The sequence below is a fragment of the Etheostoma spectabile genome, chromosome 2, assembly GCF_008692095.1.
Source record: "Etheostoma spectabile isolate EspeVRDwgs_2016 chromosome 2, UIUC_Espe_1.0, whole genome shotgun sequence".
Taxonomy (NCBI): Eukaryota; Metazoa; Chordata; class Actinopteri; order Perciformes; family Percidae; genus Etheostoma; species Etheostoma spectabile.
The window spans coordinates 29,143,834-29,288,012 of record NC_045734.1 but is presented as its reverse complement, the minus strand read 5'-3'; the positions used below and the strand labels follow the sequence as shown (position 1 = coordinate 29,288,012).

Genomic DNA, 144,179 nt, shown 5'->3' with positions numbered 1-144,179 from the left:
GACTTAAAGGAAGAAAGTTCCGTCTCATTGGATTTTCTCTTGATCTATAGGAGCGTTTAATGCATATCTGTGTGCAGTCCAGCGCACCAGTGACATTAGGGAAAGCTGCAACACCAAAATAGTCTGAGTATCTGGTGACTGTTCTAATATAACGTTTTTTTTGTAATCTATAATTCATGTTACCTGCAATCTTGTGGAAATCCTCTTTGACTTAACCCATTCTTCTGTGGCCAGGGAAGGTGATAAAGATGTGTACCAAGGACTTCAGTGCCGAAAACACGCTTCTCACAGTTCGGCAAATAATGCCATTATTTAGAGTTTCAGCATCTACCACGACATATAAAAACATGCTTCTTGCAAAAAGGCACAGCGCCACAGAGCATGGCTTCATGCTGTGCGGTGCTGAATTTTGAGACCCATCAGTCTGCACAAATAATGGATTCCATCTCCAGTAAATCATTGTGAAAAGCTAAAGAGTCGGATCCGTCCCGAAACACCCCCTCACGTCTGAAAGCACGCCTCAATATCAGTGCTTCTTCATCCAAAATGCAGTTCAGCTTTTTGGTGTTTAATACGACATCAGTTGAAAAACGATATGACCCATCTCCAAACTACAGTGCCTTCAGACAGGCTGCCTTCATGTGTTGTGTCTCATCCTGTGTCCCATTGCTGGTCATTGCATGCTTGCTGTAGAGATAGAGAGTGCTCTCTTGTACAGTGGTAGGCTAATTATTTACGTAAGCCCATGACTTATTGTAGCTTTTCATATGTGCGATTGTTTAAATATACTGTCCGCTGTTGTGACACAGTGTGTGTGTGTGTGTGTGTGTGTGTTTGAGAGCAGCTCCTTGTGTTTTCTCTGTGTTGATTGGAAAGCCTTGCCTGCAGTAAGCCCCGGGGCTCTATCTGGAAAACCTGGTTAAAGCTTTTACAGAGACCCGGCTATGGAAATATTTACCACCCAGCCATATAATAAAACAACTAATGACAAGTGTCATTCTTTTCACAGAGCGTGCCATTCTTTGTAAGATTCTTTTTCACCAAAGATGCAGACTGACATAAGGAAGTGACACTTTCAGTTCAAATGCTGAGTGGACCCTGATGCTGTAGGAGACATTACTGAGGCATGACAGGACTACTGGCTGGGGTTTCATGTTACCTTGCATGGCAGATGGATCCTCACAATATCCCATATTACATGAAAATCCATCTTTCCAGGCTTGTGGTAATGCGTTAGTGTTGGAACAGCAGTGGATTGAACCAATCAGCATCCGACGAGGCGCTACTGGCAGTGGTTTAGGTGTGTGTCCGCCACCGTTGTACTGAACAAACAGTAGCAGCCTTGATAGACAGATAGATCATCCAATCGCCTGCCAGGTATTTTTTGAAGAGCCTGCCTGTTTCCAAACGGTTTCAATAACAACTTCTCAGATGGTTCTGTTAACAAAGCATCTGGCGTGTCAGGTTAGGTTTCATGGTTCTTCATTATATATGAAATGTGTTGACTAAGAGCCGTGACACACCGAAGCGATGTCAAGCAATGTTTTAAAGACTTTTGTCAGATTTTGAAAGACTCTAGTCACGCTCATTATATGGGCTGTTATGTGGCATGGTTTCCATTCTCATTGAGCTACTACAATCATGTGTATTCTGCATTCTACATTTTTATGGTTGGTTGCCTAAGAGCGGCATCCATCGGAAAAGAGTAAGCTGGCGGAATTCACGTTGGCAATGGAGCAAGACCACGTATATAGAGATATAGACCTTGTCGTGGATGTAGACTTGGTTTTTCATATTGTTGAGAAGTGGACCTTACTGTGTCCAGATACCTTTTAACCTCTTTGGAGTTTCTGATTCTGATCTGAATCACGTTGTGACTTTAATTATCTGATCTATGAAATGCCATAGTGTATATGTCTTTAAATGCCACTCGCCAGTGGCTGTAAGCTCTACAGAGACAAATTAAAAGACCACTTGGTCCACCACAAAAGGTCAATTACACACATTCTCACTACAAGAAAAACACATCCTTTCACTATAGATACAGTCTAATTTGATGCCTTTTACCTGAAAAGTGTGCAAAAATTACATTTTAAATTAATGTAGTTTGTACTGATGAAATGGTTTCTTCGATATGATACATTTACCAGGTGTTAATCCACAAAAAGATGTTATTATCATGATATGAAATCATTTAAATAATGTCTAGTCACAGTTTTTTTTTACAGCTCAGATCATAAAGATGGTTCATTTGATCGTACAACTCAGATCCATTTCAGTTTGCCTGCAAAAGAGGACCCAGTCACTGCCAAGTTACATTTCCTATCTAAGCATTTAGAGGACCCTACCTCATATGCACATGCTCTATTTGGAGATTTGAGTTCAGTATTTCTTACGATACAGATATAAGTATAGAACCTATAATCCCAACTATATCATTAAATTATCAGATGATACTGCCATTTTAGCTTTAATAAAAAGGACAGCGATCCATCAAACTACTATTCACAGATAAAAAGGTTTGCAAAATGGTTTGATAAAAACCATCTTGTGCTGAATGTTGAGATGTTGTTTGACCCCAGGGGAGTTAGTGACCACAGGCCGATAGTCATCCACGGTGAAAACATCTCACAGGTCTCTTCCTTTTAACATCTCAGCGTTGAAATAGACCAATCTCTAACCTGGATTATCCATGTGGACCGTCTCTGTAGCACACTAAAACAAAGACTGCACATCTTGCGTTAACTTAAAGGTGCAATATGTAATGTATTTACTGTATTAAATCCAAATGTGACCACAGTATGTCTTCAGATACAACAATGCTAAAGGTTTCTCCTTTGTAAATCTTTACAATCATCAAAAAAAGAGCAAACATTCAATTCGGTCCAGATAGTGTTATTTAATAGCAGCAGCCCCAGCACTACAATGGCCTGATGAAACCGTTAACTTGATGATTGCAAAAAAGATAAATAGAATTTTGAGAAGGGGAGTTATCATGTATTTGGGATGTGAATACTTTCCTAGATCTAAACAGCTCGCTCACTATGGTGGCATACCGCTTAGTTTCCAAGTTTTCCTAAGTTCTCGGCGGTAGTTTGATGGAATGCTTCTTCTGCTCTGTCATTAACAAATGGCAGCACTTCTATTGTATTGTAATGTATAATGTAATTGCCATTTGTTTAACAATGTTAAACCCCTCTGGCTTTCTTTCTCTTTGTCAAAACATCTGGCTTTTAATTGATTCTCTTTTCAGACCATTTGCTGTTCCCCAGCTTCCTACTTAGACTGTGTGCACACTGCATATGCCCTCAAAAAGGTGAAGTCATACAAATCTCTGTGCGTGTGTGCATGGGTGTGTGTGTGTGTGTGTGTACTACAACACGGAGCCGAGTGACACATTTGTTTCCTCAGTGTAAGGAAAGCTCCAGCCCATTCTTCCTCATCCTGACTCCGAGGGGCGCTACTCATTGTTGTAACATCTGGCTTCCTATCGCCTCGGAGTGCTCAACTACTTGGCAGCAACTCTGTGTGCGACTGTAAGCAAGCAAAAGCAAGTGAGTGTGTGAATGTGTGTGAGATGGAATGAGTCTATAAGAAAAAGAACGTGTGACTGTGATTTTTTAAATTAGGGAAAGAGAGAATTGTGTGTGTGCATGTGTTTGTTTGTGTGTTACAGTATAAAGGAAATGGATACATGTGGCATTTATAGATCGAGGTATTTGTATAACATTCAAATAGGAAATGAAGTTGATCGCTTGACTTGGCAGGCTCAACCCTCTTCAGAACCCCCCCCAACACACACACACACAACACACACACACAGACACACACACAAATACTCAATGCATGAGCACACGTGCAAGTTTACATTTAGTTTCTCCCACCACTCACAGTATGCCTGCTCAGTCATTTCTCAGTTTGTCTACCTTTTTGGGACCCCCTTATGTACATTATGTATGGAATAATTTGAGAGCAGCTCCTATTCTGGGGTAACTGAATCTATCACCTAGCGCTGACCTGACGGAGGTTCTGCACCCACTGCGGGTTGACTGGTGGACTGGCCATTTCTTCGACGCTCCATTGTTCCGACCACTCAATAACCCAAAAAAGAACCCTTTGGTTCCACAGCCCACTAGTCCTAGTCCTCTGACACACTATTGTTCCAACCATCTGACTTTTGTCAATCAGCTCCCATAACAGCGTCCACAAGCAGGGGCAGGGGCAGCATCCACTGGCAGGGGCAGGGGCACCATCCACGGGAAAGGGCAGCACTATTATTAGACCGGCCCTCGCAGCTTCAAAACACTACAGTCCCACCGGGAAAAGTCCTGACTCTCCCTATTGCCACTCTGCTACTGGGTTGGCATTAGGCTTTTGACCTCAACTGGTTAAGGTTAAGATAGCCGATTGGTCAGGGGATAGGACCTGTACAAATGGAGTTACGTTACCTAATGGGAGGTGATCCACAAAAGCCTATATGGTTGGATGGGATGTCAGAGCAGAGGGTTTATTTTAAAAAAAAAACAAAGGGACCACTGGGCTGTAGAAACGAAGGACATTTTTGGAATTATTGAGAGGTCGGAACAATGGAGCAGAACCCCAGAATTTTACCCCAGTTACCCCAGAATAGGTGACTGTGGGCTGGGTACAGAGCGGCGCAAGCTGCCGGTCGTGTTGCTCCATCAGGTCAGCGCTAGTTGGTGGTTCAGTTACCCCAGAGTAGGTGACTGTGTGCTGGCTAGATCCCCAGCTGCCAGTCGTGGTACACTCTCACTTTGCGAGCTTTTCTTGCCCACTAAACTGTATTTACATATTTTGTTACCAATTAGACTGTGACTGAGACATTAGCAGTGTGGAGCTCCGTGGTCAGTAGTTGGGCACACAGTCTGCAGGACATGTCAAGCTCAAAAAGCTGACACAGATAAGTTAATCCATCCAACAAGAATCTATATCTCATGAAAATAATCATAAGGCAGAGCCAAAGGATTTGAGCACTCATACCTCTCCTAAGAGACCCAAAGGGTCTTCTATAAAAGAAGAAAATTGATTAGTAGGCATTGCTTTTATGTGCATTGATCTGTTATCTCTAACATACTCTGGAGCAGGTAAGGTGTGCAGGATAAGTTACCATTACGATGTACCCCAGTAAAAAGTCAATTACGGTCATAACCCTGAAAACCCAAGGTTGAACCTGAATCGCTAATCCCAAATTCTGCTTAGTTGCAAAGGCCTCTGGTGTTCTGTCAGATATGAACTTTTAATATGGTATCTCCTTTTTTCTCATTTCTTCTATTAAGGTTTTACACTCACTTCTTGGTTTGTTTAGAATGAATAAATGAGGAACTCCAGGACTAAACAAAGAATAGAGAGCACCCTAAAGAAACACAAATGTTATCCACAGAAACCCTCCCACACTACAATCTGGTATGTATGCATTTGTGTGTGTGTATCACTGTGTGTGGCCTGCTTCTTATTCAAAGTGACATTTTAAGCCGTTTAGCTGTCACTCAGCAGCGCAGCGGCACAGTGTTGATGACCACCCCCCCATTGTGGTTTTGGTACGACCCAGTGGAGCTTTGCCTGTTAATAAGGGTCCTGCCATGTCCGGTGGGTAGGGGGGGAGGGGATGACAGGATAAGTGGCCATGCTAGTGGGAGTGACACAGCTGAATAAGTCCGGAGTCTCTGATGTGATGTCCAACACGATTTTAAATGAGTGAAAAAATAAGCAGTCTGGAAGCACAAAGGCAGTTAACTGCAAGTCATTTGAAGCTCTTTTTGAAGTTTTCTGCAGTGACAGATAATCAATCATGCTTCTGAACTTCCTCAGCCTGAGAGAAAAGCTAACAAGTTTAGTCTGTTATCTGGGGATCTGATGATGACACATGAAAACATTCCAGCACTACTGTTGCAAAGAGCCGGCAGAGCTGGGGCCATCTCTGCCACACAAACCATGCCGCTCGGGCACCCCGTGTAGAGTGTGCCCTCCCTCCTGCTGGTATTGGAGGACCTCTACTTTTGTACACCTGCGGAATCATTTCCACAACCCAATGCGACAGCCTTGATTTGGACACCGGCCGTCCCAAGCATTGGGGCTTCAAACCAACAAAAAACTGGTCTGTTTGTTTGAAAGTCTGAGTTTGCTGAACATAGGCCGACAGGGCTCTTAATGGACATAGTTGCAGTTCAGCATGCTCCAGTTCACCGCCTTCTTGAATGGGGCAAGAGGATCACAGGAGGGATGGTTGACCTCCTGCCATGTGGAGCAACCCTCTGTGCCACAGGACCACCGCGGCGTTGCAAGCGTTCTCCAACAAGCTCAGGGTGGTTCCTCCACTCTGGCGCTCGGTCCTCTTGGAGAGCAGGTCTGTTCCCTGGTTTCCCTGCATGGCTCTGAGCGACAGAACTGAGTCCAAGCCCACGTCCCATCCCGTGTTCTATCCTGCAAAGGCGTTGGGAATGTATGCCCACTTGCCTGTTGACATATGCCACTGTTGACCTGCAAGAGTTGTTAGCAACCTCAAGTTGGAACAAGCAAAAGCCAACCAGTCTAACAGCCTTTGTTAGTTTGCAGGTCTCAAACAGCATTGAGGAGGTCCTTTACACACAGGCCACTGAAGGTTCTCAGCCCTCAGAAATGGCCCAGTCCTCAGCAATCATCCAGTCTTTAGCGGACACCTTGGTTTCAAGGCACGGCCCATTTCTCCAAAGCCCTCGTGGTGAAATAGACATCGTGTGTCGAACTTTTAGTGACTTCTCCAGTGTCACAATGTCAGCGGGAAAATGATTATAGCTCTTACCTTGCCCTCATATCTGAATTGTCTTAAAGTGAGCAGGATGAGGATCAATGACCAGCATTGAAAACCAGGATGAAAGAAGTAACAGTTCCTCACAGAGGTTAGTCTACTTTTAGGAATTGGCAAATTGAAAAATAGTGTAACAAGTATTTAAGTCTTTTGTAGTTGAAAAGGCAATACGATAGCACTGTAGTGTGCAGACCTTGCGCCAGATGCCACATAAAGGTGGACATGGGGACATTATCCTTTTCCAAAGGGAGGCATATTGGATACCCTTCTTAAATACCCTCAATCTCAACGGTATCAATGAGATATCATTTGCTTGTTTCTTCCGAATTTGTGACATTCTTGACATCCCCGTCTTTTCATTCAAAAACATGTTTGCCTTTAAAAAAAACAAAAAAACATTAATGCTTATTCATTTCTTCTCAACTTCTATTATTATCTATAACTATGTGTTTCTCGTTAAAGGGTTTTCTTGTTAACACTATAACCAGGCTTCTGAACTGAAACTGAACTGAAAACAATAATGCGATTTACAAAAAAACATGTCCATTTCCATAAACTATAAACACTATTCCCCTGTTTTGACACATGCTTGAGATTTGTTGAACTGTCAAAACTCTTCCTACAAATGGAATTGATTTTTCATTGCCTACACCATGTGGTTAGAGGGCACCAGCCTTCAATATTGTTTAGTCAAGTAAGCTCAGCTTGAGCTCAATGGGAACACAATCACCCACGTGGAAACACAGGAGAGACTTTGGTATGTTGCTGACTGTGTCTGGATAGGTTGTCGCTCCCTCTTCTGGGATGTATTGGATGTTCTGCTTGTGGGTACCTATAATTAACCCCACCTGTGAGCAGTGTTGTTTGCTGCCACAAAAAAAACAGCGTGGGTCTCTCTCAGGAGGAAGTGACCACTGGGCCAAATGACTACTACAAAAAGTGTTTGTCCAAACCAGTGTCAGTCAGCACCTGGGGAAAACCGGGGGAAAAAACTAATCGAAAACAGGGAGCAGCGGAGAAGAGCAAGTCCCACAATGAGCATGAGGCTGCACATCATTAGACCTCCCTCACCAGCTCCTCACTGCCATCACCTTTCTTGGGCATTCATATGTCTTAACTCCATCTTTTATTGTAATTTTCAGTTCAAGATTCAAGATTAAAAAAACCTCAGTCACACCAGAAACTAAACAGTTGGATCTTTAAATGGATGTCCTGATAACTTTGTCAGTACAGCACTATGTATAGAGTGGGATTTTGTATGTTGTTGACATTTGTAGGAAATATATTTTGAATTACTAATGGTCTAAAAAAGACTTAGGTCTCATTTTAAATTCAATTAACAATATTCATTATTACCAACTCCTGACTGTGAGAACCTAGTACTTGTTACTTTTGAATAGTTTGAGCTCCATCCACTGCCTAAGTGGGCTGAATTTAAAATGCTTTCTTTTTATTAATATCGGACATGGCTTTTCCATCGCTGTTTGGTTAGCTGGAGACATCTTACATCAGTTTGCTGTCATGTTTTCAAAGCATGATCAGGAGGAGAAACTAGAATTAAAAAACTACTTTTGTTCCTGTCAAAAACTCAAAGATTTACCACGGAGCTTTCCTGTGTGTGTGTGTGTGCGTGTGAGAGAGAGAGATGAGAGAATGTGTGTCTGTGGGTGGTTGGTAATGTGGAGGAACTAAATATTCTTGTGGTTATTCTCCTGTAGGGAAAAGGCAAGTCTATGGAGTGTGTAAGCTGCTCAGACAGTGTGTGTGTGTGTGTGTGTGTGTGTGTGTGTGTGTGTGTGTGTGTGTGTGTGTGTGTGTGTGTGTGTGTGTGTGTGTGGCTTGTGATTGACGTGCCGTGACGAGGTGCCTCTCATTCCCATCTGCACGCTGAGCTTCCGATCCGACAGCGCTCGGGATCAATCAAAAACTTCCGGGATGGGAATGTTGAGAAAGCAGGAAAACACGACTCGCTTCCCTGGTTTTACACACAAACCCCGACAGACAGATCGATCCACGGCCCCATCTCCACTGCTGCTTTAAAACGACAACTGCTCAGCGCTGAATCTCATCCACATGACCAGTAACTTTGCTTTAACTAAAGTGTACTGCATTAATAACACTTATAAATAGAGCTGCCATTTGTTAAAAACATTAAATGGCAGGTTTGTCCACAGTTAACTTGCAATTAATCACATATTAATCACACATTTTTTTATCTGTTCTAAATGTACTTATATATACTATACTGTAGTATGAGATATTTTCAGGTTTTTAAAGCCTCTGAACATGTGATTTTAGTTATTGTGGCTGATTTGACTCTGCTCAGGTTGAAGTGGACCAGAGCTCAATTGCTAATTTATCGGGTCACAAATCCTTTCTACCAATAAGCAACACATTTTCCCCTTGGCGTAAAGTCTCCTTTACCGTCATATCTAAACAGGCTTGGGACTCTTTTGTTGTTTAACTGACATGTGGCGCAACAACATGACAGTTAGATTTAGGAAAGATGGTGGGTGGGGTCATAGGCGCCGATACCGAGGGTGCTCCGGGGCTTGAGCACCCACGGAAAATACCGAGCACCCACGAGTGCCAGACTGCCAGTTGGCTACATTTATTTAAAGGAAACATTGCAGTTGGTACTAAGTGGAGCGTCTGTCATAGTGTGATTGGTTAAATCGCTGTCAGTCCCCCATGAAATGGTTGCTGTCCATTTCCTAAGGATCTGAAATGCAAACATTTTTTGACTATTTTTTTTACAAAGGGCTTGCGTCCGTGAGCACCCACGAAGAAAAACATAAATCGTCTTTGTAATCGCGTTGTAAAATGTACGTGGCAGTGACAGGACATGAACCAACCCCATTCTTTCATTCTGCCCCCTAACGTTGTCCCAACTCCAGGCTTCAATAAGAGGTTTCTACTCACTTACAAAACAACAAAATGCGTACAAGAATTTGAGGAAATACACTTGTTCGCTTTCTTTGCTATGTGTTACATAAGAATATTGATACAACCACTGTACGCTGAGCATGAAGGTACAACCTGGAAGCTAAGAACGAGGGGAAACAGCTACCCTTGCTCCGTCCAAAGGTAACAAGAAGAGCCTTCTTCTGGCTGTTTACAGACTCAGTTCAAGCTGATATTTACCTACAGCTGCTCACACAAGTTTCTCAAGTGCTGTATTTAACCAATTCTGTTTCCTATGTTTTTAGCGACAGTTAGAGCTCTGGGATCTGTACTGAACAAAGTTAAACAATGTCGCAAAGGGGATTCTATACCTTTACACAACTCTACAATGTATTTCTGATTATGGCTCTGGGGTTTGGGATTTCTATGTACTTTGGAGTTGTATGTAACACTGTATTCTAGAGCTCTTCAATGTTTTCTGGGAGTCCAAGCATTTACTTTAGTTTTGGCCATTAGTGCAGACATGGCATGAGAACCTTCAAAGATCAGACATCAATGTAACTAGAACTGCAAGCAGTTATGACCGGGTCCAAGCCTCCCCAGCTCGAGTCCCCCCTGGAGCAAGTCACCTCTAACGGCCTGCAGAGCCTACAAAAGTGCAGCATAAGAAAGCGGAACCCAAAGTCTGACAACAGAGCCAAATGTCAGGAAACATTGCAACTTGTGAGATGCAAGGTCTGTAGTAAAATGCAATAGCAAATTTCCATTTTACTTTAAATAAGACAAAACATATCCACCTCAATAATTGTAACTCTTGTGGGCCGATCTTCGCCAAATTTGGTTCGGAGCTTCCGAATTTTTTTGCATGTCAAACAATAATCCCCAGTTTTGTGTTGATAGCATTTACTGTGGCAGATATATTGCAAATGCAATTTTCCCATTGTTATTTATGTAGACACAGCGCTGTGGAGGAGGGTCTGGTTAGTCTGGCAATGCGAGACTACCATTGGACTTTGTTTATCAAGTGAGCTGGCTGAAACTGAGAATGAGTTTCAATTTTTTGATTTATTGTCCTTTTTATTGTCCTGTTTACAAGGATATGTTGGTGTCTAATAAAGCCATGAGGGTGGGGCACTTTGTGGGAAATACATTGAAGACAGAAAAAAAAAGCTTGAGAAACCGCTGCTGTGTGTAGTTAAAAAACTATTCAGACTTCTGGAGCGTGATGGATCAGCACAATGTCATCTGAAATCATGAAGACCTACTAAATCACCTAATATCCTTCTCTCATCCCATGGCATGTGTTAACGGCTTTAAAGGCAAAATTAACCGCAACAGAGACAAAGGTCAACCTTGTACAATAGAGCGATAAAGTTGTTAGGAAGTTGAGATTGGGTCAGTGCTCTAAACTAATGATGAAATAATACACAACACATTCTCACTTCCATCGCGCCAAAAAAGCAACTCTTGGTCAGGAGCCTTTTGGTGTTTGTTATTGGTGAAAAAAGTATTTTTTTGGATCATATTTAGGATTATTTGTTTCCTCTTGTTTTTACCTCAACCATAAGAAAGCTGGAACCACAGACAGAAGCAAAGAAATAACTTTAATATGCCTGTATCTGCTTTAAAACACCCACCTGCCTACTGCTTCTTTTTCTATGCTCAGTAATGTCCACTACTTACCTAAACTATTCCAGTGACACACAGCAAGCCTGGGCTTCAGGGAGAATTGTTCCATAGGAGTGCTTGTTTGTTTTTATATGAACAATGAATAAAATGGTTGTTAAGGTGTCACTCATAGTGATGCACCGGTGGTTGATTGACTGTATAAATGAAGCCAAGCACACCTGGATCGCCCCCTGGTGGCAGGCTGAGCTATGGGTCAACAACACTTCACGTCAAATGAATGTTTCCTGTTTCCAGTTTTCTGTTAATTCAGGATGTTCTTGTCACACTACTGATTGTTAGGTTTGCACTTTATTAGTTGTTTGATGTTACAAAAACAGGTTGAATTGTCATGATTGACAGCTGCAATTGGTCAAGCGGGTGTTTGGGCGGGACTTCCATACCTCGGCTCCACCGCCCAATCACTACTGCTACATGATGACTTTCATGTTTTGGTTATTTATTGAATTGAATATTTATTTGGTTTCAAAGACTTTGAAGTACATTCTTACTCAACACAAACTCTGGCTCCAAAGTTACAAGATGGCTGTGCCCATAAGGGATATTTTGGCTTCACTTTTGTACAGTGGGAGGAAGCGGAGACGTGTCATTCATCTTTTTTTCTTTACATTCTATGTAATGACCCCAAGGGTAATCATAAAAAGACAAAGACGTTTTCTGGCCCGCAAACTCCACAACAAATCAAACTCATCAAAGTTTCTAGATGTCTGTAGAATTGGTTGTTTGTAGGCTAGACATTTGCCTTTACAACTTACAATTTACATTTATTACAATTTGTGTTTTCAACGTGTTCTGCTGAGCCCAAACAGCCAAATGATAGTCCTGTATGGAGCTTTAAAGGTGACATATTTCATGCACACTGTACAAAGAATGGAGAGACCAAGGGTTAAGGGGCCTACAGGGCATTGTCTTTCCGTGTGGCCCTCAACTGGGTTGATCTAACCATGGCTTTAATTTGTCTGTCAGTTCTCTTTGTGGTAATTGCATCCCTTTACTGTTTTACAGGCAAAACCTCAGCATTAAAGTTCATATATTGTACAATAATGTACAATTATATCTCAAACACAAACAAATTGTGTCCCCTGGTGACAACACCGTCTCAAGTCTGAAGCTCTGATGTTGCATTAAGGAGGACAGTGTGTAGCTATACTTTCATAAAATCAATAGAAAAGTATAATGCACATCAGTTTTTTTAGGATTTTTTTCTTTAAGGCTAGTCCCTTGTGAGAGCCCGATGATAAGATACTCAAGCAATTATATATGGTACAAAAGAAAACTTCTTCGCTGCAGAAAATAGGAGTCAACACAATTTCCTGTTCCCACTTTGAGCAGCAGGAAGCCACATCTACCTTTTCCAGCCCAGTTTCATGGCAGTTCATGAAATGGTGACATTATTTAATCTATTTGATGTTTTTTTCGTGGTGTTGACCACGGCTTTTAAAGTAATGTATTTCAATGGGAAGCATATTTCATGATAACAGCACGACTGCGGTAGCGAGTAGTATTGAATAGCTTAAAATCCGTGTGAGGAGGTTGGTCGGGGTGTTGGATGGGTCAATCGACACAGAACGCAGTTCCTTTCCACGTTCTTATCCCTAACCACAACCGTCCCGTTGTTGAAGAGCGTCCCGCATGTAGCGGTCTGTCCCGTTGTTGTCATCGTCTACCTGACGATGACATGTGCCGTTTCTTTTCCCCATTGCTGCGTCCCCCAAAGATCGCAGATTGTGTCCCGGGGGCCGCTGTTGTCACCGTCTACTGCGTGTGCTGTTTCATTTCCCCGTTGTTGAGTCCCCCAGACCGCGGATCGTGTCCCCCGGAGCAGGCTGCTGCAGCCCAGTCTCAGGCAGTTCATGAAATGGTCACGTTCCCATTCTTATAAAATAAGAAAATCGTGTCCCTGTGACCATTTCACGCGCTGCCGTGATACCGGGTTGACCTTTCAGGAGGTGTCGTTTCAGTGGCTGGGGATGCAATTGAAGATGAGTGTACTTTGAACTGACCATCACTGTAAATCATCTCTCAGCAGAACTCTCTGTAACCTCTTTGGGAGTGAAGCTCCTGGGATGTTGTCAGGGTTCTGGGCTCTGCTTCATGTAACACAGAGGAAAAGACTTGGAGCCGATGCTGTTAACCCTTGAGTTGTCCTTCCATCAAAATTGAAAATCAACACTTTTGTTGATGCTTTTTATTGAGTTTTTTTGTAACTTTTTCTCATAATTTTGTCCCTTTTTTCAACACTTTTGATGCTTTTTTAAAATGTTTGTCACTTTTTTTGGACGTTTTCAACACTATGTAACACTAACTTATTAACTCTAGTTTTACAGTTATTTTTGGAATGTATGGTCAATAAACCTCATTTCTGGGAAATTACAGCTAATTTTTTAGTTAGAATGGCAGAAATTAGGAATTATTTAGACTAAAATTTAAAAAAGTATTTCGATGGATGATCACAGGCTGGAATATGTCAACTTTTAATCAATACTATTTCAAAACCACTTCAGATTTTTTTTTCCCAAATGCTATACAATTGAATAAGACCCCAAAGTTGATGAAAGTAGAGATTTGTACTTGCCAAAGAGCGTTGTGTGGAATCAATCATGTTATTTTGGGTAGTTAAAAAGAATTTTGATATAGGAAAACAGGTCCATTTGACCCAAAGACAACATGAGGGTTAAAACCATGCAAAGTTACTTCAGTGCTTCTGTGTGATGTTATGTTGCCGACATTATACGAATTTACCTGCTTCAGTAAACCCCATCATATCTGGCACTTAGCTTAAAACAAACACCAAAAAATGACTTGCAGCTGCTAATTAACCCAGTAGGTTAGAAGACACCACCTGCTGTCTAACAGCACAGACAGTCCCAGAAGGCTGGGCCCTCCCACAGCGCATTCACTTTCATCAATCTACCGTGGAAGAGGTTAATAATGAGGGTTAGTCGTACCATACAGTGATCTCAGTCAGATCAGTTCGTCTTGGCAGGCTGATGTGGGTGGCAAGTTCTCTGAAAGGGCTTTGTATCACTGGCAGCATAACAGTTCTTCAGGAATCAGAATCTTTTATTTGGACCAATGGGATTTCATGGGCAAAGCTAACAATAGATTACCAACCTGGAAAAGCAGGTAACTGACTGGCTGGGTGGCAATTGCATTGTGAGAATTGGATTAATTAAACAATGTATTTGGTAAAATTCACCTTTAAAGGCACAGCAACAACTTAAATGTCTCCTGCATTTTACCCAATCTTGTTCTAACTTATACAGGTCAAAATCTACTTTGAATGCTTTTAGTATTTGGGGTGGCAGTAGCTCACGGTAGGTTTCCACACAACAAAATTTTGGTTTGCTCTCATTGAGATTGAACGGAGACAAAATTTTCCCTGATTGGGCGAGATGAGAGCGAATTACCGAGGGCAGCAAAACAAAGTTGACGAATGTTTAATTTTATTCAAATGAGGACCACTGGAGAACCAATCAGGTCCGCGTGTTTGTGTTTGGAGACGGGAGTTACAAAAAAGGTCTGGCCAATTGGTGGAAGTTACAGTATCAGCGCTGTATTGTGAAAATTAGTGTGTGATTAAAATGTTTCCACACAAGCATTGGTAATTTTATCAACACAAATTGTGAATTATATGACAAACAAATGTAGTCAGGACACATCCACCCTTGAATAGACCACATGTTTTGTTGTTTGTATGACACACAAACTTAAACCGGGCAAATACACCACTGTAGATGTTAGTTTAAACACTCCAAATTAGGAACGTGAGGGTACCAAAATACGGAGTGTAGAGATGCCGGTTCACCTCCTGGGCACTGCTCTTGAGCAAGGCACCAAACCCCCCTCAACCACTCCGTCGCAGCCCACTCACTCTGACATCTCTCCATTAGTGCATGTATAGGACCTGAGCAAGTGTGTGGTTTGTCTGTGTATTACACACCACACACAGGCCTGAAATACACAGAGTGTGAATTGTAATTTCCCCATTGGGGATTGATAAAGAGCATAAATGTATTATTGTAAATTTTTTCAGGTTGATGTTGTGGCCAGATGGTGCATATTCTTAGACAATTGAAAATGGTTGGGGAAGATCAGACTGTGGTTGTACTGGGCAGTTATTTTCTCCCATATGTTTGTTCACTTTGACAGTTCAAAAACCATTATTTATTTGTAATTTTTCTTGAATTTAAAGTGTCACAATATCATGTGATGCGACCGTCTGGCAATGACCGCTGTTCTGGCCCTATTTGCCAAGATTTCCCAGGTGTTTTGTACCCAAAAGTCCAAAATTGGAACGCATTTGTATTTATATGTCCATCATAATATGAATATGATCGTACTTTTTTCCGATGATGTCCTTTTTCTGAAATACACATGCAAATACGTAGTTTAACACTTGATATTGCCGAGAACTTGAAAAAAATGTTAAGCATATTTAACAAAAGTGTTTATATTAAGATAGTTCACGATGACATGACTTTTCTTAACCCTTGTATGGTATTCGGGTCAAATTGACCCATTTCAAATTTTTACAAGAAGAAAAATGGCACAAGTTACATTTTTTCTACCTGAAAATCAACGGCCTTTCCTTATTTTCTGTGATAAACATTTATTCCTGACTCAGTTCCGAAAACTATTCTGGATAGGACCACTTTTTTTTAACATAAATTATAACCTTATGACAAAAAACAAACCCCACTTCCATTTTTAATTGTGTACTAGTAGAGACTGATGCATTCCCTAAACATATATGTTATCTCAATTGTTGGAAATTGAGATAAAGACAATATTTGTTAACAAATTATGAAGGAAAATTTTATTTCAGAACTGTTTTTAAAACCCCAAATAAGTCCCGGGTCAGTTTGACCCGAGGGGACACGAGAGGGTCCCGGAGGTGAAGACAACACGAGGGTTAAGAAGAGAATCCTATTGTCATGGATTGCCACATCAAACGACGTGCAAGCCTTCAATGGTAGAGGAATTATGAATGAATAATGCAACACATGTGAATCAAAAGAAAATCCTTCTTTCCCTTTTTTTTCTTGTATAACTGAAAACATACAGCGGAGGGCCACGCTGCAGGCATTACCCTGCTTTGTTGTAGTTTCTCAATAAGAGCACCAGAGGGCAGCATTTATCTGATTTTAACAGAAGGACGTTACTGTTGCAGTGCAGCTCAAGGCTTCTGGTGTTCTGTGGAGGACCATCACCTACTAGGGTAGATGTTAAACCTCTGAGGGTTCGTGTTCAGAACAACAGGGGGCAGTATTTAGCCACATTTGGTGGAGAAGCAAATATCAAGGGTAAATAACTACTGCGTTGCTGTGATGGTTGCGACCTCCAACGCACACACAATGTGCAATGTCTGCTCTTTAACTGTTGAACTGTTCCAGGCTAATTTTAGCAATGTCATAATATGCATCTTAGCAGAAAGCTTTACTGTAGCTTTTGACTCATTGGGTCAGAGATGGCTTACATTCTTTGGGGAGGACCAGTCAAACTATGTTGGCCACAGTTGTGTATGAGTAACAGTTGTGACATGAAGGTGTCTGGAAGCACTTTAGGCTTCAAGCAGTTCAGTCGTCCTTGTGTGTTTCCTGGAGGTAAAGTCTTGTTGCTATACAATACAGTTTGCTGGCTGGTACAGAATGAGAGATCTGGAACCATTAAGTGATTGGCCATCCCCTCAGGAAATGTCAGGGCCTGGGAGCAATTCAGATCAAACAGTTAAGGTGACCAGTGGTCAATTTTTTGCAAAACACTTCTCAAACTTTGGGTGACATTGAAGAATCTGTCTCTCCAGCAATACCAGGCTGACCTTAAGACAGTGCTGACCCCGGCATGTGTTAAACAGACATTATTATGTAGCGAGTGGGTGTGAATGGTAGACCAAAGCCAAGCAAGATGTGTACGTTAGGGCCGAACAAGGAGGTTAATAGTCTTTCAAGAAAAAGGTCTTTGAGCTACCTGACCCCATTGAAACTTGAGGACTCAACCTGACCCAAGCCAAACTACGCCTCAGGCCCAGATTTCCAAGTGTCTGCTGGTTCGAGATTGAGTTCTGCAATACTTCTCATGGTTCTAAGGTCTAAGTTATTATTTGACAAAGTCCAACAACCCAAGAACACAGGTTATTTTTATTTAAGTGATAGTTCTAGGTAAATAGAACTTGCTTCAGGCTGCATCTCTGTGACATTTTATCACAGTTCATAATGAAAACAATATCCATGCAACGGAGTTAACCAGATAGCAATGTGGGGCTGCAAAATGCACTATGTGCAGAAGTGTAGGTGTTGGGTCCCCCTTTCTTCTCTAGTTCTTTTAAGAGTACATGTTTCTGGACCTCTAGTGTAGCCATTTATAATACATTCATATACAGTATATATGAGCTAGTGCATCATTCATTTCTTCATTGTCTTGTTACGCATGTGTGCGTGTGCATGTTTTCCTTACTTAGCTGAAAGCTATAATGCACCACTATGCACACAGCACTTTAATAAAGTGAATCAAGATGTCAAATATTTGATACCTCCCTGAACCTGAGCATCCCCCTGGACTCCAGCAGATCCTCTGAAAACATTCCCTCAATGATGTGAGAAGTGATCCGCCATGAATAAATGGTTCATTTTCATTAAATATTTCATGTCCCGTGCGCTTGACTGTTTCATTCCCATGTTTCAAACTCAAAATGAACGACCTTATGTAGAACAATGTGTGTTTTTCAGGGATTTAATATGAGCTAGACCAAGTGTCTGCCAGTGCTGGCGGTCTCTATGTTTTCATAACCAGAGGAGAGAAGTAGTAACTCTGCCTCACTGTTTTTGTCTCTCTCTCAAACACACACACACACACACACATACACACACAGCTTCAAAGATGTTACGTAAAAAACGATGATAGGCATCCCATCTGACAGGCATGTTCAGAGTTAGTGGAAGGTCAGATGGTGGAGAGGTTTCAGAGGTACATACTGTAACACGGTTGGATACAGCACATGCTTTTATTCAAACTCATATTGACTCAACACACTAATTCAACCCTAACTCTGTCCACAATTTCCGTTGTTGCAGCTGGGATATTAATTACATTTTGTTTGCTCAGGGACAATCTACACAAAAGATCCTAATCAATCCCTTTTTATTTCAGGCTTTTTTCCGAAACATCTATAATCACAAATGCCAAAAAAAAGTCCAAAACTGTCAGATGATGCAGCTTATTGGGTTAAACCATGTACTTATAAAATTGAACAATACTTTTCTACACGTGAACACCCTGATCTGAAGTAATCCGATGCTTCAATCCGGTGAGACAAAACTGATCTATGATCCTGTTTGTAATATTTTTTTTCACAAGGCTTACTGTAAAAGCCTTTAATTTGCTTCATCTCTAATACCTGTCCATGTATTTATGTTTGTCACACGTCTCGGCTTCGATCACACTCACCTACCAATGTGCCTGCAACCAAAAGTGTATTTTTACATCCAGTTCCCCCCCCTGCTTTACCGTTCTATAACATAGAATGCAATTTATATTACATTGCATTACATTACTGAATGTGTAATATACATATGCTGTTACTTTTTGCGCTGCTGAAAAGAGCATCTACTTCTGGGTCATCCTGTCTTTTACCTGCGATAAGACATTCCCAAATTACAACATGGTCAATATTAACAAAAGGGTTCACCATTAAATGATTTATGAAAGAATCAAAATTCCCATGGAAAACAAATAGCCATATCATCATTTATGTAAGTCATATTTCATTTAGTCATTCTTCTCAGTAACATTGTTATTTGATAGAGACACTCTCATGACAATCGTGTGGACAACAGTCACTCAGCCTGTCTTATCCCTCATGTTGTCTTCGGGTCGAACTGACCCGTTTTCCTATATCGATGTTCAGGTTTTGAAATAGTATTGAGTAAAAGTTGGCATATTACAGTCTGTGATTATCCATCAACATCCATTCCTTTAATTTTAGTCCAAATAATTCAGTAGTTCAGCTTTTCTAACTCAAACATTAGGTATAATTTTCTATAAATTAGGTTTATTGACCACGAATTCCAAAAATAACTGTAAAACTAAAGTTAATTAGTTAGTGTTGTGTAGTCAAAAAACGTGTCAAGTGTTGAAAAAAGGGACAAAAAATAAGAAAAAGTTAAAAACATTGATAAAAAAGCGTCGACAAAAGTGATGATTTTCAATTTTGACGGGAAGCCAACACAAGAGTTAAGCTAGCGAGCTCAACAATACAGGAACAAAAATGGCGGCCATGGTGTCAAAAATCCATGTACGTCTGGATCCGACTCTACATGATATCATTCTGCATTTTTTGTGTGTCTTTGTGTTCCTCAGACCATCTCACGATGGTCCACATGCTCCTTCAAATGCTTCCCAGCTTCATCAGAATAAACATCTGATGTACACAGGGCGTGGGATTTCCTCCGTTCTGGTCTCTGCTGAATTATTTTTATCCCCGGTGGGAACAAAATACACCATACATTATGTACCTAAAATAGAAGTATGTTAAAATCAGTAAAGCGCTGTGACGTGACCAGTCTGTGTGCCATAGAAGGATAAAATCCGAGCAGCTGTTGCTGGTTGGATTTAGCCGCTGCAGAGCTCCAGGACGCCGGCTACCACCCGCAGGTGTTTATCCCCCACCAGGTGACTGGGAGCTGGGTACAGGCACTGCCAGACGACGGCCCTTTCAGGGACTGCGGTAGTGGTAGTGGTGTCACCCAGAAAAAGTGTCATCCGGCATTGACAGTTAAGTTTAGGGAAAAGATGGTGGGTAAAACACTCCCGAGGAACAACAAAGCGTATCCTGGGTGAAAGTATTTTGTTTTTGACTGGCTTGAATGCGTTTTTTAAGCGTGTTTTATGTTGACATCACGTTGGGCTATTTCATTTTGAGATTATTTCCCACTGGAGTTCATAAAGCAGTTTTGGCATGGCTGCTTTTATTTTGTTAAAAACATCCCCCACTCTGCTTTTTTTCATTAATTGCAAACAGGATGTATACATAAAAATACATTTTTGATACCCTGCATATTTGTCTTTTTGATTTTCTTTGGCATACAAATGGTCACAGTGTTAATTAATGTTAGTGTTAATTTAAAAAAAGACCCTGTGTTGGTTGAACCTTACAAAGAAACTACTCCTGGATTAAACAGTTTCAGACAGACAGACACACACACAGACAGAAACACACACACACAGACAGATAGACACACAAACACACAACACAGAAAGGCAGACAGACAGACAGACACAGACACACACACAGACAGGCAGACAGACAGACACACACAGACAGAGAGACAGACAGACAGACTGATAGACAGACAGAGAGACAGACATACAGACACACACACACACACACACACACACAGACAGACAGACACACAAACACACACACACACACACACAGACAGACTGACAGACAGACAGACAGAGAGACAGACAGACAGACAGAAACACACAGACAGACAGACAGACAGACAGACAGACAGATAAACAGACACACAGAGACACAGACACACACACAGATAGACAGACAGATTTAACTTGTGATTGCAGTTCACCATGTGGCTGGTTGTTTGTCATGCAGCCTGCCTCTGTTCGACAGCTTGTTACACTTTTTAAAATGATTTTATGGATGTCAAAATTAGGACTAAGAATTACACACACACACACACACACAAACGTGCCCACACACACACACACACACACACAAACACAGCTGTTTTTAATCATTGCTGCTTTCATTCACAATTATTCACAGTTAGTAGACGGTTTGAATGTTATTGACCCACAGGAGACACTCATATGAGTTAAATAGAAACCTGATGTGTGGGATGTGTGTCAGTGTGCACACAGGCTCAACGGGACTTTTTAAATTAGATCGATTTTATGCGAAATAAACTCTACTTTAATTCTTCCCAGTACAGAAGAAATCAGCATGTAGCCCATCACGAGACAATAAAACAGTGGGAGACACATTAAAGGGATATTCCAGGTGGTATCAGCAGCTTGTTGTTAACAGACCTTACAGAAAGCTGAGCCAAATGCTCAGCTCAGACATATGTAATGCATTATATAGTAATAATAATAATAAAACTAAGAACCATATCAATATGTTGCCTTGATAAAATGTGATCAGGCTGCCGAGGGTAAAAACCATTTGCTGACATGGAAACATAATCATAAGGGTATGGTGAGCTCAGTGAAAAGCCTGTTTTAAAATAGCACTGATAGATAACATGTTTTACAGTGTTTACACATCAAATAATCAAATGTATTTAAAGTATAAAATCCTGTCACAGTTTAAGGAACACAGAAATAACAGCAACAGAACGGTTCTGTTACATAGAATGCAATATATATTCAAAAACATTACTGAATGTGTAATACACATACGCTGTTACTTTACTATATGAATGCAGTCCATTTACATTTATGGCTAGATGTAGGAAAAGGAGTAGACATGGTTTTAAAATCTAGATTTAAAAATGTCACCTGAGTTTCACATTATTGTTATTTCTTAATTTTTTTAAAGAGTTTTCAAAAATTAAAACGCTGAAAACATGAAATAACATTATTTGTCCCCACGGGGCAATTCAAATTGAATTACCTTAAATCCAACATGTTGTCGTATTAATCATATTTTATGAATCGGCCTATTTGTGCCACATGTATGTTTAACATTAGAAGTTCATTTAAAAAATCATGCCAACAATTATTTTAATAGCTTAGTATTCTTTGCACCAAAAGCTATGTTTAAAGGTTTTAGACCACCCACATGTTATTGTAGGCCTTGTAGGCCAATTTTAATATATGTAGTGGGGGGGTCCCTGCTCCGTCTCTCTATTAGTAAAGGGGTCCTTGGCTTAAAAAACGTTGAAGACCCCTTCTCTATGAGAAAGTAAGTTCATTTATATAGCACCTTTCACAGACAAAAATCCCAAATTGCTTCACAATAAAATGTCATTCAATGCAACAAATTAAAAGACAAGAACATTTTGAAAGTGAAAACATAACAAACAACCAAAAAAACCACTAATGGCCCCTGACCTAATGCGCTCAGACTACGGGTGCGAGCGTGAGAGATGTGTGGAGGAACTTGACCGTGCAGGGCTCTAAGAGTAAGGACCAGGATAACCAACAGATGGTTTTGTTAACTAGAGGAATGACCAGGAAATTCTGCCGGATTTCTCTCTTTTCAGCCGCATGTCCATTACCTTCTGCTGTGGTTAATCCAGACAGCTAGCTAGTCTATCTGTCCAATCAGAGTTTTTTGTTGCGCGACTAAAAACAACTTTTGAACGTACACACGTTCCACCAAAACAAGTTCCTTCCCGAGGCTATTTAGCAGAGGCACCGTGGCGATGAATATCAGAAAATCATTCATTTACAACAAGAGAATACGTTACATTTCAAGTGTTGCATTTGGTAAGTGAGCCTACTTTGGATGTACTGTGAGATAAACTGGGTAGCACCCAATTTCCACTGGTTGCGGAACGGCGGCGGAGTCTTTAGGTTTCCATTAAAGTCAATGTGTGTATTTCCACTGACTGCGGAACGCCTGCGTCCCGACTCTGATCCCTCTGGAGCAGATACGCAGAGCCTCTATTTTTGCCGGATGCCGGAGAGCCATCCATCCATCTTCAACCGCTTATCCGGTATGGGGTTGCGTGGTTCAGCTCCAGTAGGGGACCCTAAATTCCCTTTCCCGCGCCACATCAACCAGCTCCGAGTGGGGGATCCCGAGGCGTTCCCAGTCCAGGTTGGAGATATAATCCCTCCACCTAGTCCTGGGTCTTCCCGAGGCCTCCTCCCAGCTGGACGTGCCTGGACCACTCCCTAGGGAGGCGCCCAGGAGGCATCCTTACCAGATGCCCAACCACCTCAACTGGCTCCTTTCGACGCAAAGAACTGATGAGAAGACTGAGCTTCTCACCCTATCTCTAAGGGAGACCCAGCCCCCCTCCTGAGGACACCCATCTCGGCCGCGTGTACACTGGATCTTGTTCTTTTGGTCATGACCCAGCCTTCATGACCATAGGTGAGGGCAGGAACAAACACTGACCGGTAGATCGAGAGCTTTACCAGCTGCTCCGATTCTCCGACCAATCTCACGCTCCATAGTCCCTCACTCGCGAACAAGACCCAAGGTACTTAAACTCCTTCACTTGGGGTAAGGACTCGCTCCCTACCTGAAGAAAGCACTCCATCGGATGCCGGAAAGCTCCGCAACAATATCAGCACCCAGCAGATAGTGCGGGACAGGAAGTCAAGCACAGAAACAAAATAAAACAGCCGGTTAATTTTCAAAATAAAACAGAACGTGCTCACGGCGGATTCATATTTCCCTGCCATACACCTTGAAAACAGCACAGAGTTGTTTCCTCTCTACTCCTCTGGATGGAAACCAACTGTTGTTGGTGTTGTGGTTCTATTCTACGTGAATTTGTGAGATTTCGAGACATGCAGCCGTTCAGTTGGTGGAAACCCAGTGTAACGTTATCACTGTCACTGTGTCACGAGCCAAAGCATGAAGACATAACATCTTAGATTAATACAGCGCATTTCATGAAACCCACGGATGCTTTACACAAGCAACGTTCCAGGAGGACAAGGGAGAAGAAAATAGCGAGCCAACACTAACACGGAGTACAAGGAATAACACGTCCAGATAAATGGATGGGGGATGTAATCTCCTGGCGTACAACCACATGGTACAATCTGAAGTTATTTTATGAATGAAATAGACATATTATATACCAGATGACCTATTAGGGGTGGGTTTTTAATCATTTACAATCCTGTAATTGTCTCCATTTGCTGAAAGCCTGACCGAGCTGTGACTCTGTCTTTCCCTTTTCCTTTTACCTTTTAGTTCTTTTATAATTTTTCTTTTCTTTGATGGTCCTGCCCCAGTATCAGCCATAAACTACAGCAGATAACTGTTATATGTCAAAATGTTATAGGTCATCTTTGATCAAAAGAAGAAAAATTACACACATTTCAAAGTTACATAATAGTTACTTGAAGTTTGAGGCCACATTGTGTATTCTCATAGATAGCAAATTTGGGTATGTGGACATACAAACTGGGACTGGGGAAGCTAGCATGCTAACTTTAGCTGTTATATAAAATCTAAAATATGAACCAGAACAGAGTTTTTTTTGTTTTTGTTTTTTTGACATACCTCAAAAGGTGTCTGAAATGGTCCTTTAAATACGTCAGTCTGGAACAAAGTGTTAGACCAGCCAGCTAATCATCGTCATTCCAGCTACTAGCAGGACAAAAACATCATCATTCACTCTAAGTGGCTGCCTGTTCTGATTCCAACGCCAACGTCTGACTTATGGACCTTCTTGCAATCCTTCTGTCTGCCTGAAATAAATACAAGCACAGTTGTAAATTGCATTTTTGGTTTGCGTCTCTCATATTTTTAGCTTTTGACCGTGTAGAAACATCTGTGATGAAATTAGACTGGCAACTTCACCACATCTGCCCACTTAAGCTGACTATTTTATTTTTACAATTGTACCTTAGATTCATTTTCGGTTTAAATCTAGTTGAATAATCTGCAGCTTGTTGTTCTAATGTCAGATATGGGGGGGGGCTGGTTTCACTTTTTCCTTGAACTAATGGAGCCAATCATGTGATTTTGGGTACATCCCAGAGATTCCACTGCTTTGTCCCTTTTAGTTTCTTTTGTAACCTTCTGTAAATGAACATTCCAGTCTCCATTTATTATAGAGGTCGATCTTTATCTTATGTAGCGCACACACACACACACACACACACACACCACACACCACACACACACACACACAACACACTTATAAGGTCTTATTCTATTGTGTTATCTAAGCAGCTGGCACACCCAGTACCCCACTTCCCTCCTATATAGTCTCACTCTCTCTCCCTCCATCTCTCTGTCTCTATCACACACACACACACCACACCACACACACACACACACACCCCACACACACACACACACAGGTCATAAGTCAGAAAGGGTTTGAATGGCAGGAAGGGAGTGGAATTGTTAATACTGGACGTAACCGTAATATATGGTGTGAACTGCTTTCTGTGCCCCCGAGCTTTATCTTCACATCTCTCTCTCTCCTCTCTCTCTCTCTCTCTCTCTCTCTCTCTCTCTCTCTCTCATTTTCTTATCTTTTCATCAGCAGACCTGGGTAGCTCTGTTACCTTCCTTCCCTAATATAGACGGACTTGAGATGTGTTTACTTGTGTGTGTGTGTGTGTGTGTGTGTGTGTGTGTGTGTGTGTGTGTGTGTGTGTGTGTGTGTGTGTGTGTGTGTGAGAGCCTCAACGACTTTACTTCCTGAGACTAAAACAAAACAAACAAAAGAAATTAAAGGAACTCAATGTGTAAAAAAGGCCAAATTAAACAGGCCATTTCTCAATGTATTATGACTCTTTATGGAGAATGAATATTTATGTTTACAGTTTTTTTTTTCCATTGCTAAACGACAGTGGTCCAAACTGAAGACACAACACTTCAACCAAAATCTGCTCTACCAACAGTCACCTGAGCTAAACAGTTCACCTGCAAAACTCATTCCAAACAACACAACAACACACTGTCCCTCAGAAAATCCTCACTGAGACAACACACACTGAGACACACACACTGTCCCTCAGAACAATCCTCACTGAGATAACCCACACTGAGACACACACACTGTCCCTCAGAACAATCCTCACTGAGATAACACACACTGAGACACACACACTGTCCCTCAGAGCAATCCTCACTGAGATAACCCACACTGAGACACACACACTGTCCCTCAGAACAATCCTCAGTGAGATAACACACACTGAGACACACACACTGTCCCTCAGAGCAATCCTCACTGAGATAACCCACACTGAGACACACACACACTGTCCCTCAGAACAATCCTCACTGAGATAACCCACACTGAGACACACACACTGTCCCTCAGAACAATCCTCACTGAGATAACCCACACTGAGACACACACACTGTCCCTCAGAGCAATCCTCACTGAGATAACCCACACTGAGACACACACACTGTCCCTCAGAACAATCCTCACTGAGGATTTATACCAGTTTTGATGTAAAAAAGAATGAATTCCTTACCTACAGTAAATTGATATTTATATTTTTATTTTGTCTGTAGTAATTTACATAAATACTGAAAACTACAAGGTGGACAATATCATCACATTAGGTGTCTTCTCCTGCAGTGGACATACATCATCTCTAAATACTAATGACTGTGCTGTTCCCATTGCTTACACCTCCATTACTTTGTGAAAAACAGAAGTGTTTCTCAAGTGTTTATAGCTGTGTATGAAACCTCCGATATCTAACTTGGACATGTTGGTACTTTACTCTTTTACCCGTTCAGTTTCTCTTGAATGGTACAATGTATGACGGTTTCATTCTTATTTGGAGTTTCTTTATTTTCAAAAAAGACTTTATGAGCCTTCCCTAATTTATATATATATAACAAGAAACCATTGCAATCAGCAGAGTTTGATAAGCACTAGTTTTGAATGCATGGTTAACAGGTGTGACAGCAGAATGTTAGCATCTGATCAAAGAGCTGTAAATCCACAGTGTTGTGCACGTTGTGGTTAGAGCCATGGGATAAGAGTGAAGACTTTTGAAAACTGTATTCTAGTTTGGTCTACATGAACCGCTGCTGTGCAGACTGTGGTTAGTTTTGCGTCTATGTGGCGTCTAGCAATCGAAACAAAAAACTGTAATGTGTCTCAAAGCAAACAGTCGGTAACACCAGAATTCAGGATAGTCCAGAAAAGATAAAAAATGTAAATATTTAAAGACTGTTTTACATTTTTAAAAAGAACAGTGAAGTGGTGAATCTGAGCACCGACCGTCACAATCAACAAACAATTTTTCCAACACATATGCATGAATAATCACAAACAACTGCTCTCTATAGGTACAAGGATTAGTATATTTAATTTTACACTCAAACACTTCAATCAAGAGCGTGTGTGTGTGTGTGTGGAGAGAGCAGGATGGTGGACGTGACAATGTGAGGCTATGTCATGTGAGACGTAGTTTGAAGTCCGTTAGGTGTCCAGTCCAGTTTCTTGGAGCTCAGACAGTGACGGCGCCGTTGAACCGCTTCTTTTTCCAGCATCCTTTGCACCATGCTCCACATTTAAATAATAAATATCACTCCTGCATACTTTGCACTCTTCATTGCACTCATTGCACCATTGCCTCTATATTGTTTTTGTTTAGAGTATGCATAAATTAGTGTGTGTATGTACTTTGTTTGGTTGTTTTATATGTGTAAGCGCACTGGGAGCAACAATGTTCCTAGAAAAAGCTGATTCTGATTCTGAAAGAGAGCAGGGCATTGAAGTTAGCGTTCCCTTTCTTTTCTTTTTGAACATAATAACCCCCGCCACCACCCTCACCTTTGTCATCACCACCCATCCAGACAAAAATCAACAAAAGCTGACACAGTAACTACAATATTCAACAAAATAGTAACAACATAGACACTAAACTAAATAAAAACATGTATAAATGACATCACCATAAGCCCGTCATACACTCATACACTAAGCTTCCTCCCCTCCAGAAAGTTTAGGTACTTTCCCCATTTTCAAGTGTAGACACTCAATCTGGCGAACTGTTTACATTATGTTTTTTCAAACTCCACCCCATTAGCCATCTCACAACCCCACTCCTGGATTGATGGCAGCCCTTCATTCTTCCATCCTCTTAAAATAGTCTGCGTGGCTATCATTAAACTAGTCTGGACCCAGCTTCTTATGTGCTTATCCATCCATGTCCCTGAACAAATAGTCTTGGGCTGAATGGAACATGGCTCCCTGCAGTCTCACATAGGTTATCAAGGGATCCAGGTAGGTGATCCAAAGTTCCTGGACCTTATCACAGGACCACAGGACATGAAGTAATTGGTCGTCCTGTCTTACAACTTGGGGTGTCTTTCAGATCAATTCTAAACAATCTGAAGGGAGTCCAATAGAAGTGATGCATAATCAGCCTTCCCTTTCTTGAAGTAAATATGTGATCCATATCAAACAGTCTGTGGCTCGTCTAGCCAGGTTGGGACTGTTACCTAGGTTAATTGAAGTACAACCATCTGATTTAAAAGGATATTGTCCTGTGGCAAACGCACGTCACAGTGAAAGACAAGATGTAGGTGGTCACCCCGGCTCCTATATCGTTGGAGATGTCATGGATGCAGCACAGGAACTCCCCTGAGCCTGTTTCATTGTTCAGGCTTGTGTTTTAAATTTGTCCACCCATATTTTGCAAACCCAGCTGAGTGGCGGCTGCATGGATAAATGTCCTCCACACCAGAAATGTGACGTACAGGGAGGGCTAACTCAGGACATGGCGCCGACAGCTTTGGATCAACCTTGTTTGACATATGGGAAGAGTTTTTTTTTTTTTTCTGTTAACAATTTTTTTTTTTTTTATATATTTAAGGAACAAGAAACACACTGAGATGGAGAATGCGTCCCAGGGCCAAAAAAATAAATTCAAAAATAACGAATGAAAGACGGGAGGGAGGGAGACAAAACAACGCAGCCCGGACCTCACAGATTCAGCAATGTTCTGCCAAGTGTCCAGAGTTTTTTTCCGGTGCTCCATGCATGCGTACTGTGGATAGTTCCATATATATCACATCCAAGTAGGAAAGGATCCAAGTGTGCATACACATGTCTTGAGGTGGTTTCCAACGGGTTGCAATCCTTCTCTTGGCAGCTGTAAGTCCGGCAAACAACAGCTGTTTCTGAATACAAGAGAGCTGAAAGGCAGACAGGTCACTCAGAATCAAGACCTTAACAGAAACAGGTAGATTAACATTAAACAAGGTGGAATTTGGATGAAATATTGTCCCAGATTTGACCAATGGGAGAACCCACCCAGATCATGTGACGATATGTACCTTGTGCTTTTGCTGGACAGAAAGTGCACAAGGGTCTGTTGATTAATTTCATGTGGTGCATTTTCACAGGGGTGAGATCTGTCCTATGTATGTACTTGTAGTGAATCTGCTGATGGTCTGGTTCGCGTGATACTTCTGAAATGTTAGAACATACATCATGCCAGTCGAGATCGATACCCAGGCCCGGGCAATCGCGTGCCCAGATTCTCTCAATAGGAAGAGCAGATATCACCAAGAACTGATAAAGCCTGGATACTATACCATAGTTTTTAGGATGCACAGTAAATAACTTCCAAATAGGATGGATGGGCAAAGGCCTCTGCCAAGGGACACGGTACACCTTGAGTGCTGATCTTAACTAAAGGTAAAAGAAAAAAGCGGAACGTGGCAGACTGAATGCATTTTGTCAGAGAAGGATAACAAGCCAACCTCACCAAAAATGTCTATTAGACTTCCACTTTGTTCCCATTGTGGAGCTGTTATAGGCCTCCCTCCAGTCAAGAGTGCTGTATTATTGAATAATGGGGAATAAATGTACCTGTTACAGGCTATATGGCAGTGGGTTTCAGCTAATCTCCAAGTCTTGATAAGATATGAGATAATAGGGCCCAAGCGTAGCTGGCACTCTTTGTTAGAAACATTGGCAAAAAAGAACATCATGGAGTGACCAAGGCACTGTCATAGCACTTTCTAAGGGACACCAATAAACAGATGTATCTGGATTAAACCAGTTGAGGAGGGGTCTTAAGACAAAGGACCAGAAATAATCATTAAAGTTGGGAACTAAGAGGCCATCATCCTCTCTCCTCCTCTGTAGAGTAGACACGAAAAGGAAAGTGTGGGAAAGTGGGGAAAAATAGCTAACAATTAAAGTAGGTCTGTGATCATGATTTGACATGGGGCAGCGAAAAAGGGAACACCAGCCCAAAATGACCTGATTGTCACAGTATGCTTCATCAGATTAACATTAAAATGAATACATTTCTCGTCAACAGACATAAGAAACAAAAAGCACAGAACAGCAAGCACATTGAAAGGGAATCTCTAGCCTGGGAGTGGCCCAGATAACCTATGGAGAGTAGGCCATATTAAACTAGGTCAACATAGCATTCATTTGCGGCATCATGTCAGACAACAGTGAGATAAAACCAGGACACATTAAGAGAACAAGACAAACCAACGGTCCATGTTCATCAGGCAGTTGTTTTAGTCCTGATCCTCCTCCATGGCGCCCTCCGTGACAGAATCCGAAGTATCGGCTCTCCCCACCTCAGCAGGAGGAGAACGGGACGCAGCCCTGTTCACATAATCCTCAGCTACCCTGGCGGAGGTGAAATCTCTGTACTGGGCTCTGATCTTCAGTGTTGCTGGATAAAGCAGGGAAAAATCCAGACCCTTGACCCGTGCTGAATTTACCGTGTAACGCAAATTTTCATGCCCTCAATGACGAGTGTGGATTTCCGTGCAGCTTGTAGAATCGTCTGGCTGGTTGTGTAACGAAGCACGTTGAAAATCATCTTGCGACGGGTAGTGGTATTCTCTTCTGTCATTGTAAATTTGGTGGGCTCTCATAATCTCTATCTGAACATCTTCTAGATTCGGGAACCACTTAGGCAGCAAGCCTGAGAGATACTGGACAGCATTAGCACTTTCTAGCCCCTCTTTCAGCCCGACGATGCGGATGTTGCAGGTTTCTGTCCTCCGTGTCTGCTAGCTTCACCTCCATCTCCCGAAAAGCGTGGCCATGACTGTTAAGAAAACTTGGGTTGCTTGTGGAATCAAGGTAGCTTTTCGGTTTCTCCAGTACTGTCTTTGCAATAGCGCCGGTATTGCTGCGTTGTGCTTGCCATTCTGCCTTAAGTATCTTTATTGAGTATACAGTGTTAGAAAACTGGAGTAGGAACCATATAAAACATCTATTCTGCAAAGTTAGGCTGGGAGCTTCTCCTCAAGCCACCATCTCCATCCAGCCGATCACATGACTCGCCCTGGGGAGAGAGTTGTTAAAGCTAAAGATATTGGCTAATGATTTAATTAAAGCAAGACAACGTCGGCAGTATTGACAGCAAAATAGGTTACAGAATATTCCGTTCTGTATGACAGGTGCAATATTTGAAAAACCTAGAGACTTTCAGACATCAACATGTCATTTATAAATGTGTATTCATGTCAACATGACGTATAAACATCTATTCTTTTTAGCCTGTAAATGCTTCCAACATGCTTGCTCCGTAATAGGTGATGCGCAACCATGCCGGGTGAAGAATACCAAACCTAATTCCCTTGATGTGACGTAGTAGCCTCATTGAAAGGGAAGTTCACGGGCCCATGCCGTCTTGGGGGTGCGGTCGGGGAAACACAAGATGGTCGTGGTCCGTATCTTAATCCATTGTAGCTCTCACGGCTTCCTGACTATCTCAGTGCAGTCGACGTAGTAACCTGGTTTGGCCTTGGGGATCCGAGCCCAATGGGATCTATCTACCAGCGGCTCTTTACCAAGCGGGAAGGCCTCCATCAGCAGTTTAGACACATTAGCGGTGGACATCAAGGCTGAGTCCTCCTCCGGGACACTGATGATATTCTGGCGGCATGATCTTTACTCCACATCCTTGAGTTAAGTGCTCCACTTTGGCTAGACTATTGGTTACAATATCATCGGTGCATCCTTGATGATAGGCTGCAAGCGGGATTGTAAGGTATTTTCTGCTTTTTGTAACTTTGGGCGATAGTATAATGATAGAAAACTGAAACTGTGTAAAATAAAAACTTTGTAAGACTACTGGATTGTAGAAAAGGAACAAATAGCGCCTAGAAGGGCAAAGATTTCTCACTGGGCAGTCCTCACCTTCCATCAGCCATCTGTGCTTACTGAGTGGAGCGTTACAGGCTGCCCGTTGTCATTTATGAGCATATAAAAGTCACTCCTCTTTACGGACAAAGAAATCACTTGCCATAGTTAATATTGGGACATCTTTAATGAGAAAGGGGCAGTAAAAACACTGCTTAAATGGTTCTGTTTGTCTCCCTGCCTTGTCGTTGAGAAGGTTTCCCACCATATCTAACTCGTTATAATATAATATCAGGTATTTATTCCTAGTTATGGGCACTTTCACTGGAGGACTTGAAATTTGAGACACGTGTCCACATGTTACCGCTGCACACTCAGTAACACGCATTGTCAAGGATTAGTGTGACTCTGACAATGGATCACACACTCCATATAACACTGACAGTAACACTGCAAGATGATAAGCATCTGAGAACAAATGTTGTGATATTCTGACCTTTGAAGCTCCAATGTCATCTGATTTAAAACTAATAATTTGATAATTTGATAATTTTCAGTAAAAATAACTTGTAGTCACTTTTGGAAATAGGTGTGTGTGTGTGTGTGAGATACTTGAAACTTGATCTTAGTTTATTTTGATGCCTGACTGCTGGTGAAACCCAAATAAAAAAAGGAAAAGACACACACACACACACACACACACACACACGTATATATACACACACATACACACACATACACACACAATATCTGGGTTAAAATAAGAGGTGATGGCTGTTCAACTAACATTCTACATCTGGATTGGATTTAAAGTATATCAACCTCTGGAGCAGCCGGTCCATTCATGCTCCACACACACACACACACACACACACACACACACACACACACACACACACACACACACACACACACCACACACACACACATACAGCCTGCTGCACTCGGGGCAAGAATGCTAACACTCACAGACACACACACACAAATGTACACACATACACACACATGATCTGTCTCTTAGGAAAGTACATCTCTTAAAGTGTGAGTGTGTCTGTGTGTGTGTGTCTGTGTGTGTCTGTGTGTGTGTGTGTCTGTGTGTGTGTGTGTGTGTGTGTGTGTGTGTGTGGTGTGTGCAGAGACAGATCGTGAAACAGGAGAGGACAGGGAAGAGAAAACTTCACCTTTCTGTCTCTTCTGTTGGTTTTGGAATGGCTGTATGTGTGTGTGTGTGTGTGTGTGTGTGTGTGTGTGTTGTGTGTGTGTGTGTGTGTGTGTGTGTGTGTGTGTGTGTGTGTGTGTGTGTGTGTGTGTAAGAGAGAGAGAGTGTGCATACAGTTTGAGGTTTATGATATATGTTCTATGTCATCAGTGCATGACAGCCTCTTTGCAAACACACATTCTGATGCTGATACCAGACTGTAGAACTGTCTTAGTCACAATGTCCTTCATCAGTCACGGCAGTTCCAAAAGTAAAGTCCCAGACAGGGCACCCCTCCTCTTCTCTGCTTCTCTTCATAGTCGTCAGATTCCTCTACCAACCCTTATGGAACTGGCTCAGGTTTGGCTTGGACCAGCTTATATACTGCTATAATTTTAGACATCCGGGGGACTTCCTTTGACAAACTGATCTCCTCTCTCTTTACATCTGTTTTCATTCATGTCCCATTAACCTATCTCCAGGGAGCATATTTCCCTAAAGCCCTTATGTTTTTTCGCCTTGCAGGTTTCCTTGGATTGGGGTGGCACCTAAATCATGATTGCAGCTGCTGTGGTCTTGCTCAACGCCCTGCTGTGCTCTACTACGCCCCGCAACACCCAACCATTGTACACCCTGCTATACCCTGAACTGCTACAACTATCATTTCTAGTCATAGTTCCACTATCTTTATTGTTGCCATAATTGCCTCGCCAATGTTGCACCAAATGCTTGCTCTTGGGGGAATTGTTGGGTCTTTTCAAATCATAGACTGTGGTCTGGACCTACTCGATCTGTAAAGTGTCTTGAGATAACTCTTGTTATGAGTTGATACTAAAATGGAAAAGAATTTGAATGGAAATTGAAAAATGAATACTTTGTTCTTATGTTTGTTCTACAACTGTGAGTGTTCACAGCAAAGATGATGAGAAATTTTAGATTTGAAAATGTGGTCAGTTCATCAAAAATAATCCCTACTTAAAAATTGTCTTTTTAAGATGTGAGGACCCACTTAGCTGGGTAAAACAAGCCTGGCGTTTTGGGAACTGTCATCATCATCCTCAGAGTCTTTCCTCTGGCAATTTACCATTGGCACTGATGTCACCATAGCAACATAAGATAACAATTGTGTTGGTCTCAGAATCAAAATCTGAAAGTAAATTTAAAGAAAACTACACTTGACCTGTATGTCTACAGCGTTATTTTGAACTGCTAAGCCACTCCCACTTTTAAATGATTTAATCCCATCTGAAGGAGTTGATTGAAATCTCTCTCCTGACTAAACCACATGTTCGGTATTACTCACATAATGGGAGATAAACACTGAAATATTACCAACTTGTAAAGTAGTCATGGAGTGTGTGAGCATGACTGAAAACACCGTAGTTCAATTGGAAAGCTGATAGCTGTTTTCATATTTGCATGACTTCAGCCTTCATGTACACTCAGCCGTCTGTGCAGCCACAGGGAGGACGACTCGTTCCTGGAGAACATCCAGGGAGGAAATGAGAAGGAAACCACAATAGGGAACGTTTTTTTGTCTTAAGGAGAGACTCACAAGTCTTAACTCAGCTGTCTGCAGTAAGTTATTAAAATACGTGATAGTTTTGAATGTGTTCCACATAAACATTTTTCTGTTATTGAAAAGACAGCCAGTGTTTTTATAGGAGTTACTTACTTATATATATGTATATATATATATATTATATATATATATATAATATATATATAATTGTGAATCATAATCATGTGTTCTTTGCATTACAGTAATGCTCAACGTATTCCAAAGCAGCTGTACTTTTGAACGTTTCCTTTCAGTTTATTAACTGTGCTATGCTAATATTTTACGTGAGGCAATCCATTACAGTAAATATACTGTATATTTTGTCAAAGATTGTTATTGTATGTGAATATTAAATCCGTGTTACACCACATTGGTATAAGTATTGCAATGTGTACATTAAAATAGCTGTGAACTGGTTTTGGGGTGTTTAAGATGTTTTCATCTTAAACTTTGTGTAAGACCTGGGGACCCAATGGCACAACACAAAAGCTTTAACTCTTCCACTATTATTCTGAATAAGAAAATATTCTGAATTACATCTAAAATATTCCCTTTGGATAGTCACAATAAGGCATTTTCTGAATTTAGCATTTTCCGATTAAGACGTGGGATATTCCGGTATTATTTGGGTTTTTTAAGGAAATTGTTTGGACGTGTTTACAGCGCAATCAGAAATGAGTCTCAATCAGGGTTTTTCGGCTTTAGGTCAGCTCTTTGCGTTGCTATGGTTTTGTACGCCAACCAACCAGCCGACAGTTTGCAAGGCTGAGGTAGAGATGCATGGCCAAAAGAAAAGGGGAAACAGCTACTTTTAAACATCATGAAAGACTTAGATTTCAACAGGTCTTTGGATGTGCGGCAACATTGCAACGCTGACCTTTTCAAGAAAGTTGGATAACAAAATGAGAAAAAAGAGGGACGCTGTTCTTGCACAGTCCAACAAGTCCTCCACCGCTGGAAATCTTTGGAAAAAAACTTAAGTTAGTCGAACATTCATTTTTATTAGCCGTGTAAACAGCTTAGTTAGAATATCATCTTTTTTCAGAATAAGGGCAAAAATCTTAATATGATGGGCCTGTAAACGTGGTCAGTGTTTGACTCCACCGAGGGATCCAGATGCATGGCAAAACCTTGATCCATAAGGTAAGGGTCAGCCCCAGAGTCAAGTAGGACAGAGGGATTCCTGGTGAGCCCTGTCTTTTACTTGGCCGGAAGACACGCAGTGCCCACCGTGCGTGCAGCAGTTCTCTCTTTGGCGCCGCTGTTGTTCAGCAGCTGCCAAACATTGGTGGGAGTTGAGGCTGGAAGACGTGCAAGGCTCTGGGGAGTACTGGTCGGCGCTCTCCCTTTTCCTTTCCTGGAGACGCCGTCGTTGCGGATGGCCGTGCTGATGACAGCCTCTAAATCTGTCGGAGGCTCCTGAGCTGCCAGCTCTTCCTTGATGTCATCAGAAAGTGGGAAGAAGAGTTTCAATCACCCTTTACTGTCCGGAACTCAATGGAATAATCAGTCACTCTCCAGTATTGAACGTGCTATTTCTACCTTTCAATTCAATTCAATTCAATTTTACATATAGTATCATTTCATAACAAGAGTTATCTCAAGACACTTTACAAATAGAATAGGTCTAGACCACATTCCAGAATTTACAAGGACCCAACAGTTCTAGTAGTTCCCTCCAGAGCAAGCAACAGTGTGTCAGTGGCGAGGAAAAACTTCCTTTTAGGAAGAAACGTGGGACAGACCCAGGCTCTTGGTAGGTGGTGTCTGACGGGGCAGTTGGGGTTAGAATGAAGAGTGGCAATGACAGTCACAATAAAGATAATGGAGCAGTGACTAAAAAAACAGGAGTTTGTAGTAGTTTATGGCATTGCAGGGCATTGCACAGCATTACGAGGCACCGCAGAGCGTAGCAGGATGTAACAGGGCATCGCAGGACGTGTAGCAGGACCACGGCGACAGCTGCTACCATGGTTTTGGAGCCTCCCTGATCCAAGGAAACAGCATGTTTCCTTGGATCCTTGGGGGGAAAAGAACATAAGAACTCCAGGGAATGACTCGCCAGAGCTAGGTTAGTAACAAGCACTTCTGGGACGTGGATGCACACAAATGGAAAGAGAGGAGAGAGGAGCTCAGTGTGTCAAAGGAAGGAAGTCCCCCGGCAGTCTAAAACTATTACAGCATAATTAAGAGAGATTGGGTAAAGAGAGGAGCCTGGCCTGGCTGTACCACCCTGCCTCCCTCTGGTTTTATTATATTATTGAGCATATGGTAGATGAATCTGACGACTATGACAAGAATTAGGTGGACCGGGCTAGGCGGACGCTGCGAGTCCTCACTTCCTAACTATAAGCTTTATCAAAGAGGAGAGTTTAAGTTTAATCTTAAATGTGGTGACGGTGTCGGCCCCCTGAACCCAGACTGGGAGCTGGTTCCACAGGAGAAGAGCCTGATAGCTGAAGGCTTTGGCTCCCATTCTACTTTTAGACACTCTAGGAACCACAATTAGCTCTGAATTCTGGTAGTGTAGTGCACCAGTGGGACAAGAAGGCTCTGAGAGCTCTTCAAGCTATGATGGTGCTTGACCATTTAGAGCTTTGTCGGTCAGGAGAAGGATTTTAAATTAAATCCTGGATTTTACAGGAAGCCAATGCAGGGACGCTAATACAGAAGAAATATGATGTCTTTTCTTAGTTCTAGTCAGAACACATGCTGCAGCATTCTGGATCAGCTGGAGATTAGCATCCCGATTATAAAGAATTACAGTAGTCAAGCCTGGAAGTAACCAATGCATGGACTAGTTTTTCAGCATCGTTTTTTAGACAGGATGTTCCTATTTCGGCAATGAAAGGAAGATGAAAAAAGGCTGTTCTTTGGCAATTGCTTTTTCGTCATTATTGTTCAGGCAAGAGAAAACAGGGACGGGAAATGTGTGGATGTGGGCTATGGTGTCTGATGGTTGGGATGGTAGGCTAATGTGTGTTTCCTGCCAGTAAATATTGGGGGGGGGGGGGGGGGGGTAGGTGATGATTGTACTTATGTCTCACATATCAAACACACACACAATACAACGCCCATGAGTGTCTGTATCCTTTTGTTATCGCTGAAGGGCCATTAAAGGTGCTGTTTCTTTCTTCTAAAAATTCTCATAAATATTAAGAATCTTCTTCGAAGCTAACTTTACTCACTTGTCCAGGACAAGAGCCTTCATCAGTTTTCATTCCTTTGCAATCACAGAGGTTTCTGAAGCATTGGAACGCCTCACCGATTTTATTCACCGGTCATACAACTTTTTCTTTAATTTGTATTTTTCAGACCTTTTACTGTTTCTCTGCCATCTCATCTTCTTGATAACTCCTGCTGGCCGGGGCACATTCACATGCTTCCTCCCCCCGCATGCCGGAGCGCCTCTAGCAGCCCGCTGCTGATTGGCTGGGAAAGTGTTTTGGTGCTTGTGTGCTCCTTTCTGTTTGTTTTCCATTTACACAGCCAGGGCGATTTTCCAACGCACACAGAAACTAGCTATTTCCTGAATTTGACAAAAAGTGTATTGGATTAACATTGCCTCAGCACCTTTTAATGCATCATCACTTTTCATTTCTACAGCAGCAAGGACACACACAGCACCGACACACCGTACACAGCCAGATATCTAAACTAACAGCTTGAACCCACACAAGATCTGTGTATTCTTAGCAGTACAAAATGTTATATTTTGACACCCGTTGTAGTTATAGTCCGGTATTATGCACATATGTAGATCAGTTTAGTCAACAAAATCTGCAAATAAATGGTTTTCCATTAAAACACATTTCTATATGTATTTGGTTCTAGCGGATTTTGTTCTGAGTTGTAAGCAGAGTATAACCTGCAGTGTAAAACCTAAAATGCTGAAACACAGTAATCAATTTCATAATTTTTTATTTGGAAAAGCAAACTAAATGTTAAATATAATCACAGTGCAGTTGATCACATTTTCTTCTTAGCATTACTATTTGTCTCTCCATCGTGTGCAATGCGTCTTTCTGTCATGGTTTTGGTATTTAGTTCCGCGTTTTGTCTTATTTTGGTAGTCTGTTTTTCTGTTTTGTATTTTATTCTGTTTCCTGTTTAATTGTGACAGTCTGGCTTTCTGTCTTGTTTTACTTCCTGTCTTCTGGTTTTCCCACTCTTATGATTGCCTGATGTCTTCACCTGTCTCCCAGCCCTTGTGTCAACTGCATCTTGTTACCTGGTTACCCTCTGTATTTAGTCTTTGGGTTCCCCTTGTCCTGTGTCAGATCATTATTTGCAGTTTATCCTCGTTTGGCTGTCAGTGGATTGCTTACCTGTGGAAAACTCCCTTGGCCTGTTTCTGTTTTTTTGGGGGGATTTTGCCATTAAACCGTTGAACCCTACTCTGCATACTGTCTCTGCATTTGGGTCCATCACATTCTCTGGAAGACTGTCAACACTCAACTTGCCTTCTGATCGCACACATCTAGACCAACCTATCAAAATAATACAATTTAGCAACGGTAGTGTTTTTGTTAGAATGAGTCACAGAAATGACATCACTGATATTTTACAGCATACGGCAAACACAGGACTCCAGTGTCGGGTTACAACTTTTATACTCAAGACAGAAAGTGACATTAGTTCCGTTTTCATTTGTGTTATTTTACAAATATGACAGGATGAAAACTGTGGGCCTACATACCTTAGTGGGATAACATGTGAGACAATACTGGCATGCAAATTAGTTTCTATGTCCAATTCATTGTCTCAATGGGCTGTGTGGCCAATCAATGTTAATCATCGCAACTCTTGGCAACTAAGGAGGGGTGTTTTTGTGAAAAACAACACCAAAAAAACCATTTGGTTTTCTAAACGTTCTTCTATCATTGTGAAGCTGTAGGAATGTGCGGAATAATTCTTTAGGAAAAGCCAAGGTAGGAGGGTAACAAACAATTACAGAATAATTCAATTTTTTTTAATAACAACGTTAAATGGCGTGGTCTGTGGTGGTTCTAGTGTTAAAAGACAAACTCCTTCTGTATAATATGCACCACAACAGACAAACTAAGCTTACTATATACACCATCCAGTATACTTTATTTTACACATATACTATACATACAAAAATATTGATCACAGTGTATTTTCATGGAAATAGATTTAAATTGCAATATAACAGAGGTTGAAAAATAACATTTAATAAATTATATAATCAATATTTGACATAGGAATACTGAGACATAATTAATACAAACCCCCCCAAATATATAAAAAAAGTATTCAGACAGTATTTTAAAACAAGTGTCGAGTGTTGACTCTCTCTCTTTCAATTCTTCCTTCCTTCTCTGGGCTGCAATCAGCCGCTCTCCCAGTGAAAACGTCCTCATAAGCTGAGTCAGTGCATGTTCCACCTTCCAATCACCGGATATTCCCATATCTGCATTCCAGTCACTAAGGTTCCCCCACTTTCATCAGGGTCCGGGCTCTTCACAGCTCACAGGGGATACTCGTGACCAGCAGCAGGATGGGTGAGGCATTCTACTTGTTAAGTTTGTAATCTGCGCCTTAGCATCTTGTTAGCGTGTTGTTGGCCCGCGATTAGTCCAGTCGTCTCCAGTGAGCCGGTACACAGCGACACACTTCCTCGCTGAAGAAGAAACCTTGTTCACACCTTCGCCTCCTTACCTCGCAGGGAGGCCTGAGACAACTGCAATGGAAAAAAGAAAAGAAAACAGGATTGAGCTTCAAAAGTACTACCATAACTGCAACATGTCTAGAGTAGATCAGCTCAGATAAGTAAAACAGGGTCTTTAATAAACTCTATAACTTACACAAGACTCATTTTCATGGTGAAAGAAAGAAAGTGGTGGCTGTAATGATCAAGACCTGAATTTATCCCGATGTGGAAGGTCGTGGATATAGACTACAATTTATCCCCTTCTGCCCTAACCGGTACTGATTTATCTTCAAACAAAGGTACTCTTCTATTAACAATCACCAAATAACATTAATTATTTCTTCCCTAACCCTAACCCCACCATAACTGGGCTACTTAAAGAAGTTAAACTCTAAGATACCACTTGTTTTTGCACCTATATCTTGATTTACCAGCTACGTAGCACAGTAATTTAAAGTAGCTGTGGTAAAACCTTTTTTTTAAAAGACTACTCTAGATCCAGGGGTCTTAGCCAACTAAAGAACTATCTAATCTTCCCATTCTCTCTGATATTTTTGAGAAAGTAGTCGCTAATTGGCTGTGTGACTTTCTCTATACTATACTACACTATATTAGTTTATCTAAGATTTTCGGTCAGGATTTAGGATTCATATCATCTTGACAAAGGAATCTGTACTTGTCTTATTAGATCTTAGTGCTGCATTCTACACTGTTGACTATGCCATCCTAATACAGAGACCGGAACATTTAATTGGCATTGGTTTAAGTCATTCATATCAGATTGATCTAAGTTTGTTTATGTTACTGCACGGTAAAGTTAGTTAAAGGTGTTCCACAAGGCTCTGTGCTTAGACCAATTATATTCTCCTTATATAAGCATCCTCTAGGCAATACCATTAGAAAATGCCTTCTAAACTTTGCTATGTAGATGATACCCAATTATATTTGTCGATTGAGCTAGAAGTAACCAATCAGCAACTTCAGACATGCATTAAGGACATAAAATCCTGGATGACCTACAATTTCCGGATCAGACAAAACTAAAGTTATTGTGCTTGGCCCCAAACACCTCTGAAGCTCATTATCTAAAGACATAGCTACTCTGGATGGCATTGCACTGGCCTCCAACACCCAAGGAAAGGAATCTCTGAATTATCTCTGAGCTGTAATTTCTCATCCACCAATCATATGATGGAATTTGTTTGATTCCGCATTTTTTGTAGAAACATTGAATGGAATGGTTTGATAATGGAAATCAGTCAACTTTAAACCTGATTCTAAAGTATTGTTGAGATCTAATTGCTCACCAGTGTGAATGAAAAGACTGAATGAATTGGTCACTTATATCCTACATCCATAATCCTCTGTTTCCCAGGAGCTTGCAGGTTTTCGGTGCAGCCAAACACTGCTGGCTTACAAAGACAAACACTGGCTACTTTCACGTGTGTTCTAAAGGTCAGAGGTTACAACTAAGGTTTAGATTTCACAGCAGTGAAAATGAAAGCCTTCAGAACTACTATGTGATTTACAGCCAATGCCTGGGTGTCCGGGTATGGATAGATTCACTGATCTGCGGCCTCATGAGACAGTTTACAGTAAGTAAAAAAAATTGTATTGACCTTCAAAAGCTCATATCCGGTTAACCCCAGCCCAGAGTCAAGGCCTACCATCAAATGATTAGACAAGGGGTGGATCCATGGAATTCAAAAGAACACATAAAGCATGGATGGAGTCCTGTGTTACATTGCACTTACTCACTTCATCAACACAACAAAGGGTTCTGGGATTTGTATTTGCCACCGCTTTACTGGCTGCATGGGGTGTCACAGAATATTTCTGTCACTTATGGTGATCTATGAACCCATGATGAAATACACAGACGAGTTCAAATAGACCCACACGCTGTCTTTCAAACACACATTCACAGCCACGTTCACACCACGACCAGAGCCCAGACACTAGATTCCTACCGCATGTTATACTCATAAATCACTCTCAAGCGAGGTCACAAAGGGTCAGGACTGGACGGGATGGATGTGTGTGTATGTGTTTCCTTCTGTGTAGGGAGAGGAAATGGTTAAGTGACAGCTATGAGAAGTCATTAGCAGGCTGGGGTCTTGTATTACACACCGGGTTCGTTGCAATAACCACCTACCACTGCCTGACCATTGCTTTTCGTGTGTGTGTGTGTGTGTGTGGTAAAGCGAGGGTTGACTCTACCCTAGGATGATTCAACCAATGAACCACTGAAATATATAACACGGAGCTTTGCTGCCATATGCCTCGCCATGATCACAGTGATAGAGAAACAAGTTACGTTAATGAGGTCATTCATTAAACTCTGGTACATAATTAAGCAAATGATTCTATGCCAACACACTTGGCTTCGCACAACACATGGCAATATCATATTACAAATACAGCAATGTAGACTAGAAGAATACAAAATCATCATTGCGTGTAGGCACACAAACATGGTTTGGTTTTCTGTAGATGAAATGGCCATTAAATAATTCTTGTAGTCAATATATGCTGCAATACTCTATAATAATCCAAAAAAGGCCTGACCACATCATAGGCACATAGGTTTTATCAAACTACTTTTTGTATTTCTGTCACTTTCTAGGGTAATACCCACTCTATTTACCAATTAAAATAGTAATGGATCTTCACTGTCAGGGTAAATTAAGTGTAATAATATGATTAGCAATAATAATACAAGCCTAATTACAGAGATAGTGGCCCTGTCTCTTTAGATACTTCCTTTTATTCTGTGTATATAAGATAAAGGACTATGAAATTAAATGAACAGTGAAATGGATGGATGGATGGATGGATGGATGGATGATGGATGGATGGATCAATGAACAGAATAATTGATGTATGGGTTTGTGTGTCACAGGATCTGCACAATATGTTGCGAGTTTTTCAGTTCTCTAAAAGCGTTTTGTGGAGTATTTATTAGGGTTGGGAATCACCAGAGGCCTCACAGTACGATATCATCACTATTCTTATGTCACTGTACAATATTATTGCGGTTTTAAACATATGTATTGCTTTTTTTTCCATTGTCACATTTTTCCTGATTTCAAATGATGTCATCTGTTTCATCTAAAAAGATACATTCCTCTGTTTCTTCATCTCACTTTAATTGCATTGCTGCAAAATGGGTGTCTTTGTATCAATACAGTATTTCCATGGAAAAATATGCTGTATCGTCCCCCCCCCCCCACCCCTAGTATTCATCCATAACCATTTCACCACAGTCAATCAACCACGTTATCATTCAAAAATTTTTACAAACACACTCAAAGCCCATGCACCAACAATGAGGTGTGTAGGCATTTTAAGAGAGCAATGATTCCAGACTTTAAGATAAAGAAGACCTTAAAAGATAATACAGTTGAAAAATGGGCACATATTCATACACTACACCCTTCATTCTTGCACTGCACGAGTAGTCATATCCTTCTGTCCTTATGATGAACTAGTGCAGTGCCCGTTCCAACCGGGCCTGTTAAGAATGGGCCCATTTCTTGCAGCTTTCATAAAAATCGCTCCCTTCCTTGGGTCCTGAGCTGTTTCCTGTTTTATTTTGTAGGCTCATTCCTCATGTGTCATGTTTCATTTTTACTTCCTGCCTTTGTCTTCTTTCCACGTTTTTTTTTTTTTTTATTAGTTAAAAAATGTATTAGTTTTATTAGTAATTAGTCTCTTGTGGGTTTAGTCCGTTTGTTCTCCCTGCTCCCAGGTTTTGGAACAGCCTCCAGTCCAGTATTAAGGCACGTTCTACGACTGGAAACTTCAAATCTAGTTTACAGTTTGTTTTGATTGCTAACCCACACTGAGACACACACACACTGTCCCTCAAAACAATCCTCACTGAGATAACACACACTGAGACACACACACTGTCCCTCGGAACAATCCTCACTGAGATAACACACACTGAGACACACACACTGTCCCTCGGAACAATCCTCACTGAGATAACACACACTGAGACACACACACTGTCCCTCGGAACAATCCTCACTGAGATAACACACACTGAGACACACACACTGTCCCTCGGAACAATCCTCACTGAGATAACACACACTGAGACACACACACTGTCCCTCAGAACAATCCTCACTGAGATAACACACACTGAGACACACACACTGTCCCTCAAAACAATCCTCAGTGAGATAACACACACTAAGACACACACACACTGTCCCTCGGAGCAATCCTCACTGAGATAACCCACACTGAGACACACACACTGTCCCTCGGAACAATCCTCACTGAGATAACACACACTGAGACACACACACTGTCCCTCAGAACAATCCTCACTGAGATAACACACACTGAGACACACACACTGTCCCTCAGAACAATCCTCAGTGAGATAACACACACTGAGACACACACACTGTCCCTCAGAACAATCCTCACTGAGATAACACACACTGAGACACACACACTGTCCCTCAAAACAATCCTCACTGAGATAACACACACTGAGACACACACACTATCACACACCAGCGTCAAACACCAAGAAACAAAATACTAACTTTCTCATCTTTACACTTTCAGTCATTTTTCAAATATTTTTCAATATTTGCTATATTATTTATTTATTTATTTATTTTATAACATACCAGTTTTTTTTCGGTAAACAAGAAAAAATGAAAGTCAGCAATTTGCTTCAATGGATGTGAATTTCTATTTTGTAGCAATTTACGTAATTACTGGAAAAAAGTTACAAACTAACGGTATGTACTAGTAACAAAGCATTGTGGGCATTGTCCTGTCCCTGCCCAGCATCAGGCCTCACATTTTCATCATCACATTGGACGTCTTCTCTTGCCATGCACCTGCATCATCTCTAAATACAAATGAATGTAAAGGGCTGTTCCCATTGCTTTCCATTACTTTCTGAAAGTGCACAGTTTTACTGTAGTAGAGGAAGTGTTTCTCAAATGTTTATATCTGTGTATGTAACCTCCGATATCTAACTTGGACATGTTGGTACTTTACTCTTTTACCCGTTCAGTTTCTCTTGAATGGTACAATGTATGACGGTTTCATTCTTTATGAGCTTTCGATATGACATATAATGTATGTGTTCACTAACAAGTCTGACACAAGACACCTGCTTAGGCTTTCAGCTGGAATCGCAATCAGCAGAGTTTCATAAGCACAAGTTTTGAATGCATGGTTAACAGTTTGTCAGCAGTGTGTTAGCATCTGATCAAAGAGCTGTAAATCCACAGTGTTGTGCACGTTGTTGTTTGAGCCATGGGATAAGTGTGTAGACTTTTGAAAACTGTGTTCTAGCAGTGAAAAACAAACTAGAGTCTGGTCTACATGAACTTCTGCTGTGCAGACTGTAGTTAGAGTTTTGCACATGTGGCTCCAGTTGTGCGGTGAAAAAAAAACTAAAGACACCGATTTGTTTTTTTTTGTGCTGTCCTCCTGCATCAAAATTAACAATTTTTAAGACGCTGTTTGTTTTTTTTTACATTTTTGTTGCTTTTTTCATCGTTTTGCTTGCTTTTTCTGACGTTTTTGTTGCTTATTTTGACTTTTTCTTCACTTTCTTTACATTACCACCAATATATACACAACTAAAACCAACTTATTAACACTAGTTTTACACTTATTTCGGAAATTCATGGTCAATAAACCTAATTTATATGGAAGTATCTGATTGTTGTATTAGAAGAAAGCTGAAATAATGAATCCTTTTGACTAATATTTAAGATCAGAGGACTGCATGTTGATGGCAGATCTGTCAAAGTTAAGTCAGGATAATGCTATAAAATTGAATAAAACACCCAAAACCAGTGAAAGTAGTGGATAGTAGATCATTAATTTCAGTTGCAAAGAGTGTTTCATGGAACCATCCATGTTACTTTTGGGTAATTTGGTCAAAGTTGACCCGAGGACAACAGAATGGTTAAGCGACGTCTGCCTGGTTTCTGTCTAGCCACCTCCTGATCTGTCTTTTTGTTCATTATACTGCTTTTTAAGCTATTGCTTATTCAAATCACTTATCCAACTTCCAACTTTTTTTGACCTTGGTTTTACCATGCAAGTTGTTTTGTGATGTTGTGTTGTTTATGCATCAAGGCGTACTTCACCCCCTTTGCCCTGGTTGGAAAGCACTTTGGGTCAGCTTATGGTGTTTTAAATGTGGTTTTATAAGTAAAAGTGACTTGACTAAGAGGCAGCAGATGATACTGAACCCTTCCCATCCCTCCTTACCTGCATGTGGCTTGGTGAAACCTCCTTCCTTTTAAGAAACACTTGTTGGGCGACTCGTTACATTCGCAGGAACACTTTGTTTTGTTGAGGGGCTGGTGCCTCGGACACATCCTGCTACACGTGCACTGACAGGTCTCCCTGTTGAAGACGTGGTTATGTGGGCAGGAGGGAGCAGGTGGGATGTTGCAAACGCACTGGCAGGTGTTGCGGTCAAGGTGTCGGTTAGGGCCGCAGTCTTGAGTTTGATCTCTGCGCCGACACACACACTGACAGGTTTCCACGTCCAGTTCCTTATCTAGGCCACACACGTCTGCTGAGAACACGTCTGTAGAGATAGAAGGAGAGGGCGACACAAGGATGGGGGTTTAAAAAGAATAAGAAATAAGCCTTACGACAGCAGACGCTCACCACACATCAGCTCAGTAGAGAGGGAGGGGAACATGGTTTCAGTGGTGGGGGAAACCGGAGTGCCAGAGGACGACTCACGCGTACACTGGAAGAACGTGCAAACTCCACGCAGAAAGGCCTGGGAAAACCAAGGTCCGGAACCCGGTACCTTCTCGCTGTGAGGCCTCAATGCTAACTATCGGACCATGGTGCTGCTCAATGGCCATGGCCTTAAGTGAGTGGACAAAGAGTGTCTTTGAGTGGGGTCAGAGTTCCCCTGCAAAGTGAGTTAATGGTATTGTAATTAAATCCACTAGAAACGATCTCAATACAATTAATACAAAAATTAATCTTACAATTGGCTTTCCCATCACCGCAATTACAATAGAACACATTAGCAAATGGGACATAATCAGAAAGTTCTTTCAATTTTAAGAAACAAATGCAAATGTACCTAAAGCAGTCCACATGACTGAATATATATTTATTTTGCTGTCTTAGTTTCTCATTAGTTTTCATAGATGTGGATGTAGATGATTCTTGGGGCGGCTGTGGCTCAGTGGTAGAGCGGTTGCCTGCCAATCGAAAGGTTGGTGGTTCGATCCCTGCCCCTGCAGTCATTGTCGAAGTGTCCTTGGGCAAGACACTGAACCCCGAGTTGCCCCCGGTGCTGCGCATCGGAGTGTGAATGTGTATGATTGTTTATCTGATGAGCAGGTGGCACCTTGTACGGCAGTCCCGGCCACAGTGTATGAATGTGTGTGAATGGTGAATGTAGATGTAAAATAAAAAAATAAAAAGATGTATATAAATACAGCACATTTATATGTGTAAGTTGTATACTTAAATGTGGCTATATTGTTTTAATAATTACTTTTATGTGGTCTGTTCTCATTTGGTGTTCAGTAACTTTAATTTATTTTATATATTTTATATTGATTTATTGGTGTTATTGATAGTTTTGTGTTGTTATTGATTTAGCTATGGTATATTAATATCAGCTGTTTTGTTGATCTATTTTTTTGGTTTGGTTTGGTTTCCCGTTTTATTTCGTAGGTTCCCTTCCCATGTGTCATGTCTTGATTAATATATTAGGCTTGTTGGAGATGAGTCAGGCCTGCACAGAGTCAATCACTGGCTATTGCCACTCAATGCATGCTGGGTATATTTGTGCCTTGTGAAGGAACTTGTTTTGGCAGAATATGTGTACGTTCAAAAGTAGTTTTAGTCGTGCAACAGAAAACTCAGATTGGACAGATGGTCTAGCTAGCTGTCTGGATTTACCCTGCAGAGATCTGAGGACCAGGTAACCATAGTCCTCAGATTGGACAGATAGTCTAGCTAGCTGTCTGGATTTACCCTGCAGAGATCTGAGGACCAGGTATCCATAGTCCTCAGATTGGACAGATAGTCTAGCTAGCTGTCTGGATTTACCCTGCAGAGATCTGAGGACCAGGTAACCATAGTCCTCAGATTGGACAGATAGTCTAGCTAGATGTCTGGATTTACCCTGCAGAGATCTGAGGACCAGGTAACCATAGTCCTCAGATTGGACAGATAGTCTAGCTAGCTGTCTGGATTTACCCTGCAGAGATCTGAGGACCAGGTAACCATAGTCCTCAGATTGGACAAATAGTCTAGCTAGCTGTCTGGATTTACCCTGCAGAGATCTGAGGACCAGGTAACCATAGTCCTCAGAAATCCACCGGAGGTTAGAACGCCAACACAAAGAAAGAGGAAGGTATCCATCAAAAATGAGGGACATCCGGCAGAATTTCCGGCAGCACCAGAACAATCATCAAATTAAACCTCGTTGACTAGTCCCTTGCTGATGTGGACACCAAGGGACTTGAAGCTGTCCACCATCTCGACCGAGGACCTGCTGAAATAAGGGGGGAATAGTTCCTTCCATGCTTCTTCCCAAAGTCCATTATCATCTCTTTAGGCTCGCTGACACAAGAGCATGAGTAGGTTGTTGTCATCCTTGTAATCCATCATAGTTCTTAGACCTTGCCACATTGCTTCTGGGGTTGCCCTCCTGGAATTGTAGTTCCTCTATCTTCCCGTAGTCCCTTCTCGCCTCATTTACTGTTCTTCTCCCATTGGAGGCTGCTGCTTATAACTGTCCATGCTTCCAGACTTCATTACTTCTTTTGAAGGCCAAGTGTGTCTGTTTATGGCCTCCTGGATGGTTTTGGCAATCCATGGTTTCTGGTTGTGGAATGGTTTAACAGTAGTTTTGGGTAAAGTTGCTTTTGTTTTATACATTAACTACCACAGAGTCAGTGAATCCATTAATGTCATCAGAAACGTTGATGGTGGTATCTTGGAACATGCCCCAGACAGTGTAGTGAAGCCTAGTAGTGTGGATTTTAATTGTAGTTTGCTTACATACTAACCTCAGCAAGATGCCCACATGGTCGCTCTTCCCAAATGTGGGTAGCAATTTTGTGTAGCGGAATGCTGTATAGCGGTGATCTAGAGTGTTCTCCAGTATGTCTCCAGCCACAATGAGAGCAGCATCAGGTGTATCATTCTGCAAGCAGTTCAGGTCTTTGCAAAGATCCGGGAGGGCAGTCTTTGTACTCGACTGTGGTTGGATGTACACTGCTGTGTTACTGACAATGTAAATTCCCTTGGTAGAAAGTGTGGCCTGCATTTTATTGACTTTAACTGAAGATCAGATGAGAAATGGGATAAAATATTAATATTCTTGCTGTTGCACCAGTTCATATTTACAGTAAAGCACACATCCCTTTTTCTTCACAAAGTCTTGGGTTTCTGTCACAATAAGTCGCTCCGGAGTATACGTTGCATCAGTCAAAAAATGCGTCTTGAAGAGGAAAAAAAAACATACATAAGTCGCACTGAACTATAACTTGCATTTATTAAGAAACGTATTCCTCAAAATCCAAGACCAAGGACAGACATTTAGCACACAGAACAACAGGCTGAACACGGCAGGTGTCCGATATGTTAAGGTAACACATTAACAGATATTTAACTACACACTAGTACACAGAACTACCAGGGCGTGGAGACGTAACTGCACCGTTAACAAGCCTCTCCCAGCAGCACGTTGTTCAAGCACCCATCTGTGGACCCGTTCCTCCAGCTCTAACCATCCTGCTTTTAGCCCGCCATTAGCGTCCTTTGTTTTCTTTATTTCAGTAAGAATAACCTTTCCCTCACAAGTTTTTCACTCACTAGATGGATGTAGGAGATAGAAATAGGGCATTTTGTTTGTGTTTAGTCTTTCTAAGTTGTCTTTAGGAGCAGCATATAGTTGTCAAAAGCCTAGATCGCCCTCTTGTGGATGTAGACAGTAATGTTTTCAGTAGGAATTAACATTTAGAAACATGATTAGAAAATATCTCCAAATTATATATTTTGATTTATAAGTAATGTATAGTATAAAACTCGCATCTAACTACAAGTCGCAGGACCAGCCAAACTATGAAAAAAAGTGTGACTTACTGTATAGTTCGGAAAATACGGTATAGAAAGATAGTCACCTGATTGACTGGTGTTGTCTGGTATTACAGGACTATGCCGAGTTTTGGTAAAACATAGGACATTACAGTTCCTGATATCCCGTAGACACAGAGACTTTGCGGTTTATTATTCAGAACTTGTACATCAGTTAGCACGATTTGTGACAGAGAACATCAGCGAGGTCGGGATCTCAGATGGTGTTTAAGTGGTGTGGATCGTAGCTAAAGTTGATTTTTCCTACTTTATTCAACTTTTGCTTGATGTTTACATTTGAAAGCAAGCAATGTTCTCTCTTTCCTCAAGGATAACACAGATGGTTGTCTTTCAAGACTGGTAAATCATCTTTTGGCCGAGCAACACAGGGGGAGATGGAAATAGAGAGAAAAATGTTCAGACTGGTCCATACACACATGCTGTGTGTGTGTGTGTGGTGTGTGTGTGTGTGTGTGTGTGTGTGTGTGTGTGTTCAGATGTACAAACACTGATAACAAAAACCCATAGTTTCACTGCTGACAAACTACAAGCTGTTTCTACTCCGGCATAGCAGCATGTGCTTACACACTTTAACCGAACCCACAGAATGGAACTTTATTTTCCCCAGAGAACTACTGTTTTCAAGCTCAGAACATCTTCACTACAACATGTATGGAGAAGTCTCAGTTAGGTACAGTATAGCTCTGTCAAAGGAATAATGTGGGTTAGGAGCTACGATGGACCAGACCCGAACACCACCAGGAACCAGAACTTGTGCAGCAGTTGGAGCGCTACTAGTTAGATCTGGTGGGGCTTACATCTACTCACTGATATTTTCCTTTAAATATTGAAGTTCATGAATATGTTTTGGCATGTAGGACAGAGTTTCTCTATATCTATGATATCGGAAGGGGGATTTTATACTGTTTTTTTATGAGCATGATCAAAATCATCCCCCAGTCTGCTTTCTTCACAAATCGCACCCTGCATACATTTGTGTATTCAAATTGAGTTTTGACCTGTGTGCAACTGGAGCTTGTTAGTTTGCTCCTCTAGCCTAATTTATACAATGTAAGATGCATGAGGCTTATGCTAATAACATTGTATAAATATAGGGAAAACAAGTCTGGCAAAGGACGGTTGTTTTGTCTGTGAACCTCGCGAGTTAAAATGGACCCAAATGTGGTACTGCTTTTTAAAGTTGTTGCTGTTAAGCAGTGTTGTGTGTACGCTGGCTGAATTATAAAAGGTTACTGCGTACTCATGAAAATACTCATGCTTATTTGTAGCTACTAAGATGAACTAACAGTTACTTAGCCATTATTGTTTAAATCTCATGCTTATTGTCCAGGAGTACGCTTCCTTCTGGGAGGTGATAGGGTTGGCAGGTGTTAGGTAAAAAAGAAATAGTTCCTACATGAGACTGCGCACAACCAGGTCTGTGGATTATCTAGAGTAACCAGGTATCGTTCCTAGGAAGAGAAATTAAAGTTGAGTTTTTTTTTGTTTTTTTTTGCCGCTTTGATCACCACAAGCCATCTAGTTCAATGTTTCCCAAACTTAGGGTCGGGACCCAAAATGGGTCGCAGACCCGTTTTATTGGGTCGCCAATTGGCAGAGTAAAATGCATATCAATCTCTGGCTTTTCGACTCTAGCATACCTGAAAAACAAATACAGAAACAGACTAAATGCTCAGCATGACCTCAGAATGGCATTTTCAAAAACCGAACCAAGAATTGATCAGCTGGTTGACATCTCCAACCAGCCACATACATCTCATTAAATTCAAGTCAGCATTATTCAAAAAAATTTTGGTGTCGGTACTGATGTCGGATGATGGGAGGGGATAAGAAAATTAGTTGAGAAAGGGGTGAGACACAGAAAGGAGAATAGAGACCTTTTCTGTTTTTGTTTACTTTTATAATGGAATAAATAATATACTTCATGTACATTTAAATTCATGGTTTGTTCTGTCTTTTGTTCACAGTTTAAAAATGTAGATGTTACAATGATTCATGGTGTATTTTTGTAAATTGCGGTCCCGGGGAGACACCAAATTTCTCTTTTGGGTCTTGAGCTGAAAAAGTTTGGGAACCACTGATCTAGTTCCATACACTGGAGAAAAGGCAGACATCACTCACACCAAAACTATCTACAGTAGATTTATAAATAGCACTACAGGGGTGAACTGGCCTTTTGAAATGAAGTGAAAGGGACATAATATTTATATTATTATATAATGAAAGCATACTTGTTTTCCACTAATCCACGCAGTAAATGTCCTATGTCCTGCTATCTTAGTCAGCTCATTTGTTTTTGGCTCTGTTTATTGTATGTGTGAGTGGCTGTGGAATCTGCTCCTCCGGGGTCTCCACATTCTACTCTTTCTCATTTGTTTACACAGAGTCCAGAGTTTTATCATAGCCAAACATACACAAACACACACACACACTCACACACACACACAGCAAACACATTGGAGTCATAAATACTCCTCAGGGAACACATGAACATTCTCCTGTCACAAAGACTAACATAGAGAACGATGGCTCTAGTAAGAGATGCTTGTTTCAGTCCTTGGTATGTGTGCTCACTACAGGGCTTGCATGTAGCCCCCAATATTGTAATCATGCCAAAAAATGTAATAACATATGCTTTCATCTTTTGAATTTTTTTTTACAAAAATCATTAATGTAGAACCTGACCAATAATACGCAGACTGACATTTTTTCAACACAAATCACTGTTGACCCAGATGAAAAAGAACATTTCATAGAGATTGAACTGCTCTGTGTGACGTCAGCCATCTTCTGATGGTGTCTAATCTTAGACCCACGCTAATGGACGATCAAGCAGTCAGCGCAGCTATGGGCAGGTTCATTTCCCATGAATAGGAGTTTTAGTTTAACGCATCTCTGCTTGATAACGGACCATACTCTCTGTTGATAATTTAATATGCTAAATAAAGCCTCCATACATTACCAAACCAAGTCAGTGTCAAATTGTGTGTTTTCAGGAGGCTAACATGACACTAAAGACTTAGACTTGCACTCTTTATATTTCAGAGCAAAAAAACATACTTTTTTACAATATAACATTATCTGTCAACATTATAATCATCAGTTTTGAAGGGGAAAATGAGCCATTACATCATCCATAGAAATGCCATTTTGTTACATTTTCGATCAGGTTAAATGCAAATTTCAAGTTATTATATTGTTTGGTGCTACAGGGACCCATCAGCAGGCAGCAACACTGCCACACTGATCCATCGGCAGCTACTGTACTTATTTAAACTGTACCGAAATCTTTAGGTGGATCGGCACTATTGTTTTTTCTAGCATCAGAACCTTTTTGTTATCTTTTGTGAGGATTGCTCCTACACTTGTCAGGCCTGTAGACAGGGGAGGTATTCAGGTGGTTCACAATACCAGCCCCCCCTGCCAGTTTGTGGATTGTTAGCTGGTAAGATGCCACTTCACCTCCTGGGCACTGCCAGGTGTTCTTGCAAAGGCAGCAGGTCAGGGCGCTGGTCCAACACTGGCAGCCCTCTCACTCTGACATCTCTCCATTACTGCATGAATAAGTCCTTGGCATGTGTGTATTTCAGGCCTGTGTGTAGTGATTAAATTAGATTAAAATGGGGGTTCGTCAAAGGGATCTGTAGGTCCCAGCTATGGTCATCACACCATTCCAGGTGATGTCACACAGTGGGTGCCTTGGATGGGGACCTGAGAGTGAAAATGTACCTCACACCGACTGAATTCTGTAAACTTTCACGGCAAAGCACTCACTTCTTTAGAAAAGATCCTGTCAGATCCTTTTATCCTGTCCGAGAGTTTGTTGTGTTGTGCTGTGCGTCAGCTTGTCGCAGCAAGCAATCATCACACAATTCTAGTAAAATGTTATCCCGTCCATTCCGTCCTTCCATTAAAAAAAAAAAAAAAAAAAGGATGAAGGAATAGTGATATTTGTGTATGAATCTGATTGTGCTCCTGGCACCACAGACAATGTAGAACTTTGATTGGACTTCGGGTGGCATTCACGGATTCTAGTCCGACCACGTACGTGCAATTCCCGAGAGACGCCCGCACCAGCCCCCACAACACGCATGGGTGCAGTGATGCAGAAGTATAAATTGGGCATTAGGCAATGTCCTTGTTTAGAATCCTAGAGGTCTGAGGGTAGAAGCTCCTCCTGAGCCTCTCAGTGCTGGCCTGGTGTATCCCAACCCCATCAGGGTTTTCTACTTTGTTTCTCCCAGCCTTTTTCTTGCAGCGCCTGGTGTAAATATCCTTTAAGCAAGGTAGAGCACAGCCTGTTTGCAGGGCCTTGTGGTCCTGTTCGGTACTGTTTCGGTACCAGCCAGTGATGATCTTTGTAAGGATGCCGGCCATGGTGTAGGATTAGAACTTTGTTTGGTATTTGAGGGGATACCTAGGCGTCTAAGGGGGGGACCATGTCTACCTTGCCTTGCCACCACTGAGTCAGTATGCAGCACCAAGGTCAGTCCCACGCTGATGATTGAGGGACTTGAACCACCCCCTACACTCCCAATGTACAGTGTACATACTGTAGTTACTTCCCAAAGTCCACTATCATCTCTTCAGTCTTGCTGACATTCATGAGTAGGTTGTTTTTGTCCTTGTTATCCATCATGCTTCTGGGGTTGCTCTCCTGGAATTGTAGTTCTTCTTCCTGTAGTCCTGTTTTGAATCCTTTACTGCTCATCCTCCCTTGGAGGCTGCTGCTTTGTACCTTTTCATGTGTCCAGACTGCAGCCCTAATGTGTTTTTAGTTCTGGTAATCCATGGTTACTAGTTGGTGGAATGATTTAACCATGGTTTTGGGTGGAGAAATGCTACTTGCCAATTTAGAAGATGCTTTGCTACATGTTTAAAGCTGCTGCCCCCCCATCCTGGTTAAAGATTTCCCACATGAGGGCTTCCATTAGTTGCGGTGCATTGAGCAGAGAGGTGGATTTACGGAATGCAGCTTGTGCTGTGTAAACAGCAGCTGATGTCATCATAGTCTTAGCACATTAAAGCCTATTTTCCTGTCGACATCTTTAATTACATCCATTTAGGTTTTACAAAAATAAGAACGCATTCACATGAACACACACACACACACACAGAGTTTGCAAAAGCTCTGCCATCTACTGTGCTTATTACTAGTCTTGATTGTTTTGGCAGCTATCGGACCTACTGTATACCTATCAGCAGCTGTAATTGTTGGTTTACCCCTCTTTTGTATTTTTGTCTAGGCTACTGCAGGAAAAACAAGCAAACACAATTTCCTCTACAATGTTTTCTGATGAAATTACAAGATACAACATAAATCTGCCTATGTGCAAACACTCACCAAGGTGCTGTTGGGAGGGCCGTGGAGGGGGCAGTGGTGGGGGAGGGGGGTTGTGGTGCACATGGGCGCTCATGCTGACACACCGACACTGCCTGCTGCTCCAAGACTGACCAGGAGGACACGTCCTGTTGGCTATTGGACACCTTTAACAGAGAAAAAAGACAAAAAGAACTCATGACAGCAGTATTTCAAGTAATGTTTCTTGTACTACCATTGCCACTAATTAACACCCTTTATTGGCCCAATTGGCCAATTTAAGCATAACGAGCCATTGACCCGTTTAATTCCCTTTGTAATCAAGCTGCGCATGATAATTAATTTGTCTTTGCTTGTCTATTTTGATTAATTGCTCAGTACAACTGAATCCCTCCAGCTCTCATCAATCATCTTTGTAAAAACTATTGGTAACTGCCGCCAATGGGCACTGACCAGCAGCAAATGGCAGACGGCCAAATGAAAATGCAAAATGGGGAGAAGTGTATTAATCCAAAGTGAGTCTGATACTTTTTGGACTGACATTCAACAGATGGACAGCAAGACATGGAACAACATGAAGATCCCTCTTGTTCAGTGTCTGCAGCATGTGCAAGTTGGAAACACGTTACCCATAATAGCTTGTAATGTTGATATGATACAAGACCTGTTGCTGATAGATAGATAGATAGATAGATAGATAGATAGATAGATAGATAGATAGATAGATAGATAGATAGATAGATAGATAGATAGATAGATAGATGTTGATCCCAAACAAAAGGGGAAATTATAGTGTTACAGCAGCAGAAATCTGTCACACAGCACAGAATATAAATACAAATGAAATACCAGGATGCAATATACATACATACAATATACTAATAATATATATATTTTATCATAGGATAAAATACAAGAATAAGTATTTAAAATACAAGTTGGAAATAAAAAATGCTTAACTAGTAATGATAATGATAAAGTATGAGTATGTTCTAATGTACAAAATGTAATAATTACTAACTAATAATAATAATGATTAAAGATGAGTGTGTTCTGAAGTCTACTTTCTGGGAGACCCCAACTAGGTTGCTTATTATAATTTAATCAGAAGAGACTTAATTTGAGATAGAATGACATAAATAATGAACATGGTGCATGATATGTTGATGTGTTTAGAGTTGTGGCGATTAGACTCCATCACAATATCAAATGATAAGGGGTTTAGAGGTCATTGATATATTGAAAAACTACCCCTTTGATGGAGTCTAGATACTGGGGGAGGTGATGAAGGGATAAAGGAAGACTAAAGATCCTGATGGATGTGACGAGAGGCGGGGCTTCTGATGGATGAACCCTGGGTGCTGGGAATGATGGGAAGTGGAGGTGAATGGGGGAGAGGAGGGTGGCGTTGATTCTGCCTTAGTCTTGCATTGCTAGACCTTCCCGCGCAGTGCTTTGGAGGAGGGTCTGGCTAGTCCACACAGCATTCCGGGATGGGAGAAAAATGTGCTCTGGTTTATCGGCATTTCTTCTGCGTTTGTGGGCTCACAGTTTTATGTAACAAATGGTCTGGTAGCTCCCTTTTCCCCAGACAACATTCTCTCTGTGTTCCATTCCACATGCATTGAAACCGACCAAGACTATTTCGCCCCTCATCGGATTAAAGTTATTAAACCTAAGGCAGACCCCTGGCCAAATTACATCACAAGGGCCCTTAGGCAACACTGCAGACAAACTGAACGAAGATGGAAGAAAGACAATTTACATGTGTCACTGGGTGTATTAAGGGACAGTCTAGCCACATGAACACCAGAATGCTGTGAAGGTGGCGAAGATGCACCATCTCTCTTCTGTCATCGCTAAAAGTTGCCATGAACATGGAGTGTTATTTAATACTATTAACTCTTTCATAAATGCATGCACCTCTGCTCTGACAGATGTTTCAATCAGTACATGTGAGAAATGTCTGTTATTTTATTGACAAAGTAGCATCTGCCAGGAAAATCGCCAGTGCTAATTTTAATCAACTGTCCCCTAGACATTGTTCCCGCCAGAATGGTGAAGGAGGTTTTTAATAGCACCATTGGGTGAGTCTTCTTACTTTTTTAAATTCTTGTCTTAGTTTAGGTTCTGTCCCAGCTGCCTTTCAACATGCTGTGGTGAGGCCCCTACTTAAGAAGCCTATTCTTGACCCGACAATGTTGTCCAATTTTAGACCAGTCTCTCATCTGCCTTTTCTTGTAAAGGTTTTGGAAAAAGATCACGTCACAGCACTGAGTCTGTGGAGTATTTATTGATATTGCCTTGTCTGTAGATGCCGGGAATCCTACTGTTTTAGTGCTTTTGGACCTCACAGCGGCTTTTGACACAGTGGACCATGCAGTCCTCCTCTTGCCTTGAGCATTGTGTAGACATTGGGGGCTCTGCACTGAAATGGTTTAGCTCATATTTGGCAAATAGTAGCTTTTCTGTCATGATTGGTGATCACTCCTCGTCAGTTGCTCCTCTCTCTTGTGGGGTACCCCAGGGCTCAATTATTGACCCCATTTTGTTTTCTTTATATATGCTGTCTTTAGGGGCTATTATAGGAAAGCAGAACCTGTCATGTCAATGCTACGCAGATGATTTGCAAATCTATTTCCCTATAAAAGTAAATGTCACACTGAACTCCCTGCTTAGTTGTATCACTGATATTAAGTTGTGGCTTTCAGAAAACTTTCTTAATTTGAATGAAGAGAAAACGGAGTGTAGTATTTTCAGTACTTCAGGCATGCCAAACTGTCCAGCTTTGAGTTTGGGAGCTCTGGCATCTTACACTAGGTCAGCTGTCAAAAACTTGAAAGCATGAAATTTGACAAGCAGATCAGTAATGTTGTTAGAATGAGCTTTTTCCAGCTTCCAGCAAGTTAAGCCTTTCCTGAGCAGGCACGACCTAGATAAGGCAGTTCAGGCTTTTATTAGTTCAAGGTTGGACTACTGTAATGCTCTCTATGTTGGTCTGAATCAGACGTCCATCTCACGTCTTCAACTTGTGCAAAATGCTGCTGGTCGCTTTTTAACAAATACATCTAAGCTTTTAGCTTCTCTGCATTGGCTTCCTGTAAAATTTAGAATAGAATTTAAAATCCTTCTTCTCACCTACAAAGCTCTTCATGGTCAGGCTCCATCTTATCTTAAAGAGCTTATAGTACCCTACAACCCTGGGAGAGAACTACGCTCCCAGAATGCAGGGTTACTGGTGGTTCCTAGAGTCTCTAAAAATAGAACAGGAGCCAGAGCGTTCAGCTATCAGGCTCCTCTCCTGTGGAACCAGGTTCCAGTTTGGGTCCGGGAGGCAGACACCGTCTCCACATTTAAGAGTAGGCTTAAGACTTTCCTTTTTGATAAAGCTTATAGTTAGGGCATAGAATCGAATATTGTTAGGGAGTAGTAGTTAGTCACATTGTTTTCAGATTTATCTATCATATAATATAACTAAAGGGAGACTTGGCATACAGCCCGATCCGGTTGGGGAGAGTTCTGGCCCGGCCGGGCTGGAGCTCTCTTTACCTCGTCTCTCTTGGTTTTGTTGTAATAGTTTTAGACAGCTGGGGACTTATTTTGATACACTAGTTAGGGCATAGAATCGAATATTGTTAGGGAGTAGTAGCTAGTCACATAGTTTTCAGATTTATCTAACATATAATCAAGAATATAATAGAACCAAAGGGAGACTTGGCATACAGCCCGATCCGGTTGGGGAGAGTTCTGGCCCGGCCGGGCTGGAGCTCTCTTTACCTCGTCTCTCTTGGTTTTGTTGTAATAGTTTTAGACAGCTGGGGACTTATTTTGATACACTGAGCTCCTCTCTCCTCTATCTTTCCATCTTTCATTTATGTGCATCCATGTCCCAGAAATGCTTGTTACTAACCTATTTCTGGGGAGTCATTCCCCGGAGTCCTTATGTTCTTTTTTCCCCAGCATGTTCCCTTGGATCAGAGAGGCTCCGAAATCAGGGTAGCAGCTATTGCCATTGTTCCGCTACACGTTCTGTGATGCCATGTTCAACTGCTACACTGTGGTGCCCTGCTACGTCCTGCTACGTCCTGCTGTGCCTTGTAATGCTGCACAGCGTCCTGCTATGCCATGAACTACCACAAAGAACTTCTACAAACTACTAATTTTTTCTATTTTTGTTATTGCCACTCTTCATTCTAACCCCAACCGGCCCGTCAGACACCGCCTACCAAGAGCCTGGGTCTGACCGAGGTTTCTGCCTAAAAGGAAGTTTTTCCTCGCCACTGTCGCACTGTTGCTTGCTCTGGAGGAAACTAGAACTGTTGGGTCCTTGTAAATTCCGGAGTGTGGTCTATCTGTAAAGTGTCTTGAGATAATTCTTGTTATGAATTGATACTATAAATAAAATTGAATTGAATTGAATCTAGACGTGCAAATAGCTCACAGAGTTTTTTTCTGAAACTTTGTGGGAGCACAACCGGTCATTGCGTTCTTCAAATCAGCAAGTTTTAGGCGTGCCAAGGTCCAGGTATAAATGGGGTGGGGGTGGTCAGGCTTTTGCAGTAGCTGCCTTGAGTCTCTGGAGCAAGTTACCCCCTGATATTAGCACTATCACAGATGTAGCTCTTTTTAGGTCCAAACTCAAAATGTATCTGTTTAGTCTTGCTTTTAATACGTAGCAGTGGTGCGACAATTTCATTCTTCTGTTTCTTTGTAACCTTTTCTGATTTGACTGTTTTCTATGTTCACTCTTTCTATTGTATGACAAGTGATGTTACTCTTGGTTTCTAATGTTAAGCACTTTGGATACCTGCTGGTTGCTGTAAAGTGCTATATAAATATTTTGACTGATTGATTGATTCCTTGAACCAATCACAATCGCCTGAGACGGCGCTATATGCCGGAAGGACATGTGAAGCATAGACGTCTTCCTGAATGAATTTACACTGAGCTTCATCAACTACTTATATTTCCTAATGCTATTTATTTCTGTTTTAATGCCCAAATCTCACATTATGTTTTTTGACCTTTGTTGTCATCCATTAGTGTCATTAATGTTTGAGTCCACAACTTCTGTCTATTCTTCTAGGACAGCATGTTAGCTAGTATCATTTAGTCTACAATATATTTCTGTAGTTTGCTTGGTTGCTATTGTTTTTCTTTCTTTTTTATTTTCTTTGGAGTCTTTTCTTGTTATTTAGTTCTGGAAGCTGATGTTCTATTTATTTGATTTTCTTCTTTATATGTGTTATGAAATGTTTTAATATTGTCTGATTAAATGTTGTTTTGGACCCCAGGAAGACCAGCTGGTCGTCAAGGCGTCAGCTAATGGGGATCCTTATAATAAATCCAAAATATTAGCCAATGATTTGTTGTATCTTTAAAGAGTAACTTAACTTCCAGTGTTGATGCTGAATGTGTTAAGCTACTCTGTGGTCTGCGTAATTCTGGTATCACTGATAAAAAGTCTTGGACACCTACTGAGCAGTTCCATTGAAAGAGTCTGCTCACCGTTTGAAACGAATGGGCCTCTGTTTACTCCAAATATATGTCGCAAGACTTTAAAAAGCTCACAGCTTCAACACGTTTATTTATTGACTTTGAATCCCGCTAGCCTAACATTAGCTTTCTGGCTTGTAGCTGAGCCAAAGGGTTCCATGAGCTGTGTGGACTAGAAATGTCTCCCGTTGCCAGGCCATATCTAAAGTTTGTATTATATACTGGAGAAGTGAACTTTTCCATTGCATAAGAACCTTATGAGACGGTAATGAATGTTTCAGGTATTAGTCAAACCCTCAGGTGTTACCAGAAACCCGAGTTATGACTTCAAACTGTGACTGAAAAATACATTCAAATTTAAATTTAGTCTTAATTCCTATTCTAATAATTCTAGTAATTATTGGCATGATATGGTGGTTTATTCAGTCATTTGTTTTGTTGATGTATGTTTTGTGAAGGGGGGGCAGGTTTGTAGCATCGACCTTCTTTCTGCTCCTTTTCATTCAGGGCTTGGCATTTTGTTTTTGCATTCAGTTGTTTGTTTAACGAATGAAATAAACTTAAATAAATGATAATAAAAAATATGCAGGATAAGGTGACATACATGTGACAGCAAAGGTTCAATTGATCCAAGTTACTCCAATAAATCCAGTCTAATCTCATTTCACATGATCTTCAAAATGTTATTAGCAAAGTCTAAATAACCTAAAACCACCATAACAGGCCTCATGTCTTTCTAACTGATATTCAGGAGTTGCCTCGGTCAGAAACTGGGCACTTAACTGGTGTGCGTGTTTGCCCATGATAAGCCCTGAAATGGCTTATCATTGGGATTGTAGACAAATAAACACATGGATCAAAGAAAGATTTCTTGGGTCCACTTCAATCAGAAGATTAGCTCTGATGAGAATCCTACGGCCTCATGTCACTGTGTTTGGAATCCCAAATGCTCACATACAGCAGCAGGCTTTCTAATGCTACATGTTCAGCTTCAGAAATGTATAAAACGCTTTATTATTGACTAACATCTGAAGTGTATAGTTGTGCGTGTGTGTGTGTGTCTTAGTTGTGAATCTTTTTACCCTGGAAAAGGCAGATAAGCACAGGTTCCTGTTAATCTGGTAATGGACATTTGTCTCCTGTTATTTAAACAAGCAATCCGTAGTTGGGGAAATGAAAGCCTCATGTCTGTGAGAGCTCCAGTCAGCTCACAGCAGGGGCAGGGAACAATGTTTCTATTGCATGAAAACCTAATGGGAGGGGAGTGATTGTCCCGGGTATAAGTCAAACCACTAGGAGTTACCAGAGACACAGAATTATTTTTTTTAACCCTTGTGTTTTCTTCCCGTCAACCGTGAAACAATATTATCGCTTTATTTGACATTTTTGTCACTTTTTCAATGTTGTAGGTGCTTTTTTTTTATGTCAAATTTGACCCATTTGAAGAAAATCTTTAGATTGCATGGACATAGAAAGTGAAGGTCTTGCAAAAAAAGAGTTATTATATTACTCAAAAAGTTATTTGGCAAGTGCCCATGGTATGACAACACCCACTGGACACCCATACAGGTGTTTTTAGTTTTTTTATCGTGGCTGATGGGACTTCTTCCCTGGACTATGGGTGTGTTAAGACTGATTGAGTGATATATCTTCCTGAGTCTCCAGTTAGTGTGTTTACACTTTGCAGAGTCTAATCAGCCATGAAAACTGAAATCACCTGTGTAAGTGTTCAAAGGCATTCATGCCCAAAACGTGTCCATTATCAAGACTTGAAGGACTTCAGAAGTTCTGCCCATGATAATGGACACATGCTTTTGGATTGTTGTGGTTTCTTCAGTTTTTTGGAACCCGGCACAGCGCTGTGATACATCAATCTACAGTCAGCTGCAGAGGACGCAGGGTAGGGAAACAACAAATACAAACAGTATGACAATACGCTCACTGGTGGTCATTAAGTCATTTCCTGTATATCAGTAGTTTCATTTAAAAGACTTTATAATTATTTTCTCTCGCATGAAATATATGAATAGAAGACTTACGCTGCTCTCTGTCCGGTATCACAAGTTTCATTGATCATAGTGGAAGTGTAGTGTTGGAATATCCGCTACGCATACGTTACACTCTGCAATGTAACTTGTACCATGGTCTTGGCGAATATTTGACTCTGATTGATTGGTGTCCATTTAAACAGGATTTCTTTCACCTCATTCTTTCCCCACTGACTTCTCTACACATGTCAGGGACACCAAGCCCCTACAGTTTTCCATTGTTGAAGCTTTTCTACAGCTAGACATGAAAGTCTGTCTGTTGATCCCAGGAATTCATGTGTTCTAAAAAAAGATCAGTAGATTATGATCCTCATGTAGCTGAGTGTAGCTCCGGATAAGATAAGTGGTTGTCTGTTGCTGTAGTATTGACTGCAATATGATTGTATGATAGACAGCTGCAGACACGGCACCCCTTCTCTTCTCTGCTTCTTTTCCTAGTTGTCAGATTCATCTAGAAACCCTTGTAGATCTGGCTCAGGTTTGCCTCGGACCAGCTTCCTTTGACCCACTGATCTCCTCTCTCTCTCTCTCTCTCTCTCTCCATCTGTTTGCATTCATGTCCCAGTAATGCTTGTCACTAACTTACACCCCAGAGTCCTTATGTTTTCTCGCCTCGCTGTTCTCCTTGGATTGTGGTTGCACCTGGAACGTGATTGCAGTCTACTAGTCATAGTTCCATTAAATTTATTGTAACTATAATTGCCACTGTTCACCATTCCAGCTGCTATAGTTATGAATCATATCTCTCTATATCTGTATATCTGTATCAGTCTGTGTCCCCACCAGCAGTGACAGACGCCGCCCACCAAGACCTTGGGTCTGTCCGAGGTTTCTGCCTAAAAGGAAGTTTTTCCTCGTCACTGTTGCACCAAATGCATTCTGTCGAATTGTTGGGTCTTTGTAAATTAAAGAGTGTGGTCTAGACCTACTCTATCTGTAAATCTGGTGAAAACACAGCCACAGTCTCATTTTAAGTAAAGAGCTGCTAAATAAAAAAGTTAGGACAGCCGGCACTGGAACAAGCTGCTGATTTTGATGAGGAACATTAGAGTAAAGCCCAATACAGAGACATGACACACACACACACACATACACACACGCACACAGAGTCTATAATATAAAACCCAACGGTCTGGCTTACATTAAACACAACATTCAGGGAGCCGTTGACTTGGACACAGAGACAGACAGCAGGCGGTGTTTGTGTTTGCAGACGGACCAATTGTTTGACGTTGTGAAAGAGTCTGGTGATGCCACAGACACAGTGTGATTTCAGTCCGAGCTGCAGTGGAATGGACACACACAGACACGCATACGCATACACACTGATGGGGGGCGTGCAGGGGAGTAAGAGGAGAGAGAAAGAAAATAGATAGCAAGGAGAAAGAAAAGAAGAAAGGAGAGATTTTTTTAGACAAAAGGCTGCCGTGTCACTGGCGTGTTTCTCCAACTTTACCTAATGTGAAACATGTTGCATGATTTGTCGGTGTGACAATCCCTGAGATCTGTTTCCTTTTCCAGCCATAATCGGACACGCTGTGTGTGTGTGTGTGGACCAGGTTTCGCTACATTTGTGGGGACCAAAAACTGTGAATACAGTATACTTATGGGGACCTGACAGCTTTGTGGGGACAAAATGCTGGTCCCCATAACGTTCAAGGGCTTTTTGAGGAATAAGACTTGGTTTTAGGAGTAGGGTTAGAATTAGGTTATGGTTAGGATTAGGGTGAGGGTTAAGGTTAGGCATTTAGGTTTGATGGTTAAGGTTAGGGTAAGGTGCTAGGGAATGCATTATGTCAATGACTGGTCCCCACAAAGATAGGCAGACACGACTGTGTGTGTGTGTGTATTGTCAAATACTAGCACGTATCAATATTCCTCTAACATCACAAGTGGTCCACACACACACACACACACACACACACACACACACACTCTCCCTCTCACTCTCTCTCTCTTGCCACAGCATGAAGTGGATTGTGTGAGCCACTACAACATCCAGAGGGATAAACTAAACCACAGCATACTCTGTAAGAAGAATGAATCTGTAGATATTTAGATATTTAGGGAGTGCATACACATAATTTCTGTTTAAGTCCATATGAGTCCATCTAAATGCTTAAGATGTCCATGTCATTAACCGAACATCAGTCATATTCCAGCAGCTAACCTCCTACAGGTTAAAGTCCAATGATGTGTTTGGTGAACACACACACAGAGACACACACAAACGCACACACACGCAACCTAATAGGCAATTCTTCTCCTATTTGGGAAAACTTTATTGTTTGTCACGAGTGACAGAAATTTGTCTTTGACAGGGCAGGCTCAAGTAACATAAAATACACATAACAACAAAACAAAAACATTGGCAGGAAAAACTTGCAAAATGCAAAAACAATGCAAGAAGAAGCCTAAATGGAGCTGTTTGATGTTGTCTATTGATGAGGTACATCGTATGTACACTCAAATTAGCTGTGCATTGTGGTTTTTTTTAGTGGACTACATGGTGAATGAAATTAACTGCTGAGAACACTATATAGTGCACTGTTTCTAAGATAGGGAATGGTTTCCAACGCAGCTTATGTCCTATGAATAATGTGTGGCCAATAGGCCATGTTGACATATCATAGCAGGGCAAACTCAGGTGAAATCCATCCAATTAATGATGGTCCCATTCTGTTTAGTGTGTTTAGCGCCTGCATGCTAGCTCATACCATGGCCCTGGCCAACCTAATTGGAACAGGGGCGGTATTATTGTGGTTATTACACCTGTGTTTGCCCTGCAATGACATGTCAACATGGCTGCTGTCAACTACACGTAACTGTTAATCACTGGACTTGCACACCAAATATAAGGGATTGCATCCTTCTGTTTTCAGGACACACGTCAGAAAATACATCATGAACCTTGTACTACTTCCTTATGGGGTCCTGACTGTCAGCGGGTATTATGGAGAGGTCATACGTCACAGCATGCTTCAGCTGTGTATGCCCTTTAGGAAGAGACACACATGTCATGGCTCTGGGAAGTTAATCAAGACATGAGTGTTTCCTAAAGTGACACCCACTGTATACACAAAGCACAGGAAGCAACGCCTGGAACAATAGATTCAAACAATCTTTGGGCCTGTGTGCCATTAGGAACACACACACACACACACACACACACACACACACACACACACACACACACACACACACAGCTCTGAGGAAACGAACGCCTTTGGGTCTGAATACTGTGGGCAAATACAGAACTGTCTGCAGGTTGGGTGTGTATGTATTCAACACATTCCCATGAACGGGTACATATGATATCATATGCAGAATTTGTATGAGGTGTGCATTGCGGTAATGTAACGAAGTACAAATACTTTGTTACTGTACTTAAGAGAATTTTCATGTATCTCTACTTTATTGTGGATTATTTCAATACTTTTTTAGGGTTATTATTTGGGGCTTTTATGCACTTTATTGACAGGACAGCTTGAAGAAAGGAAGGGGGGCGGGGGGGGGGGGGGGTACACGCAGTAAAGGCCAGCAGGTCGGATTTGAAACCCCCGTTGCTAACAAGGACTAAGTATACATGGGGCGCACACTCGACTGGGTGAGTAAGAAGTTGCCCCTATTATAATAATTTAAGAATTTTATTTTTTGAATATACTAAAAAGTGACATCATCTACTACCAAAGTAATTTTCTGGTGCAAACTGTTACACTGTTGCTAACTGGTATCGGTAGAGAGTGACTGAGAGAGGGAGCGCCTCAGATAAAGCCATGTGTCACTCCCCGATGTGAGTCGAGTGCAGATGTGAGTCACCCATGCCCCAGATTTAAACGATTGCGCTAAGTGTCCTACTGAAATTTGGAAAATCCAAAATACAAAAACCTTTTCTTGTAAACCGCAAAAGAAAAATCTTTCCAAAAACGTTTAGTCTAGGTTTGATTGTTGCAAAATTTGCTCAAACCCCTTCCATTTATCCCTTTGTGGTTTTTTTGAGCAAACTTGACCCACAGTGAACCAATTTTTAACCCTTTTACGTTTAATTTTCCAAAGTCCCCGGTCATCTTGTAGGCTCTTTTTGAAAGTTGCATGCACAACTCACATTGCACTCGACTCACAGGGGAGTGACACTGAAAAAGGGAAAAAATAAAAAGGTTTTTCCCGGCGATTCTCACTAAAAATGAACTGTACAAGCATTCCTATCATAACTTTTCCAAAAAATTGAATCCATTTTAAATGCTAATAGTTGCTTTTTTCTGTTTCACATTGTATTTAGAGGTGTCCCAAAGGGGGGAAAAGGGGTTATTTTCAGAAAACCCATATTTTTGTTGCACTCCATTGCTTGTCCTCTTTTTACCCTTTTTGTTGGCTCATGGTTTTTGCTACAAGTGAACCTCCCCCGTTTCATCTTGTTTTGGGAGAAACCCCGTGCATAGCTAGGTAAGACTACGCCAGTCAATCGAGTATGAGGTTTTGCCCCCGTATAGGAAGAAAATAGCCCGTCAGAAAAATATGGGGCCCCCCCACGTACCAGGGAGGCTATACCATAGAACAGATGGAGCCCCCCAGACCAGAAAAAACAGCGAAGCAAAGTATGAGGGTGTCCCTGACAGACCTAGAAGACTACTAGCCTCAAAGCAAGTATGAGGGGTATCCTGCGTACCTGGTAAGGGGCTATAGCCTTTGAAGAGATTAGGGGACTTTGCCAGCAGCTAGGAGCATCATAAAAGGTTCCCAAATCCCAAATTTTGTCCCGAAGGAAGGGGCACAAAAGGGCGTTTGGACATTTGTGAACGGGGGTTTTTGTTGGAAAAAGGTAAGCCCCCTTTGGGGGGGGACTTTGGGGCTTTTTCACTTTGTAAACCTATAACGTGCACAAAAAAGATACATAACACAATAAAAGGAAAGGGGAAACGCCAAATAGCATAATATGAGCACTTTAAGGTTCATGTACAAATGGTTCCTGGTGGTGTGGTCCCCAGAGACAGAATGATGCAGTGACTATGAATACTTACTCAGACAGGGACCTCCTGATGATGCTGTGAACCTGCTTGTAGACATCCAGTTTGGACAGACAGGTGCACTGGGTGTGGTTGGCCACACTGATAGTCACCGGCTTGGTGCCTTGGGTGATCGGCACTGTGATCTCAAACAGCTGCAGAAAGAGCAAAAAAATAAGAAGAGTCAGAGAGAGACAGGGTGAACAAGACAAGGATAGAGATGTACGAGTGAGGAATGGCAGTGCAGTGCACTCTGTGGCGAGCAGCAAACGTGCAAATGACTGCAGTGGCAGTTATAAATCACACTGAAGTACAAGAAATGAAAGTAATAGTAAAGAAATGATATCATTTAATTTTTTTCATGTTGCCTTCAATTAGATGTGATTGTGGTCAAGTAGATGTGCCTACTACCATACTGGGAAGAGGTTTAGTCTCTTAGGGATCTACACGGTTCCGTAAAGGTATGTAAGATGTACTTTGCTGTGATAAAGCATACATACTTTACCAGTAAAAACAAATGAGACACAAAATTGCTGAACGTAAATCAACATGTATATTTAACACCGTTATTGTCTGCATTGCTTCTGTTTAGTTGTAGGCTGTAACTTAGACTGGACTGCCCCTAAAAGGCTTCAAAGTTCACAGGCTTACCGTCCCACAACCATCCCACGTGACTCCGAAATGTTTCTTTATCAGATTCTTTGGAGAGAGCGTTCAAGAAAATGGACCGAAAAAGGAAACCATATTCATAAATGCACAGTGGGATACTAAATAACATCTGCAGCCTGCTCCTTAAAGAATCTCACTACAGGGTCCCGTATCTTATCAAACACATCTCCTCTATCTTCGTAGTAGTATCTCAGTCTCTCCATGTGAAGTGGGTTAGACGTTTCTCCTAGTCCATTTTCCACACACGCAAAATCAATTTCAACCACCATCCCAAAATTCAAAAGCCTTCTTCTTGTACCTGTTGGCAGTGGGTTATGGACTTGCCGCTCCAAGGACCGCTATAATGGAGTTTCCCAAAAGCAGTGGTAAAATTTCATTTGAGCTGCTGCAGAAATACCCGTTTTCATTCTCACCAGACAGAAGATTCAATACACATTTACATGGAGGGTGATGCGAAAGTGCCTCAATGCAACGTGAATAAGTAGTCAAACCCAAATCAGTCCTTTAGTCAGTCAGAGACTGTTCTTTCTGATCACAGCAATGATTCATTTGTACCAAAGATTTAGACAAAATAGAACAAACATGGCGCTAGAGCTTTTTCCAGTCTGCTTTGGAAACAAATGCATGACACAATGAAGTAGTTGAATGGGTTAACCATTACAGACCAATGACATCGGTTAAAAGCCAGCTGATCATTTACACTGGCCAGCTGCTTTGGCCCTAACATTTACTCACTACATCTACACTACTACGTTTTCATTGTACTATATAGTGTGTTGAGACAAATACTATCTCTGTACAACACGTCTGACAACACATATCACATGACCGTTTACACACACTGGACATGTGCATGTCAGTGTACACAGGAAGCAGATTGTCCATTGTTACTCAGCGGTTGAAAATCATGGATGTATTAGTTGAAAATACAGAAAGTACTTTGGAGAAAGAACATCGATGGTGAAAAGTGAGAGCAGGGATTTATTAGCTTGGAGCGAGGACGAGGTGGAACTGTTACTGAAAGGTATGTAAGTTACCCAACTGATAAGACTGACTGACGTGCGTTGTCATTTCTAAAGGTCTCCGTTGGTGTTTGTCAAGACAAACAAGCAACCCCGGAGTTTTCTAACCAAAACGGGGGCAAATGTCTCTGTTTGAGGGGCTGGAAAACGCTGCAGTAGTTGCAGAAGCTATTAATTTTTAAAGCAAAACGTGGCAAAGTATATACCCTTGAGCTGCATAATTAGATTCCAGATCACTATGAGGCAGTGACATAACAATCAGAAGTTGCTATGGCTACCTTTTTATCAAACAGCTTACAGCCACAGAGCAACACTGTCACCCCATGGTGTCTCTGTCCCCCAGATGACTGTCTTCACCAGGACGCTGGTCATGTAATAATGTTCTCCATGTCAGCTAGATGTCACATACAAACTTGGTAAGATGATAATCTGTCAGTGGCCACACATCCATCAATGCAGTTGTTTTTACATACATGTGCCACAATTAAATAGATTGTAGACTCATGTGTTGTGTTCCAGCCCACTTTGTCCTATTCATCTGGCCTAGACTTTGAATTCAGTCAAGAAAGGCAGTCCATCACAAAAAGCCACTATTTTACACATTCTTTGAACAAGAGCCCTTCAACAGGGTACCCTCAACTTGGATTTGAAAACTGAATCACTGAGGAAATGAGCACAATTTAAACTGAAAACAATGAGCGAGAATGTGAAGGATTACCACTCAATGAACACAATTAAGGTAATAGGGAACTGGGCTTGGTTTTTCACACGGCACTGATGAAGATACTTATGATTTAAGACTGCTGTACACAACAGAAACCCTGAGAAACACTTGAGGGTTTCAATCACAGAGCATGCCCTGAATTGAAACTAATTAGTCTCAATGACTACTATTCAAGACCCTTCAACAGCTTAAACTGTCTCCATTACTCTCATCCTAACGAGGATATCATTAAGGCTGACCTCAGTCTTTTTGACCTGGCAGGGAGCTCACCATGGTTACCGAGCACACAAACACAAACATGTAAGGAGAGCTCTTTGAGATCGCGACGAATACCACTGGGTTGAAGAGTCCCCCCGCACACATTTGTTGAATTAGTGCTGATGTTTTGGCTTGTAAACTCATGCAAGATTCTTCAGGCTTTGCATCCTGCCACTGACTGCTGTAGTGTAGTAACGGTAGCGTCCTGTACTGTGGGTAACTGGGGCCCAGGCGGTAGGGGGGCAGACTACCAATTGGAAGGTTGGGGGTTTGATGTTAAAGTGTCCCCCACCTGATGCTGCCCCATCAGTGGTGGCACGTATGGCAGCCTCGGCCACCTGTGTATGAATGTGTGTGTGAATGGTATCTGTACTGTGTAAAGCAGCGCGTTATCTTAATACTACGTCATCTTACGTGTCCCATAAAGGGAGAGTATTTAACAAGTTGGGAGTAATCTCCCAACTTGTTAAATACTGACCCTTGGTCAGTGTCAATCAACATTAGATACCGACGGAAAAATCTCCCTTTATGGGACACGTAAGATGACGTAGTATTAAGAGAGACAGCAGTAGGGAGTAGTATGTAATACTGACAATTTGCAAAAAGTGGTAGGTAGGGGGAGTGGATGGGTCCAACCACACAGGACTTTCACCCAGGAGATAGGGGGGTTTAGGGGGGGGATAGGGGGGAGAGACAGACAGACAGATAGAGAGAGACATGGAGAATTGTAGCAGAAGGTGTGGAGCAGGAACATGGAGGCAGCAGGTGACTCCAACCACAGATCCAGAACCAGAAACACCTGCAGGAAGCGATAGGAGGAGAGAGGAGAGGGGCGAGAGAGCACAAGACTCCGGGAAAGGGAAGAAGTTGTCGGTTTGTGTCCCGTTCTTGTCCTGTGTTTCACTGAAACGTACAATTTTTAACCCCACCCACCCTCTTTTCCTAAACCTAACTGTCTTGTTCTTTGGCTGCTTGTCGGTCAAACGTATGTCCCAACCCACCGCACCAAGAGTCTTGACCAAGCTTGTCAATTTATAACATAATATAATATAATATGATACAATATAATATGATGCTAAAGGAGCTTTTTTACATCAATAACTGCAAAGGTACCTGACCAAGCGTTACTTTTTGACGCAATGGGAGTGAGAATGGGTTGTGTAAAGCGCTTTGAGTTGTCGTTGAGACTAGAAAATAAAAAATGTACAGCTTCCAGAGACCAATTTCCAGCAGGTGTCCCTACACAAACAGCGTCCCTGTTGTTTCATCTTCTACAAGGGTGCAGAGGCAAAGAAAAGATTGACAAACTCTGAGATAGTATGAAACTTTATCGATCCTTGAGGTGATATTAGTATGTTGCAACAAAATGAAGTAGCATGCTGAAACCACAAGTTACCCATCATGGCACCCCTTGGGTTTAGAGTGATATTTACTGGTGCAGGCCCAGAATGCACTGGTGTTGATTCACACCTGACATTGAGCTGTTCCAGGTGTGCTTCTGAACTTGAAATATTGGAAATACCAACAACAAGCTGTTAGTTGTGTCACGCATTCACTTCCAGCAAAAGCAAATTGGCTATATGGAAGGGAGTCCTATTAAATCAAGCTGTAGGCTCCTCAAAAATATTACTGATTAAATTAATAAAAATCTTTTTCAGATATAAAAACGTACATGAAAAAATACAACCGTAACACTAAGGGCCCTATCTTACACCAAGTGTGTTTGCTATATTAAGACCGACGCAGAATCAGAAATACTTTATTGAATTTCCCGTTGATTGATTGTTAATTTCCCGTCCCGCGCCCACGTCGTTTAATAGAAAATGCACCTGCAGCCATCTTTGCCCCCATGGGCGTGATGATCTTACAGGGAGGTGTGTTCAGGTGCATTCTGGGCATGCTGGTCTTACAGGGAGGTGTGTTCAGATGCATTCTGTGCATGCTGGTCTTACAGGGAGGTGTGTTGAGGTGCATTCTGGGTGTGCTGGTCTTACAGGGAGGTGTGTTGAGGTGCATTCTGGGCATGCTGGTCTTACAGGGAGGTGTGTTGAGGTGCATTCTGGGTGTGCTGGTCTTACAGGGAGGTGTTGTTGAGGTGCATTCTGGGTGTGCTGGTCTTACAGGGAGGTGTGTTCAGGTGCATTCGGGGCGTGCTGGTCTTACAGGGAGGTGTGTTCAGTTGCATTATGGGCGTGCTAGTCTTACAGGGAGGTGTGTTCCGTTGCATTATGGGCGTGCTAGTCTTACAGGGAGGTGTGTTCAGGTGCATTCTGGGCGTGCTGGTCTTACAGGGAGGTGTGTTCAGGTACATTCTGGGCGTACTGCAAAATTTTACAAATTAGTAAAATGCTCCAAGGCAGATACACAGCGCACACACTATGCTTGTTACAAACACAGGGACACACAACAGCATTATGCAAAATATTAAAAATAAAAATATCTCGGTGTAAATCTTCAATCATAATAGCAATGACCCAAGGTCCAAACGTGCCTGGCTTTAAAAGGGAATGGGAGAGGACCTCTGATTGGTTGATTGCATGTTACGCCCAATACACACCTATGATTAATGAAGACACTAGGTACAACCTTTCTTTCCGTTCGTTAAATCTAATCTAATTAATCTAATAATGATATCAAACAATACCAAAAAACAAAAATGATTGTGTTTTTAAAGGGTGAGGGGGTCAGTCTATGCAAGTCAGAAAACGTATAGGTGGATGAATGCAAAATGTCATATCAACATCAAAATTCCTAAAAATTAATTTACATGGGACCAAATGATTTGGGGATCTTTCCCTTCTCGCAGCCCTCAGACAGGGTTGCTAAGATGTGGTGGACCATATGTCATCATAGTTACTCAGAGAGGCTATACCTGTGTAAAGGACTCAAGTTGCATTATTACAGTGTTGGATGGAGGTATGCTGTCTCTCTATTTACTGAAAATCTACTTTTGGCAACTCTTTTTTGGAAAACTAGGTGATATTTTGATAAAAACTTCTTTATAAACAGTTTTTGTGTTTATTTGAGAGATATCTCTTACAATGAAATAGCGTGGCAACAGGTTGCTTCGGGTGGTTCAACAGCTCAGTATTCTGTGGTAGAAAGAAAGAGAGAGAGACTATTACTGTGTCTCTTTCTACTATTATTGTGTTCTGTCCGAGTATTTGGACAAATTGCATTTTGATGCTATTTTGAAGGTTGTCGAAAACGTTATGACCCATTGTCTCGGGACCGTCAGTAGACACGGAAAATCTCTCTGCCATCTGGCCATTAGTTGTCAAGATACCTTGCTCTGAACCGGGACAGGCGAGCTAACGTTACCATTGTTGGGCCCCGTTGCTAGTGAAGCAAAAGAATATCTCTTATGTTAAAACCTAAAGGTAACACAGCCAACTATGACAAAAGCAGAACATAATAGTCACAATACAGAAGAATAAACCAGGGTGTTACAGAAGAAGTGGCACAGTGCAGAGTGAAAAGACAGAACAGTGCAGGTGTTAAACCGTTATGCAGAGACCAGACAGACCTTAACGCATAAAGATTACTTACAGTCAGTCAAATTGTAAATTATACATTTTAGCACAGCTTCTATTACCGGCTACGTGTTGAAAACCTCTCAACGTTTGCCAGCTGCTTTAAGGCGCAGCCAAAGCAAATCAGAAACGTTCAGGGTGACAAAACAAAGCCCGGAACGCTCTACAGGGAACAGACGCATTTAATTGCTCACTGTTCCATGCATCCATTTTGAGACAAATTATTTACAGTCACATTGAACAAGTCATTAGAATTCAGTTGAACTGCAAATTGTCTATCTGGTGTCATTCAAATGACGTACTATGTAGCCTATGTAAATCTCCAAAACTCTGGCCAGTAGTCTGAGATTGCGGCCAAAAACAGCAGTTAGGAAAAAGCAGCGGAGTGAAAGAATGTGTTGTGAAACCTCAAAAAGCCCGCGACTCAGCACCCACAGGCTCGTTCCTGCTGCCAGGACAAAGCCGCGCGGCTTTAACCTTGGCCTTCTTTATTCTTACCTCAATTTAAGGGTGTCATGCATCATCAAGTTTCTTATTCCGTGGTCCAAGAATCCCTCAAACACGTTTGTCTAATTTTCAACAACACTGACTTTTCAGTCTGTTGTTTTGGACTCATTGAAGATGTCTTGCTTTTCCAACAACAATTGTGGGCTTTTTCTTTGGAGACTGAACCAGCAGTACAAAACCGCTTTCAGACACCAATGCACCATTCAAACCGACGCATAATCACTCCCATCTCGTAAAATACGGACGCTTGGCTTTGTCATTGTTACATGACGCTAAAAGTCTCCTTTAGCGTCCCATAACACACGCTTGGTCGTCTCCTTTAGGGTCATGTAGGATGATTTACCTAAACATGCTTGGTCGGGACTATTGGCATCCCTTTTGACGCTGTTAGGTTAAGGAGAAGCTCGTGGGTGGGCTTATGGTTCCGTGACTTGTGTTAACGGGCCGGTTGGGATAAGGGAATGGTTGTGGGTGGGCTTATGGTTATGTGACTCACAGTAACGGGACGGTTGGGTTTAGGGAAAGATTGTGGGTGGGCTTATGGTTCCGTGACTTGCGTTAATGAGACAGTTGGGTTTAGAGAAAGCTCGTGGGTGGGCTTACGGTTCTGTGACACAATGGAATCCGCGGCTTCCCTGACGCGCGGCAATTAAGTTAAGAACACACAAGGGACACAAACCCCGCTCTCCTGGGTGAAAGTGCTGTGTTTGACCCCCCCCCCCCACTATTAGAATGAACCTTACATCAACTATTACTACCCTTGATTCTGATTGGTCATTCATGGTATTCTACGGTTTGTTAGGTCTGTTGCTTAGTATGACAGACTGTTGGTATGGACTTCCATTCAATTAAATCATTTTTAAATGAATTTTTCCGCCTATACGAAGCTTAAACTGCTGATCAGCCAATCACAGAGAGAGAGAGAAAGGGTGAAGAAACTGGGGCGTGCAAAAAACGCAACCTGGGCTCTGACGGGGAGCTGTGCTCATCAGCGGTAAAGTTAGCCATGTAATAAGCGGTATAGTCTATATCAACGACGTTCCACTTCCGGGATTGTTCAGGTGTCGCTGTAAATTCCGCCGGATGTCCCTAAACTTCCTCTTTCTTTGAGTTCTGGTGGATTTCTGTGGACTATGGTTACCTGGTCCTCAGATCTCTGCAGGGTAAATCCAGACAGCTAGCTAGACTATCTGTCCAGTCTGAGGACTATGGTTACCTGGTCCTCAGATCTCTGCAGGGTAAATCCAGACAGCTAGCTGGACTATCTGTCCAATCTGAGGACTGTGGTTACCTGGTCCTCAGATCTCTGCAGGGTAAATCCAGACAGCTAGCTAGACTATCTGTCCAATCTGAGGACTATGGTTACCTGGTCCTCAGATCTCTGCAGGGTAAATCCAGACAGCTAGCTAGACTATCTGTCCAATCTGAGTTTTCTGTTGCGTGACTAAAACTACTTTCGAACGAGCATGAGGTGCTCAACACCGCCCAACACGATTGTGATTGGTTTAAAGAAATGCTAATAAACCAGAGCACGTTTTTCTCCCATCCTGAATGCTGTGTGGAGTAGCCAGACCCCCCTCTGCAGCGCTGTGGAGAAAGGTCTGGCTATGTGAGACCATAACCGGGATAATGTAGAGCGATTACTGTGAAAGGTTTAAGCAAGAGTAGACCTGTAAAGATTCAATAATCAGTGTCTGGCCACCAATTCAAGATTCATAAAACTTGAATGTCCCCGAGGGATGCTTCACCTTGCAGACAGTAGTCCAACACAAATACATATACATCATACACAACACAGCACGCTGCTCTGTCGCCATGAATCAAGGAAAAAGAAGACGCAATGACATGAATTCTGGAGTTATAGTTTGTTTATGAAACCAACTGCGATAGAATAAAGAACAGTCTGTGTCTATTAGTGCTGCCTTTGGGGAGGCCAGAACCTTCCGCCCTGATGGAAGCATCTGGAACATGTAATGGGTGTTCAGGGTCCCAAACAATAGTCTGAGCCTTTGAGATGATCCTCGCTTCATTCAGGTGTTGAAAGTCAGGGCAGCACCAAGAATCCTATTCCTTTCCTATTTCCTATTTTTAGGGCTAACCCAGATTTTCCACAGGGTGCGTGTCTGTTCCGTCCTCCATGTTGTTACATCTCTGTTACCTGCATGTTGGCACTGGAAAAAAGGAGTTGCTTTTTATCTTGTAGTACATGTGTATAATGTTAATAAAAGGTATTCTGTTCAGTAGGATGTCTACACGTGTGAAGTCAAAATATTCAGGGCTGGATTTGTATAGAGCCACTCTACCAAGCATGCCAAATCACTGATTTATGAACATCAAAATCCAATGGAAAATAATCTCAGAATGAAATAGCACAAAGTAGTGTCTACATAAAACACAGAGCTTTTAAAGTTGAAGGGGAGTTCACTTTACTGAAAACAAAATACTTTCACCCAGAAAAAAACTTCGTTCCTAGGGAGGGTTTTAACCATGATCATTTTTCCTAAACTTAACAAGTAGTTCTGGTACCAAAATGTAACTGTGATCACCACGTGACGCTCACTTTTTCTGAATAAACTCCACATTCTGGTACATTTTGTCAAATAATATAGCAGAGACCTGGATTTATAGATGTAGACCCTGCATCCCCCCCAGCAAATTGCACCCAGTGTACATTCATATACACTGTATATATATCATAAATGAATAAAAATAGCTCTACAAAGGATTCCCAAACCTGCATCATGACAATTTAAATGGGATGAAAGCCATGATAACCAGCCCACCTATAGCACATGATGGTGTATTGTTTCTGGTCCCACCCTGTATCAGCCAGGTAAATCACACACTTTGTCCATTGCTCATTCATCACGTGCACAGCAGTGTTCGGAAGCCTTGTCCCCACCGTGTCCTGATGGTTTACACGTCTCATCCAGCTGCCGAAAGACGTCAAATGTCACCGTGTGATCTTCAGGAAATGTTTGAAGAAAACATGTGCTCTGATATCTACAACATCCAAGACTTTCTGACACAGTGCTCGGGGTCAGCATCACTTACAGTAAAGTAAACATCAGCATCTCATCCAAGATACCAACACTAAACAACTGCTCGCATGCCTCAGCTATTTCCTGCAAGACGCCATCAGCTTCTGTTGGACGTTTGTGCTCTACTGGGGGATTCACTCTTTGTAATAGTTCTGGAAATCTTTGTTTATATGCCTTGGTCCCCCAGCTGCTTGCTCATTGCTTCCAAAAGATGATTGATTTCTTTAATATGTGTACACATTATAAACAGTTAATCAAAGCGTAGTATTGGACTGCTAGCTTTATCGCCACGGCGCTGTGGAGGAAGGTCTGGCTACAACAGAAATGCATTCTGAGATAGGAGGGAAGGTTGTTTGCTGTCATGGCCTTTCTGTGACTCAGGCTTTTGTGTTTCCTTTTTTGGTGTTCTGTGTTTGTGTGTGTGTGTGTGTGTGTGTGTGTGTGTGTGTGGGCAGGCGTGGTTTTCTCCAGGGCACCTGGCTCTCCAGCGCAGCTACATGTGATCTACTAAACAAGCAAGTACCCCTGAGATCAGAAGGGTAGTTACCCTTTTTCAGAAGGGTAGCTACTCTTTTTCAGAAGGGTAGTTACCCTTTTTCAGAAGGGTAGTTACCCTTTTTCAGAAGGGTAGTTGACCTTTTTCAGAAGGGTAGTTACTCTTTAAGACCCAATCAAGAGGATAAACATTGGCGTCAGTGTTGGTGTTGCTAAAGGTCTCCAGTTGTAGCCGTTGAGACTGAAACACAACCCGGCAAATGGGTCAGAAGTGTCTCCAAATGTTTCCGGTTTAGACGTGTAAATGTAGCCTGAATGCTTGGTGGGTCCACCACTTTGGTCCAGACTACTATTGGTGGTTGGCCATTAAACATTTTGGATGTGTATTATTTGCAACGAGGACCTAACTGTGAAACAATGTGAACTTGTTTCTGCCACCAGACTAGACTACTTTTTAGAGAAACCCTGCCCTATTCTATCAGTTAAAGGTGCACTATGAGGTCCTGATTGGTTTCAGCGGGATTTCATTTTTGTCTCAAATCGTAGGCCTCCATACTTGATCCGCTGGCTGCCTGCCCCCTGAGTACAGTGTGAAATAGCCCGGTTTTGGGAGACAAAACAGGGGTTGTAGACGTGAAACAAACACAAGAGCTACAGGATAGGCACCAAAATACGACAAACCACTCCAGCCAATCACCGACAAGATGGTTGGTGGAGGGGTGGGGGTTAGTAACAGTTACGGAAACATGGAAGCAGGGGCGAGCTTGGTGTGTTTTAGTACTAAAGTACCACTACACTGGTCTCGATACATGCTAAAAGTACCGTTCATATACATGTACTCTGGTGGGTTTGGTGATCTGGTTAAACCAAAAGAATCTTAAACTTTAACAAAAAGTTTGAGAATGCTGTCTCTCTCAATACTTGACCAGTTTGAAAGATTGATGTTCACATCAGTCACTTTGACACCAATGCATAGGCATATGCATACAGGGTTGGGTTGGGTCCAGGTTGAAAAATACTGAAAATACCCATTTAATATTACACCATAACTAGTCCTGGTGCAAAATGGCAATGACCACGCCACAGCATTTTATAATACAGGTTTAAAAATGACCTTTTCTTATGACATTTTGGGTGTTCAAATCTTCAATCTTTAAGAATCTCATATATGCAGATCCATAGTTGAACACATAATAAAATGAAGAGAAAAAGAAAGAGAATGCCCTTACAGTTTTGCTGAGGTAACCAGTGGAGATATTCCTGCATTGTTTGTCTTCCGAGTGGCAGCACCCTCCACATCTGTAGACGGACACACAGGGTGGTTTATAGAAGATGTTGGTGGGAGCCCCGAACTCCCTACCCACGTCGACACACACTTCCCTGGGCATGCACTGAGTCTTCCTCCACTCCGACTCTATACCTGCACACACACAGAGAGTCAGACCGCCCCCAAAGCCACGTCACACGTCTGTTTGTCTCAGCTGCTGTACACATGGACAGCAATACACAAAGGCAAAAAGACAGATATATTATAAAGATACAGTTCCAGATAGCTTTATCTATTCCCAAAGGGCAATTCCGTTTTTACAGTCCACTGACACATATATACACATTCAAACTGCTAGTCATCAATAACAGAGCTCAATAAAAAGGCAACTGGGGAAAATTTGAGATTGCACAGAGCTGCAGACATGATATCCAGAATTAGTTTTTTTTAGATTGTGGCCAAAATACACTAATTTGTGGCCACAAAATGCTAATGTGTGGCCCGTGATGCGAATTTGTGGCCACAAAGACCAAATTGTTTACACAAAATAGTATTTCATGGCAACGGCGTAGCCCAACTATAATGTGGGCATGTTCTGGACATTTTGGCTTACTCACCAGTAAGCCTCAAAAAAGAGATAGAATGCATGTAACACGTTGACAAAATAACTGATATATAAGTTATTTTAGCGGAAGTTGTGCTTTCTAACATGGGACAGTTGTGTCCCTAATCTGGGACACATGTCATGTCATGATAAAAGGCCGAAATGGCCTTAATGTAGAATAGTAAAGAAAAGTAAGTTTGTTTGGCCTATGGCAGACATCTGGACAGTGTATAAATATGAGTATAAGCATATACAGGACATAAAGCAGACATCTGGACAGTGTATAGGCCTACTGTAAATATCAGCATGATGTTAATTTAGGTTGTGGAAAGAGCGGCTACAGGTCGCTGAGACACTGCAGAGTGACGTCTCGGACGTTGGCGCAATGTGCAAACAATTCATATGAAGTATCATCCCAACGTATTTTCATTACATCGCCAATACACATACACTGGGAAGTAGGCTAAAACAGCCAGAACATGCCCACGTTATAGTTAGGCTACGACGTTGCCACAAATTAGCATTTGTCATGTCTGGGTCTCCAAGAAAGAAAGACATATGAAATAATGATAAAGTACGATAAAGAGAGACAAAATAAAATCATACAAATCAAAGTGCCGAGTGTATTGTGCATACAGGACATAACAAATTACAAACGACCAATTTTACACACATAACCTCATTATTATACATTTACACACAGAAAGGGGATCTCTACATATGTATATTCCAATGTTGCCGAGTCAGAACTGTGGTCAACAGGAATTGAAAATGTTAAAAACATTGATAAAAAGTCTCAACAAAAGTGTTGATTTAGATTTTTTTTTGACGGGAAGACACAAGGGATAAGCAAACATACAAGTGGAGTTCTATTGCAGAACTCTCTAAGGGTTAATCGATTCATCTTTGCGGCTCTAATGTGCAGGAAACAAAATACCAAAGGTACGCTCTCCCAGCACACGGTGTACGAAAACAGAGCTTCACCTTGTGGAGAGCAAGCGGAGCTAACAGCAATTGGCCGTTGAGTCCCCTTTTTCCGCTTAATAGATTTTTATTTTATTTATTTAACCTTTATTTAACCATGAAGTCCCTTGAGATTGAAATCTCTTTTTCGAGGGAGACCTGGCCAAGACGGCACACCAGGTTACAATACAAACAAAAATACAGCATAAACAAAATCATGCATAGAGGAAAGGACAGGTCACATGTGGCAGTTACATTTTTGAATTACATGACATTTTAACATGGCCTTAAACTAATTTAATGGGACTAGATGATTTAGATGGAGCAAGTTTTGCAAGTTATTCCAAGACCATGGAGCAATGTAAGAGAAGGCTTTCTTCCCCAGCTCAGTAAAAACCCTTGGAACCTGGTAAGAGCGCCACCTGGTGGAACGGAGATGAAAATGGCTGGAGTTCAGCTTGAGGAGATTGCATAAATAGGCCAGCAGTTTACCCAACATGGCCTTGTTATGTCGCCGATGTCTCATCACTCTCGTTCAGATGCTCTTTACTGGCATCAGTCAATTCATTAATCAGTAAATTCATCAAACTATTTATCAGGCAATGGTTGTTTACTCAATAAGATAAATTGGGGGGCCACAATGTTAAATAATCTTTCATTTAATTGAAAATGTCAAATATTGTGGCCACACAAATATAGAGGTTTACTCCTCAACGCAGCGGCCCCAGGTTCGACCCCAACCTGTGGCCCTCTGCTGCGTGTCATTTCCCTCCCTCTCTCTCTCTCCCCTTTCATGTCTTCATCAGTCCTTTGGAAAGAAAATATAATCTTTAAAAAATAAGTCAAATATCTTTGACTGTTTTATTGCGTGTCTCTTATAGTTTGGTCGACATAAAGCCCTAAAAAGTCTGCATAAAAGTTCCTTAGCCATGATTCGCAAATAAAGATTACGTTTTTAAAATCTGCTACCACACAGCCACCTCACAGCCTCATGTGTCACAGCCTGAATATGAAAACTCTGCGTCTGGGGGGATTTCTGAGGCTTATTTGCCAAGGCTAAGGCTTTATTTGTCGGCAAATTTGCCAAACTCTGCCCTTGAGTCATTATAAGCTCAAATCAAGCAACCTGATTGGTTCATATACCATATACAACGATTATGATTCAAATTCAGATTCCCACTAAGTATCACTTTGTGTCTGAGAAGAAAACTTCAGATCTGACCGCTGGAGGAAAGCCGTTCATCCACACACACTGCCCTGACCCCGAGCTGCTTTTAAATCATCCATAAAAACTATATTTAGAACATTATCATTGCTATTATTACCTTGCTGTCAGACAGCCCTATCCCGACGGGGAACTGGAGCTGTTATCTTTAAAGAAACAAGACTCGTTTTAATAAAAAACAGATACAAAACAGCTGCGTTCTCTAGCAACCACCATGTGCGGCAGCCAGCCCAGGAAGGCCTATGTTATCGTTGTTATTGATTATTTATTTAAAAAAATAGGAATTTTACTATAACTATCATAATGCATTACTTGATGACCGTTTCATAAATGCAATAGCTCACTTCAGTCCATGATATGGTGTGATTATCTCACAGCTTGGGGGGGGGGGGGGGGGGGGGTCGTCCCTCTGTTTTACGTTAAGTGTGATTTATGAAGTTTACCCCTGTGCATTGGTGTCTGTATTGATCTCTTTAAGAAATATAACAAGGCCGGCGTGTCTGTGTGTGTGTGTGGGGGGGGGGGGGGAGTGTGTGGTAGAGCGAGTGAGAATGACGGTGATTAGCTTCGGAACTCTACAGCCATAGTGGGAGAAGCTAAGTTCTTTCTGACCACGGTGGGAAATCTCTCTATCGTCATGCTGTTTATGGAGAAGGAGAACCAGGAAGTGAGTCGGGGGGGAAATGCAACGCTACCAAGACGTGGCCAAGCGTGGCTGCGACCTGTAGTTATATATTTTTTGAGAGATGCATGTCAGGCTGATTTAACGCAGAAGCATAAATTGGCCTTCAGCTGGGATATAACATACCAAACATATACCACAGCCTGTTGTGATTAAAGCCCGACCGATATATCGGCGGGCCGATATCAGGCATTTCCCGATATATCGGTATCGGCATTTATAATGGCCGATTTAAAAAAAAAAAATCATTCATCAGAATTATTTATAATGGCGAATAATTGATTCTGATAAATTATTTAAAAAATAAAAACGGACGATTAACCATGTTATGAGCGTTGGCGTTGCATAGTCTGTCCACCAGAGGGTGCTCCACAACTCCCTGTTGGCTACACATTCATATCTTAAGTATTTTTGTATTTTTATACATTTTATTATCAGAACTTTAATATATGTTGATATGTTTCTGGATTTTTGGAAAATATACAGGCCAAAATTTTGGAACTACCTTCTCATTCAATGCATTTTCTTTATTTTCATGACTATTTACATTGTAGATTATCACTGAAGGCATCAAAACTATGAATGAACACATATGAAAATCAAAATAAAATCAGAAACACTGATTTTTTGTTTGTTTTGTTTTTTGTTTAAAGGACTTTAACTTTCATATCTTAAGTTTGTATTTTTATACATTTTATTTATCAGAACTTTAATATATTTTGATGTTCCTCTGTTCTGTTGTGACAATAAAACAAATTATCATAATATTTTAGTGAGAACTCATAAATAACTACAAACAACTAATGTTAGGGAAATCTGTTTATGTTTGGTAACGTGTTTCTGGATTTCTTTTTTAAATATGTATCGGCCGATATATCGACATATCAGATTTTTAAATAACCAAATATTTTAATTGTATCGTTCGGGCTCTAGTCTTGATCTATTGCTTAATTATAGCCTGCCTACACCGACTCTCACCTGAGACAGTTCCAGACATCTTTTGGCAACAAAGCAGACTTTATCATCTCAAAGACCACTCATCTATGAAGGGCCCTCAGAAGGACAAGAACATGCCTAGATGCAGCACTTGGCAAAGTTTTCCTTGAGGGGAGCTGCTGTCACGACCCATTTCTTTCATTTTTGCACGTCTGTAAAAAATAATATTAAAAGAAAATGAAAACATACTTTTCAGGAGATCCAAGTTGAGGTAGGCAGCAGCGAACGTCGGCTCTTCTGTATCATCCGGCGGCCTGAGGCGGCGAGGCGGTGGGCGCTCGGAGAGCCTGGAGGCTGAAGAGGCGGCGGCGGTAGAGAGCTTGGATCGGCATTTGAGAGCGGCCCAGTAGGAAGGATAGATCAGACTCATCAGTTCATCCACGCTGGAGGCTGAACGCAACTTCTGCTCCATGTCGAGCTTTGGTGAAGAGTCCTGAAAGAGCGGGGAGACACCTTCACTGAGAATGCTGCTGTCACTGGAAGACAGGGCTGGGCGGTTGTATTAAAATCCCAATATGGACTAGTGCAATCTCCAAATTGCAGGGGGTACAATATTTGCAAAAGGCAAAATACTGGTCAAACCATTCTAAATTTTAGAATTGCAATATTGTGGTGCTGCAGAGACAACAAACTCAAGAAAACATCTTAAGGACACAAGTGTACTCTGGTGCAACGTGTCCGTCGGTCGCTTGTGTTAAAAGTGAAGGTATCAGTAGAAATGTTTTTTATTATTTATAGCATCAATGTGTTATATTGACAATATGGAAGTATTAATTGAACGTTGAATGTCTATCTTTTGTGTGGACCCCGGGAAAAACAGTTGTTACTATGGTAACAACTAATGGGGATCCTAAATAAATGATACCATCTTTGATTGGTACAGATCCTTGCGTAAATCACGCTATAATCATTTACGTGTTGTGATGCAATCACACTGTGATACACAAATGATCATTCCCTTCAATATCGCAAATCATCGCGCAATCGCAATATCATCATCATCAATATGTCATAGTTATTGCAGTTGGAGATATTTTAATAATAATTTACTTCTGGCTGACCCAGAAACACCCTCTGTTGTACCAGAAGAACATAGCACAACTTTTTCTTAGTAGACAACGTATGACAGACATACAAATAGCACAAAACTAATACAAATAGGACAAAACTATATAACGGACAACAATAATAAGCTCTATGGCAATAATAGATATTTGATGGAAAAGAAAACTATAAGGTTACTGACACTAAGCAAGAGCAGCAAAACATAATAATAACATAAATAGATTAATAAATGGCCAGAGTGCCAGTTGGGCCCATATTAAGCTAATTAAGTGTTTTGTTAAGCTAGTATGTACCTTCCACTCCAAGCACTCCTGCAGTTAAACTCCGTGATTTCTCTTTTCTGGTGTAGTCTTTCTAAAAAAGATCTGTGATGGCAGAATGGTAGTGATCCCAGTGGCATTGACAAAAGAGAAGTAGGAAATGAATGGGTTCCAAATCGTCTTAAATTTCTCCTGCTTCCCATCTCTCAGATATCTTGTACTTTTAATGCAGCTCATTAAGTCATGTACCCAGCTTACATGACTAGGTGGTTGGCTTGGTTTCCAATAAAGGAGACTCAATCGTTGGATATATTTGTAGTTTTTGGGGAGAGACCAAAAAATACAACCAATGGGCCAAGGGTTAATTACAAAGCCCAGTGCTACTGACATAGAGTCAAAGATCTTGCAGCCGTTACTTAAGAGATCAGTGATAGACTGGCTTTCCACTATGTTCTCTAATGGCTTGGGTCCATCCAGCCCCAGTCTGTTGGAGACGGTGTATTTGGTGCCACCTAAAGTGCATGTCCCCAACAGTGTCCTCCTTGGTAGACTACTCTTTTGAGGTACTGCACCAGTGTATTCTTAGTTGGGGGACTTTTCTCTATCCTCGACCTGCAATTATATGTTCCAAGAATCCCGAACGGAACCAAATCAAGAACCACGGCTAATTATCAAAGTCTCGCCTGTATTCTGGGAAGGGTTTCCTGAATGGACACATTTCTAAGGACTGCTTTTGTCTGCTGGCTTGTAAGGAGAAGAGACAGAAAAACGTAATACATTTTTCCAAGCAATAACTGTGAAATGGCCTTCAGTGAAAACACTACGAAACAATAGGCTAATGATCTTTTTTTTCATTTGGCAGACATAGGACGTTTCCCAGCTGCATTACTCAGATCAAAACTCACCTAATGCTTCTTCTGTGAGAAAGGTATGGCTAATGGATGTGAATGTTATCTCACTTCTGTCTTTCAATACAATACGATGAATGCCAGAGTACTATTTATGATACACAGCAATTTAACAGCCACACAATCACTCTGACAGAAACTATATGAGTGTTTCCTGCAAGCAAGGCCATCACACACACACACACACACAAAAACACACACCGAATTCACACAGACACAAACACACACACACTGATTGGCTTTTGTATTAGAGGTCAGTCAAACAGTGTGAAGCTGTCCATTGTATTTTAGTGCCTCTGTTGGTGTGTTTATGGCCACTGCAGAGATAACAAACACACACACACACTCCATTTCCTACTTGAAACAATGTGTGTATTTATATGCTTCTACATGCATATGCATGTTTTCTGGTCTGTGTTCTGTTTGCACAGACTTTTTTCTACATAAATATGTCCTGTCTGAGTTTCCTCTGTGTGTGTGTGTGTGTCTTTCACTATGTGTCCTGTCTCCATTTCCCCTGATTCTGTGTTTCTGCTTGTGTGTCTCGTGTCTAGAAATAGTGTTTTCTCACACACAAACACACACACACACACCTTTCCTTAACGTGGGAAAAAGGCGTTTCTCTGCCGTCACGTTGGGTCAAAGAAGCTGAAACAAACAATGTAGAGTTGAGCGGCCGTGAAACGGACCACGCTGCCACCTGACAGAGGAACTGCAGCTTCCTGCTTCACAGAGCCCCCCCGACATCAGATCACTTTCATCCACTGGAGTTACCACGTTCACCATTTTGGTCCTGCTACGGTTAGCAAACAAAACCCAATATGTACAATATAATATGTTTCCAATAGGGCTGCACAATATGTTGTTTCTGTATCGTCATCACGTTATCAAGATAATGCGACATATTGCGAAAAATATCAGTAGAAAACTGCACTGCACTGTCATTATTTTTCTTTTAATTCAATAAAAGAAAGTTGGAAATGATTTCCCTTCAATTAGCAGAATACTGAAAGCAACAGAAATGCAGAGCTGAGTACACATTGATATGTGTTTATTTATCGCAAGTAATTATCGTTATCGCGATATTCCACAATGTTAACGCATATCGCGATATTTCCCTCATATCATGGTATATATATATACATTTTCTAAACAAACAAAAAACGCTAGGGATTTTTATACTCAACAGTTACACACATTTCCCTGTTGGTGGTTAAGCCAAGAACATGAAATAATCCCCTGTATATTCCTGGTCCTCTCTAACACTCTCAGGTACAGAAGCAGCAGTCACAGCAGCGCATGGACGTCACATCATCTGTTGTTGGACAAAAACAAACTTCATTTGGTGACTTTATTGTCCAGTGTATAGACTGATGAAAATCAGTCTATGATGAAAATCAGCACAAAGACATGCAACGTGCTTGCAATTAAAGAATCGGGCTGAATCAAAGGCAGTCAAACTAAAACCTGTACAACAACAAGCTCGCCCCCAGTAGGAGTTGGAATATGATGGGGAGAGAGAGAGAGAGAGAGAGAGACAGAGAGAGAGAGAGACCTCTAGTTATTGATTATGACTTATGTTCTGTATTAGAGCCTGACCGATATATCGGCGGGCCAATATTAGACATTTTCCGATCTATAGGTATCGGCATTTATAGTAAATATTTATCTATCACAATCATTTATAATGACAATTTAATGATTCAGATGAATGAATATTTAAAAATTACAAACGGACGGTCAACCATGTTATGAGTGTTGGCATTGGTCTGTCCACCAGAGGGCGCTCTACAACGTCCTTGTTGGCAACACTTATTGAAGGACTTTAAGTTTCATATCATAGGTATTTTTTGTATTTTTATACATTTTATTATCAGAACTTTAATATATGTTGATATGTTTCTTGGATTTTTTTTTAAATATATACAGGCCAAAAGTTTTTCATGACTATTTATATTGTAGATTATCACTGAAGGCATCAAAGCTATAAATAAAAACATATGGAACTATGTACTTAACAAAAAAGTGTGAAATAACTGAAAACATGTCTTTTATTCTAGTTTCTTCAAAGTAGCCACCCTTTGCTTTTTTGATAGCGCTGCAAACCGTTGGTGTTCTCTCAATGAGCTTCATGAGGTAGTCACCTCAAATGGTTTTCACTTCACAGGTGGGCCTTGTCAGGGTTAATTAGTGGAATTTCTTGCCTTATTAATGGAGTTAGGACCATCAGTTGTGTTGTGCAGAGGTCAGGTTGATACACAGCCGACAGCCCTATTGGACAACTGTTAGAATTCATATTATGGCAAGAACCAATCCGCTAAATAAAGAGAAACAACTCATCATTACTTTAAGAAAAGTCGGTCAGTCAGTCCAGAAAACTGCAAAAACTTTGAATGTGCAGTCACAAAAACCATCAAGCGCTACAACGAAACTGGCTCACATGAGGACCGCCCCAGGAAAGGAAAACCAGGAGTCACCTCTGCTGCTGAGGATAAGTTCATCCAAGTCACCAGCCTCAGAAATCGCAAGTTAACAGCAGCTCAGATTAGAAACCAGATGAATACCACACAGAGTTCTAGTAGCAGACAGATCTCTAGAATAACTGTTAAGAGAAGATTGTGCAAATCAGGCCTTCGTGGTCAAATATCAGCTAGGAAACCACTGCTAAGGAGAGGCAACAAGCAGAAGAGATTTGTTTGGGCCAAGAAACACAAGGAATGGACATTAGACCAGTGGAAATCTGGGCTTTGGTCTGATGAGTCTAAGTTTGAGATCTTTGGTGCCAACCGCCGTGTCTTTGTACGACGGAGAAAAGGTGACCGGATGGGTTCTACATGCCTGGTTCCCACCGTGAAGCATGGAGGAGGAGGTGTGATGGTGTGGGGGTGCTTTGCCGGTGACACTGTTGGGGATTTATTCCAAATTGGAGGCATACGGAACCAGCATGGCTACCACAGCATCCTGCAGCGGCATGCCATCCCATCCGGTTTGCGTTTAGTTGGACCATCATTTATTTTTCAACGGGACAATGACCCCAAACACACCTCCAGGTGGTGTGAGGGCTATTTGACCAAGAAGTAGAGTGATGGAGTGCTGCGCCTCCACAGTCACCAGACCTGAACCCAATAAAGATGGTTTGGGGAGAGCTGGACAGCAGAGTGAAGGCCAAAGGGCTGAGCATTCTGGGAACTTCTTCAAGACTGTTGGGAAACCATTTCAGGTGACAATCTTTTGAAGCTAATCAAGAGAATGCCAAGAGTGGGCAAAGCAGTAATCAGAACAAAGGGTGGCTACTTTGAAGAAACTAGACTATAAGACATGTTTTCAATTATTCCACACTGTTTTGTTAAGTACATGATTCCACATGTGTTTATTCATAGTTTTGATGCCTTCAGTGATAATCTACAATGTAAACAGTCATTAAAATAAAGAAAACGCATTGAATGAGAAGGTGGTTCCAAACTTTTGGCCTGTACCATATATCGGCATATTGGATTTTTAAATAACCAAATGTTTGTATCAGTCTTAAAAATCGATTATTGGTCGGGCTCTATTCTGTATTATGAAAGTGCCAGACGATGCATCATACTGTTCAACAACTCCATGAAGAAAGTAAAGAAGCAAAAAGCCTGGGGAAAAGAACCCTTACGTCAAGCTAATCTGTCGATACAAACAATTACGACAATCTAAAAAGAATATGATAAAACCTACTTTTTAATGTCAAGCCCTGTTTAATGTATTCCTATTGGGACAGATACAGAGAGCTTCATTTGCATTAACATAACAACATAATATTCCAAACCTTTTTATAATGACTATACTCCTCTGTGATGTGTGCATTCATGCAACTTAATGGTGTTTTGATCTCATCATTTCAGTGGTGGAATGTAACTGCTTATATTTGGGCATAAGGCTAAATGTTGTCCTCGGTTTGTAGCTAAATGTATAATTTGTTTTGTCTGATTGTGAATTATGTTAATGATTGTGAGATGCTTGCTACAGTTCTAGCGATGAATCGGCAAAAACACCTTTTATTTCTTTGAATCACGCCGGATTTTACTCATTTAGGTTGGAAATCCGTTACCTTCCTCTTCCTTTGTCTTGGCGTTCTAACCTCTTGTGGATTTCTGAGGACTATGGTTACCTGGTCCTCAGATCTCTGCAGGGTAAATCCAGACAGCTAGCTGGACTATCTGTCCAATCTGAGAACTGTGGTTACCTGGTCCTCAGGTCTCTGCAGGGTAAATCCAGACAGCTAGCTAGACTATCTGTCCAATCTGAGGACTATGGTTACCTGGTCCTCAGATCTCTGCAGGGTAAATCCAGATGGCTAGCTAGACTATCTGTCCAATCTGAGTTTTCTGTTGCACGACTAAAACTACTTTTGAACATACACATGTTCCACCAAAACAAGTTCCTTCCTGAGGATATTTAGCAGAGGCGCCGTGGCTCTGTCCGGCACCTAGCGCCGCCCAAGACTGTTGTGATTGGTTTAAAGGAATGCCAATTAACCAGAATATGTTTTCCTCCCATCCAGAAATGCTGTGTGGAGCAGCCAGGCTCTCCTTCAGCGCGTTTCAGATGAGGGTCTGGCAAAGCGAGACTACAGCGAAACCATCAGCTGTTGGAGTCGATCAGAGACGGGCCGTTTCGAGCCCACTGAAACTTTTCTCTGCCACGTTCTAAAACAGCATCGTCTGGTAACAAATCTTTGGTCTGAACAGAGCTCTAAACCAAAGAGATACTGTACACTGAGTGTTTTTTTTTTTTAAGTTAACTCAGACAGATTGTCGTAATAATCTAGATACATGTTGAAGTCGAAATCGGCTCAAAAGCTAATGAGTTGAACAGATACCTCATTTGTCTCTTTACATGATGTACATGATAAAGAAAATCCACTTTATGGCATTTTCCAGCACTTTCAACTGCTTCTAACAGATGGAACTTATGATTTCCATCTGCTGATGAAGTCCATCATACATGGAAATCTCTGGGAAAAACCTGTAATGGACCTGGAGTTGTGTTTTTTGTTAAACTACTATTTCCCAGGTCAAGAATGAACTCTTATGCTTATATTGATTCATCCCCAGTTTTTCTGTTTCTGACATTTGTCTGGAATAATACATGACAGTATCAAAAAGCAAGAAGGAAAATGTGAGACTGGTATACTCATGTCAAGAAAACTATGCTCATTTCTCAAAGACCCTTGCAGGTTTCTTCACTTACTTGTAGAAAATTGGATTAAAATAGTCACGAAAAAAAAGGAGATTTTTATTCAATGAAGAAAAATAGCTGACATTGTCTCACACATCTAAACAGTTTTTCTGATTGCCAACACTGACAACATTTGCAGAAAAATGTTTAAAAGTAAGACTTTCTTTTTTTCAGCCGCAAAGAAGTAACACAAACGGCCAACTTACAGAGTTTTCCTAAGAGGAAGCAGAGCCAGCAAGACATTGCTAGAGGGGAACAGTGAACACAGATGGTAAAACACTCTGACACTTTGTCAGATACTCAAACACGCAGCACATCAAACAGAGCAAACCCAACAGGCTTCAATATATCAACCACCGAGGACACTGGCATTAAATATATCTAATGATTTATATGCAGCTCACAATCTACAGTGGTGTTACTGTAACTTTGGTTCCTTTGAGACACAACTATCACATTTTGTAAGAGACAATAGACTGTTTATTTGACATTACATAGAGACAGGCGGGGAAAACAGCTCTCCGCTCTCCATTGATTAGCATTGCATGAAGGTTTCCTCCTTGTCAATTCAGTCTGCTAGCAAACAGAAAATGCCTAAAAGCTGCTGTGTGGACACATTCACTACCAACCACAGGGTTCAACAACAAGGCTACATTAACATTGCTACGTTTTGGTGTAAAAAGGATATCTTCGGCTCCGTTTGCACCTCTCATTCCCCCTGCTCTGACAATTTCCCCTCTAGTTCCCCCTGCTCTGGCGTTTCCCCCCTCATTCCCCTGCTTGGCTTTTTCCCCATCTAAATTCCCCCTGTTTCTGGCGTTTCCCCTCTCATTCCCCCTGCTCTGACATTTCCCCATCTCTTTCCCCCCTGCTCTGGTTTTTCCCCCCCTCTCATCCCCCGCTTTGGCATTTCCCCATCTCATTCCCCCTGCTCTGACTTTTCCCCCATCTCATTCCCCCTGCTCTGGTGTTCCCCCCTCTCATCCCCCCTGCTTTGGCATTTCCCCATTCATTCCCCTGCTATAAAATTTTCCCCCATTTTCGTTCCTCCTGCTCGGGCAGTTCCCCTCTCATTCCTCCTGCTCTGGCGTTCCCCTCTCATTCCTCCTGCCTGGCGTTCCGAGCCCTAAACCGGAGACATTTGGAAACACTTCTGACCCGTTTTAGTTTGGAATCTGCCGGGTTGTGTGTCAGTCTCAACGGCCGCACACGAAGCCCTTTGGAAACACTGACACTGACGCCTGATTGGGTCTTATCGGTCATGACATGTTCCACCAAAACAAGTTCCTTCCCGAGACTATTTAGCAGAGGCACTGGTGCTCCCGCCTGTGCTTAGTGCTGCCCAAGACGATTGTGATTGGTTTAAAGAAATGCCAATAAACCAGAACATGTTTTTCTCCCATCCAGGAATGCTGTGTGGTCTATGGCTCCCTTCCTCAGGAAGGTCTGGCTATGCGAGACTATGGAGACAAGACCATTTTTCAACCGTTTTTTGTTTGTTAACATGTTTAAGTTGGGCATTTTATCATGGGGCTCAATGGGGATTGACTCTCTCTGGAGTAAGTGGCCACTCACTGCAGTTTTTCAGCAAGAAGCACCAGAGTTGCTAAATTGCTACTGCTAATTTGTGAAAGCAGCACTAATCAATATTGATAAAATATCAGTATCGATCAAATAACAATAAGCAATGTGAAAAGGTTAACATACCTACCGAGAAGGATCACCAATTCTGCTGTTCATCTAGTCTCCATCTCATCTCCACTCAGTATTAACAGCACATGAATACAGTCAGAGACCCGCTGGTGAACAGAGTGGAGCATTTAGTAGCTAAAGACATCTTACTCAGAAGGTGGTGGAGACCAAACACAGAGCTAAAAGAGAAAGTGGACACATCTTGTTGCTACTATTTTAGTTTGTCATGCAATTTAAAATGTGTTATTTCTTGTAAAGTTAGCTGCTGGCTGAGACAAACTAGTCTCTCTTGACTGTGTCAGCGATGAATTCACATGTCTAATTATTATGTCCATGACGTCATCAGCCCCCAGCATTGGGACGAGGACCGAGGACAGTGTGACGGGCCGATACTGACTAATGTCTGTAACTTCATTCTTCCTACACTCAGTATTTTGATGTCTGGAATACAATTTATTTTTGTGACACTTTAGATTGTTTGGTATTATTGAGTTTTTAAAGTGGCGTTGCTGATGTAAACATTAATGATGACGCTCAAAAAACATTTAGCTGAGTTATTATTAAAATAAAAAATAATGTATTCAATTACTTAATAATTACAATATTCAATTCTAATCTTTTTCTGAATTTGAAGACAACCAGGGTGACATATGAAATGTATAGTTAATGTGCACACACATGTTATTTAAAAAATTGGATATGCCAATATATCAGCCAATATTTTTTAAATCCAGAAACGTGTTACAGAACATAAACAGATTTCCCTAACATTAGTTATTTGTAGTTATTTATGAGTTCTCACTGAAATAATATGATAATAATTCGTTTTATTGTCACAACAATTTCATCGGCCATTATAAATGCCGATACCGACATATCGGGAAATGCCTAATATCGACTGGCCAATATATCGGTAAGGCTCTAGTTCATGTCAAAGAAAAGTCCATTTACTTATGTTTTATACTGAGGGGTGTGTGTGTGTGTGTATGTGTCTGTACGTCTGTGTGTGTGTCTAAACTCAAGTCAGTAACCACGGCTTTTCTTTGCCAAACAAACCACTAACTTGGTGGTCCCACCAAGATTCAGTATATGTGTTTTCCTTCCCATTCTATGTGTGTGTGTGTGTGTGTGTGTGTGTGTGTGTGTGTGTAAGAGTTAAAAATTCATCATGGCTGTGTGTTTGTTTAACAATCAAGTGTTTGATCGTGTGTCTGCCCCTGATATACACACATGCACGCATGCCAGACACACACACACACACACACACACACACACACACACACACACACACATATATATGGGTACTGGGGGATGCAGTTCTTCAGGACCTTCCGGATGTATGCATGCAAGTGTTCCAGTCTGCCGCTAAATGCTGGAGAAGAAGAAGAAGAAGAAGATGAAGAAGAAGAAGAAAGCTGACCACAGAGAAACATACAAAACAAAAGAATCTCGGATTGACCTCAGTCAGCCTTTGGCTTTACCGTAACGTTACATCTACTCTACTGGAGCATGCAAACAGAAAGGGCGTCTGTTTCTCTCTGCCGATAGCTATTGACATTAGCTAAGTTTAGTTCTTGTTTAGCTTGTTTTGTGTCTAAGTGACTGATGGGAACAACAGTCCAGTATCAAGGGTAACCGGCAGCCACAGACCGGGCTGCAATGTAACCCTGAGAGGCAAATGTGCATCGTCAATTTGGTCCACTAAATGTGCTGTTTTTTTTGCCACTGACAGACCCATATTATTATTCTATATGTCTGACAACATTATGGAAAGAATCCCTACAGGGATAGACCTTAAAAACCTCTTTAAGGCCTTTCTGTTTAACCAGAAACCGCTCTAGTCCTAAACCCACCAGACTCCATTAAAAAAAACAATACTTTTAGTGTGTATAGAGCCAACATATTTTCACACGTAAATTGGTAAACTATGTGTTTATATCAACCAAAACTAGAGTTGTGATGGTTTGAAAAGTAGACGGACAACCAAAAATGGCTTTTCATACTTTTGTTTTGTTTCTGTCAACTTTGAATGAAGTGTATTTTACAACGCTTAAATCACTGTTTATTTACATGGAGTCTGTTTTTTTTTAATGTTTAAAGAAAGGCTCTTACTCTTCAACAGAAAGGTCGACCTCCTTAGAAATCCTTTCCATAATGTTGTCACACACTTAGAATAATAATCTGAGTCTGTCAGCGGCAAAACAAGCACTTTTGTAAAGGTAAACACAAGCTGGACAATCGTCCTATCAACTTACATTGGAGCTTGTTTCGCCGCTGCCGACTGCAGCGATCTCGTTTAATTCTGGACTATGTCAAAGATTGTTGGTCCCATCATTCACTTAGACACAAAAACACAGGAAAATAGGTTACCCTTTAAGTTAACTTCAACCAGACCAGATCATTATGAAAAAACAACAATGGCAGAGAGAAACTGACCAACTAAACATGCTGTCTGGGAGTCCCACGTGAACTCATGGAAGACGTGTGCTGGCTCTGTGGCGAGGAAAGGCTGTAGGTCCAGAAGACTGATGTCTTTCTCCAGATAACATGTAAATCACGCTATCCCTGCCCCCCCACACCAAAACAAACCGACCGATGGTTGAGACAAAGAAACAAACATGACACTGTTTGATATGTAATTGGAAATGTAATGGGATCGGGACCTCGTGAATCCGAATCAAATCGACTCGGGAAATAATTACACGATAACCTAGCAGAAAATGGCTGAAAGGGAAAACTCTTTTGCTTACCATACTTCGTCAGCCCACAGCCTATATAATAAATTGGTCTCAACTCACTGAGTACAGGGCTACATTATACGTCCTGATTAGATCCCCCAAAAGCATTATGGAAACAGTTTCAAAACTTAGAACAAGATTATCCAACAAATATTACTAATGTTATATATAATATTGTATATAATATAGTTACCACAATGCGTCACCTCCTTTTTATTATGATGTAATGTCTACACATGGTCTTCATCAACGCATTCTAGCAGTATAGATGTACATGAACTCCCCTTTTTATTGCATCCCTTCCTAAAAAAGACACTTCCTGAATGTAGTGGATGGACAAAAACAAAAGGGGAGGTAACCGTGCCCCTTATGACCTCGTAAGGGGCAAGATTCCAGATTGGCCCGTCTTAGCTTTAATTTTCTCAAAGGCAGAGCAGGATACCCAGGGCTCGGTTTACACCCATCACCATTTCTAGCCACTGGGGGACCATAGGCAGGCTGGGGGGGGGAACGCATATTAATGTTAAAAAAAAACCTCATAAAGGGACATTTCCATGCGATGGGACCTTTAACTGGTCAGTGTGTCTGTTGTCGACTTAAGGATAATTGCTGACGCCATAGTCAAGCGTTCTCTGATCAAATACATCCACACACAAATGTTCACCTGCCTGCACACACACACACACACACACACACGCAGGTTTAAAGAGGGCCTACAGTAGATACTCACACACACACACATGCACGCATGCAGGTTTAAAGAGGACGCATGCAGGTTTAAAGAGGACCTACAGTAGATACTACATGCAGGTTGGAGTAAGGAAGGACCTACAGTACATACTCACACACACACACACACACACACACACACACGCAGGTTTAAAGAGGACCTACAGTAGATCCTCACACACATATACACACACACACATGCATGCAGGTTTGAGTAAGGAAGGACCTACAGTAGATACTCACACACACACACACACACACGCACAGAAAAAAGCAGGTTTAATGAGGACCTACAGTAGATACTCACACACATACATGCACACACATGCTTGCAGGTTTGAGTAAGGAAGGACTCACACGCACAGAAACACACACACACACTCACGCACACATGCCTTGGCAACACTGTCATTTTTAATCTCAGTTATTTTTGAATTGCTTATTGATTCAAACCTTTTTTGGGGTTGAAGAATCTGAGTGTTAAACCAGCTGTTCCTATGTCAGCACACACACACACACAAAGAGAGAGTGATAGAGAGAGAACATCTGCAACTCCTTAAAGAGAAAAAAAAATATTTTATACTTTTTAAAAATGTTATATGTCAGAGGGCAAGGTGCTGTGGGAGAAACACCCAGAGAGACAATGGACAAGGGGACTTGTGAATTATTATTATTATTATTTTTTTTTTTTCTTTTTATATAACACAACCGGTAACACATGTTCACAGGCTCAATCAGTCGCGGCTCGGCTGCAGCTCATCCAGGTAGTATTGGGGGATGTGGCCCAGGGAGGGCGGGGGAAGCAGGGAGCCCGGGTCATAACAGCGTGCAGAACGGCCAGAGACTTGGCCGTCTGTCTGCCATGTGTTTGTGTGTGATTTATTTCATAATTTCCAATGTCCAACCAGTGGAAAGACTTCACATCACATGCATTACGCCAGGGACACACTGGCGGCTTATCGCCATCGCAATATCTGTCAATGTTTCATTTTTTTTGTGTTGCCTTTTATATTCAATTCAATGTTCAATTTGTTCAATACAAGACTGATTTCCACTTGTTTCCACATTTTTGGGGATTTTAGAAGAATACTGAAAGGAGTATAAAAGTGCATTCATATTATATTAAAGTACACTTTAATATCTGTATATTTATCGCAAGTAATCGAGTAATCGTTATCGCGATATTCAGCAACGTTATCGCATCTCATACATGTTCCTCATATCGTGCAGCCCTACTTGTAATTATCAAGAATTGTATGATACAACAAATTAATACCATTCAATTAAGAAAAAAATGCCTGAATTTGAAATGCAACATCGATGACTTCAGGGAAGCACAGTTATGTTACGTAACAATAACTCACAACTTGGACCACATATAATATAATATTATATTATATTATATTATACATCCTGAACTTTTCTGCATATTCCCACAACATTTTTACACATCCGCAACAAAACTGTAAGCCTTCTGTCCTTATTCTAAAACCGTTATATTGTACATAGTTATAGTGTTGTGTCTTATTGTAATATTCTATTTTTATGTTCTTATCTGTTGCAGTTCTTTGCTTTATTCATTTTCTTTGTATGTTAATCTATGCACCAAAACACCAAGTCCAATATGATGATGATGGGGCATTCTAATCAATTTTCAATTCAATTGTATTTATAGTGTCAAATCCCATCAGGAGTTATCTCAGGAAACAAAAATAACTCAGTAATATAAAAAGTTCTGGCAGCTCATTACTTGGCCCCGGAATTAAAAAAAAAAGGGAAAGTATGTGTGTAGCCACAGTCAGAATACTGAATATTTTCTGTTATATTTAATTCTCTCATACAAAGCTGCTCAGTTATAAACTTCTGAAAATGTTACAGAAAACTTGCCAAATGTTGGACAAAGCGACAAAAACCCCAGAAAAGGCTTTGGAAATGTTGAAAAGAGCGCAAAAAAATGCCCCCAAAAAGTACAAAAACATCGGCAAAAGTGACAACGTGGAATTCTTTAGTCTCCCAAAATCCTCCGTGGCCGACAAAAGTTATCAGATCACTCAATGATGCAGTTTGAAATGTAAAAAAAAAAAAATACAACTGTGAATTTCTCTTAAAATATAATCATACAACTGTTAATACAGAGATTTCTTAGAGTGTATAGACCACACTCTGTAAGACCCAACAATTTCCCCCCATTTTTGCCCATTTTCAAATCAAAGTTGTGACACCCCTGCACGAGACATAAGGGATCCAGAGTGTTCCACCATGTTCTCAGTAGAACAACTTGCTAATCTGCATGTTTTGTAGTAGAAAGACTGCCGCTGGGCCTCTCAGCTGTGACCATCTCACTTCATTATGCATTCTATCCTCATTGACCCTCTTTCACCTTCAACTCGCTCCCATTCACGCTCCCATTCAACCCCCCTCCTATTCAGACTTAACCAGCCTAAAACTGTGTCAGCCGCCGAGGCCTGCGGGTCAGTCCGGCACCAACAGGTTCCCCCTCAGATGTCACGACACTCTCAATGAGCCCGCGCATTCTTTGGAGTTCAAAGATCATCAAGACGAGTCGAAAAGCACTCAAACTGGACGAGTCCCAGAGGACGGAGTCAGACAGAAGGTATCAAGAGTTGTTTTAAGAGTCTGCACATGCATGTAATCAGTGTGCGATTTATGGGAAATGCAAGGTGGGGGCGGGGGGGGGGGGGGGGGGTGATGATGCAGTCACCTGGTGGCAGCTGAACAACTGCCTTGATTCTATCCTTCTATGGCACTATAGACTGTTCACGTTACAGCGCTTTACTTAGTTTAACATCCTTCTATTTGTGGTATATGATATAATGTCTATTGGGGAAGTAGCAATGATCCCTTTGGAGGGGGGGGATACATTTTGTCCCCACTGGGGATAAAAAAAAATAATTCAGCAGAGGCAGGGATATGGAGACCAGAACGGGGGGAAATCCCACATCCTGTCGCATCCTGCATGAAATACATTCAGCAAGGAAAATATATTTGTACTTTTTCAGGTCCAGCTAGTTTGACTATAAATGAAACACGTTTTTAGACACGGACTAATGGAGTGAGGAGAGGGAGGGAGGTGAGTATAGACTAGAATAGATGGATGAGGGTAAGACAGAGAGAAGGGAGGGAAAGGGAGGTTGTCTTATCAGGTTTCATTAGCTCGGATTAGTTTTTTTTATCAGAGTTCCAGTCAAGTGATGGATGTTTGGATTCCAAAAGGAACATTGTTACATTCATTTTGGGATTATCTAAAACTCTTCATCCCGACAGAGACCTGGCTCATTCTGGATGGACATTTGTACTGTGTCCTCTACACAAACAGAAGTGTTGCTGGACGTGGTATTAGGCCTGGTCCCACCAGCGTTAAAAGTCCAACAGAAATCAACCAAAACTGCTTTTGTAGTTGTGCATTTGATGACAAATAACTTGAAACTTGGAACATCAACTTCTAGAGGTGGGACGAGGATCTCGCGAGATTAAAACGTTACGATATTTCTCGTTGAGGTTAAAAGTTGTCCCGCGATATCAGTACACGAGTGCAGAATGACGTCGTTACTGCTGATGACTTCCTGTCAAATCCATCGGTGCCAAATGTCGGTACCTGGGAGCGTGTAAGCGCCAGCTTCTCTCTCCTCTATGCACACACACACACACACACACACACACACACACACACACACACACACGCAGAGCTGCAGTGTAGGCGGAGCGAAAATAAGTGCCGTTACGCTTCACGCAGACAGCCTTTGCAGCGATGAAATATACTACAGATCGCATTGCACTGGTGTTCTCTTTTGCCCTGGTGACAGACTGACAGGCACAAGACAAAAACTGTATTTGCCCTGGTGACTGACTGACTGACAGACTGAAGTTGTAAAGCAAGGCAACGTTATAGCACCTATAGCACCTTTCAGCATGAAACGTTAAAGAGATTGAAAATGCCATGAAAGTAAAACTAAAACTAATACACTACAAATACAACAATAGTGCAAGAATCTTTAATTTTTTTTATTAATAGGTTGTAAGGTGGGTTTGGGAGGAGAGAGGGATGCCACGGTTATTAGGACTGAAGAGGTTAGTTATACAGGAGAGAAGAGTTTATACCATCATTTTTCATTTTTGTGACTTTCGATTGAATAAGTCATACTTCTTCATTGACGTTTTTCCTTTAAAAGTGTTAAAATAGTTGTCTTGTCTCGTTCTCGTAAACCCAATCTGGTGTCTTGTCTCGTCAGAGCCCTACTAACTTCACATAGCTGAGTAACACGTTAACAACATGCCACGTATGAGTGATACAAAAAAACTACTGTTGTTTTGTACCAATCAAGGCTAGCATGTGACGGACAGTCTGGTTCAGTGGAGAACTTCAGACCCTACATGCACACTAATATTTTTTCATTTTAAAACGATCATTGTAGTCTTTATTGTGTATTTAACCCTTGGCTTCCATGCATCGACCATGTAAACATTTCTCCTGACATTTTTGTCTCTTTCTTTCAAGAGTTTCTGATATGTATTCAACGTTCTTTTTGGCGCTTCTTTGATATTTAACGCTTTTTATGGGGCTCAGCCCGTAGGGAGTTGGGTTTGGAACCGGAGGGTCGCTGGTTCAAGTCTTCATACGGACCAAAGTATGGTGGTGGGCTGGTAGCTGGTGCTCTTGAGCAAGGGCAGCCCCCCCACACGCTGACATCTCTCCATTAATGCATGTATAGGTACTGAGCATGTGTGTAATTCAGGCCTGTGTGTGATAACAGAGTGTAAATTGTAATTTCCCCTTGTGGGACTAATAAAGAATACATTAATCTTAATCCTCTTTTTACTACCATGTATAAACACCACCAACTAGTTTTATACTTACTTGTTTTTGGAATTCATGAGCAAAGAAAAAACTCATTTATATTGAATTATAGCTAATTCTTAAGTTAAAGAAACTAATTATTTTCACTAAACTTTCAGTCGGGATACGGTTTCTAAAACGTTTCAGGTTCTTTTTCCAAATGCTTAAAAATATAACAAAACGCCCAAAAAATTCAATGAACGTGGAGATGCGGTCTTTTGTCGTACTCACGAAGCACGTTTTATGGAATCATCTCATCTTCTGATTCAAGCATTTAGACAACAAGTCAAATTTGACCCGAAGACACAAGGGTTAAATGTTCATTTTAATAATGAAAATTAAAAGTAAAGAAAATGAAAGCGTCATTTTTGATGGGCCAGTTGTACCAGTGGGCGGGCCCAGTATGGTCGGGCCCGACCCACAATTCCGTGCTCCATGTTGTGTACCGTGCTCAGCTTGGCTTAGAGATGAACACATACAAGTCATTTGATCTATTTGAAAAAAATAGCAAAATCAGCAGAAATGCAGAACTGAGTACATTGTTGTGTTTATTTACCAGTCCCCCCAGAATTCAGTCACTCCGGGATTTGTGCAGGGATGTCTCTGGCTTTTTATAGCGCCCAGATGACATCATACACTCATTTGCATATTAGCGTCATCATCATCATCTGCTTAGACGGTAGCAACGGAGAGATCATTTCTGACCTATAGATTTTGTTAAATGGTTGTATAGTCATGTTAAACGATGCCAAAGTGTCAAATAATGCATTTAGACGTGAGCCCTGCAGGCAGCTTGTGTTAGCTCCGCCCACCTCTGAACGCTCAGATCTCATTGGGTCCTCAGTGGGGTCTTTGAATTTCCTTGATTTCTCAACATCAATGAAATTAACCTACATAGTTGTGATAGCTAGCTGAAATTGAAATATTTTCTTTTGAGCCAGACACTTAAACGTTGTTTTCACACCCGGCCGCGTCAATTTTTTTTTAGCGCCACTAATCGCATGAATTTGAGCGCTCCAGTTGAAATATTTGAACTTGTGCAGAAACGAGAATGACGCCAATGGACACCATTGGCATCATTCGCTTTGCCAGGTGCAAATTTGCGTCTTTTTGCGTCTCTGCATTGACTGTATATATACGTGTTGGTAAGATGTTTTTTTCCCCTGGAAAAACGTCTGAAAAAGTGGGGTTGTTTTAATTTTGGGGTCTAGACCTTTTTTAAGTTAACACACCCACAACAACAGATGTCGCCAACAACACGAAACGAGACAAAGGCGTGTTGTCCTCCAAAACGAGGGAGTCACCGTCCCTCACAGCTAGCTAGTGCCAGGGCCGGAAACATAGAGAGACACAGCGATCATCTGGAACAAAGTCTCAGCTGGACATGAGTCAGCTGATTCAGACCTCACCTGTTTCAACAGCCAATAGAGACGACAGCTTGTAAAGGCAGCTATAAACTATGGAACTAAAATAATCCATAATCCATTTTATTGTAATGTTACAAACCGCTGGTTGAATGGAATTGATGGTGGAGAGAGATGGAGAAAGACTGAAGAGAGGGAGCGACCAGTGGCGTTAGAACTAAGCCGTTAAATTAGAGAAATAAAGCATGCTTTCACCAATTCATCACTAGAAGTGCAACTGTAGCAAGCAACTTGCTATCACTAACATAATCCCCAATCATATTTAGATATATGTTGCTACAAAAATGCTTAAAAGTTGGAAGTTAGAATGGAAGGGCAACGAGGCGTTGTCATGGAGATGGCATAAAAATGCAAACAACCAGACAAAATCGTACTGTGGTCCTCCAAGAGATTGACAGGAGAGTGTGTGATTACGTAATGATGGTGTGCCCATAACCAGAGCAGTCATTCAGCTGGTCTGGGACACATTTACCTACCTGGTTTTATTCAATGTGTTTTTATTAGAATCAATAAAACAAAAAATAAAAGACAAAAAAGATTTGGTCCTTCAAAAATTGGTCTTTTTGCGCATAACACAGGTGGTGTGAACACAGCATAAGGAAGGCAAACAGATGCTCAACAGAAGCATACTGTGCGCGTGTGTCTTTGTCTTTGAATCAGAAAGAACACCGTACATTTTTAGAGTGATATTTATAGCTGACATGGTTGGCATTTAGAGCCGATAGACACGTGTCTCAACACTCAAGACGGGGCAGCGAGACCGAGCTGGACGGTCCACAGAGAAATCACACGGCATTCCTTCGAAATAATTGCTAATTACACACCACATTCTTCTGCAGACTCCAGGGGGTTGTGAAATATGGGCGAGAGATAAAGAAAGAGTGAGAGAGAGAGGGGGTGAAGCAGTTGGGTGGATAAATAGAAACTAAAATAAGAGATTATGTGGTGACTGGGTTTAAGGCTAAAGTAAGAAACAAAGAGCATTGGTGTTGCTCTATTCCTCGTCATCTTCCTCCTGATGAAGCAAGAGTGATGGAGCAACGTAACCCCGCCGAGAGTGAGGGAGATATGCTGGCGTTATGACGGGTATTTCACCACATGTATCGGTCTGCAGAGTGAAGGGTCATCCGCAGATTACATGAAGGTTGTAACGTCCTGGCGAGCTACAGCTCCCTGCTGAACACCACCATCACTCTCTGCATCATTGAATTTCAAAGATAATGATATATTTGTAGTAGCACTAAGATGGTTTTTAAAGGAGCTCAGTGGATGCATATACATAATGTATATGCATCCGAAATACACTCATATGCAAGACTTTTTAATTCGCTAATACATTGTAAACTAAACACTGTTTTCGTATGAATAATAAATCTGATATGAAATGTGAATAGGCTCACTTGTAGCAACTAACCCACGCAGAAATATCATCTGACTCCACAGTTCCTCTCAGTTCTATCAAGCCTTTAGCATCTTTCCGCTCATTGATTTGGTTTTACAACATGCAACTCATCATCTCGATTCAGTCTCAGCATCCTCATCAACCGTGTTTCCTGTCCCTAAATGACCCAAAGATCAGGGATTGCAGGTTCAAACACCACATTATGTTTAATCCTGTCTCCTACAAATTAGGTCCAACCATAGACTGTAGAAATAACGGACGTAGCAGCGGTGTCACCCAATGGGTGTTTTGTTTTTTAAGCCTCGAGTTTGCATTTTTGCCATTGCCATGCTGGTATTTTGGAGCCAGAAGTGACCATATTTGGACAAAATGGCATAGCTAGGGAGGTAGATGCGTCTAAGCAAGTTGTGAAAATGCCTGTGCAAAGCTAAATGCTAACAAGGGGATGTGACCAATTTCCAGTTTCATACAGTTTATCTGCAGGTATGACAGAACAGAAAATCTGCACTTTCTTCTTAAGTTACTGGCTAACACTTGTGCTAGCTGGCTATCTTTGGTTGACAAGGTGCTCCAAACACTGACATTTTTTTTAGCGACCGAAATGGTCCAATCAACCAAGATGAAGTGTCAAAAGTTGAAAGTAAAATGAAAACGTGGACAGGTTGAGGTCTATTTTTAATGTCCACAGTGTTAGCATGATTAGCATTGGTAAGCCTCTGTCCTGTCTGACAGGTCCTAAAGCATCGCCTGCTTTCTGGTGTTCTAAAACAAAAGGGACCATCATTTACTAAATGGACATCATGCTGTAATGAAAAAGACTTGAAACTCGCAATCGACACCATGAACTCATTTTGAGAATGTTTACTGAGGTAATACATCAAAGGAAATGTAGGTTCATTTTCTCATGCACTTCTTTTTGGAGCCAGTGGAGTCGCCCCCTGTTGTAACTTAGAGAATGCAGTTTAAGGCACTTCTGCATTGGCTTCGCGTTTCAGGCCCAAAAGTTGCCAATGCAGGTTGTAAAATGACCTTTTACCACCAGACTTACACGTTGTACAGAAGAAGTAGGGTGTACAAAACACATGAATTGTACACCAAAGATCATAGTTTGTCTTCCACTTCAAGTCCCCATTGAGATTTTCAATTATCTTCCAAGCACAATCTATGCCTGAGCTTTACAATGTGATTCCTAGACGCAACCATGAACATCAACATTGCTTTGGTTTCCCAGTGTGGACATTGAAATTGCCAAGCCCCAGTGACTGTCTGGTGTGGTGTGACTGTGTGTTTTTGTGTTCTCGTTTTGTTGTGCCTTCAGTAAGGTGGCCGACTGGGGCGAACACGTGCAATTAGACAAAACTCAAGCAAATAAAGAAAACAGCTTTACACAACGGCCATTCTCCAGGCCTCTAGGGGGAGCTCAGTGGAACAGCTGAGAGAGAGAGAGAAACAGTAGTAGAGAGTAAAACTACAGTAGTTTACTTTATTATTTACAGTACTATAGTGGCTATATTGTGATTTCTGAGCAGAGCAGGATACCCAGGGCTTAGTTTATGCCGCCATCATCGCCATTTCTAGGCAGGGGGAACGCCTATTAAAAAACCTCAAAGTGAAATTTTAATGCCATGGGACCTTTTAATACAGACTGTATGAAATAGGTGTTAAAGCTCTCCGGAGGGCTGAATCTCTCTCCCTTCTTTTCATTGAAGTCTCTGTGTTTACAGGCTTGTGGTGATGCGCAATGTGCTATCGGTGCCAAAAAGAATCTATGTTTGGTACTGCCAATCTGTTTTTGTTTTGACCTGGTCAAAAATATTGTGGTAGAGAATCGTGATATCAATCAATAGTGCAATCCTACAAATTCGGTCCTGTGATAGTATTAGTTCCATGCTAATTGACCTGTCTGTGATTTGGCGGGGACTTTTATCATTTATCAAGGTTTTTGTTTCCTATGTGCCTTTGTATCCCTCTCGCAAACACAATGGCGGGGGGGGGGGGGGGGGGGGGGGGGGGTTGCGGACGCCACCTTTCGTGGCCAACGTAGTCTGGACCACTGCGCCTCTATGTAACCTCTACCAGGTCTGGCACAAGTGCGGTGCTGTGGCCTCGTCCTGGGCATCCTCCTCCGGGTCGCCAACTCTCAGGGTACAGATGTGTCAGTAAACTCAAGTGAAAACGGGCTTCGCTTATCCCGTGCAAATGCGCCACACAAAAGTCAGACGTGGGAGGGTCATTTCTAAATTACACGAGGTCCCCACATGATACTAAGCCTGTGCAAATCGTGCTTTCAATCCCTGTTTTGGGGCTCCTTAACGTTAAACAGGCTGTTTTTTAGCCTACTATAACGTTCCATGTCCATGTTGCACTCATTGAGATCTCATCAGAACAACGCTGGATTGTAGTTTAAAACCACTACAGCAAACTTAATAAAATGCCGGGTTTTATTCGGGCTCGAGTGCATAAATAATGTTACAGTTGATGGGTGTGGTCACGGAGAGAACAGGAACTGGAGGCTCGGTTAGCAACTATTAGCTCCGGTTAGCAATTAGTAAGCTGCAGTTAACTTCAACTACAGATCAGCTTGAGCAGGACACACTGCCACGGAGAGAGGGTGAACACCCAAACTCTGATAAATGACGTTCGGGAGCTTTGACAGCGGTGCTACGGTTCATCAGTGGAAGTAATCCCACGGGAAGCCACAAACAGCATGCTAGCGGGGGGGGGGACTGGAGGTCGCTTGTTTGTGTGCAGTACAAAAATACATCGGTAATTGGAGGAGAAATTTAATTTGGATTTTAGCTATCTGGGAAGGCGTAAATGTGTAAATGTAAATGTGACGACTTCGAAGTGTAACAATTGTCAGATATGAGGTACAGCACATGATGGCGAATGTGGCGCCAATATGGCGTGGCGTTGATCTGAGTTGTACTGATCCACATTTTTCACTATTTTCACACATTTTAGAGACTAAACAAATAATCAGAAATATTCAACAGATTAATCAACAATGAAACCCAATACTGAAAGACTCAACCACACATTTGAAGCACGAAAACCAGCGATCCAAGCGTGGTAAGCAGATGAAAGCGGTTTGATCGTCTCACTCCACCAGTTGGCATCAGTTAATTACTGAAATTTCTCACTACAGGGACTTTAAAGGTGGAAGACACATCATCCCAATGAAGAGTCTGCTGAGATCAAATGGCTGTATGTTACTGCTTAGCGCTGATCCTCCTTCACACACACGCACGCACACACACACACCACACACACACACACACACACACACACACACACACACACACACACACACACTTGACCCCTATGACACCTAACTTCATTGGCTCTTTTCGGTGGCTAATTTGAAAACACTCCTTCCTAATCCTCCCCCCTGGAAAATGTCCACTGCTCTCTCTCACTGCTTCCCTTCCTCTCTCATCCCGTTTCTATAGCAATTCATGCTCAGTTCAAATCTGCTGTGCTGGCATGACATTAAAGAAAAGTAGGAGTATCAATCCAACTTGTATTTTAAAAACTAGACAGATGAATAATGAGCATGGCACAAAAGCTAGCAAGTATCAGTGCTTCCTTCTTGTGTGTAGGACAGTAGCAAACAATGTGATACACAAAAATCAGTGTTACGTGTGTCTCACTGTCCCCGACCTCTCAGATCCAGAGGCTGAGCAGAAAAAGCTCTGGCCATACCTTTGATATCCTGCACAACCGAACTGAAGATTACAATCAGTTTGGAAAATACACTCAAACGGATCCGGCTTTGGCTTCTCGTCCCGAGCGCTAACCGTTACTAACGCGCCTTTTTGTTTTCCACTGACACACACACACACACACACACACACACACACACACACACACACACACACACACACACGCTCCAAGGGAACCAAACTTGGAAAGTGAACTAAGATAAAACTGAGTGAGAAAACCGAGTGCTGTCTGTTGTCTTGGTGACATGTTGTTAATGGTAATTTCCATTCACAGGATTATTTGTACATGTTATAAGTAGGCTAGAAAAGGCTAAATAAAGTACAGTTCTGGGTCTTTTTAGGGTAATATTGGCTTATTTACCAGGTTACAGTACACGGCACAGTAGTACGGGCACATTTCCTGGGGATAAGAGTACATTTTGTGGTTCAAGATTTTAAATAATTCAGAACAAGGCATGCTGATGGAAAACTGTGTGTGTGTGTGTGTGGGGGGGGGGGGGGGGTGCAAACATTAGAGCCCGAACGACATATATCGATCAGCATTTATCCATTTATCACGGCCGATAAATTGATATTTAAAAAATAAAATAAAACTGACAAAACTAGGCGGCACTCTGATTTTTTTTGGTGTTTTTATTCAAAGGACTTTAAGTTAAATATCTTAAGTTTGTACTTTTCTACATTTGATTTATCCGAACATCAATGTATTTTGATGTTCTGTTGTGACAATAAAACAAACACGTTTATTTTTAAACCGCATTATCATATTATTTTAGTGAGGTCTCATGAATAACTACAAATAACTAATGTTAGGGAAATCTGTTGGTTTTGTTACACGTTTCTGGACATATATTTTTATTTATATATCGGAATACTGTATCTGATTTTTAAATCACCAAATATTTGTTTTGATATCCGCCTTAAAACTCCTTGATTGGTATACATGCACAGATGAAGCCACCTCATTTGGTCCCGGACCTTCAGACTTTTCAGTTTGATCTCAACCAAAATTCCAAACAGCCGAAATTTGGTCCGACCAGAAGAGGTAGTCTCAGTCCGGATCCAGCTGGACCATGGTCCGGTCAGTTTCTAATGTGAAAGTATTTTTTGGATGGTTGGGAATTTCGCACCACATACAGGAAGCTCGGGGAAGCTGCTTTAAGGAACAGCTCAGTGCTTAGCGTTCCTGTGTCAACGTTGACAACTCGCTGCTATTGGCCATATCCGCACACTTCCGACCTGACGCACTTTCTGGTCTTTTCGCGGTACTTTCTATTTCCGATCATCACCGAAAGTTAGCAGGATGGATCTATACCCATCTAAACATCTACCTGTGAATTTTCATATATGTAAATGGACATTTAGATGTCTAATTAGTACATGAAAGTGACTTTGATATTGTCATCAAGTAAGTGACAACACGGCACAGATTTCTCTTAGTACACTTGAATAACTGCAGGCTGAAACCAGAACTTAGCGGATCAAATGCTAAAACATGAACCATGGTCCAGACCTTGGTTCGGACTTCCAGGTGTGAAAGATGGGAGACTCACACAGATTTTTTAGAAAGAATGGTCACAACTGATACCATAATGCAACTTGAAATCATCTGTTATTACACCAATGTAACCAGCGGCATCTCATGACCAGTCAACTCAAGTCCCATGCTAGTTCAATCATGAAGTACACTTTGAGTTGACATCAGCAGGATCAATGCCAACCTCAGCAGGTTGTTGTAGTCTCCATTACACATTGGCTGAACTAAGATTCACCTCTCTGGGTTTGTTTTCAAGAAAGGTATCAAACTGTCGCTGGACGTTAGTCCCACAATCCCCCAAACAACGAGGTGAAATGAGGCTGGAATCAAATCATTCCTTCATTTCTGGATAGAGAGGGCCACAGTCCGTCCGTCCCTAGTCTAGATCCACGACATTGGATGTCACTATTTTTTCGGCTGTATGTCCGTTACCTTCCTCTTCCTTTGTGTCGGCGTTCTAACCCCTGGTGGATTTCTGAGGACTATGGTTATCTGGTCCTCAGATCTCTGCAGGGTAAATCCAGTAGACTATCTGTCCAATCTGGGGACTATGGTTACCTGGTCCTCAGATCTCTGTAGGGTAAATCCAGACAGCTAGCTAGACCATCTGTCCAATCTGAGGACTATGGTTACCTGGTCCTCAGATCTCTGCAGGGTAAATCCAGACAGCAAGCGAGACTATCTGTCCAATCTGAAGACTATGGTTACCTGGTCCTCAAATCTCTGCAGGGTAAATGCAGACAGCTAGCTAGACTATCTGTCCAATCTGAGGACTATGGTTACCTGGTCCACAGATCTCTGCAGGGTAAATCCAGACAGCTAGCTAGACTATCTGTCCAATCTGAGTTTTCTGTTGCGCGACTAAGGCCTTTGAACGTACACTTGTTCCACCAAAACTAAGTTCCTTCCTGAGGATATTTAGCAGCGGCACCGTGGCTCCGTCCGGCCCAATTTATGACGAACAAACACTAGTCAAACCTGAGTGATGTCAGCTTGCTAAATGGGAATAGTTTCTAGTCTCTTCTCTCCTCTGGGACGGGAAACTGAATCCCTCCTTCCTTCCCCTATTCCCCCCTCTCTTATTTATTCTTCCTCTTCCTTCTTTCCTTACTTTCCTGCCATCATTCTCTTCTATCCCTCTTCTTCTCTTCCCTCCCTCCTTCCTACACATTTCCTTTCTTCTTTCCATCCCTCTTTAATTTAAGAAAAAACTCCACCTGCAACAACTCATCCATTATTGTCAACTGTTAAATTAATCTCAAACTACTTTGAGTCATTTATTTGTGAAAAACATGGAAACTTGTGAAAAGTCAGCATGTTAAATGTGAACATCTTCTAGTTTCTTCTCTCCTCTGGGTCAGTAAAGTGAATATCTTTTGAGTTGAGGACAAAACGAGACATTTGCGGAAGTCATTTTGGGCTTTTTGGGAAACACTAATCCACATTTTTCACCAAACAACTAATCCATTCATCCAGCGAATAATCAACAGATGAATCCACCATGAATATTATCAGAAGCTGCAGCCCTAGAGCTAAGAGTGACATTAGGGTAAAGGACTGTTTGTTTGTTATTTAAGGGGTCTTAAATCAAAAAAGACTTGACCTTCCCTTCCCCGGTAATACATTTTCTATGATTGGAAAAGGCCTGACCCTCAACAACAATTTATGGATGCCTTCTCTTCTGGTTTGGCAAAGATGTACGGATATTCATTTTTATTTTTACAACCATGACATACATGACTTAACCTCTGCCTTCTCATCTTCCACATCCCATTACACCCTCCACTGTGATAGGGGCCATTTCAGTAGATTTACTCACTAACATGTGGAAACCCAATAAGTATGGAAACTAAATGCACACTCCCTGCATTGCTTCAAATACTAAGATACTCCTCTAGTAAACTCACATGAAATAAAACAATAAAACGTTGAGACCATTCAACAAAGCACACTGGGTAATAACACATTCAACACGTGAACTGGTTGCTGTGGACTCGTTGTATATATTAGCATCATTAGCATAGGTAAAGCTGATCATTATCCAAAACTCCATTTCTCAGTTGAGCGTCAAGTTATGAGCTTGCATGCAACCACTCCTTCCTTCTTAAATGACTTGAAAAGGCTGTCGGTTGCATAATTTCACCAAAAAAAATCACCGGGACAGAAAGGATATTTGGTATGGCTGCAGCCTGGAGACCTCCCGTCTCATGATTCGGATGTTTTTGTATATATACAGTACAGCAATCATGCTAATGAATCCCATTATGTTTTTGTTATTTTTTCAGCAGAAGTCTTACTCTGGATTTCCACCAGCTGCGGAACGGCTCCATGCTCCTCCGTCCGTCAACACCCACCAGGTCCGGATTTGTCACGAGGACCCACGAGATCTCGCGAATTCATGTAGAATAGAACCACAAAACCAACAACAGTTTGTTTCCATCCAGAGGAGTAGAGGGGAAACAACTCTGTGCTGTGTTTCTGATCCGCCGTGAGAATGTTGTATTTTATTTTGAAAATGAACCAGGTGCATCTGCTCCAGAGGGCTGGTGATCACCGGAACTGGAACGAAGTCGGTACGCCGTTCCGTAGCGGATCCGCAACCGTGGAAATTGGGGGTTAGTTACAACACGATGGAACTAGCAAAAGCAGTTTTGTGTTTACATGTGCGGGCAAGATTTTATTCAGTTTTGGGAAATTTACAAAGCTACAGCTCGGGGCCCAGACTGAGAGAGCTACATGGAGCTACATGGAAAAATAAGCACCAAACAAGCCACTTTGAAATTTTGCTGTATTCATGAATACAAAAGTTGTGTTACCCGCCCATCTAGACTTAAAATAGTTGGAGGACCCTGCCCTCAACAAAGAATGAAAAAAACATCCCTCCCTATTTTCCTCCGGTGGTCCATTCCATAAATACCGAACAGTCCCTTAGAAATAAGAAATAAAAAATAGAATATATCCATCAAGGCTGAACGATTAATCGTTTTCAAATCGAGATGTGAAAGAATGCGATTAGCTAATGGTGAAGACTGTGATTAATCAAATGTGAATATTTAATTGAATGTTTGGATTGACATTTGAATTTTCATTCCACTTTTTATTATTGTATTTAATATATAGGATAAATGCTTCATGTTACATATCACAGAATGTATCCAGACATGACCTGTTTTGGGTGCCTGGGTAGCTCACCTGGTGGAGCGAGCGCCCATGTAAAGAGGCTTAGTCCTAGACGCAGAGGCCGGGGGTTCAACTCCGACCTGTGGTCATTTCCCCCCCCCCCCCCCCCACCCTTCAAGCCTATGCTGTCCTGTTGGAACCAAAGTGGAAAATGCCCCCAAAAATTTCTATTTTCTGACTTTTTATTTTTAATTTCTTTGAACTGAGGTGTAGCAGAAAAGTCAGTTCACAGGAAAGTACTGAAATGCTTTTTAATTGGAACCGTTTTTATTATTAATATTATTATTATTATTGTTATTATTATTCTAACTTTTACATTTATGTCGATAAATGTTCTGTGTTTGACTGTAAAAACAGGTGTTGCTGCAGTGGCAATTCATATCTATGTTTTCCATCCTTGCATATGCTATGGAGAGCTTCTGATGGTGCCTCGTGTTATAATGCTCCATGACATGTTTAATCTGGTACACAGTGAATATTGAACTTTAGCTAAATTAAAAAAAAAAAAAAAAAAAAAAAAAAAACGGTTTTCCACCAAATGATCCCCCCTCCCTCCCTCCTCATCCTCACAATATCAGGTGAAAAACCCCAGCACATGCGGCTGCTGGGAGATCCAGACACGCACGCACACACACACACACACACACACACACACAGAGTACCGTACCGGCTCGTCCATCTGCTCCTGCTCGTAGTAATCATAGTAGTCGCTGGGGCTGACGTCGCTGGCCAGGTTGCTGTAGAGAAGGTATGCCAATAAAAGAGATATTCCCAGTAGGTGCATGTTTATAAAGTCCTCAAGAGTTTATGATCCGAGAACCATAAAAATGGAAACATTTAAAAAAAAAACTCCCCTGTGTCTGTGCTCCCCTTCTCCTTCTGCCGCTGATAACTCTCTTTCATTTGGCCCCTCTCTCTCTCTCTCTCTCTCTCTCTCTCTCTCTCTCTCTCTCTCTCTCTCTCTCTCTTACACACACACCCTCTCTCTCTCCACCTCTCCTCTCTCTCTCTTCTTTGTTTCCCTGTCAAGGTCTAGTAGGCTACTTGTTCCGCAGCATGTGCCTGAGCCCGGTCATATGGCAGCGGATCAGTGCGGAGGGTCCATAGGGAGGGTCAGGGGAGCTTGTCGCGGACCGTTAAAGTGCACCATGACAGGAAAACGGAGGATCGGCCTTCACAATAAAAGCCTCCAACTCACCACTCTTTCTTTTTTTTTCCTCGAAGCACTATCTACAGAAGGTGCGCCTACAGAGTAATTGATCATGTTATCTAAATATTGCAAATGTATTATTTCCATATTACAGCCTAGGCTATTATTTGGTGTCCACTAGTGATCTTGAATTTGGGCAGATGCCAGATGGGCCACCTGTCACTCCCTGCGCATGTTCAGATGTAAACGGTTTACGGCATAACATGTCATACTGAAATTTGTGAAATCTATAAAATAACACACTTTTCTCATTACATCTCAACTGCTACTATTATTATTATTATTATTATTATTATTATTATTATTATTATTACTAGTAGTAGTAGTAGTAAAAGAAAAGTTTTGTCAACATTATCGCTTTTTCACACTTTTTTTGATATTTTAAATGTTGACAATTTCAGCGCTTATTTCGACGGCCCAATTTTTGTGACAATTTTTTTTTACTGAAAATGGGTCAATTTGACCCCAGGACAACATGAGGGATATAGACTAAAATCACTAATCACTATGTTTGTTTCCAATAACTTACAGGGAGAAACCTCCGTCACGGTGATCCGCTGGGCTACATGTAAGACGGACAATGAAGTTAAGAAAAAAGCCCCAGGTCTGGAGACAGAGGGAGAGCAACACACTGGTTATGAATCTTTAAGGGAGATGCCAGCCCCCCTGCTGAGGAAACCCATTCTGGCCGCTTTGTACCCTGGATCTCGCTCTTTTGGTCATGAAGATGGTGTCAATATAAAACACAGAGCTTTCAAGGCGGAGAGGAGAGTTCAGAAAACCCAATCCTTTCATTCCTTGTGAGTGTTTTAATCCCAACCACCATCTTTTCCCTAAATTTAACGTGTCGCCTTAGTGCCTTGACTTACTCACATACATGACGTTGAAAGGGCCGTCATCTGGCTTTGCATGTACCCAGCTCACAGTCACCTGGTGGGGGCTAAACAACTGCCGTTGGTAGCCGGCGTCCTGGAGCTCTGTAGCGGCTAAATCCAACCAGCAACAGCTGCTTGGATTTTATCCTTCTATGGCACAAAGACTGGTCACGTTACAGAGTTTAACATACTTCTATTTTAGCTATATAATACATGGTCTATTTGTAAAATAGTATCGACCACTTTGAGGGGGGGATACATTTTGTTCCCACCAGGGATAAAAATAATCCAGCAGAGGCAGGAATATGACATCCACCAGATATCTCAGCCTCACTGTCCCAGCTGAAAGGACCCGCTAGCAGCCGTCCTCAACCATCTTCATCTGAAAAAGATCTCCAGTATTTAAAAGATATTGAAAAGTTCCGGAGTTGGCATATCCTCAAAACTAAGAAGTAGCTGCAACCGAATAAATCTTTATCGTTGCCCTAGTCATGTTATCAATTTGCCCTTCACTTCAAGTCTTAATAAGATACATATACACAGTATATATGACTTTCACTATGAAGAGTATCACAGAAAATGATTAGATGTATTGTGCAAAGAGTTACTGCCATGTGGAGACAGAAAGATACTTAAGGCAGGTTGTAGCCTGCAGGGGCAGTTGTGCACTGCAGGTCATTGACACTGGGGGTCTGTCAAACATTGAAATCTCATATATATATATATATGTATATATGTATACATATAGCTTTCTGCTAGCTCTCTTTCTGTGATGATTTATAGTTGGCATTTCTTAAAGTTGTTTTATTATCAAAATGGCCTGGTTATGATCCTCGGAGTACTCAGATAACCAAACATAAATATATTAAATACACCACAGTGGTCTGTAATGGTGCAAGAACGACTCAGTGTAGTGTGTGTTACGTTTGGCAAAGCCTCGGTGCTATTACAGCAGAAAGCTAAACCTCCACGACCGCACGCCTGCATGCTTTTAGCTCCGAGGGTCCGCAGGGGGACACAGCTGTTCTGGACAAAAGAATTGTTAAAACCCCAAATCGCCCCTGATCTCTGTCATTGTGGCACATTGGATGGTTTAAGAAGCAAGTGTGTGTCTGCGACTTTCCACCCTCTTTATACAGATCTAATATAGTAACAACCTGGTGTTCCTGTGGAGGTGGTACAGTAACTGGCACATAAAAAACATCCTAAATGAAGCCATTATAAAATATGAGATCACTTTGCAATCACCTTAACTGGATTCATGCAGGGGTCACTGTGAGTCCTTGACGCAAGGGGTCAATGTGAGTCCTTCCGTGGATTCCTAAAGTCTGATATCACCCGTTGATGTCACCACAGCAGTCTCGCACGGCTAACTCTGTCTCCACATCACTGGGGAGTAAGGTCTGGCTACACCACAGATGCATCCTGGATAGGAGCAAAATCACATCACTGTCAAAAAATTACAACCAGTACTAAAACTCAATGAGAAGATCCCAGAAATTGTGACAAATATACAATGTCTATTACCATAATATTGATTTTTTTTTTAAAGAAAAGCGATTTGGTGCATGTGTACACCTTGATGGAGATGTAAGAGTGATCACATGAAATGAAAGACGTTGGGTTAAGCGGGGGGGGGGGGGGGGGGGGGGACAACTCTCATCAATATTTTAAATGTGGACTGCAGTAACCATTTTAAACCCTGGCAAAATATAATCAGCTAATAAATAATGATGTGTCATTTTAGTATTAGCTACCCAGCAGTATATAGAGTCATTAAAATGAGCTCCACCTTTACCGGCTGCAACATTAAAGTCATCAACACATTAATGCATCAAGTTTCATATTCCTATAAGATATACCATTCCAAAATGGACCATTCTGCATGAGTACTGCCAAGTCTTGAGATCAGCAAGAATATTAGAACACAAGATTTGGAGTGCAGGGACTGTATTACAGAAAGTTCTTCACTTGCAGATCATATCTTAGGTGTTTGGTAACCATGGTAATTGATGAATTAGGAATAAGACCTGATTTAGAAAGAAAAGCCATTACAGAAGGTGGATGCTGTGGAGACAGACTCGCACAAACTGTACGTTTGTGGTGCTGGTGTGTCCAAGCCTGGGACTAACTAGCAGCTTACAGAGTCCCAGTACACGGTTGATGATTGGTTAATCATGACAACAGTCATTTATCAGTCAGATGTCTGAATCTAAATGAGCATCCCTGCATTCTATGTATGTTTCAATGAGAAACACCACAGTTGTTTAGCTCGGAAAAATGAGAACTGACATACGGCAAATGTAACTGATGTTGGACTGAGTATTTAGGATTTCCTAAAACGAGATAAGATGGGATATATAATACCAACTCAAGTCTTAAACTCTTCCTATCTTACGACTGTGTGTGTGTGTGTGTGTGTGTATTGCATTGGAATTCCAGCCAAACAGATGAATTTCATATCCCCTAAATATCTGCAGAGTGGCGTGCCACACACACACACACACACACACACACACACACACACACACACACACACACACACAGCAACAACCTGAATGGTCTTGTTTCCTTGGGGTATGTTAGGTTGTGGATTTAACAGAGCGAGTAAGCAGAAACACAATTATTTTGTCTGTTTTTAAAAGAATTCGATTTATGACTGAGACAAATGTGGAAATGGTCTTACGTGTGCATATTTGTGTGCAATCTTTATTTGTATTACCTTAGGGCTGCAAGGCATCAGATGTGTGTGTGTGTTCTCGTTTTACTACATTCGTGGGGTCCAAAAACCAGGAGTTCAGTATACTTGTGGGGTCCCAACAGCTTTGTGGGGCCAAAATGCTGGACCCCCCAACTTTAAAGGGCAGTTTTAAGACTTGGTTTTAGGATTAGGGTTAGAAACAGGTTAGGGTGAAGGTAAGGGTTAAGGTTAGCCATTCAGTTGTGATGGATAAGGTTAGGGTAAGGGGCTAGGGAATGCATTATATCAATGACAGGTCCCCACAAAGACAGTGAAGTGTATATGTGTGTGTGTGTGTGTGTGTGTGTGTGTGTGTGTGTGTGTGTGGTGTGTGTGTGTGTGTGTGTGTGTGTGTGTGTGTGTGTGTTATGCTCCACATTAGACCAAACAGGGATTACTATTTGGCTTTGCATTGTTTTGATTGGCCTGTGCCGATCATTGAGATCAAAGGTCAATCCATGGAATTGCAGTACAGGCTCAGGTCAACTGTGTTTAGGGATCATGTATCGCCATGACAACAACCACTTGTGCAGCCAGCAGAATCCAGATTTTAAGATAGACACACAACGCATCAACATGCAGCCATTTTATGGATTTTGGACTGATTATGGACTGTTTTATCGAGGAGTTACTTTTGTTCATACTGTTACATGGTTTAACTGACAAATCTTCATGTTCTGCTGTCAAGATACTTACATTATATAGGTCTTTTGCCCAATAATGTCACAATTTGGGGTACACACCACAAGAATCAAGTCGTGTTTGGGGCTGTTTCCTCCCTCCCGACAATGGTCAGAGAAGCCTAGATTTTCCGATGGTTCTAAAGATTAACCCGCCAGATTTTCCTGTGGTATGAGGTGGTGTTAAGAATGCTTTTTACATTGCACAATCTGCTCGGAACTTCGTCTATGGATGCACTGATTTCAAATCGCAAACATGTTCAATGTTAAAAATCTAATATCCTTGTGTGAGTGGGGACAGCGGTCTAGTCTTGTTGAGCAAATACTGATATGAAAGCGTCAAATTGAGATTTGTGGCCTACGGTGAATTATCAAACTGTCAGCAATAATAATAAAAGAAAGAGACTGCACTGTATAACGTTCAGGAGCCAGATTCTAACTCTGGGCAGTTCTGGGCAAATTATTTCAAAGCCTCACAGGGGGTTACTCTTGGGGTTTTGTGTCTTTCTCTGATTCGTCACACCCTTGTCACCTGACCCTTTTTCTGGAAGAAAACAAACAACGGCCACTTTCTGCCAATTCAATTCAATTTTTACTTATAGTTTCAATTCAAAACAAGAGTCATTTCGAGACACTTTACAGATAGAGTAGGTGTAGACCACACTCTGTAGTTCAACATTCTGCCTTTTTACTACCACAAGTTAACAGACGGTCTCTGCTGATTGGGTTGCCCCTTTGACACAGCCAATAAACAAGAGACACGGCCAACAAACGAAAAATTCGAGGAAACATGTCGTTCAACCAGAAAACAGTAGCAAAACAGTGCACACCAACTTCAGCCTCGACTACCTGTGGTTAATTCAACATGGATAATGAATTACTGCCGTTGCTAAGCCTTCTTTAAGCCCTGATTTTAAACAAGGGATACATGTGCCTGGGACACATGACCAATTGCCGCCTTCACGCAATTCCAAAGCCTGAAGGCTTTCTGAGACAAAGGACTCATGGCCCACATGTGAGTCTGACAGCCGGAACACCAAACTCCTACCGGTTACCACAAGGAAAAAGATCACAAAATGGCAGAAAGTCTAAAAACCACAGATCTGTAGATCACACCTTGGAGAAGATCCTTCCCATTGGCTGAAAGAACCTGAACGCATCATGGATCCACGTCCGGTGCGGAATAAATACGCTGAACCCTCGCTCGTCCCAGGTCTTCCAACGCAACTTCAAGTTGCTAAAAAGGTCGACACATTAGGTTTGTTTGTATCGTGCTATACATAGTTCATTTTCCAGAGAAGTGGGTTGTTTCTGAGTTCTGGAGAACACTCCTGGATCCTGTAAAACCTGCGCTGCATGTTTTCCCCTCTGCAAAGAAGAACACCAGTGTGTTTATTAATGTGGTAACTGCTAATGCTGCAACTGTGTTACAACATTAATGAGAAATGATTAATAAGTGCTATTGATGAGCATCTGGTTGTTAATCTGATAATGTCCCATTGTTTACTGTGAAAGTCCATGATGGTTGAAAATGTGTGCTGAATACTATAGCTTGTGATGCTACATTGCTGCTCCTCTTTCAGCAAACAAATCTGCTGATTAGCTCACCAGAGTGTGTGTACACACACACACACACAAACACACACACACACACGCATACACATACACATGCGTTGAATAGCTAAACAGCCCAAAGCAAAGTATTCTATAGTGTGTCTCTGTATCTGTGACGCGTTTGTGGTAGTTTGTAAAAGGTATACTGTATGTTTTGATGATTGAAGAATTATTGATTGGCCATTGATTTTTTTGGAAGTTAAATAAATTCTACCATACTTTAAATAGCAATTGATTGTGATTATTTTGTGGTTATTTTTGTTTTTGATAAGAGATCATTTTTCCTTTTAAAAAGGGGTTTTGTAGTCATTTTAAAGTTGCATATTTTATATTTGCCTGTATCCAACACACACACACACACACACACACACACACACACACACACACACACACACACACACACACACACACACCGGCTGAAGGGAAAGCATGTTAGTGGGGAGATAAGCCTCCTTTGTTGGCTGGTTGACACTTGGACCCATTCATTAGACTGGGCCCAGGAAAAGAGGTCAATTACCTAACTAATAGATGTGCGTGTGTGTGTGTTTGGATCTGGGTAATGTTTGTGTGCCACAGTGCACTTCGACATGTTCTGCACTTTTATCAATCTCGCTGAATGACTCTAAATTGATATTTCATACTTAGTAGACATGTAGTTAGCAAAACATTGGAGAATGCCGTACATTGTGTGAAATAAATAGGTGAGATTCCTCTCGATTAACACGTGTTGAAAACAGTAAAAATGTGAAAATTGTATTTTTTTTTTCTTTCAAATAGTGTTGACTAAATTCATCTTATGACACATTCCATCCCATTTAACAACTTGCAGTTGCTAGGTTTGCCACCGGGGGCTCTATAACAGCAACGTTGAGCAGCCTTCAACAGCTCTGTGGAAATTTCAACTCTATTGGTGGTGAGACAACCGTAGATTGACTTTGGATGGATGTCAATGGATTCATGCGTGGCGGCCGACACCAGTGTCTCCCTGTGTTAGCGAAGCATCAGGGTGCCAAGTGTGTGCAGTTGTGCGCTCCCTGGTGAATCCTGTTTTTGGAGTCTGCATTCTGTGGAATTGACCTAAGCCCACTGCCGTATCTTTTGGACCATGTTTTGGTTTTAATTCTTTTGTTTGGCCTTCTGTCAAGTTGGAACCAATTATCAATGTTACCAGAATAAAAGAGGCCCCAAAGAAGTTGTCCCATGTGGGTCTCAGTTCAGCAGGCCACATGCTTCTGGCAAAGCTACTAGGCCTTCTGTTGGTCTACTAAAAGTAACACTATAGTAATACATCATTTTGCATGCTAGTGGTACAATAATGTTCATTGCTGGATGTTTGGTATTGTAGGACCATTTTTATGACAATTTCTACATGTGTCCGTCCTATATGTATACACAGAGACACCAACCACCTGGATTGTTTTTAATACCAACAAGTAAAGTAAAAGACCGATATCTAAGTGGGTTTATATAATATCCTGAATTGGACCAAAAAAGGTTCCAGTATTCTAAACCAGCCATTGTAGACATGATTATTGATGTGTCTTGAACATAAATACATCATCACAATCAAAGCTCAAATCAAGCAATCTGATTGGTGCATAGACGTGATATAATAAGCACAAACAAAGAAACAGAAGTGTCTTGAGATAGCTCTTGTTATGATTTGATACAATAAATCAAATGAAGTTGAATTGAATGGTTTGACCAGGTCTACTTAGGCCGGACAGGTGATCAGAGGTGTGGTTAGACGTGGCCCTGCTCTCGAACCTATGCACGTCAGATAGACTTTGTTAATCCTAAATTAGGAAATTACTCTGTTACAGCAGCAAGTTACAGGGGCATACTTACGCACGCACGTATGGAAATTATGGGAAATATACTAGAAATAATAAATAAGTTAAAAAACAAAATAAAATCAGATAGCAAAAGTTCAAATGCCTGAACTACTGAAAAAAATATAAAGGAATGGAAAGAGGAGAGTAAAATGTACAACTTACATACAGTACATAGTATAAATAACAAAATAAAATATGCATAATATTAAATATGAAGTAACAAGTCTGCAAGCAGTAATTGGTGGAAAGTATAATATTATATATTATTAACCCTCATGTTGTCCTCAGGTCAAATTGACCGTTTTCCTATTTCAATGTTCTTTTTAACTACCCAAAATAACATGATGGAAACGCTCTTTGGTGAGTACAAATCTCTACTTTCATTAATTTTGGGGTGTCCTGTTCAATTTCATAGCATTTGAAAAAAAATTGAAGTGTTTATGAAATAGTATTGAGTAAAAGTTGACATATTCCAGTCTGTGATTATCCATCAACATATACATTCCTTTAATTTTAGTCTCAATAATTCCTAATTGCTGCTTTTATAACTCAAACATTAGGTATAATTCCCTATAAATGAGGTTTATTGACCATAAATTCCAAAAGTAAAAGTGTTGATTTTCAATGCGTTTTTTGGGGATCATTCTTTTGTCTCTGTAAATTCCCTTGACATAATGGAAGAGCACTGCTAAATCATTGGATTACTCCTCTTATCTAATGAATACACTTAATCAAACACATTTGACTTTCTAGTGTCTTAAAGTAAAGTAATTTGACAGAAAACATTAGATCATATTAGATGAAGGTGAATGAGCCTAGTTAGTGTGTTGCTCTAGAAAGCCTAGCTTGTGTTGTCCTTTCTCCCTGCGTCTCTCCAGCTCTCAGTTACATAAACAACAAATCTTGGCAGTTAAACACACACACACACACACACACATACAGTACACTCAGTACATCCCAAAACTAATGGCTCAGACCCACCACAAACAGCAGGTCAAGGTTGTACGAACTGAACCAATCTCTCTCTCCGTGTGTGTGTTGTCATCATCCCTGTGTGCGTCAGTGTTTGTGTGTGTTCCCAATTAGAATGCTATGCTTTTGGTCAAAGACGTCTGTGGAATTCGAGCTGATATGAAAATAATTGCTTCACTTTGGCTCGGTCAGACGTGTGTTTTCACAGTCAGAAATGAACCAAAAGATGTTCTGATGTTTACTCTCAAACTTGTTATAACCTGGATGTCTTTGACTCAGTTCTCATGTCGTGTCAGCCAGTTTTCTCCGAGTGCTTTATCATGGCAGGAAATTCGTGCATGTCTGTGCGTGTGTGTGTGTGAGCGTGTGTGTGTGTGTGTGAGTGTGTGTGTGTATGTGTGTGTGTATGTGTGTTTGCATGGGGGGGGGGACTTGTATGGCTAACATGGAGACCTGTAAATCCCTGATTAGCTCTTTACCATCAACCTTCCTGAGTGTGTGTGTGTGTGTGTGTGTGTGTGTGTGTGGGGTGTGTGTGTGTGTGTGCGTGCGCGTGCATGTTTGTTTGTGTGTGTTTGCGTGCGTGTGTGCGTGTGTGTTTGTGTGTGGATCCTGAGACATGCTTTGAACTAAAAAAAGACGTTGAAGTGTAAGACCCAACAGTTTTATTGATGTATCAGTAAAGTTGAACTGCTTCTGCAATGTCCTGCTCTCGTTTCAACAAGGATTTCACCATCAGTGGGTTAATGTTAACTGAGGTAAATGTGGAGGGCTTACACAAGAGAAAGATCTTGAAATAAAATGGGGAAAAAGCCAGGAGATCTGGGCCTTCGTCTAAAAATGAGTCTCCTGTGAGTCCCTATACTGTACATTAGTAAAGTGCAATGCTAAAACATTGGAGTGCCCCTGATGAATAAGTTTGGGTATCCTTTAAATCCTCATGATGTGTTGAAATTAAGCTTTTGCTGTGGTCAGTTGATTATTTTGAGGGTGGCAATGATTTAGGGACTTGGCTTGGGAACCGGATGTTTGCTGGTCCAAGTCCCGGTATGGAGTACAGATTGTGGACATTTGGTGGTCATATTCTGTAACCAATGCAGCATAAAACCAACCAGCCCAACAACAAAGTTGTCATTGAAAACCTTGCTCACTATGCCTCGTAACATTACTATTCTCCAGATGTCAGCTGTAAGCACATTTATTGATAATGCAACATTTAGGTCAGTTATCTAACTCACACGTGAGTCAAAAAAATTGAGACAATTACTTCAAAAACGACTGATACAAACATCACTAAAGTGAGACAAACATGATCGAAACTAAAGCCACTTTTCAACAGCAAGGATGTTCCCCTGGAACTAAGAACCTTTTCGAGGAACCAGAGACCACGTTCTAAATTAAGTTCTGGGACCTTTTCTGGGGACATTTTACCCCGCACCCAAAATGTCCCTGGTCTGAAAGTGCAGGAATTAACAATGCTGATTTAACAATAATAATAATACATTTTACTTGTAATGCACTTTACATTTAAGATAAACCTCAAAGTGCTACATGTAAGATCATAAAAGCAAGGTAAAAACATCATCAGTTTAAAATATCAGTTTCAGAATATAAATAGTGCAACGACATTACTGTGCAAGGTTAAAACTCATAAGTTCTGCTAAAAAGACATGTTTTTAGTCCTTTTTTAAACCGATTTATCAAACACTAGTCTGTTATTGCCAGGTCTATCTCCACATGTACACTGTTTTACAATTATAATCGTTTTGGACGGCGCTAAGGTCTGGTCGTAAAGGTGGTGGCGCTGCTACATAGTCTGGTGATAGAATTTTAATGGTGTAACTTCAGGGTAATAATACAACATATTATAAATAATTGATGATGTATTAAAGTGGATAAAGATGAGACTTTGTTGCTGGTGAAATTCACAAGCTACCTGCCAAGTCATACTTCTGCTGATATTTTGATGAAAGTAACTCAAAAGTAACGTAAAAGCAGCGTAAGACATTGCAGTTCAGAGACAGTAATATTGTTATATAACTATTTACTTCCAAATGACAATTACTAGTTATAATAATGTTGTCTGTTGCAACTTTTGCACAAACCTTAATCGAAGATAATGACCTCTTCTGAAGACTCAGAAGAGTTTTTTACATCCTCCACGTCCCCCTTGGCTACTAGCAACTGTGTGGTGGAGTTGCGCGATCACGGAAGGCTTGTATCACGCGGACGCGCCGACAGTTTTGCCGTCATTACTTAGAATTCCTCACGGGGGAGGCAGAAACTACGCGCTATAGCGTCAAGATACTGGATGCAACATAAGCAATTTACTCAACAAGAGAAGTTTAAGTAGGAGAAAGGTGGAGGACAATAGGAATTTGCTGAATACGAATAATTAATCGGATTGAGTGGAAATACATGTTCATACTGAATATTAGGTTAGTCTTAGAGGAGCATGGGTGGATTCTGCACCAAGGGTGAAAGTTGCTGTAAACAGCATCTTATAGGACTTTTCCTTTGAGAGAGGAATATGACATCACGCCACCGTTACAAGGGGATTTAAAAAATTCATATATTTTTAATCACAAATACAGCACAATATATTTTTCTCTGCTTTGAATATTCAGTGTTAGCAGCACACGTCTCTCTCACCCCTCCAACAATAGAAGAACAGGAGATGGTGCGATGATAGTAGACATATGCACTGGGACAGAAGGGATCAGAATGGATAGTAGAGATCATCGGTGTGGTTCACTAAAAAAAAACACACACAATAGTATGTGTTCTGCAGTTCATGTAAAGTCCAATTTGGACATGCAAAGATTTGTAACTGGATTGTGTAATGGCTGCTGAATAAGTACAAGGAATCAGATAAAAGTAGAAAACAGTTATCTACTTGGGGAAATTCCAAAGTAAGGAGAAAATGAGTCATACATTTCAAGGTAATGTTTATTGAATGGGGCTGATAGCTAAGCTATGATGCCTTTGTTATACTTTCTCAAGATAGATAAACCCTAAAAAAAATCCAAAGCATGGGCAGAAGCAGGAAAATCCCCTCTAATGTGTCACAATATGTTGTCAATATTACTATTTTTTTTGTTTTCAGGCCTGTTTGCCAGGTCCTGTCAGAGTAATCCACAAAACACACACACACACACATTTCTGTGTTTCCCAAATTGAGATAAACCCTGGGTCTTTAGTCATTCTGGGTCACAGTCACAGCTGATTATGTGAAAAGAGTTTCAGGGAACTTCTGTTTGAGACAAGTAGAATTTCTTCTAACAATAGTATGAGCTTTCCAAGAGTTTAAGTATTTTGTTGACTTACTTAGTGTTACTCAAACTGTGATACATTTTGAAATAATCACATGTAATTGAAGCTAATAAAATGAAATCATATAGGAAGAACATGAATCTTTGCTAAACTTTGTAAATGTTGTATTCTTGGTGTTAACCAATCCCATCAAAACGACCAGCAATGAATGTAACTTACAAGTATTATGTGTTAGGAATAACAACATAAGAAGGAATTGAGGTACTTTTAGTGCGAGCTGTAGTTCCAGTGAGACAACCTGTAGGGGGACCGAAAGCGGGAAAAGTTACATAGTGTTCCTTTAACACAACACAATTCATCTGACGACCCTTCACAGATAGAGACCCAACCAACAATTCCCCCAAACATATTGCATTTTGTGTGGCTGCAGTAAGAAAAAACTTTTGAATGCGTGAACCTATACAATGACCCCCCCCCCCCCCCCCCTCAGTATCAGATCACAAGGCTGTCTCGTTCAATGCGAGAATCCCTGCCCCATCGCATCCACTTCACATACAGGACAGATGCAGCGAATTACAATAACGACTGACAATATTTATAGTAGGAATATGACAAATACTAATTATATCAGTGGGCGTAATGGAAAGACGTAAGAAACAGTAGCGATCATAATAACAGTAAAGATAATGGTTATCATGGCAGCAGCTGCAACAACGATCCAGGTGCTACCACAATCCAAGGAAATCTACAAGGGCGAGAAAGCACGATGACTCCAGGGAAGAAGTTAAGTTAGTAACATGTATTAATGGGACACGAATGTACACAGATGGAGAGAGAGAGAGAGAGAGACAGAGGAGCTCAGTGTGACATAGGATGAAAACCTTCAACAGCATAACTATGGGATGGTCTAATATCGTCAGCATCATAGTTTAAGCAGAGGTGGGTAGTAACGAGCTACATTTACTCCGTTATATTTACTCGAGTACGTTTTTGAAATTTTTTTATTTCTAGGAGTAGATTTAAATAACTCTACTTTTTACTTTTTCTTGAGTAGATTTGTGAAGGCTCTACCACGTGACTGTGTTTCACCAATTAAATGTAGCAGTCTTGTACTCAATCTATATATATATATATACAGTATATATCCAAATTTGATGTGATAAGTGTCTTTATTTAAGCTCTTTTGCAATTAATAAATTAATTTGAATTTATTTTATTGATTGGATGAACTATAATTTGCCTAAAGATGATTATTTTATATTTTTGTCTGTCTGCTTGTGTTAAGAAAGAAATCAGACGTTACTCAACAGCTACTCACTACTTGAGTAGTTTTTTCACCGAGCACTTTTTTACTCTTACTCAAGTAATTATTTGGATGACTACTTTTACTTGTACTTGAGTCATATTATTCTGAAGTAACAGTACTTTTACTTGAGTACAATTTTTGGCAACTATACCCACCACCGTCTTTAAGTTACACATGTTGGTGTGAGATTTACACTCTGGCCTGAGTCACATTTCCATTGCCTTAATAAGTACAACATTAATTAATTAATTAATTAATCCCCCCCAAAAAGTGTCTTGTCTGTTCTACTATAAGAGCTAAAAATCCCAAAACAAAAAAGCTAATTATATGACAGTATAATATGCACCAAACAATGCTACATTTAGCAAAGTTATGATATGCATCAACATAAAAAAAAATTAGAGTTTCACCTGTGCTATATCCCTCCAAGACATGCCCAGTCCTTTCCCCCTTTAAAAGCCCCCCTATGTGATATTTTTTGTTTTATTGAAAATAATGCAGTCTTGCAGACAGAACATGCAGGAAGGTAGACATGAGGATTTATACAGTAATTTGAACAGTAATTTCCCCTTGTTTCATGCAAGTAAATATTCACAGCTGGTACTGTGCAAATTAAAAAACTCTAAAACAGACATCAGGAAGTGTATGTAATATCAAAATATAAAGGCTAGTGTATTGAAACTGTTAAGTTTAAGCAATGCTGCCGTTGTCCAGCTTTTGAGTGCATTCTTCCTTTAAAGCTTGAAGAAACAGAAGAAAATGTGGGAATGACTCACAGAAAACAGGAAAACAAATTCCAAGAATTTACGGAATTGTCTGGCATATGGAAGGGGGAGAAGGTGTGTGTGAGTGTGTGTTGTTTTTACATGGAATTGTATGGAATGCCATGTGTGACACAATGAGTGACGTTGGGACCTTTAAAGAAAATACAAACTGACAAACAGCACCTGCTGTGTGTGTGTGTGTGTGTGTGTGTGTGTGTGTGTGTGTGTGGTGTGTGTGTGTGTTGTGTGTGTGGTGTGTGTGTGTGTGTGTGTGTGTGTGTGTGAGTCAGTGAGACAATGCCAAAAAACATCCACTGCCTTTATGAGCAGCAAACACTGTCATCCTGTGGCCCCTCTGTGACACAAGTTCTATTTTCCTATGTTGTGTATAAAATACACACAAGTTTACACATTTTGAACTTAAGAATTGTGCTGACAGGTTGGAGGGCATTCCATGATAAATCCACTTGACAAAAAATATAGAAATGTAACATGACATGCTGATCGCTGGAAGAAGAGCTGAGGGCCCAAATGTTCTGGTTTCCTAGCACTAGCCATTTTTGTCGTCTTTGTAGTGACTATGTCCAATACTTAGCCGCTACTGGTTGCTAATTTGGATTATTGTTTCTAACGTGTACTCAGATCAACAATGTCCAGTCCTTTCCACTAAAATGCATTTAAGGCGTTTATTTTCTGTAGCCTTGCAGCATCCACTGAACTCAAATCAAGTCCCAAAAACCACAACATAATCCGAGCACAGTTCAAATTAATAATCAATCAATTAACACCTGTTTGCATCAATACAGGAACTTAAATTACCCAAGGCCAGCCTTGGCCTAGACAAAACATTGCCCCCTGTGGCTTGCATGGTTCCTACAGTCTTCTTCTTGTGGTATGGTTTCTTCTTCTACTGTCTGTTTGTATGCAGACAGCTGTGCAAGCTTTATGCACCAAGGGGGTAAGCCTCTCCTCTCTAAGAGTAGCTCCCTATGGCGCCATTTTGATGCTACCAAGCCATCACCCGCTGTTACCATCCCATTGACTCCCATTCATTTTGACACCACTTTGACAGCAAATAACTTTACATCTGAAGTATTTAAAGACTCTATTTGTCCGTTATTTAGTTGTAAAGAAACTCGACAATGTATAAAAAACTCCATTTCCTTTTAGCTCATTTATGGCCCCGTAGCAGAAGTCTTGTAAAAATGGCTAACGACGGTCATAAGAACCTGATGCACCTAGAGGAAAATTTCCGTAACTCGAGGGCGGTTGACTTCCATTAGCGTTGGTTAATTACTAATGTTAACTCAGTTATGCAGTAATTAGCCCCGAGCTATGTTACTGCTAAAATACCTAAGCTTCATCTTGCCGTTGGGATTTTTGAGATTTCTCTTTACAGCTCCAGAAGACTTACAACTTTCAGACAGTTTCCCCACAAAAAGTGCTTCTAATATCCTTCACTGGTCTCCGCCAGAACAACCCGGATCTGTTGGTCCATTTCTTTAAAATGCTATGTAAGCAATGCTCCCCTTTTTTTCTCATTTGTGGTGACCCGTTGCAGAACGCGCCAAAAGGGGGGGAACAGGGAAATAGGTTTTTGAGTCATTTACAATGGACCGTTTGGACCAAAATTTGAATGATGCCAGGAAAGAGGGGGGGGGGGGGGGGGGGGGGGGGGGGGGGAGAGATTGTTGTGTTTTTGCGTGTGCAATGATGTGTAAGGTTGATGCAAGGGTTTAACCTTGGAATTTATGAAACAGATTTCAGTTTAAAAAGCTGCTTTTTGTGGGAAGAGTAACTCTGTAGAGGGCCCCTTTAAAAACCGTTACATTCTATTTTGGAAACAATATCGAGTGACCCGATAGGCTTTTGGTCTGGACCCAAAACCAGAGGAACCAGGTGGATTATCTGAACAATTCCACAGTGGGGTATCGTGTACCTCAGATATAAATTGAGATTCATAATCTCCCTTAGCCTCTGAGCACCAGAAAAAAATGAGCTGAAATTTTTTCTATGCAGCGAAACAAAGGTTTTCAGTTTTTTCTTTGAGTGGCGTGCCATTGGGGCTCCAGTATACCTTTTATTTTGCCCCGTGGAACAAGGGAATAGAGTTCGGGCGTGCTCATACAATGTTACATAGGGGAAAGTCAGGGACCCCAAAGGGTTCCAACCCAAGTATGGGGCCCCCCTATCATTCAATGCACACACCAGCATGTTCAGCAACCCCGTGGAATAACAACATACCCATAACAATACCATTTTTCAGCTCCTTTGGGGTAGCAAATAGAATCCTTGGGGTTTTAGTCCCCTTTATCTCAGGGGTACAACTGTGACGGGTTATTTATGTTATTGTTTTTCAAAAAAAACAGTGCAACGAAGCAGGGTCCCCCAATAATTTTTGAATCTCTTTTTATAGACCTTATGGCCCCCAATCGTATCTGAGCTCTTTATATAAACCTTAGTGGTCCCCATACTGTTCTGAAGTTCTTTTTATAAACCTTAGTGGCCCCCCAAACTGTATTGAAGTCTCTTTTTAAAACCTTAGTGGTCCCCAATAGTGTCGAAAGTCCTTTTATATAGACTTAGGGCCCCAAAAAGTATTGAAGTCTCTTTTATTAGCCCTTGTGGCCCCCTTACTGTATCTGACTCTTTTTTGCCTAGGGCCCCCCTAATTTTGTATCTGAAGCCCTTTTATTAGCCCTTTGGTCCCCTAATACTGCCCGAAGTTTTTTTTTAAATAGCCCTTTAGTGGCCCCCCTAAATGTTTGAAGTTTTTTTAAAAGCCCTAGTGGTCCCCGTTCACTACCCGAACGGCGCCGGTCCGATGAGGGGGGGCTAGCGATCACATCACCCCCAATCCGAAATCTTTCCCCGGGCCCTTGTCCCCCTCAGGATAGAAATAGGGTCTCCCCCCCAAACCCCCCCGGCCTCCCCAAACGCCCCTCTTTCTACAGGAACCCCTCCCCCCCCGGGCCTCACCACCCCCATCTGCAACCAAAAACCCCCCAAAAAACGAGTTTCCCCTGGGGAGGGTCAGGGGGTTTTTAATCGCTCCCCGAGGTTGGAACCTGAACCCCCGGGGGGGCCCCCGTCTAGAGTTTTTTTTAAACAACCTAAAAACATGTTTTAAAAAAAAAAAAAAAAGTTTTTGCTAAAAATTATAGGTTTCCTTTAAACGTTTACTGACTGTATTTTTTTACGACTTGATTTTTAATTGCATCTTATAAGCCTATAGCATTTTAGTTACTTAAATTTAAAAGGCAAAACTTGTATTAAAAAACAAAAGGGAATAAAAACATTTGGGTTTAAGCGTCATGGTTTTTTGCACAAAAAACCCCGATTTTAAAAGATTGATTCCCAAAAAATAAATCATTGGTTCAGTCAAATCAAGACAAAGTTTATTTTAGAAAAAATTCAACCTTTTGGACCCCGGGTCCTGGGGCCCTAGCCCAGATGAATTCAACAATTGCTGCCCCTTAATGGTAGGAAAGTGAACTTTGTCCATTTAGTCTCAATTTTTTGAATTAAGCCTACATTACAGTATTTCCCAAATATTAGTAAAGAAACAATAATAACTTTCTATCTTTGCAAAAGTGCACCAGCAGAAGCTACACATCCTATTTCACAGAACAATACAAGAAAAGACTGTATTGCCGCAAAGGAAATTAGCTTGGACCTTCTTTTTAACACCCTGTGACAACCCCACTAACACAGAACGTTTAGGGAACGTTAGTTTTTGGTTCTCTAAAGCAGTGGTTCCCAAACTTTTTCAGCTCAAGACCCAAAAGAGAAATTTGGTGTCTCTCCGGGACCCAAATTTACAAAATACACCATGAATCATTGTAACATCTACATTTTTAAACTGTGGACAAAAGACGGAAAACAAACCATGAATTTACATGTATATGAAGTATATTTATTCCATTATAAAAGTAGACAAAAACGGAAAAGGTCTCTATTTTCCTTTCTGTGTCTCACCCCTTTCTCAACTCATTTTCTTATCCCCTCCTATAAGATAAGAGAAGAGAGAGAGAGAGAGAGAGAGAGAGAGAGAGAGAACCCCCCCACAGCATCTGAGCTGAACAGACCAGTTTAGTAAAAAAACGCTCATTCACATAAGATTGATATGCATTTTACATTGCCAATTGGCGACCCAATAGAACGGGTCTGCGACCCATTTTGGGTCCCGACCCTAAGTTTGGGAAACATTGCTTTAAACCACTCACAATTGTCTTGGGCTTCCTTAAGCTCTGCATGGTGCCGCTGCAAAATATCCTCGGGAAGGAACTTTTTTTTGTGCAACATGTGTACGTTCAAAAGTTGTTTTAGTCGTGCAACAGAAAACTCCGATTGGACAGATAGTCTAGCTAGCGGTCTGGATTTACCCTGCAGAGATCTGAGGACCATGTAACCATAGTCCTCTGGTTGGACAGATAGTCTAGCTAGCTGTCTGGATTTACCCTGCAGAGATCTGAGGACCAGGTAAACCATAGTCCTCAGATTGGACAGATAGTCTAGCTAGCTGTCTGGATTTACCCTGCAGAGATCTGAGGACCAGGTAACCATGTCCTCAGATTGGACAGATAGTCTAGCTAGCTGTCTGGATTTACCCTGCAGAGATCTGAGGACCAGGTAACCATAGTCCTCAGATTGGACAGATAGTCTAGCTAGCTGTCTGAATTTACCCCTGCAGAGATCTGAGGACCAGGTAACCATAGTCCTCAGATTGGACAGATAGTCTAGCTAGCTGTCCGGATTTACCCTGCAGAGATCTGAGGACCAGGTAACCATAGTCCTCAGATTGGACAGATAGTCTAGCTAGCTGTCCGGATTTACCCTGCAGAGATCTGAGGACCAGGTAACCATAGTCCTCAGATTGGACAGATAGTCTAGCTAGCTGTCTGGATTTACCCTGCAGAGATCTGAGGACCAGGTAACCATAGTCCTCAGAAATCACCCAGAGTTTAGTACGACACAAAGAAAGAGGAAGGTGAAGAACATTTGACAGAATTTCTTGCAGCACAGGAGCAAGTGGAACATTGTTGGTATGGACTAATGGCTTGCTAACATGTATATGAGCGGACTGGATGATTGATTAGAAAGTGAGAATCACACAAGAATCCTTAGGCCATTAAATAATACACACTGACCCTTTATAAAGGGTGACTCATCCCAAAGTAACCAGCAAGTAAAAACATATCTGAAGACTGAACCTGAAAAGATTAACCAAAAAAAAAAGGAAAAAAGTATTCTTGACTTTATGAGAAACCGGAAATTTTTTTGTGCACATCAGGGGGGGGGTTTTTTCTCAGGCGCATGGGGGGAAGGAGCGTAAAAACCGGGGAGCTTTCTCTGCTCCTTAGACTCGTGAATCGGGTTGGGGGGGAACTATCTGGTGGGAATTTTAAACGGTAGCATTAGGAAAGAAGATTTGGGTTCCGCTGTAATGGGGAATTTGGGAGCCCCGGGGCCCTGGGGGGAAAGCAACAAAAAAAAACCCCATTAAAAATCGTCATCGGGTTGTAAAAAAAAAAAAAAAAAAGGGGGTTTAATTCAGAAGTGATACGAATTTAAATTTTTTGGTCTTTTCAAGAACGAGTTTTAATCAACTGATGTATTACCATACCACCTCCTTGACTTCGATTGTGGGAGGAAAAGCTCTTTGGGCTATGGCGTTCACAGGTCCATTTGAGGTGTTCGTCACAACAGACGGAGAAAAGAAAAGATGAAAACCGGGGTCTTCAGGGGTTTTTTTAGGCCAAGGAAAACCCTAACCTAAAGAAAACAGAGCGGGGACCTCCTATACTATATTTAAAATTAAATTTACTTAAATGGGCCCTCAAAAAACACGTAGGACGCCTAAAAAATAAAAAATTTTGAGATTTTGTGGTTTTCTTTTCGTTTTTTTGGGCTTTTTTCTAAAATCTTTTTTGTTTTTCCCAAAAGTTTGTCGGGTTTTTTTCAAATGAGTTTTTTTTTGAAAAAGTTTTTTTTGTTGATGAATCCTGTATTTAGTTACATTCCACCACTTGTAGTGATGGATATTGCCCATTTTTTTGGGGGGATTTTTTGGCTTTGGTCTCCAAAGATTTTTTTTTTAAAGGGTAAGGCCCCTTTGGGCCCCTTGGTCCGGTAACATTGAGAAATGAGAAAGGGGGTTCTTTTTTTCCCAATTGCCCCTTGGCCCCTGCTCTTCCCCTTGGGGTAGTAGAATAAGACGGAGGTGGAGGTGCAGGTCCTGGAAGAGTGGGGGGGGTCGGGGGGGCTTTATCGGCCCCGAATTTCTACGGGGGAGGCGCAGTGAAATTTTCTAAAAAAAAAAGGCGCGGGAAAGGGGTTTTAGTGGCATTGTCAACCTATCCCTTGGGAAAAGGTCTACACCCCACAGATGCTTTCAGGGAGGGGGGAAAAAATTTTTGCATTTTGAAAAGGAGTTAAAAAATTTTTTTTTGTGCAAGAAAATAGGTTTTAAAAATGAAAAAAAAAGGAAAACCTCTAATAAAATTTTAAATTGAAACGAGCACAATATGAGCACTTTTAAACCATCACAATCATGAAGGGGGGGCTTTGCAGAGGTTTTTTTGTGTCCTGGCGGGGAGTCGATTGCTGTTGATTTGTTAACAGGGGCGGATTCAAAATCATCAAAAAAATTTTTTTCCAGTTGTTTACTTCTTAAAAAAGACTTAAAATACAATATTACACCCAACCAAACTTACCCTTAAAAACAAAACTTTCCTTAAAACCTTTTCTTCAAACTACAAAATTAAATTATAACTTAACTTTAAACTATAAAAAATTACTTACAACACAATTTAATTAAAACCACAATACTTTAAATTAAAACTTGCTTAAATACAAATTTAAATTAAAACTTAATTTTTAACTACAACACTTAACTTACCACAATACTTTAAATTAACCCCTTAAAATTAAACAAATTACACTAATTTTAAAATCAACATTAACTTAAAAATACAAAACTAACTTAACCTAACTTTAAAAAAAATCTTAACTAACACTTAAATTAAAACTACAATACTTAAATTTAAAACCTTTTCTTAAAATACAAAACTTTAAATTAACACTTAAATTTTAACTACAACACTTAACTTACAACTAAAATACTTCTTAAAACCTTAAATTAAAAAAACAAAATTAACATTAATTTATAAAAAAAAAAAAAAAAAATCAACCTTAACTTAAATACTACTTAACTTAACCTTTCTTAAACTAATACTTAACTTAAACTTTATAACTACAAAAATTTTAATTAAAAAATACAATCTTAACTTACAACTCAATACTTAAATACAAATACAAAATTAATTAAAATAAAATATTACTTAAAAACTTTAAATTTAACTAAAATCTTAAATTACATCTACAAACTTAACTTAAACTTAAATTAAAACTACAGTACTTTAAACCTTAAATTAAAACTACAAGCTTAAATTTTAAAAGCAAAACTTACCTGAAAATTTTAAAAATAAAATACCTAACTTACAACTTAATTAAAACTACAATCCAAATTCAACACAAAACTTCTTAACACTTACTTAAAACTAAATACTAAACCCTTAACTTAAACCTAAAAACTTAAATTTAAAACTACATTCTTAAATTAAAAAACTACTATGGGGCCACTTTAAAAAAACTCGATTTTAAAAATGATCCCAGCTTTTGTCAGATTTACCTTGTTGAAATAAAAAGGCTTATTTCCCGGGTCTTTTTTTTGGGGGGCCCCCGGGCTTTGGGGTTCCCCCAAATGTCCCCATCATAAAGAGGAGGGTAACTCCCACCCCCTGGGAAAGTCCAAGCCCCCGGGCCCTCCACCACCGTCTCTGAACGGGGGGGGGTCCATCTCCCCACAGCTTCTGTTGAGACCTCCCACTGAAACGTACGGAGCTGACGGGTTCTGGACCTGGAAAACAGAAAAACAGAAAAAAAAAGAAAAGAAAATACAAGTGATTGAAAGTTTATATGGTGGTTTTTCCCCCCCGGTTTTTGGAAGACAAAGGTTCCTTTGTGGGATTGTATCTCTTACCTCAAAACTTAAAGGGAAAAAAATCCTAACTTGCCAAGTTTTTGCAGACCGGGGGCCCACGGGGCTTATTTCCCCCGGGAAAGTTGTTTTTATGTTTTTTAGAATTTTTCCCAAAAAAGTTAAGGAGCTCGGTTGACCGAGACTATCCTTTTGAGTTCCCTTTTTTTTGCGCTGACTTAATGAAGGGCCCCGGGGTATTTTTATAGTGTTCTTAAATTTCAATTTTTTAATACCCATTAGTCTTGATTTGTTATCACAAAAAACCCCTTTAGCCCCAATCAAAGTTTCCTTTAATCTGTGATGGCCACCGACTTAAAAAACTTTTCTGGGGGGAAACCTGCAAATACCCATTAATTTTAGTATATATTTTGTTTGGGCGCCCAAAACCTTGTAAATTTTAAGGGGAACAGAGTGGGGGAAATTTTACCGAGTCCGCTTTTTTACCCCCAAAAATCCTCAGATTCCTCTACAAACCCCTGGAGATTGTGGGCCTTTCACAGCGGTTTTGGTCTTCAGAGGCTCGTCGTGGTGCTGCGGCGCAGGGGAAAAGCGGGAGTCTGGGGACCGCGGTGGACGCCACCGGCAGGTCAGCTGGCAAATGGTTGCCTCAACTGTGGGACCAAACCCGATGACCCTGCGACTCAACAGCTGGGGTGGAAGGCTGGGGAAAGGACCCCAGTTCGACCACCTCAGAAGCTGGTTTCCCAGCAGGCTCGTTCATGGGCAGGGGCGCAGAGGAGAGCTGGAGGCTGGGGGCCGCGTGACGCCACCCGGCAGGTCGCTGGCAAGATGGTGGCCTCAAGCTGTGGCCAAAACCCGATGACCCTGCGATCTCAACAGCTGGGTGGAAGGCTGGGGGGGCAGACCCCATTTCGAGACCTCAAAGCTGATTCTCAGCAGGCTCGTCATGGTGCGGGGGCGCAGAGGAAGCTGGAGGCTGGGGGCCGCGGTGGGCACCACCGGCAGGTTAGCTGGCGAGATTTTGGCCTCAAGCTGTGGGACCAAACCCGATGACCCTGCGATCTCAACGCTGGGGTGGAAGGCAAGGGACCGGACCCCATTACGACACCTCAGAAGCTGGCTTCCCAGCAGGCTCGTCATGGTGCAGGGGCGCAGAGGAGAGCTGGAAGCTGGGGCCGCTTGGACGCCCGGCAGGTCGCTGGCAAATGTTGGCCTCAGCTGTGGGCCCAAAACCCGATGACCCTGCGATCTCAACAGCTGGGGGGAAAGGGAAAGGAGCAGGACCCCAGTTCGACACCTCAGAAGCTGGATTCTCAGCAGGCTCTTTCATGGTGCAGGGGCGCAGAGGGAGAGCGGAGGCGGGGGCCGCGGTGGGCACCACCGCAGTCAGCTGGCAAGAGGGTGGCCTCAAGGCTTTGGGCCCAAAACCCAAAAACCCTGCAATCTCAACAGCTAGGGTGGAAGGCAAGGGGGGCGGGACCCCAGTACGACACCTCAGAAGCTGGCTTCCCAGCAGGCTCGTCATGGGGGCAGGGCGCAGAGGAGACCCTGGAAGCTGGGGGCCGCGTTGGACGCCACGGCAGTCAGCTGGCAAATGTTGGCCTCAAGCTGGGGGACCAAACCCGATGACCCTGCGACCCAAACAGCTGGGTGGAAGGGCAAGGGAGCAGGACCCCAGTACGACACCTCAGAAGCTGGTTCTCGCAGAAGGTTTTGGAGGGCCGGCCACGGTTGTCCGCTTCCTCTTCTGGGGACGGTCGCCACTGGCAGCAGAGTCCGGGCGCTTTCGCTTTAAATGCGGCACCTATGGAAAGCCAAGTCAATTATTATTTTATTGAAACAATGTTTAAGCAAATTTGTTACCAAATGTACTTCATGCGTTCCAATAAACAGTGCACATACAGGGTGGATTAAATAAAAAAAAACCATAACAAACACATTATTTACAGAATCATAAATTACACTGTATTGTAAACGTGCACATTTTTTAAATGTACTTATGCAAATGGGATACTATGTACAGGGTTTCCCCCATATAAGTTGTTGTTTGTGTATGTGTTGTGATTTGGCTGCTACCTTGGCCAGGTCTCTCTTGTAAAAGAGATTCTGAATCTCAATGGGACTTCCTGGTTAAATAAAGGATTAATAATAATAATAATATAAGTTGTTAGGCCCGGTGGCAAGTGTCTGAGGACTCGGCTGGGGTCAGTCCCAGACTGATGGCAGTATTAATATAGATAGTATCAGCAATACTTAATAATGGACAGAATTGCAAAATTATAAAAAAGAATTTTAAAAAAAGCCAGAGGGCCCTACATTAAGTCAGTGCAAAAAGCTAAATGGAGATTTGAAAACAGTAAATTGTCTAGCGTTACTCTGCGGCTGAAAACCATGGATGCTTAAATTTAATTTAAATTTTTTTAATTTTAATCTGTTTATTGATCCCCAATGGGGAAATTACAATTTACACATTCACACATGCTCAGGATCTATACATGCACTAATGGAGAGATGTCAGAGTGAGTGGGCTGCCAGCTGAACCAGCGCCCTGAGCGGTTGGGGGGGGGGTACGGTGCCTTGCTCAACAGCACCTGGCAGTGCCCAGGAGGTGAAGAGGCATCTCTCCAGCCACCAATCCACACTCCGTACTTTTTGAACCAGTGACCCTCCGATTCCCAACCCAACTCCCTCAAACTGAGCTACTGCCATGGAATAGTATGTATAAAAAGTCATAGTATAGTATGTATAGGACTTGATAAAAAGTCATAGTATAGTATGTATCAAAAGTCATAGTATAGTATGCACAAAAAGTCATAGTATAGTAAGTATAAAAAGTCATAGTAATTTTAATTTTTACTGTGGAGAAAGAACAACAATGGTGAGGTGGAACTGTTACTGAAAGGTGTCTAAGCTACCTAACGGATGAGACTGACCGACACGCGTCATCGTTTCCAAAATGTCTCTGTGTGTGCCCGTCTAGACTATAAAGCAACTTTGGACTTTTCTAAACAAAATGGGGACATCGGAGTTTCACAATGTCTCCGTTTTAGGGTCTCTGAAACAGTGTGGTGTGGACACGAGGCGTAAGCTTTGGGTTTTCAAATCAAAATGTAGTGTTGTAGATATCGCCTAAAACAAGTTACTAGTTAATGTAACACCAATCAGCAGTGCAGCAGTCTGTCCAGAAGGCCCCCGCACTGTGTCCCTGTCCTCATCCTCTGCTATGTGTTTACCATTTTGAAAACTGTCTAAATCTGGAGTTCTTGAGGATTACGTTGTGAACAAATTGGGACTAAATTGTCCCAAGAATCAAATGTCTCACCTGGTCGTCCCTGCAGCATGGACACCAGGCTGCAGGCCTCTTCACACCCTGTGCCTGGCGTGCGGAGATTCTCCTTTTTCTGGAGTCAGGGTCTTGTAACATCTAGCATTGAGTAAACAAAAATCAAAAAGACACTGAAACTTTCCCTTTAAAAGTGACTTTTCTTTTCACAAGCACCCCCACTTTCTGTTTATCTTTAATATCGGTATTTATATTATTTTATTACAAGTACTTACTTTTCAATATTCATGGTCACAGGTTAATGTCATTTATTTTATGCTACCAACTCTTGCTTCATTACTCTAATCACACATTCAATTTAATTTTAATAAGTAAAAGTAATCATTGTCTATTGTTTGCCTGTATTTCTTGTGTGTTGACTTGTTTGTGCGTTTTTGTTTTTTTGGCTGTTATTTCAAAAATGCTGCTGCTGTAACAACAAAATTTCCCCATTGCGGGATGAATAAAGTATAATCTAATCTAATCTAATCTAATCTAATCTAAGGGCCCAATTTCAACTCCAGGAGTTCATGGATGCCAGATAAACTTTTTTTTTTTTTACGTTTTTGTGCCAGTGTGATTGATGGGAACAAACATTTTGGAAATTGGTCCCGTATTAACCCTTGTGTTGTCTTCCCATCAACAATGGTCACTTTTTTTCAACAATATTATCGTCTTTTCCGACATTTTGGGTCACTTGTTCAATGTTGCGGGTGCTTTTTGTTGACGTTTTTGGTGTTTTTTTATATTTTTAATTTTTTTTTTATTTCTAATCGAACTGAAAACGGGTCAATTTGACCCAAGGGCAACATGAGGGTTTTAAGCGAGAAAACTGCAGTCGACAGCAGTGAAACAAGCTGGAAGTGCTTTCTTTTTTTTGCCTCTGACTACATTATGGAAAGGATCCCTACGTAGATAGACCTACATATTTTAAAATCAACAAGACCATAATTCCAAAAATGAACATCATTTTGTGTTGCAGAGGACTTAAAAGTAGCGAGTGAGACCATGAGCTCATTATGAAAATGTTTCCTGAGGTGAGAAGTGGATCACTTTCTCATAGACCTCTACAGAAACCGACCCCCCTTTGCAACCGCATGTGCTGAAATTCAGATATGATGCAAGTTTAACCCTTGTGTTGTCTTTCCGTTAACCATGAACTTGTCCTCCCAGGTCAAAATTGAAAATGAACATTTTTTTTGTGCTCGTCCGATGTTTTTTCTTGCTTTATCTGATTTATTTGTCCCTTTTTCTATGCTATTGACGCTTTTTTATTTTTTTTAAACCTGAGCGGTTTTACACTTCTACACTTCTTGGAATTCGTGGTCAACAAACCTCATTTATGTCAAATTGTACATACGTTTTTAGTTAAAAAGGCAGAAATTATGAATTAGTTTGACTAATAGTTCGGCTCAGAGGATGTTGAGTGGATTACAGACGGGTATGTGTCAAAGTTTAGTCCGGATACTGTTTTGAAACCATTAAAAAAAAAAAAGAATTCAAACGCTATAAGATTAAACAAAACACCCAATAAATCCAATAAAAGTAATCATTCATTTTACCAGAAGAACGTTGTATGGAATCCTCCATGGTTTTTTTGGGCAATTTAGTTGAAAGAAATCCATATTTCTAGTATAAAACACTTTGAAAGGGGTCAATTTGACCCGGGGACAACACAAGGGTTAAGGCACTTAACACCACATTTGCAGCACTTTGCTGAACCGGATGCAGTCCAGTAATATTAATAATCTGTGGTTCAAATCTCACATTTTCCATGCTGGAGGTTTGGTGTGAGGCTTTAGCTCTTGTCAGGATGGAAGAAGTTCTCAGTAGGAATAGAAATGTGGAAGGAATTGTCGAGTGGAGCTTGACAGAAACACTTTTTCTTGACCTTGTGTGGATTTTGTTTTGTTTTAAAAAAAATGATGCACCTGCCTCGCATAAATGATGCACCTGGAGACCATGCATGGCAACCAAACATTAGCCTCTTTTAAAATTTGAAATGTTAAATTACAATCAATTCAGCCTGAATTTAAATGTAAACATAGTTGTATTTTTAAATACAATCAACCAGGTGTATGTCTATGAATTAGGTTATATTGAACGTTTTACCAAAATAAAACCGTTCAAATTAAAAGTCAATGTAAAAAAAATAACACGTGTAAAATCAACAAAATTCATCAGTTTATACATCACAGCCCCAGTGAAAACCTTGTTTATCTCTGTTATTGGGAGTTTTCCAATCAACTTAAGCCTTCATTTAATTATCATATTCATTTGCCATGTGAAAATGATTTTCTTTTATCTTCTAAAGACTCCTCTCAAGAGGAGAACAGACCGACGCAGTTGTTTTGAATTTCTTGCATTTATTTGACAGATATATGCTTAAAAGTGGCCTAGCTATGGGCTATGTTGTGTAATGACATAGGCCCGATATTGAAATTTATCCTGCAACTACAACTAAAACTGAAAAATGAGAAAAATTAAAATCCCCTTTAGCCATTTTAGAGGAATTAAGTAAATAACCATTTCAGACCATCTTCAAACCATCATAATAATATATAGCATTCCATAATTATTCTATATAGGCTATGTGTACATATACAGTACATATATTAGGCCTATACGTGAAAAATTAAGTTTTTATATTCCCATATGGCTCAGCTCTACAGGTCAGCAGTGTCAGTGAACTTTGTCTTGAATGTAAAATACAAAGAAAACACTGCAGGCTTTCAAAGGGTTAAAATCTCACATTTTCCATGCTGGAGGTTTGGTGTGAGGCTTTAGCTCTTATCAGGATGGAAGAAGTTCTCAGGAGGAATAGAAATGTGGAGAAATTGTCGAGTGGAGCTCGAGAGAAACCCGTTTTCTTGACCTTGTGGAGATTTTGTTTTTGTTTAAATGACGGCTTCACATAAACGATGCACCTGGAGACCAAACGTGACAACCATGGAACCCTGCATTCATCTCACCTGTGTAGTCTAACGTTCATCTGACCAGTCTGTAGAACCAATCCACAGATCTGCCTGTGTGTCATGTTGTCTGCTATGCAAATATGGTTTTAGGGTCAGAGTACTTATGTGGGACTTCAATTTTGAAATTGTACTATAGGTCACATCCCACCAGTTGGACACACACATATACACACACATATATACATAATATTTGTTTTGCTGTATAGTTCTTGTTTTTACACATATATAACATAGAATTTGTTTTGCTGTATAGTATTTGTTTTTACACATATATAATATAGTATTTGTTTTGCTGTATAGTATTTGTTTTTACACATATATAATATAGTATTTGTTTTGCTGTATAGTATTTGTTTTTACACATATATAATATAGTATTTGTTTTTACACATATATAATATAGTATTTGTATTGCTGTATAGTATTTGTTTTTACACATATATAACATAGTATTTGTTTTGCTGTATAGTATTTGTTTTTACACATATATAATATTGTATTTGTTTTGCTGTTCTTAATTTATGAATTCGCTGTGCGGTGTCCTTGAGTGCCAAGAAAGGCGTCTTTAAATAAAATGTATTATTATTATTATTATTATTATATATATGTATATACTGTATACATTATATAGACTGTATATATTATTTTAATTGTTTAAAGGCCAGGAAGGCTTAGACTTAGACTCTTTATTAATCCTTTTGTTCAGTTCAGTTCATGTTTATTGTCCCCATGGGGAAATTATGTTGCAGTGAAAAATCATATCACATGGTATTAAAAACATCAGGACAGATAAGGCGAGCAGGAAGAAAAAACATGACATGTGTACACGGCCACTCATACAATAGACCAAAGTACTATGGGGGGGGGTAGAGTTCCAGACCAGCTGGGAGAAAGAGAAATTACAAGAAATACACAACATATATCTATCTCTTGGGATGACTCCCGCGAGGAAATCATCCGTTTTAGCAAGAATAAAAGACACTATAGAGATAACAAAAAACAGTAATATTCATAATAACAATAAGAACATTCGTCAATAAAAAGACATAAAAAGACTTTAACCATAAATTATGAGTCCAAAGTGTCAGTGTTGAAGTTAAAGTGACCAGGTATTAATGTAAGTCCAGGTAGGCATGTAAGTATGTATGTATGCATGTATGTATATATATATATACATATATATATATATATATATATATATATATATATATATATGTGTATGTATGTATGTATTTACGTATGTATTGTCCTCTCTGCCCTCTTTCCTCTGCCTCCACCTCAACTCCCTCT

The 144,179-nt window shown here is 41.1% G+C and overlaps 1 protein-coding gene and 1 long non-coding RNA gene across 2 annotated transcripts; one reads left to right on the top strand and one right to left on the bottom strand.

The window, feature by feature from the left end:
* Positions 1 to 39,874: 39,874 nt before the first annotated feature.
* Positions 39,875 to 114,402, bottom strand: vegfc (vascular endothelial growth factor c). The gene is made up of 7 exons (XM_032536436.1): positions 113,986 to 114,402; positions 84,779 to 85,022; positions 80,082 to 80,272; positions 68,619 to 68,758; positions 56,081 to 56,223; positions 46,861 to 47,185; positions 39,875 to 40,626 (listed from the first exon to the last, which is right to left on the bottom strand). Exons 1-7 carry the CDS (start codon positions 114,100 to 114,102, stop codon positions 40,518 to 40,520), a joined length of 1,269 nt encoding a protein of 422 aa, XP_032392327.1. The 5' UTR covers positions 114,103 to 114,402; the 3' UTR covers positions 39,875 to 40,517.
* A 3,693-nt stretch (positions 114,403 to 118,095) lies between these two features.
* On the top strand, positions 118,096 to 128,671 carry LOC116702365 (uncharacterized). The gene is made up of 3 exons (XR_004335137.1): positions 118,096 to 118,419; positions 125,265 to 125,267; positions 128,660 to 128,671. It is a non-coding gene; the product is annotated as an uncharacterized LOC116702365 (long non-coding RNA).
* Positions 128,672 to 144,179: the final 15,508 nt, after the last annotated feature.

Bases quoted from the DNA above. Each gene is read 5' to 3' on its own strand.
- vegfc (XM_032536436.1), bottom strand. From the start codon at position 114,102: ATGCACCTACTGGGAATATCTCTTTTATTGGCATACCTTCTCTACAGC. The intron at 85,023-113,985 runs GTACGGTACTCT...CCGCTCTTTCAG, and splicing joins AGGAGCAGATGGACGAGCCG to GACTCTTCACCAAAGCTCGA. The intron at 68,759-80,081 runs GTAAGGGCATTC...CTCTTTCTGCAG, and splicing joins CTGGTTACCTCAGCAAAACT to CTGTTTGAGATCACAGTGCC.